General features: G+C 38.4%; 4 protein-coding genes across 5 annotated transcripts; all 4 read right to left on the bottom strand.

The window, feature by feature from the left end:
- Window positions 1-34,330: 34,330 nt before the first annotated feature.
- On the bottom strand, window positions 34,331-99,359 carry sorl1 (sortilin-related receptor, L(DLR class) A repeats containing). 2 transcript variants are annotated; one of them, XM_056263340.1, is made up of 48 exons: window positions 99,048-99,359; window positions 92,712-92,828; window positions 82,058-82,186; window positions 79,828-79,989; window positions 79,471-79,538; window positions 74,733-74,907; window positions 66,516-66,617; window positions 66,236-66,405; window positions 62,505-62,697; window positions 61,783-61,900; window positions 60,642-60,715; window positions 60,107-60,195; window positions 59,817-59,995; window positions 58,601-58,787; window positions 58,355-58,483; window positions 56,525-56,610; window positions 54,659-54,831; window positions 53,947-54,078; window positions 53,772-53,863; window positions 53,440-53,686; window positions 53,197-53,335; window positions 51,154-51,327; window positions 50,935-51,048; window positions 50,721-50,843; window positions 48,722-48,841; window positions 48,500-48,625; window positions 48,198-48,308; window positions 47,438-47,569; window positions 44,863-44,994; window positions 44,479-44,613; window positions 44,213-44,365; window positions 43,153-43,308; window positions 42,846-42,974; window positions 42,626-42,752; window positions 42,087-42,256; window positions 41,852-41,964; window positions 41,670-41,774; window positions 41,495-41,561; window positions 39,851-39,933; window positions 39,666-39,747; window positions 39,399-39,583; window positions 38,034-38,153; window positions 37,792-37,956; window positions 37,534-37,708; window positions 36,282-36,388; window positions 35,892-36,090; window positions 35,584-35,796; window positions 34,331-34,556 (listed from the first exon to the last, which is right to left on the bottom strand). In XM_056263340.1, the coding sequence occupies exons 1-48, from the start codon at window positions 99,330-99,332 to the stop codon at window positions 34,489-34,491; spliced, it is 6,630 nt and encodes a 2,209-aa protein (XP_056119315.1). In that variant the 5' UTR covers window positions 99,333-99,359; the 3' UTR covers window positions 34,331-34,488. The 2 variants fall into 2 exon arrangements, with proteins under 2 accessions (XP_056119315.1, XP_056119314.1); XM_056263339.1 differs by having other exon boundaries at window positions 39,666-39,753.
- Window positions 99,360-101,663: 2,304 nt separating this feature from the next.
- bco2b (beta-carotene oxygenase 2b) lies at window positions 101,664-105,503 on the bottom strand. The gene is made up of 12 exons (XM_056263341.1): window positions 105,322-105,503; window positions 105,046-105,244; window positions 104,753-104,964; window positions 104,553-104,668; window positions 104,358-104,460; window positions 104,139-104,267; window positions 103,281-103,441; window positions 102,988-103,155; window positions 102,766-102,903; window positions 102,459-102,641; window positions 102,253-102,363; window positions 101,664-102,149 (listed from the first exon to the last, which is right to left on the bottom strand). The coding sequence occupies exons 1-12, from the start codon at window positions 105,353-105,355 to the stop codon at window positions 102,033-102,035; spliced, it is 1,671 nt and encodes a 556-aa protein (XP_056119316.1). The 5' UTR covers window positions 105,356-105,503; the 3' UTR covers window positions 101,664-102,032.
- A 6,620-nt stretch (window positions 105,504-112,123) lies between these two features.
- sdhdb (succinate dehydrogenase complex, subunit D, integral membrane protein b) lies at window positions 112,124-116,796 on the bottom strand. Its single transcript, XM_056263505.1, has 4 exons — window positions 116,681-116,796; window positions 115,979-116,089; window positions 115,361-115,511; window positions 112,124-112,290 (listed from the first exon to the last, which is right to left on the bottom strand). The coding sequence occupies exons 1-4, from the start codon at window positions 116,727-116,729 to the stop codon at window positions 112,125-112,127; spliced, it is 477 nt and encodes a 158-aa protein (XP_056119480.1). The 5' UTR covers window positions 116,730-116,796; the 3' UTR covers window position 112,124.
- A 935-nt stretch (window positions 116,797-117,731) lies between these two features.
- Window positions 117,732-121,496, bottom strand: il4i1 (interleukin 4 induced 1; the record flags this gene model as incomplete). The annotated part of the gene is made up of 6 exons (XM_056263496.1): window positions 117,732-118,721; window positions 119,552-119,688; window positions 119,770-119,838; window positions 119,979-120,180; window positions 120,457-120,569; window positions 121,182-121,496. Coding segments are annotated over 6 exons (1,605 nt in total), but the record flags the coding sequence as incomplete, so codon positions are not given.
- Window positions 121,497-121,896: the final 400 nt, after the last annotated feature.

The raw sequence follows: 121,896 nt of genomic DNA on the forward strand, positions 1-121,896 counted from the left end.
AATGGTGCGTAGAAACCTGAGTGAACGTAAGTATAAGCGCAGCACTTCCCCATGGCATTAATGGTGGCATAAATGACAATAACTGCTTTGTAACGCAGTGATATGGCCCTATATATCTGTCGTGAGCTGGGCCTGCCTCATTAGAGAGGCCGAACACAAAGAAACCAATCAGTCAGGAGGTACACGGGTGACTGCCGTTGTTTGCATCATTAGCCGTCCCACCGATGCCATGCAATACGTTCTAGCGCCTTAGCCACCGGCCATATCATGAAAGAGCTACCGAAGAAGAGCTCAGACAAAAAAAAACTTTGCAGTCGCTGAGAGGCGAAAGATTATTAGTTTATTCACTGTGCAGGTGCTGAGATTACACTGCATAGAGGGAGGTGCGATAAAAGGAAACGCCTGAGGATGGCCACCATGCGTCCATTGATGAAGCTTAGAGTGCCCATTCTTTTCGTTTTAAAGCAGTTCTACTTCAAGCTGAGGTGTGTAATTTTTTCGATAGTTAAATACACTCTCGGCTTAATATGCATTGGCACTCACAAGGTTGATTTTCTTGAAAAGCATGAACTTTGCACTAAAACCTTTCTTTGTTCCCAACCAATGGGGCGGGACTACCAGTTTGGCCGGCCAATAACAGTTGTTTTAGGAAACCTGTTTGAAAACAATCCTTTTTAAAATTCAATGCATTTCTTTATTTTGTGAAATACAAAGAAACACTGCATTTTCTTCTTATTTACAACTTAATTTTTGACAATATCAGTTTAATTCCCCAAGTAATTATTTGTGAAATTTGTAGCCTGGGTTTCCCCGTACTGCCTTTGCGCAGCGCGATTTTATTCACGCTGCTAGGCAGTCTGGATAGCAGTTTGTTTATACCTTTGGATCAAACATGGCAGCAGACGCGAAGTTACCTTTCGATGCAGCCTTGGATATTGTTCTAAGTAGTTTAGAATGCAAATAAATCTCTGACCCATCGTCTTCTTCCTCGTCTAATTTCTTTTGCTACGTACAGGCGCATTTGATGTTCCCATGTGGTTCCCAGACCACGTCTCAATGTCAATGAGTGTGGTCTGACGTTAGCCAGGCTAGAAATGTACTGGCTGAGTGAAAATTTCTACCCCATTTTTTAGGTAAAGATATTTAGTCAAATGTCTCTATGTGTTTTGTCCATTCAATGACTTTCATTATACAAAAACAGTTCAAACATATTTCAAAAGAACAACTGAACGCAACTGTCTCTGACTTGGCGCATTTGGGCATGACCAGTCGTAACGTAAGTATCAAATTACATTCATAATCGGCCGTACAGTCGTTAAGTGTGTCCCTGGCTTTACTGAAGACAAACGATGAACACTAAGCAGCGCTTATGAACCCATAAGAGATTACTTTTTTGCCTGTTTGTTAAATGAGGACCACTGAACAGATATTGTCAGTAACTAAATAACTATTAGATTACAAATTACATATAAAAGTGGTCCAAATCGAAACAACCCAGCATTTTTTAGAATGCACCTTTAAGCGAAAAGACAATGAATAAATAATATATAAATGAATACAATTTATTTATATTAAAAAAACAGCAAGCTGGAAGAAGTTTATAATGTAATACAGAAATTAGCAAAATAAAAGGACAATTATTCTTCATTGGAGGCATGCATATACATTGATCCAGTTGAACAGAACTGCAACAGTCTTTTGCCTACAGTTTAGTGTGTAATATCACTGCATTACCCAGCTCCCCCTACATCACAGCCTGTTGCCGTGGAGATGAGAACTGTGCCACAGCTGTATGAGCGTCTGAACCAGTTACTGCAGACACAAAAACTATGCAATCACACACACGCCTCAGTGCAGCATTCTGCATTCACAGGACACTTTCTGGGGTTTTATGCAAATTTGTCAGCCTTTTATTTCTTTTACTCATGACATACAGACATTTTTAATAGAAATGTATATGAAAGAGCGCTATTTATCACAATAGAAAGCAGTGTACTGATTGCTGGTGCTCTGTGTGTAAATCAGTTATGAATCTGGAACTGAGTCAGCCATGGTAACATTCAGTAACTTTCTCCATATGCGTCTTGTTCCATATTATCAAAGCCTCCCATGCTTTCCCATCCCCCATCTCCTAATCTTCTCCACTCATCGGCCCCCCATTTTCATTATTTTTCCTTCCCAAGCTTCCTACTTTGCACACCAGAACTGTTTCCCCTGTATTTTATCAGTTCATCTTTGCTATACTCCCTGAACATTCTTATGGGCCAGTTCTATATGTTTTTCTGACATTCTTCACATTCATCTTTGAGTTGCCATGGAATAATAAATCTACTGAAAGCCCCCCTCCGGGTCAAATACCACTCTGTGCACAACATGGACGTACCTTTGCAAAAATGCCAATAATACAAATATTGGTTTCTAATGTGTGTTGCAAATTTATTAAATGAGTAAATGTGGTAGTAAAAGATAATCAATAAAAACAGCCGGTCACACTTTAGTTTAGGGTCCAATTTTCACTATTAACTAAATATTAGTTACTTACCTCAATAAACTCCTAATTACTGCTTATTAATAATTAGTAAGGTAGTTGGTAAGTTTAGGTAGTGGTAGGATTAAGGGATGTAGAATAAGGTCATGCAGAATAATGCATTAATATGTGCTTTATAAGAACTAATAAACAGCCAATATCCTATGCATGATGATAGGCAACTAAATAGTGAGAATTGAACCCTAAAAGTGTTACCAAATAACCACTATTATTTAGGTTTTTTTTTTTTTAGTTTTATGGGTTTTTGTACATTTATGTGTAATATCCACATACAATGACATTCAAAAAGTATACAGTCAAGGCCAAAAGTTTTGGCAGTGACATAAATTTCCATTTAGCAAAGTTTGCTGCTTCAGTTGTTCTGGTGTTGATGCACAATTGTTTCTAAATTATTGTGCAGAGTGATCAGATGCATTTTATATAATCGCAAAAAGCTTAATTGGTCCAAAAACAAAATAACTTTATCACAAAAACCCAAATTTCACTGTTTTTCGGCCCTGACACAAAATGACCAGCTAACATCATTTCACTAATCGTACCATCAGTACATGGGAAAGTGTGAACAATTATTATTAGTCGGGTAAAATTGCTCTATCATTTAAATTTGATTATAAGAGCAGACTGCTATAAATGGAGGGAAAAAGTGCTTCCAATCATGTGTTCTTGTGTTAGAACCTGGTTTCCTCCAAAGAAAGATGTGCAGCATTGCATCAAAATGGCCTCACATTTATGGAAATTGCTGCAAAGAATATTGCACCTGAAAGAACCATTTACCGGATCATCAAGAACTCCAAGGAGAGAGGTTCAACTGCAGTGAAGAACGCTTGATGAAGGACGTCCCAGAGTGTCCATCAAGCGGCAGGACCGTCTCCTCCTGAGAAGACAGCTATGAAATCTTGTCACCACTAATGCTGAGCTTGCTCAATATTGGTGCAAAGTTTTTTTTCTGATGAAGCCCACTACCGACTGTTTGGGACATCTGGACAATCGATTGTCTGTGAAGACAAGGTGAATGCTACCATGAGTCAGTGTCGTGTCAACATGAAGCATCCTGAGACCATCCATGTGTGGGGTTGCCACGAATAAATAATGGTATTAAACTGTCCTGCAAGAGCAACTTCTCCCAACGGCCAGGAGCAATTTGGTGAATATCAGTGCATTTTCCAGCATGATGGAGCAACAAGTGGTTCAGAGATCATTACATTCAAAATTGTGGATTCATGGACAGGCAACTCCCCAGATCTTAATCTCATAGAGATCCTGTGGTCAATCCTCAAAAGGCAAGTGGACAAGCAGAAGTCTACAGATTGTGATCAACTCCGAGCACTAACAAGGCAAGAATGGATCGCCATCAGTCAGGATTTGGCCAAGAAGCTGATATCCAGCATGCCAGAGTGAATTGCAGAGGTTATGAAGAATCTTTGCATTTGTAGCAGGGTGAAGTTAACTCGTGTTGCTGATTGGCCAGTGTCATGTAGGAACGTTGAACCTATCAGCAGTTGCTGTCAGGGTATAAAATGAGGACGTTTCTGTCACCTGGGATGCGTTGTCATCCTTACCGCCCCTTTACGGAAGTTACGATTTAGGAATGGGATAGTGTCTGGAGTACCGTCTCTCCGCTCTGTTGCTGCATGTGCATAGGCTGCCCCTGGCATTGAGGTTGGTTCATTTGTTTTAAGTCAATTGATTTTTTTTTGTTAATTGAATGTTTGTTTACTATAAGTTTTTGTGTAGCTCGTCAACAAAAACCCACTGCATGTTATGGTCCGCGACCAGGCATAGTACCGCGTTAGGAACACCATCTGGTATGTATGAGAGCCATTCGCGTGGTTTGTCTTTTTTATTGTTCCGTTAGTAATTTTTTCTGTTTCATGCTTGACAGATTGAGTGACAGGATCAAGGGTTTCACCTCTATTATGGGACGAGATGCGCGTCTGTTGATCTAACGCACTGCTGTCTTGCCTGGGCTTATTTGCGTCTTTTTGGTTGGAGCGAACTTGAACTCTCATAACAGCGAGCCGGGACGATTGCTCGCTGAGGCGTGAGCATTAATGTGGAAGCTTGTCCTCTCGCTGGTTTGCTCTGCTCTTTGAGTGTACGGCCGATCGTGGCCTGTTTGTTTCATTTTGATTTGTTTCTTGTTTTGCTCCGAATTGTAATTTATAGGGGTTTTTTGTTATTTGTCTTGTGCTCATTTCTGCGTATTTTGTAATATCATTTATTTTTCTTTTGTTTAGGCTTAAGTTTGGTTGAGTTACAAAACAAGACTGAAATTAATATATTGTTTTGTTTCTTATTTTTATTTTGTTTGTGAACTGAAAACTTCTTTTTGGCGCTGGCTTTTGCCAGTTAATCAATGTTTATTGTTTGAGACTTTTCTTTTCTTCTTCTTCATAAACAGCGTGACGAAGAAAGTTTATATAGAGGAGGGGTTTAGCCGCTGTTTAACGGGGTTCACATTGAGTGCTGTGCATTGAGTGACCTGACTTCAACAGAGTGGGTGTGTGTAGATCTTAAGTGTGTGGTGTGAATTGAGGGTCACAGAAGGCCATCTCCTTCCAATTAAACTTTTTTGTGTATTTTTTTTTTTTTTTTTTTTGAAGTTTTGTAAAGTATTGTTTGTTTTCTTCTTTCTTTTTGACCTGTGAATATTGAGCCCTTAATGGTAATCTATTTAGATGATTTTAACTTTTGTATTTGAATAAAGCTGCTTCATATTTGGTACTCCCTGGCCTATGTCTCTCTGCTTACGCAGTTCTTTTGGTTACGAACCTGTGTGCCCCCTGTCTTGGGGCTGAGTTCCCGGTGTATACCGGGTGGCGTAGTCAACAATTATATAATTGTTTCATACATTTCCCTCCAGTACCTGATGCCACTGGCCACACATTGTTTTTACAATAAAAGCTTTTAAAACTTATGTAATGCTCTTCATTGTTTTCCAGTATAATCTTGGAAAAGGATCATTTGTAAAATAATCTACAAATACTGAAGCAGCAAACTTTGCGAAACACAAAATTTATGTCACTGCCAAAACTTTTGGCCTTGACTATCCACTTAATTTTTTTCAGGTAAGAGCGAGCGAGCGCTGTAATTTTAATGTCTGGCTTTCGGTGTCATTCGCTTCCAGTTATTTTTAGCTGTACAAAATGATGTTTTATTTACAAAGTTCGGGAGGAGCACGTTCAGATAGTCAAACAAGACACGAGGGAAGCACACTCTGTTAATCAACCCAATCAACGAGTTAAGGGGTGTATACAGCAAACTTACCTCCGTTCGTTGACAGTTTAACATCATTTGGCCCCGCAGTACCTTCCTAACATGTCCGAATCGAGCCCTTCCCGTTCGATGAAGAATCTTTCGTCCTTCAGAATTAGGAATCTTTGCCGCAATCCTCTGGTAGGTTATTATCTCGTGGGCGTCAGGCCAAACAAACGGGTCCTCGCCACGGCGGCCGAAACATCCGCAATCTACTTTCGCGTATTTCTTTAAACCGGACCATTCAACAATTCCTGCCATAGAGAAATGGACAATAAGGCAATGCCGCCCTCTTAAAGGAGAACTCCGGCGCAAAATGAACCTTTGGTCTAATTACACATTGTTACCTAGTCAACCGTTATCTGAGATTTGTTTTCATGATTGTCGAATGTAAATAGTTTTATCTCTAAAAACAGTTTAGCCTATAAAGCTAGTATAACGCTAGTATATTGGGCATGGAGTAATGACAAATAAAAATCGCTTGTTAATACCACTAACAAGGCTCAAAATAGCCCCACACTAGCACGGTAGCATAATGAGGGTCCCTACCTTCAGACCGAAGCATTGAGAACTTTGTCAGTGTCCAGACAGTTTAATAAAAAGATATTTTATACATACAGTCAACTTCGCGTATACAGGCAGAAGCCATCTTTGAAAAACAGTCTCTAGCAGTCGATCTACGAACGCCGATCCAAGTGCGCTGGTGAGATGTGAACGAGCTATAAGTTGTGATAAGGTGAGCGCGAACAGCAGGCTTGGATCGGCGTTCGTAGATCGACTGGTAGAGACTGTTTTTCAAAGATGGCTTCTGCCTGTATACGCGAAGTTGACTGTATGTATAAAATATCTTCTTATTAAACTGTCTGGACACTGACAAAGTTCTCAATGCTTCGGTCTGAAGGTAGGGACCCTCATTATGCTACCGTGCTAGTGTGGGGCTATTTTGAGCCTTGTTAGTGGTATTAACAAGCGATTTTTATTTGTCATTACTCTATGCCCAATATACTAGCGTTATACTAGCTTTATAGGCTAAACTGTTTTTAGAGATAAAACTATTTACATTCGATAATCATGAAAACAAATCTCAGATAACGGTTGACTAGGTAACAATGTGTAATTAGACCAAAGGTTCATTTTGCGCCGGAGTTCTCCTTTAACGCGAAGGAACGGGCCTTCCTCCAGCGTCAGGCCGCCGCAGCAGGCCCTAAGTAAGCCGCGCTGCAGATTCAGTCCCGGTCAGTCCACACTCTCAACATCTGCCGGGTCAACTCCGTGAGTGCTCAGCTCAAAACCTTTTCGTTTTCTGTCCCTGATTGAACTTAGCATCACTTCAGTTGTTGAATCACGAGCAAGTTATGCTATCTGGATACTAATTTTTGATTGTGGGAACACGCGTTTTAAATAGTTTCTGTACAAATGATTTGCCGTTCATTAACGCGATGATCCTTGTGGGTAAACTCACACGTAAAGAGTAGGTCGCACATTACGTGCAGATTGCACACAGAATCATTAAGAACCTTTCGTTAATACTGTCCTGCAATCTATTTACAAAAATCGCTTAGAAACTTAAAGTTATGGTTTTTCTGTTTCAGAACGAACAAATCGGCAGGGAATGTGACCCATAGAAATGATGAAAATAAACTAAATAAACTGAGAAAAAAGAAATGATGAAAATAAACTGAGAAAATACCGTAAGATCATTTTCAAACGTTTAATAATCGATCTATCAGCCCTGCACAGTTTCTGCTGAGCTCGGGATTCCAATTGCACAGGTTAAAACCATGGGTTCAGCCTCGTCCATTTGAATTCTGGGCATTAACTTGGGTACAGTTGATTTCCAGGCCTCACTGCATAAGAAAAAATCGATAGGATATTTCTGATCTCGTCCACCTTCCCAGACAGTCTAAACTGTTCTAAACGCAAACTGCTATCTTTGATCGGCCACTTAAACTTCAGATGCGCATAATCCTGCAAGGATTTAATCTCACCTCCTCTTCCTCGCGTTTTTGATTAACGCGCAAGATAATGAGCATCGGCCCGCCAGGTCCCAATCTACTCCTCCCTTCGCTCAGACTCACACCAGGAACTCAATTTGTCCAGGTAAGTTTCTCCACTGCCGCAGCAGTGATGTCTCCTCTGCTCCCGCAGGAGCTCTGTTTCTCTGGCTATTATCTCCACTGCCGCAGCAGTGATGTCTCCTCTCCAGTACCTCACTATTCAGAATTAATATTCCCGTTAAAACCCCTACTTGATGCCTCTTTCTCTGTCCAGCAAGCATTGGTCTCCCAGCGGACGTAGCATGCATCTGTTTTTTCCTTCTCCGTCCAGTGAGCTTTGGTCTCCCAGCGGACGTAGCATTCATCTGTTTCCACTTTCCCATCCAGCAGGTATTGATTTCCCAGCGAACACAGCAAGAAATCTCACGGCTGGGCTTTCAAAATTTGTCACTCCGCCGTCGGCCGGTAGGGCCCACCAGCCCGACGCTGTGAGCTGCTCCCGTCGGAAGCTACATGGGCCCTCTCAGTCGGCCATCTTAGATCTCGCTGCTCCCCGCCCATCGGTCGGCAGAGCTCACCCGTCATTCCCAAATCTTGCTGCTCCTCATTCGTCAGCCAATAGGGCCCGTCCACCTAGTGCAGTGAGCTGCTTCCGCCAGAGGCAACACGGGCCTTCCTGGTCAGGCGGCATAAATGCTGTTCATCGGCCAATAGAGCTCGCCTGTCTGACGCTGTGAGCTGCTCCCATCAAGAAACGGTGCGAGCCCTCCCGACTGTTTGTTCCAAATTGCGACTGCTCCCCGTTCGTGAGCAAGCAGGCCCTCCTGGTCAAGCAACCAGGCTTATTCTCAAAACGCTAGCCCACCAAATCTCTGCGTTTTGGGGGGTCTTTAGTCTGCCTTTTGGGGGAGTACTCTGGGTTCTGGCAAAAATTCCGAGCTCGGAGCCCTCCCCCCGGACAGCACGCCAAATACGCATAATCTTTACTCAGTTTAATTGATGTAAGTGTGCACTCGTGAAACAACTCGTTGTCCTGCTTGATGTTGCAAACTGGTATTTCTAACCATATTATTTTAATGTATCGTCTTAATTATAAACACGCTGGTTTGTAGCGCAAACAGTTTTTACAGTTTACTGCACTTTGGTACATTTTTCTCGTTACTTCCCCCTATTGCGTGTTAGGGTATTTTCATGGTGTGGTTTTGGATGTAGTTTGATATTATCTGAATATTATCTTTTAATATTTAATTTTTATTTCCCATATGGCAATATTTTATACTCATGACATGTGAACAAAACCAGATGTAACTTGGCTTTAACTGAAAATACAACCTTATGTAAGCTCAGTCAAGCTTACATAAGGTTATCTATAAGAACTTGTCAACAGGAAGGTTGTTTAGACTTTTTTTTGTGCTTCGAATCGAAGCTTCAGACAAACAAGGAACCCTTAAGTTAATCATTAATCTTATAGTGAGATCTCAGCAAGCATTGTTTCTGTGTTAGTGATCGCGCACTTGTTCTGCTCAATAAACGCAAGAGGAACACCTGTACCATGAAAAAAGAAGAATTTCTCACCAGTGAGCCTCATCTAGGATGTGTGATTTTACTGTGCGCAGTGAGGCAGTAAAATCTGAAGGCAATTACCATGGAGAGCGCACACTCCTGAACTAGCCAGCCTATACAGGCACGCTGTGTCCCCTAATGAGGTGTGACCAGACTCATGAGTTACCATGGAAACTCCCACCAAGCCACTGCAACGCCATCAAATCTTCTATATGATAACTCCCCCCCCTCGCCTCTCTGTGGTAATGGCTAAATGCCTGGAGGAAAAGTTACCGGTTGACAGTTTAGCTGTGAAGTCAAATCATATAATACGATGGCTGAAATCCGACTTCAATTTCAATAATGACACATTTAAAAGAGTGGAAGTTAAATGCATTTAATATATACAAACATGAATGCAAACTAAACATCATCAGTCTAATGCAACAATAAGTGAAGAAAACTGTAACAGCTCATTTGGTTTGGCATGAGACTGAGGGTTTCAGATTCTTGGCAGTTTTGAAGATATTTACTGCTATGTGTCTCCAAATTGCCAGGATAAACTGAGATAAATAAATAGCTTAGTTTCTTGGGCAAGAATATCATGGAACAAATCTCTGATCTGCAGGGCTATATAATTTTGTAATTTGGAGTGTTTTACAACTTTCATCAATTTTTTCTATGCTGACCTCCTCTTTCACCCTTTTTAAGTGTAATTTTCTAGATTACTGTGTGAAATTAAAGTCACTAGCACTTACTCTAATTCCTACATTTCTTAAGTAAAGCTGTCAAGTCTATGCTGCCATTTAATTGCATAAAAATGATGTGTTCTAAAATGTGAGTAGCATGAAAAAAAAATCTTGTACTTGAATATACTTTTTGAATGCCATGTGGATATTACACATAAACGTACAAAAACCCATAAACCTACCACAAATAAAAAATAATAATAATAGTGGCTATTTGGTAGGTTTAGGGTTCAAAACTCACTATTAACTAGTTGCTTATCATCAACAAAAAAAAAATTGCTACCAAATGTTCCAACTTTCCTGCAAAATGGATTGCTGGAAAATTGCAGATCAATGATATAGATCTAAAACTCCAAAGGCATTTTATTTAGGATTCTATACTTTTTACTTAAATTATCTTAATATGATGGCTTTTCTCAGCAAATATTGATATAAAATATGCACAAATATTGTGATTTATTTGATTATTTACTGAAGAATAAACAAAAATCGTCACACTGCACTGCTGCTTCCAAAAATGTATTTATTAAAAAAACTTTTCAACCCAAAGGTCTACGTCTACCTGACAAAGACCTTCAGGTCGAAATGTTGCATTTTTAATAAGTTCATATTTGGAAGCAGCAGTGCAGTGTGACGATTTTTGTTTATTCTTGAGTAAAGTGCTTTTATTTGATTGCGCACCTGCCTTAAGTTTTTGGATGTGCTCATATTACTTTTAATTAGATTATTTAATCATGTAATTCTGATGATTTATTTAAAAAGTATTTTTTTAAAAATCCATGGAATACCTTTTCCACATAAAATAAAACAAAATTGGAATTATGTTCTGACATTCCGTCATTTACTGAACTGCAAACGACACTTTTGAAACTCTTGAATGGGGCACAACTCAGAAAGGGAAAATATGTGGGAGGTATTTCATTCATATTCATTCGCTGGTCATTCAGTTTACTGCATCGGCCTTTGAGAGCCAAACAAAATGTCAGAGTGGCGAGTGACAGGCTGCTACACGGGTTGCAGGTCCTGAACAGGAACAGGTTCTCGAAGCAGCGTCTCCGTGCCCAGCGCTGTCCGGTCACCGCTCAATCGTTTTTGTCCACTAGTGGCACATTCCTTCCTCTTGGCCAGTCTTGTGTTTATTTCCAAGGAGCAGTCTTTTTCCCAGGTCCCTCTTGGCCTCTGAGCGAAGGCTTTTGGCAGAGATCCACGTTGCACAAAAGGCCCGGGCATTCCAGCTGTCTGTCTCTAATCCCTAGTGTCAGCTCGTGTTAATGTTGCACCGTGAAATCTGAAGGCGCAAAGCGGCGTGGAATATTAAAAAACCATCGTCAGAATTCCTCTGGAAAGGCAACTAGTCTGTTGGTGGCATTAGCGAGGGCTGGTGCATTGCCAATCTTGAAGATGAGGGTTTTTTGAGGCTTTGGAAGTGCTTGCTGCAGTGGTTTGAGGTGACGAAGGACAGGAAATTGATGAACGCCGTCCTTGGAGACTTGCTCCGGTTCAAGAAGAAAAGGGAAAAAAGTGACTGACGCAGGTCTAAAGCAGCATTTCCGTTTTTCTCTCTCTGCCCCATCAGCCTGGAAAAACAGACAATAGACAAATGACACGGCTCTGTGGACGGCTGATTATCTCACATCCCTTCGCCTCATATCTCTCCCTCCCCACCCCATTGCTCTCTGAATCCTCCATAACACTGCGTGCTGCTCCAATCACAGTGCAATGTGCTTTATTTGTAAACAACTTATTACAAATACATTATTACAAAAGTTAATATAATAATAATAATGTAATGCAATCATTTCTTACAGTTTATTACAATTTATAGATATTTATCCCAACTGGCTGCAACCGTGACAAGAATCAAGGCATTTTGTCAATTATTGAGGTTACAACTGTGCATGGTAGCCCCGCCCACAGTGAAATCTCATTGGTCTACAATCCCTAACTGCATATTAAACATCAAAAAGCTTCTGATTGGCTGCATGTCACACGGAATTTGTGCCTTTAGAGTTGACAGACAAATTACTTGTTGCTGGACACTAAAAACTTTGTGTTAGGACAGTGTTCTACTGTCTAATATAAAAAATATGAAAAAACTCTTCAAAAAGTAACACTATTATTAGTATTATTAATAACAATCAAAAGATTGCAATAATAATATGATTTATAATTCATTTATTTGTTTTTCTATGCCGAAAAAATCCCGTCCCTCTTGTCTCACAGCAGATTGATCACTGGAGTGCAGCTAACTTGACATTTTGTGTTTGTCGGCTGTGTTTTGATAGCGGAGCTGTGTGGAGGATGATAAAAGCGGCCTCCTCCGGGTGGTCAGGTGGAGTGAAGCGCAGGGGCGTAATGAGGATGACATGCAGGAACAGGGCAGAGAGAGAGAGGTGAAAGAGATGCAGCTGAGTTGTCGCTGACTGCTTTCTGATGACTTGTCAGGTTGGGAAGGACTGGCTGTTTGTCTGTGTGGTTGGGTGGGTCTCATTATCACATCAGTGTTATCTTTCTCTGTTTTCATGCAGCAGGCAGATCACACCTCTGTGAGAGGATCAGACCTGACACACACTCACAGAGGCTGGTGTGCTGATACATGTATGTTTTCTCTTTATTCATTTCCTATGAAATGCTCTTCCTTCCTCCTCATTTATAAGAAGAGTGAGGTAAGATGTGTCACTGTAATAGCACCCCCGCATCAGTTTGTTAAAAGTTATGCAGTTCTTTTCCTGTTTTAAAGTGAATTTTCTGCATGGCGTAATTTGTTGTATCAACAATTTAAATGTTGGTCAACTGTAATGTCAATTATTTGGCTGAAGATTAGTCACAAAGTAATAAATGAAGCATCTTCCCCAAAACTGTGGGTAAAGTGTGTCAGATGCTTTGGGGTAAGATGTGCCAGTGCCTCAAATAATAATAAGCTTTGCTTCAAAATATAGTAAACACTTGTAACAGTTTACTATATTACAACAAATAACTTTTGAAAAATGTTTCAGTACATTCACATATTTTGAATAATAAACTTTGTTCTTGCTAATTCAGGAAAAATAATGGCCTGCAATAAACAAAGACTTAATAAAAGCCTTAATTTCCTTTTGCGGGATTAATAAGTAGGCTAGTATTAATTTGATAAGATAGTTAGTATCCTATCATATTAGTATTTTTTTTTAAAGAGATGCTTCTCTCTAATACCCTTTGACATGAGCTATCATTAGACAATTTCTTGGGTTTTTTAATAAATGCTTTCTTCTAATTTCAGTTCATAACAGACATCCTGAAATACATAGGTGCATTTGTTTTACCTTGAAATACCTTGCCTATACTTGCCTTACACACTGTGAAAAAAATTTCTGCCATACATTTTTTAAGTACAATCAACTTGGATATTAAGTCATTTCAACTTAAATCACGCTAAACTGACTTAAAAATTAGTTGAATCTTGTATCACTTATAAAAAAAAGTTGAAAATTGCTTGACTTATTTTGATGAGATAAAGCAACGTAAAAACATATGTTGTCATAACTTACTGATCATATTTTTTTTTTTACAGTGCAGTAAGTACTGTAAAGCATGGCACAATTTACCCCACTCTCCCCTATGATTTGACCTAGGCATGGTCAAACTGTAAGAGTGTCATCATGTATGTTTCAAACACAATCTTTTCAGTCGTTCTTGTCTCATGATGGTGAAGACAGTAAAATGAACAAAAGTCAGCTTTTCCTTTGGAAGGGGTTTCAGAAATGGTATTTGTGCCAACTTTGAGACTTGGAGGTGCATTCACAGCAGGTAAACATACGCAGACAGATGTCCGTTGGAGCGAGACTTCCCAGCAGTCTCAGACGGGCGGGGCAGGGGGGCGTCTCTGATCGGTCTGCTCCGCGCACAGCTTTATCATGTTTCCCTCCGGCTTCAGGTCTTTGTGTGGGATGTTAAGAGCCCAAGTCTAGAATGCCAAACTGTGTTCTTTACAGTCAGCTATCTGTCCCTCTCATCTCTGGCCTAGATGAGAGCACCATTACTACCTGTTCGAAAACAAGAAGAAATGGGGGGTGGTGGGGGGGGTGGGGGGGGGGGGGGGGGAGCGAGGCAGAGCGCAAGGACAAAGCTGGGAGCGGAGCAGCAGAACACAGTGTCTGTTGTATATGGGTGCAGGCTTGGCACAAACAGTGGCTTTTCTGTAAAACTATCCCACTCCTCCCAGGCCTCTGACTGGGCTCTCAATACTGCCTTTGTCCTTTCACATCACCAGTGACATTGAGAAGCCAAATCTAGCAACACCTGGCCCCTCGCAGCCTCTCTAGCGCACGCAGTCCAACACGCAGCCCGGTTTCACGTCGAAAAAGATATTTATTTTGTTAACCTTGCAATATTGTAATGGGATCGAGCTCTGAAAAGTGTTTTTTTTTTCTCCTCTGAAAATCTTGTTTTCCTTAAGCTAACTCTTCTATCTCATCTTAAAGGCAGGATATGCTGCATAATTGATTAGCGACTTTCTTTAAATCTATTTAAAGATTAGATTACAGTATTTCTAGGGAGTCCCAGTCCAAATCAAATATTCGTTGCCGTCATAAGGTTGGCCCCTGAGACACTTTCCAGGTCGGCTGAAAGTACACTTGCATATTGAATGTCGTGTGTCCTTCATGCTATGTCATGATTTTTTTCTTCAAAAATAAGTCGCAGAAGAGCAAGGACGAACTAAATTCAATTACATTTTTATCAGAGTGCCGCTTCACTACAGATATTGTAAAACGTTTGAACAGAGTGCCAAGAATGGGTACAACACCAAGGCTAAGAACTTGTATTATTTTCCAAGGTTGCTTAGAAGAAATAATAGTAATAAATATAGCTGCAAGCAGCAATACGGGGCCGAGCCCTTGAAGCAGCAGCAACAGCAACAGCAGTGCAGAGCAGGAAGAGCAAAAACAGCAGAAATTGAACATGCATGAAAAAACAGCTGGTTCAGAAGTACAGGTGAAAATGAACTCAAAATGAACAGAAGTTCAGATGGGAATGAACACAGAATGAACAAAACATACTTATTTCTAATCCAAGAGAAAGAAAGATTAGTACAATGCTTGAATAATAAAGAAATCGAAATGACTCAATATTCCACACAATTTTTCTAAAGTCGTCCCACGCGGGACTCGAACTCACTATCTCTGGATCAGATGCCTGTCATTTATTTTGTTGAGCCACTGGGAAGACATGCGGTCATCTAGATGCCAATGTTCCATAGTTTAAAGATGCTCTACGTAGCTTTTCATCTAAAATGAATCCTTTTTTTATTGCCTGTGTGTGAAGTGTGAAGGGGTTGTAATCACACATTACAATGATCCACTTGTCGGGTTTTGCTATTACCTCTGAAAGCCAATCTTCATATTTATATGTGAAGTCTCCGGGTCGGATTTACCGCGAAATCCAACGGATGTGACGTGCATGCGCGCTCCCGAGCCTCTCTCTTTATATACAGTCTATGCGACCGACGGCACTGCAGCTAACGACATGGGGTCTGATAACACCCCAAAACGACCTGCCTCCAGCACAACACAAACTCCACAAATATATAAAAAACGAAAAAAAGTTTTATCTGCTGAAGCTCATCAGCCCAAACGTGATTCTGATCGACTCAGGACGAAAACACGGATCAACATCGGCAGAGCTTTTGAATTATTAGTAAACTAAACTCTAATGAAATAGCAAGGTAAACTAAATGACACATGAAATGAATACAAAAGACTGTTCCAGGATAAGAAAAAGTAGGTGCTTTAGGATGTGTACTTGTTTTATGTACTAGATCTACTGTCTAACGTTACTCATCCCACTACTATAATATTGTTTATAATAAACATTTCCAGACACGTTCAGTACAGTAATGTTACTTCCTCTGTCTTACTGTTACACTGACATTGTTCAGTCTAGTTCACCGTTTTCGTTATCATATTACACATTCACCTATGTTGACATTGCTGATTGTGAAAGATACACGAATAGTTAGTGAAATGCCTTATGCTATCACATGTCGGCTAAATGCAGTCAATGTAACGTTATCATGGTACGAGCATGGAGCATTAGTTCAACGTCAAGCTGATAAAAGTAGCCTATTATTGTAACGTTGCAGTGGGAGTTTACATGACTTTCCAGCATGTTGTGTGATGCTTTCGCCGTTGCATTGAAAGTCTCCGTGTGGCCGGTAGTGAATGCTCGCTCTTGAGATCGCACACGAGCATGAGCGCTCTTGTTGCAATCTGAAACATCACCACTGGAGGCCGCTAAAAAATACATAGAGCACCTTTAAGTGAGAATCAACTCAAAATTAAGAATTTTTATATGTCTTATTTATTGAGTTCCTTTTCAGATAGACAGCATGTCTAGAACTGAAGTAATTTTTGCACCACTTCCGGCCACAGTACCGATTGCTGTCTGGGCATATGCCACACAGGATTCGAACCCACGACCTGAATGGTTCGGGGCTCATGGCACATGGTTTAGCAGCTTGCGCCAATCAGTTGACACTGACTTAACAGTGTGTGTCATTGTGTCATTGAATTAGCACACAAAAGCATGTTAACCAGATTAGGTTATTTTATTAGGTTATCTCAGATATCTTAATGCTAATGTAGTTTTATGTGATATATTAAAATGCTAATTAAGTTTAATGTGGTTAACCTGATAGCTGAAGAGTCACAATGCATTTGTAAAGAGTAGCATTAAATATCATGATATTATATTGTAATTAATGGCAATGTCCTTGTTTTGTTCAATTATAGCACCACCAAGTGGTGCAGTTCCACAGCTTTTTTATGTGTTCTCAGAGTGAGCCCATACATGTGTCAAATTTGGTGAAAATATCTCATTTTGTTTTAGAGTTATTGACAGTTATATGTATGAGAGCATAACAAATTACCCATGGGCGACTTTGATTGGTTTTTTTTTGCCACTTACTATCAAAATTTTGACATTTGGACACTAACATTCATCCAACGACCTATGTTTCCGAACTTCCTACGGTGGTTTCATCTCGAACGGTCTAACGGTTTCGAAGATATTGGCAAATGTTTTTTAAGCGCTAATTTACAACATTGCGCTAACCATAAGGCAAAACCTAGCATGTTTGGTATCGTTAGATTTGGCAAGGATATAGGAATGTAAGGAGATGGCTATAAGCATGTTTTAAAAAATCCCCACTAGGTGGCGCTGGTCCGAAACTTCTCAGACTCTTTCAGAGCATCGTGCTGATGACCCATACCAAGTTTTGTAACAATATGTTCATAAAATACAGCATTTTAGTACAAAATTCAAAATGGCAGACGCCCAAAATGGCCGATATGGGAAAATTGGATATCATTTGACTCGGCATTACGCCCCAAATCTAACAAGACCACTTTTATGATTTCTGGACAAACTGTTCAAAAGTTATACGCAAAAATAGCCATTTTTCGTATCTCCGGACCAGTAGGTGGCGTTGCGCCATAACGCAGCATGTTGCCTCAGGTCATGCTTGTGATGACATGTACCAAGTTTGGATTGAATGCAATAAAGCGTTGTGGAGGTACAGCCTTACATCTGTTTTTGCAAGCGCTATGTAAAATTAGGTTGCACGGTATTCGAGAACGGTTTGATAAAAATCTACCTGTTGTACAGCGACGAAAGGCTCAATGCGATACAGATACCTTTGAGAAGGGTTGTTTTTACACACAAAAAAAACCCGGAGGAAATTCAATGGAATGTGGTGCAATGCCAGATGTTTAGCATTCCTGAAACCATTGCATCAGTCTCATATAACATATTAAGGGAATGCCTGTACTCTTGATCATAATGAATGGCATACTGGAACAACTGGAAAACAGCCTGAATATTTCTTGGAATAAAACAGTTTTTCCCTGATTAACAAGGTAATTTGGTACTGTAGCTTATAATAATTTGGAACAGCTGTAGTGCGAATGCAAATAACTTTTGTATGAAAATAAATTATTCAAAAAACACTTAAACAATTACTTCAAAAGAGTTTTTCCCCCCTCATCTGGTTAGAACGGCTGCAGGAGGGAAGGGGGAGAGTTAACCGAGGGTTTTGCCGTGCAATCCGATCTGTTGAACACGGAGGGGAGGAAAGATAAAAGGAAACAGAAGCGCTGTTAGAGTCTGTCTACAGGAAGAGCCTGATTAGAGGTGAGTCTGCAGCAGTCACATTGGCTGAGGAAGCAGCCAATCACAAGGGCAGAAGCCGCTCTGCCTGTGGCCAGCCATCTCCGTGTGTCACTTCACTCAGAAACACAATGTGTCTGCTATCAACTGTATTCTTAATCACAATACGAATTTACTTCATGTAATTCATCTCATATGTGTTTTATCAACATTTCAGGTCACGTACTCTCAGTGCATGTATTATTAATGGATTTAATAGCTCACTGTTGTTTCTTGTAATATGCATGCTCATGAACATCAATAAAGCAAACACACGTCTTTGCGAGTTCTTCATTGAACTGTGAAGGAATTAATGACACAAGGGTTCCTATATATCACACAGTTTTGACAGGACTTGCAGGCATTATAATTACGTAGTTATGAGTGTTTCTTCAACTACATCTCCCAAGGGCTTTTTTTCTTGCTTAAAGATCACATTAAAATAGTTTTGGAAACTTTCTATGCCGTCATTGCTTATTTTTGTTGCCTTTTATGTATAAAATATGAAAAAACATCATAAAAGTATTAATTATTACCTTTTAATTTGATTAAAATTATAGAATTGTATAATTATATTTTAAGTATGATTATCTAAAACGAGTGAACTTATTAAACAATTTTTTTTAATTATAAAAATTGTTCACAGAAATTATTAGGAGTAATTATGAAAATAATAATAGTCAAATACAGTCAATCAGTTGTTTAAAATGTTATTACATTTAAAGTAACTAAATAAAAATGTTAAATAATCATAAAACTACTAGAACATTAGAACATTTAGAATACATAAAATGCTAATTATGACATTAATCTTGGTGGCTTTTATTCAAAATAATCTTTAAAATGTAAGTTCCACCACTGAAACGAGATGAAATGACACTGTGGTGGAAATGCTCATGACTTTCAGGAAAAGACAGAAAAATGTCCCAGGACGCTGTTAGTGGACAACTGCGAAAAGTGCTTCAAGAGAGTTTGTTTTCATAAAAGTGCCCATAGTTTGAAGAAATAATCTTACAGTTTCATGGTTTCTGAAAATAGCAAACGTCTGCTTGACCAGTTAAACAACATGTCACATAGAAAATACTTTTCTGGTCTAGGAGGATATTTTTGTCAATCCTTTCTTAGAGTTACATAATCCCTCTTTCACTTATTGTGTATAATGTTGTTCAATGGCCCACTCTGCTTTGCCAAGAGGCCATCGAAAAGTGTTCCCTTCCAGCTTTGCCATGTCAAAGTGGGAGCTTTGCTTAGGGCCACAGTACACCCATTCATGTGGCAACCGAAAGTCTAGCCAGCAGACTGTGTCGGCCTGTATCACAATGCCGGAGTGAGCACACATGTCAGCTATCAGTCTCCTCTCTCTCAGGCTCAGAGTTGGCAGTGCTGAGCGAAAGGGTCAATTTGCTGCATTAATGCCATCGGAAGCTGGCGCACACTCATATGGCACAGATTCCAGCCCCACTCGCTCCCGAACACTGTGCAGGCTCAATCCCCCCACACCCCCCAGACGTGGCCTGCTCACTGCTTCAGTAAGTCGCTGGAATTAGGGGATCAGGGGAGGCAATTTGGTGTTTTCCTAAAACTCGGAAGTTGGCAGCAAGAGCTAAAGGGAGTGCCGGAGATATTAGTGAGAAGCAGAGGCCTTAGACGCAGGTGTTGTTGGAATAGATACACGCTCCTGCTCACCTTACAGATGACAGCCAAGGACACTGGTGGAAATGGACGGTTATATAAACATTATGACTGCGATTTTATCCACCGCTCATTCGGAATCACATGACCCTCTCTCTGGACACCAGCACAAGGCTGCAGTTTGATCTGTGGGTCAATGGCATTGTGATGTTTTTGTGAATATTTTCTTATAAGGGTTTTTTAAAAAACAGCACGAACACAAAGAGTACTTTTTTCATGTTCTTTATGCCACATGAACAACATTTTTGAATGATTGTTTTCTTTTTTCAGTATCATGGATGACCCCCTGCACCAGACCTGGGCTAACCCTGTTGAAAAGACCAAGCTGGTTTAGCTGGTGAACCAGCACGACCATGTTGTTTAAAGGAGCACTTCACCCATTTCAACATTAATCTTTATTGAAAGTGGGTCATATATGTAGTCGAAATGTAAAAGAAATTTTGAATTTGGTGCCCTCTTGACCGAGAAAAGACAGAAAATAACTTTTGGGCGCATTTGTATGTAAGACAACAACTCCCACAATGCACCACATTGCACAGCTCCGCAAGCCATTCCCACTAATCCAGAACAGCAGCGCAAACATCACAAATCACTCTTCCGTCTACAAGGCTAACGTTAGCTGCCACCAGAGTTAGAAATTCATTTCACACAAAATTTATAGTTAGTTGGCTGTGGCGAGCAGGACGAGGGCGAGCCGAGGCACGTGAGATGACTGCGCGAGGCCGGTGGCGTGAGTGATAATGAACGACACCGGTGAGACGCACCGGTCTCTCTCGCGTCTCTCACCGAGGAGCGGACGCATAAAACGAGGAGCGACGACAGGGCAGATCGAGTGAGGAACAGGCCTGATTTTATGTTGTGTTTTGTTTCTGTTGTGTGTGGCCAACAGTGACGGGCTGCTGGCTTATACTTTTGTTTTGTATTTGTTTATTTTACTATTAAAATGTTTAAATGTTTGCCGGTTCCCGCCTCATTCTTCCCACAACAACGAACCCCGTTACATTGGCAAACTCATTAGCGAATTACTCCTCGTTTGTATTTCTTTCTATATGGTGAATTATTGCATGATACCTGGTTCAGTCAGAACATGCGGTGCGACACGAGGATGGTTCACATCACAACACAAACGTCCGTGTGCTCGTCTGATTCAGAGATTTCGTCCAGGAGAAATTGCTATCGTTGAAATTCTCTGCAGCAGACGGACTCTATCTGTGTCCGTAGCGCACAGCGAGAGCACAGGCACCAGCAGTCCGCCCAGCTCGACCCAGTCCGGGCTCCTCGTCCGCCTCCTGTTCCTCCATCAGCCTCAGCTGCTCTTCACTATATTGCGGCTCGTATAAATAGCCACGAACATCAGTTTCGAGCAAAAGATTTTCAAAATCCTCGTCTTCCATATCGTGTGTCGTAAATTCAGGCATTATGGTAAATCTAACTCCTTGAGCGCTTGTTAGCTTAGCTTGCTGTCTTCCAAGCAAGATGGCGGATTAATAGTTTAGTTTCTTCAGGTTTAGTCCCACCCACTGATCTGTAATAGGCCGGTGGGGTGAGTGGGTCCCACGCCCTTGAATAATAATGAGCTAAAGGCTGTAGTTTTCTTAATATGCAATGAAATTTATCTTCCGTCCTATCGTGACGCAAAATGACGATATTAACGTCACGATAGGACGGAAGTAAAACACTTAAATCCTTTTTTCTCCCATCTCAGAAAAAAAACAAGCAAAATTCCACCATCATTATAATATATGACTGGGTTTCTAACAATACAAACCTTAATGCAAATGGGTGAAGTGACCCTTTTAGCATCAATAAAATGGTTAAATGGCTTGAAAAATGGCTTGCTGGTTAAGAATACCAGCATACCTGATGATACTGCTTTCTCACAGCAGATAATATTCATAAATCACTCTTGCACTGCACACTGTCCCCACTGTCATATTCATAAAAACTATATGCTGATATTTCCAATGACTTGTCTTTTTTGACATGTCTTTACAATCTCGCTTTCATTTGTTCTCCTTCACCTGCTCCATGCAAAAGCCTTTGTGTTGCAGAGAATCGGAAAATAAGCAGAATTGCAACAGAAATGCTACGCAGACCACAGAACAATAGCAGACCACGCCATGAGGGTTACAACAAATGTGTCTTTTATGAAGTGAGGGTGTCATTTGCTACAGTAGGGTGGGGGAGACGGAGCTCAGGCAGTGAGGAAATGACAATATCGACACTGTCCCGGCAGCGGCAGCAGGGCCGAACCAGGCGCCGCCACGGCTGAGCACCAAAGGAGCGACTCATAGGAAACATCCATCATCACATTCGCTGAGAAGGGGAAATAATCATGTTTCCTATGTGTTGCTCATAACAATTTGTCGAAAGATGGAGGAAGTTAGGCTACATCCACATTCATCTGGATATATTTGTTTCAGTACACTCTCTGTCCACACCAGCATTTTCTACTTTTTCCAAAAATAGCTTGTTCACACTGAAACATCTGAAAATGCTTAAATCATCTTACTGCTCTTGTGTAAAATCTAAAAAAAGCTCACAGAGAGTGGTGCAGGTAGTCTAGTAAATAACCCGGAAGTCTATTTTGCCGCTGGTTCCTTCAAGATTTTCCTATGGGGTTTTATAATGGGGGTTTAATTTATGAGTAAAATAAAGCCTGTGGTAAACGTATCTTGACGATACTTTGACGTTTTGTTCTACAACGTACACTGCACACACTCACACCCCAAACTGTCCAATCAAGTGAACATAATGGTTCAAAATTCGCGTTTTCACTATTGGCGTGTGTAATTTACATTGTAGAACAAAACGTTAAAGTATCGTCAAGTTAAGTCTAGTCTTATTTTACACATAATCGAAAAGAAAAGAAACCCATAGAAAAATCTTGAAGGAACCAGCGGCGAAATAGACTTCAGGGTTCTGGCGTCTTACCTGCACCACTCTATTCTTCTGGCATTTTATTAGCAAAATATCCCACCACCTACTTAAAATCCCTATTCCATGTATGGTCTAAAACGCAAATGTCATCATGTTTTGACGCAGGGCTAGCCTGACTTCGTCATACTCATATTCTAGTCAGAATGTGAGTCTGATACTGCTCCATAGGGCTTTGATTATGAGGCGTGTCTTAACCGAACCGAACCTCTGCACTCAATTGGATAACCTACAACCAATCAGAGCAACGCAGTACGTGTTTTTTTTTATGAGCTACGCAAATTGTCAACAGAACTCAACTACACGCACGCTGGAAGAAGTAGTAAAATAATGAGTGTTGCTTCTTTTACTTGGTCCTCCGTGAGTGCGACCAAAGGAGAAACCACAACGACCACAGGGCTTTCATTGCGTCCCATCTTCTTAGCGACCATCGGAGCCAGCTGATAAAATAAACTTTTGCCGAATTCCGTAGGAAGGACGGCAAACACATCTTTCTGATCGACAAATGCCTTGATTGCAGTTCTCTGTTCGTCTTTTAAAATGAATGCGCTGTCGATTTCTTTTACAACAGACGCGATAGCGGAATCTCTACATCTCAGTTCTCCAGCTGCAGTCATCTCTGAGGGAAACCAGTTCAACCCAAGTGCTCTTTGATAACGTGATGATTATGTAACTGCAGATCATCTGTCCATCATCGTATAAAGACCGCCCTGGCAATTTGATTGGCCCGACTAATTCTGAACCGATCATAATTACTCCTCAATGGATCGAGTCCAGACCGAACTTCCCGACCAAAAAATGTTGTGGGCGGGGTTCCGGCTGGCATCCAGGCTAACGCAGGGCAGCAATTACAAGTAAATATTCTTGGCAGAAATGTAATATGAAGATTGTAACATTTGTCTTTTAGCAAACACTATGAAAATGAATAACAGTGAAAACAATGGAGGTACAACTATAGATATATGGGTACAATATGCGCCACCGTTTTCAAATACCTATTTTCACAGTTCACGCTACAATGCAAAAACAGCATTTTCAAATGCCTCCACTCGGGGAAGCGTCTTCAAAAATCTCAGTTTTCGCTGGACAAAAATGCAGTCTCATTGTGGACAAAAGGCCAAAACGTAGAGAAAAGGTCTGCAAAAAGGTTCCGCATGTCCTTAAACACTTTGATCCACATCACAAATATGTCTGTCTGCACATTCTGGAAGAGAAATAGAATGTGCCAAAAACAGACAGTAAGTGTTGATTTTTTGTTCAACATAATGTGCTATAAGAGGCTGAAAGTGGCTGGGGGTATTTTTGGCACCACATTACATCCTCATACTGCGTGTTAAAGAGGTGCTAACTATACCTCCATTTGCCAGAAGTCCTCTGTAAATATTTACAATTAATAATAAAAAAAAAAGAAGAAGAAGAAAAAATCTGCAGCCAGCCCAATAAACACAAGATGCCTAATACATGGGAAAAGCTTACAGAACATTAATGTGCTTTTGAAAAAGTGTAAATAGCAAAGAGACGGCTGTTTGTTTGAGATGTCATGCCAACGGTCCAGAAAAGAGGATGGAGCTGGTATCAGGAGAACAGGCTCTTGTTTGTCTTTCTCACGCTCGTCTGCGAGCTAGCAATGTCCCGAATGTCTGGACTCATTTGGCTGAACCTAAAAGGGACAAATAATGCTTGAAACGAAGCACTCGCCAGTGTTATTTCTGGAAAGTAGGAGGTAAGGCACACAGGCATAATGGCGTCCGTGGTACCTGTCTGCACTTCAGACGGGACGTCGGGATGCCACGGTCTGAACCCGCAGCTGGGCTGGAGGTGGTAAGCCAGCTCAACTGTGCCCAATGTTTGTGGAGATTTGGCTGGTGCTGATGGAGACTAGGTGACACCTCTCCCAAGCTAAACATAGCAACCTGAGCGGGGCCACGTGTAACAGGAGACAGAGCAGTCCTGTGTGCGCTTCAAAGCTTCGCCATATGTCGGAGAGGCCCGAAGAGGGAGAATTTACAATTTGTACGTCAACTAACCTGTTCATCGACAGTAGATGAATCAAAACTGATTTTGCCCCAGCGTCTGTTCCGATACAGCTGTTTTCCATGTTGCTGAGCTTTGTCCTGGGAAGCATTCACTAAATCGACAGGGAAGTTGGGAATGAAAAGAGAAGGAGAATTAAAGGGGGGGTTGCAGTAACTACATTGTTTGGGAGTGTTAAGTTCTTTTTATTTTGTGATGTAGTTGTCCGTAAGCTCACAGTTTGCACTACTAAGGAGTCCTGTTGCTAGGAGAGGAACAGCGCCGTTCACTTCCATTGGCTGCGAGGACCTGAGCGATTGTCCAATAAAAATCTCTACTAGACTTGGACAGTGTTGGCTATCCAGGCACAATTATGTGTAAAAATAAGACTTTAGGGCAGATTTGAACAGGGAAAACCATGTTTTGTTTTGGGGTTTTTTCATTCACTGGTCAATTTCGAGATTTTGGTTTATTATTTGGACTAGTGGAAAGAAAACATCCAAAATACACATTTGACTGTTTATTTGATTACATTTATTTACATATCTTTAAAAAAACTCCACCTCAGTAGCACTTACACCAAACTCTACAGTTTTATTTCTATCAATTTTCTGAACGTTTTTACTGAAGGGTTTGTTCACATATCATTTGCCTGGTTTATAATGTTTTCATATGTTTTTTAATGGTGGTTGACAGTATTTTCTGATTTATGAAGTGATAAAAAAAAAATCCAAACTTCACTCGGTAAAAGCATTTCGGCTAACTCTAATTTAATCAGATGAAGCCACATTTGCTTATTTGAACATAACGTTTCAGAAAACTGGTCAAAATATGATATGAAATGGGAAAGGAAATCTGGTGTGTCGGGTGTTTCAAAGCAAACCCTTGGAAAAGCATTTTCTCCATCTCTTATACTTTCAAAACCAATGCCAAATCCTTTCAGACTTGCACTTAATGCCCCTTATTTGGTGTTGTGACAGCAAAGCTCCCAATCACAAGAATTTATATGAAAGGGTCAAGGAAGTTATATCGCTCTTGAGCCGAGAACAACCGCCTCCAGCACTAGGCACAGAGGGAAATCATGGCCCGTGAGACGAAGGGCCAAATTCCTGTCAGAAACACTAAAAGTAATTTATATTTAGATTTGAAAATGTAAAAGAAAAAAACCTTTTTCCAGAACCACTTAAACTGACATAACACAGAAGGTCTCCTACAAATCTGCCCTATACGACTTCTTGTGCCAGACCTGCCCTTGACCTTCTTCTGCCACCTGCCTGGTGACCTTTCACCTCTTGGAGCGTGCGGTTCAAGAGGCTCCTGGTGTTTTATGGAAGGACTGGATGCTGAGCACACAAACACAGGACACATACAGGCACACGGGGACTATTAGACCTGTGGAAAGAGCTCTGTCCCGGCTCTGTTAAAAAAGACCAACCATCAGTAAATCTGAACAGGTGCTTCATTTCTGCAATATCATTTCTGCATTTCTTTTCTTCAATTTTGAACATTAAAATATAATATTTTATATAAAAGTACATTCAAATGTTTTATTAAAAATAATTGAAATAGTGTGTAAAATTTTTGAATTTTGAGTAATAATAACTGCTGTCAATAATGAGCATTTTAAAATGTGTAATAATTTTACTATTCTATCATATAATATATTTTTAACAAAATTTGATAAAACCACAAACAGCTGGTCTGGTAATAAACTTATAACTTAAGAAAAATTAAATATTATAACAAAATTTAAAAAAAAAAGACAGATAAACAACAGTAAATAATATAATAATCATTATTATTCATTTTTAAATTCTCTGTACATTAAAATATCATTAAAATGGTTTGCATACATGATGAACTTTTTACAACATTTAAGCAAAAAAAGTAAATAATAATAATAAATAACTAAATTCAATTAAACTCCATTAAAAATAAATCATACAATATTCATGATTTAGTGCAAAGGTTACATCTCTCAAATCCTAAAAATATCTTACATCAGTTTTCATAAATAGATACTTTTTTGTTGTTCATTTTTTAGTTGTGGCATTGTTTAGTCTCAGATCAAAAACATATTAAACAGTATCCCTAATAAAATGATGAAAGCTGAAGTCTTGAAACACGATATGCACTCTAAGAAAGCCGTTTTGCTTTTTCCCCTGTCGAAAAGTGACCAAACAAGCGAAGGAAAAAGCATCACAGATGAAGTGAAAGGAAAACAGCGTGTTTTGTGCTGGTGCACCCACTGCTGGTGTTTCCTTTTAAATGTAATGTCTAGTCATCTTTATGATCCTTCTGCCCTGATTGTTGTTCATAATCATATAGTTATTTTTAAAAACATTTATATAATTATTTCTGAAAACAAAAACAATGCACAGTAAAATCAACAACATTTTAAAGGGATAGTTCACCCTCATATCATTCCAAACCCGTAAGATTGCCGTTCATCTTCGTAACACAAATGAAGATATTTTTAACGAAATCTGAGAGCTTTCTGTCCCTTCATTGACAGCTACCCAACTACCAATTTCAAGGCCCAGAAAGGTAGTAAAGACATCATAAAAATAATCTGTGATTCCAGTGGTTTAACCTCAATTTTATGAAGCGACGCGAGTGCTTTGTTTGCGCAAAAAAACAATATCTTACAGGGTTGGGATGGCATGAGGGTGAGTAATTAAAGCTGCAGTCCGCAGTTTATCCTATTTGTCGCCATCTCTGTTCGAAATCTGCAATTGCAGTTATTTGCTGAATTATCAACTTTACGCGAGTTGTGCCTCGGCACGGCACAGCGCGGATGAATCCAATGTTTGAGGAGAGTGTGTGTCTGTCAGTCGCCTCGCCGGTGCGGATACTGGCATTCAGAATCACAGATTTCTCTTTTTGGAAGTATGACCATTGACCAACATAATAATTTTCACCGGAAAATGTCATCTGAACAAGTAAGTAACATCCACTTTTGTTCTGACCAACTAAGGGAAAAAAAGAATTGCAGTAAATCGCGCTGATTAAATGTAACGATCGCTTATCATATCACGTCAAACCGTGCAAATGATACTTTGTTCTCAAATTTTTATGTTCAAATGTTCAACATCAGCATTGCGTGACTACATTTAATGTCCTTCCGATATGTATCCTTGTTTTCGCATTGGTCCGGTTGCAGTCTCTTTTTTTCTGTAGCCACTCCGAAGTCCGAACGAAGTCTTTTGCGTTTTACAGCGGGTGAATCTCTAGTTGTCACTGGTGATTGTCGTTTGAACCTTTCTGGATCCGCCATCAAATTGATAAGTTTAATGATATCAAGTGCAGTGAGAAAAGGCTATAAATCTCCACCTCCAACATCCTCACACGCAATATAGCTTATACTAGCCGAGACTCCTTCTTTATATGTACAGATGTAACGTAATGACGCAAAGACACGCTCGAATCTCCCGCGGAAATCCACCAGCACCACTGGAATTAAAAACATTATTACAAGCTTACCGTTTTGAATCGAGCTAAGGCAAGCAGATAGTTTTGAACACTGGCTGGTAATGTATTTGCTAAAAAAAATTATTTTGGATAATTTTTATCCCAAAAAAGCTACGGACTGCAGCTTTAATGACAGAATTTTTGGGTGAACTGACCCTTTAAGTGTCAACATTTAAGCCGAAGCAGAAAACAAGACAGAGTCATTTCCACTTTTTCAGAGGATCTATTTTTAGACCTGGACCTTTCTGTCTGACCTTTTCTCTAAAGACACAGATCCATTACCACATTGACCTCTTGTAATTGTTTGTCCCAGTGCAGCTTTGGCATTGTAAAACTTAACAGTCCTTATCTGTACACACTAGACAGCTCACATCAATTACCTTCCCATTACAAACATCAAAGAAGCCACTACATTACGCTGACAGTGTAGCATCAATGGAAATCTGCTCAAAAATCGTCAGCTTAGAAACATTTCAAGAGTTTGAGTTTTCTAATAAAAGAGATCACAAAGAAAACATCTTGTCAGCTAATAAACCTTAAGAAATATTAAACGTCAAATCAAAATTTAAGAAATGTCTTCTGTTTACTGTTGGTAAAGGTATTATACAGATAAAAAAATTCTAAATTTAAATATTACTTTACATTTTTAAACTCTGGATCTATTTCATATCAGCTGAAACTTTAGATAAAACGATTTCAGGCATCTACACATTTGGTTGAATTATAGAAAAATATGCATATCTGTGCAAAGTGTTCATAGATGAAGATGTTATGCTTTCTCTTTTTCATTTTGTCTCTATTTAATTGTCTATGAAGAATTCTGTATTTTGTGAATAGAACAGATTGGTTCACACAACGAACCAAAGTTCATACTCCTATGGAAACAGTGTATCCAATATATGCAATATATGTCTTCTTTTGGTATCGTTGTTCTCACCAAACAGAAGGAATAACAGTACAGTAAGCAAGTACAGCACATATTAGAGTGAAGGTGAAAAAGTAAACTGAGACATGAGAGACATCTGCTGGTGGATTGGGGAAGCTGCAGTATTACGATTGAGACCTTTTTCAGTCCCAATTTGATAACATTTTGATGATAATTTGATACACTGTCATTGTCACATGCTAAACTCATTCTAGAACCCAAATTAGCTGTCTGAATGCCTGAAGGGCTATATTTAAAACCAAAAACAATTAAATACAAACATAAAAAAGAGAGATAAAAAAAAAGAAAAAAATTATTTTGCATATTTAAAAATAAATCTTGATTTTGAACCAAAAAAAATAACTAAAAAAAATTGAATCCAAAAAAGATTGAAATATTTCTATATTATCTAATTCTTGAATTAGTTTCTATACACAGTATAACAAAAAACCTACTACAATTATGTTTGGTTTGTGTATATATGCTGGGCAAGGATAAATCGCAGCCAAAATACAATTATTTTGTATGTATAAATACACTCACATGCATGTATATATTTAAGAAAAATGTGTTATTTATATATAAAATATTTATATTTATATATAATATAAATCATGAATAAATGTATACATTATATACCTGCAAACATTTCTTAAATAAATACATGCATATGTATATATATATATATATATATATACTGTATGTGTGTATATATATATATATATATATATATATATATATATATATATATACACACTTACCGGCCACTTTATTAGGTACCCCATGCTAGTAACGGGTTGGACCCCCTTTTGCCTTCAGAACTGCCTCAATTCTTCGTGGCATAGATTCAACAAGGTGCTGGAAGCATTCCTCAGGGAGTTTGGTCCATATTGACATGATGGCATCACACAGTTGCCGCAGATTTGTCGGCTGCACATCCATGATGCGAATCTCCCGTTCCACCACATCCCAAAGATGCTCTATTGGGTTGAGATCTGGTGACTGTGGAGGCCATTTTAGTACAGTGAACTCATTGTCATGTTCAAGAAACCAATTTGAAATGATTAGAGCTTTGTGACATGGTGGAAGTAGCCATCAGAGGATGGGTACATGGTGGCCATAAAGGGATGGACATGGTCAGAAACAATGCTCAGGTAGGCCGTGGCATTTAAACGATGCCCAATTGGCACTAAGGGGCCTAAAGTGTGCCAGGAAAACATCCCCCACACCATTACACCACCACCACCAGCCTGCACAGTGGTAACAAGGCATGATGGTTCCATGTTCTCATTCTGTTTACGCCAAATTCTGACTCTAACATCTGAATGTCTCAACAGAAATCGAGACTCATCAGACCAGGCAACATTTTTCCAGTCTTCAACTGTTCAATTTTGGTGAGCTCTTGCAAATTGTAGCCTCTTTTTCCTATTTGTAGTGGAGATGAGTGGTACCCGGTGGAGTCTTCTGCTGTTGTAGCCCATCCGCCTCAAGGTTGTGCGTGTTGTGGCTTCACAAATGCTTTGCTGCATACCTCGGTTGTAACGAGTGGTTATTTCAGTCACTGTTGCCCTTCTATCAGCTCGAACCAGTCTGGCCATTCTCCTCTGACCTCTGGCATCAACAAGGCATTTCCGCCCACAGAACTGCCGCTCACTGGATGTTTTTTCTTTTTCGGACCATCTCTGTAAACCCTAGAGATGGTTGTGCGTGAAAATCCCAGTAGATTAGCAGTTTCTGAAATACTCAGACCAGCCCTTCTGGCACCAACAATCATGCCACGTTCAAAGTCACTCAAATCACCTTTCTTCCCCATACTGATGCTCGGTTTGAACTGCAGGAGATTGTCTTGACCATGTCTACATGCCTAAATGCACGTAGTTGCCGCCATGTGATTGGCTGCTTAGAAATTAAGTGTTAACGAGCAGTTGGACAGGTGTACCTAATAAAGTGGCCGGTGAGTGTATATATATATATATATATATACACAGTGGCCTACACACATATTTTATGTAAACAAAAACTTGTATTGATGCTATAAATGTATAAACAAAGCTAGCAAAAATGGCACTTATGATCTACAATCAGAGTCACTATTTTGGCGTATGCATGTTTAATTAATCAGAGCTGAATTCTTCTGACAAATACAGGTTAAAGAGAGCAGCTCATTGAGCAAGCGAACGCTCTCTGAAGCGTTCAGCTGTGAAACCACCGCAGGCTCCGCGCTCACCGTGACGTCACGAACGCATCTGTGCTGGAGGAGTTTGAAGTGAGGATAAATAAAGGGTGACAAGTTCAAATAAACAGAGACAGGAACAGGCCTTGCATAAAGACATCCCTCCTCTATAAACATGTCTAATTGTGGTTCAAATAAAGCCCCCGCATCAATAAACACCGGGCAAAAGGGCCAGAGGCTGAGGTAGGGAAATGAAGCAACTGTTTTCTTTAGGTTTATTTATTTTCATAAATGACTTTTATTTCATATAATGTGTCGTCAAGAATAAATAAGTTGATTTGAGTCGATTTTTCGGGAGATTCCAAATTATTCCATAATTACAGCAAGTTTACTTATTCACACATGCACATTAAAGTCGGCATTAAAAGGCGAAAATCTTTTCTTGATTTTTTTCCATTGGGAATTGATTGGATAGTTGGATCGTGTGCAGGGGTCATGTATTTTTGTAAGCCAACCCGGAAGTTAGCATCACCATTGGCTTTTGTATTTTTGAAGAAAATAAGGTCTGTGACTAACAAAAGCTTACGATTCTTACACGTTTTGTTCATCATGATATTCTTCACAAATTAACACAACCTTCATTAATGTTCAACGTCACCATCACTAAGCTTTCCAACTATTTCAGTCATATATATATATATATATATATATATATATATATATACACTCACCGGCCACTTTATTAGGTACACCTGTCCAACTGCTCGTTAACACTTAATTTCTAAGCAGCCAATCACATGGCGGCAACTCAGTGCATTTAGGCATGTAGACATGGTCAAGACAATCTCCTGCAGTTCAAACCGAGCATCAGTATGGGGAAGAAAGGTGATTTGAGTGACTTTGAACGTGGCATGATTGTTGGTGCCAGAAGGGCTGGTCTGAGTATTTCAGAAACTGCTAATCTACTGGGATTGCTGGGCATATAACATTTCCCCTGAAAGTTCGAGTCATAATAGTTTGCAAGAGCGTGATTATACATCGAGTTACACAAAGCAAGAGAGGTCAGATTTAACATTTTCCACATTTATTTCAGCATAAGTGGTTCATAAAACATCTCATACTGTACCACTTAAAATATTCTTATCTTTAAAACCCTCAGTAGGCAGGCAAGATTAAATATTTAAACATGGCAGTGTCCAACATCACTGCTATGTAAAAATGTTTAGATCTTTTTGACCAAAAAAACAAATGGGTTTCAAACTGGGCATGACAGAAATATCGCCACAAATGGTTGCGAGTAAAGAATACAAACAAGACAAAATAAAAACGGTGGCTCAGGATTCACACAAGTGCTGCACTGGAACTTTTAAAACATTATACAGTGGTAATTCACAATATGTCGATACACACATTTCCTATCGCACTATTCCTGTCTTTATACAATTTTCATTATTCTACTTGTTTAAATTTTCTGTGAGTGTGTGCATATGTGTGATCACATTGACATACTGCTACATACTTTACTCAGTGTGTTGTAATAAGGCAATGTGGTACTGAAAGAAACACAATTTTACTAAAAACAGCCGCATCTACCAACTGAACAGTTTCGTTTAATGCCAATTAACAATGGGAGAGAGTATCATTAATAATGACCACAAGCATTTAATGTAAACTGGCCATAAACCTCATTTAAAATCCTTGAACACAAATAAGCAGGGGGTAGACGGTAACCATTTTCCTTTTTTCTGGTCACCTCAATATAAGATACAAAACAAGAAGAAAAAAAATACATTCATAAACAAATCTTTAAGCAACACCCACAATTCAGTTAAAATGAAACATGGATTTAACACATGTACCTCTTCACAACTGTTCGGGAAGGCAAGACGTCTGCGCTACCCTCTGCTTTTCTTAAGCTTGGCACAAGAGACTAAGATGAAGCCTTCTGGTTCGCTCAGACAAGAGCTGCACAGGCTTCACTGCAATATGGAACTACTGTACAGCACAATAGTCTCTGAATTAAACACACTGCGCTGCCTGTGGCAGTGTGACTGATATCGCTGGTACATCTACATTAACCCAGTTCCCTGAGAACACTAAAGGACTAAAACCATGGCAGCACACAGGATATGCAATAATATTATCTTTGCTAGATAAAATGAGTAGGATAAATCAAAGGAAAAAAGCAGACCGTGAACATGAGCAATTTTTATGGACTGAGACTTAATGTGAACTACACTAATAACCTATATTGTCTTAATTTTGGTCATTCTTTTCTGAAAATAGCTGATAAAAACGACCAAAATAGGTAACAATTTTCACATTTTCAAAAAGCAGAGAGAATTTTAAACCTATTGCTGAGCAAGGAAATTAACAATGGACACAAAGTGTAAACAAGGTACCATGGACAAATGCAGGCCTACTGACAAAGTGACACAAATCGAGCATACGGTATGCAACAAAAAAATCGGATCCTGTGCAAGAGCCTACGTACCGCCTTCCCTTTTTATCAGCATTCATTGGTCCATTTTCATCTGTATACATATGAGGTTTGCTTTCTAGTTTTTTTCTTTTGTGAATTTTTGCACTGATGTACCCATATCTAGATACTTGTTTTGGCTTAAAGCAAATGTAATGCTCGTGTGAGAGTTTGTACAATAAGGGTCTTTTCCCTGTTTAGTAAGTCTGCCGATCAGCTGACAAACTCCTTCACAGTTTGCTTCAGTTAATGCCTACAAAGTCCAATACCCACATATATTATATATAAAAAATAAGTTATTGCGCATCCGAAAAAAGTGCATCTTATATTTAAAAATATCTCTTTCGCTCCATGCTTTCTTTTCTTCCTCGGGGTCCAGAAACATAAATCCAGCGTTTTTCTAAGTGACGGGGAGTCAAGAGGAAGGGAGCTCTGCAGCTTGAAGGTGTGCCGGATGGGCACGTAAGAAAACATGATGAGGAAGTGGAGTAGGAAGTGAAGGAGGAGGAGAGAAAGAGTTGTCCAGCTATGCAATCACCATGGGAACGTCATCTGAAAAGCCACTGATCATAGGAGCGTCTTCATCATCGTCACCTTCAGAAGAGAGGGAACAAAGAAACAACATTAGCAGCTCATTTTCATAGTGTGGAAAAGTTTGTGCACTTAATAAAGTGAGCAGAAGTGAACATAATTCAAGTGACCTGAACTTAATTGAATGTGACCTGAACTAAGCTGAATTGAAATCAAGTAAATGCAACAACTAAACTGAATTGAAGTGATCAGAACTCTTATTGAATTCAGCTAAGTTTTAGCATGTAAAACTTTGTGCTTAATAAAGTGAGCTGAAGTGAAACAAACATTATTCATGTGACCTGAACTTAATTAAAAGGGACCAGAACTAAATTGATGAATTGAAATCAAGTCAATGCAACTGAACTAAATTGAATTGAACAGAACTGAATTCAGTTGAACAAAGTGCTCAAGTGAACTAAATGGAAATTAAATTACATATAAGTGAACTCAAATGAAGTAAACTGAATTGAAACGACAGAATTGAACTGAACTGAACTGAAGTGAAATTAAAACTAATTGAAGTGAAATTAAATAAATTGAACAACACACCTGAAGTAAACTGACCTGAATTGAAGTAAACAACTCAAGTAAACCAAATTGAAATAAATTCAATTCAAGTGAACTGAACTAAAATAAATGGAACTGAAGACAACTGAGCTAAACTGAATTATAGTGAACTGAACAAAAATTAAGAGAATAAAAGTCAACTGAGCTAAACACAAGAGTTCTAAACTAAACTGAAGTGAACTAAAATAAAGTCAACCGATTTAAACACAAGTGAACTTTAGTCAGTTGAGCTAAACTGAACTGAAATGGAATGAAGTGAACTTGAAGTTTACTGAGCTAAACTGAACTGAAATAAAATGGTCAACTGATCTAAACACAAGTAAACAGTGAGCTAAACTGAATTAAAATGGAGTGTAGTGAACTGAAGTGAAGCTAACTGAACTAAACGGAAGAGAAGTTAACTACAGTAAATTACACTTCTCTGAAGTACACTGAAACAAAATACAGATTTCATGAAAGGTAGGACTCAGGCTGGTCTTACCCAGCTCATCTCCTGAGGAGAAAATGGCAGAGCCCAGGCGAGAGTTGTAGTGGCTGTTAGCGAAGGCGGTGAAGTTGTGCTGTAGCCGACGGTGTCTGAGATAAAGCACCACCAGGCCTCCACACACACCCACCAACAGCAGGAACAACACTGGAACAACCACCGCCGCCATGTCTTCGGATTTACCCGACTGAGATTTGGCATCATTCGGCCCTGAACAATGACAAATGTGTGTCAGGATCAACGTCTGGCCAAACAAATAGCCACAGATATATAGGCAAAAATGTTTAGTGTGTAAAAGCTCATGCCTGCTGCTTTGCCCAGTTCGTCATATAACAGCACCGCCGCCTCTCCACACAGCTGGTTGTTGAGCAGGCAGCGCGCCCGCACTGAGAACGTGTAGTTATGGCCCACCAACAAGCTGTTGATCCTGAAGAATGTCTCCGTTGTGTTACCCAGACACATAGTGGAGTTGGTGACACTGTCATGCACATACACCTCATAGCCCTGAAGAGTCAAGCGATCATTAGTGAAGCCAACAAAAACAAGGAAATGGAAAAAGCCAAATAGGAAAGATGTTTCAAACAGTTTTCTTTGGGATAATGTGCACTAATAAATCATGCACAATAAAACCAGAAATGTTAATTGAGTAAACAGTCAATGTGGATTTTATGTGGAGTTTAAAGGTGGTTTCTAACCCTGCTTTCATTGAAGGTCCGGTCCTTCACAGCCAGGCTCTTCCAGAAGAGGAACACATGATCCTGTTCTTCTAAGATTTTGAGGGCCTCAGGTGCAGGCAGAGAAACTGTGTGGAATGGATAAATATAGGTTTAGAGCAAAACAACAACACACACACACACACAAAAAAACAGCATGAAATAACCAATTTTTTACTCATGGCATAAATACACTGCCATTTAAAAGTTTGGGGTCAGTAAGTGTTTTTTTTTTTTTTAAGAAGTATGCATTAAACTGATCAAAAGTGACAGTAAATGCATTTATAATGTTACAAAAGATTTATATTTCAAATAAAATACTGTTCTTATTAACTTTCTAATCATAAAAGAATAAATATATTAAGCAGCACAACTGTTTTCAACATTGATAATAAGAAATGTTTCTTGAGCAGCCAATCAGCATATTAGAATGATTTCTGAAGGATCATGTGACACTGAAGACTGGAGTAATAATGCTGAAAATGCAGCTTTGTCATCACAGAAATAAATTAAAATTTAAAATAGATTAAAACAGAAAACAGTTATTTTAAATTCTAATAATATTTCACAATATTACTGTTTTTACTGTATTTTGATCAAAGAAATGCACCCATGGTGAGCAGAAAAGGCATCTGTCAAAAACAATAAAAATTTGACCGACCTTTTACCAACCTGACAGGTTGTGTAGTGATGGGAATGGAGGATTTGGTTAAAAAAAAAAGAGTGAATGAAAATGTGTGCTCTTAATATTTTTATAATGAAGAAATTGTGTTATAAACGCAGGCTCTGCTACATCGTGGGCTGAAGGGGTAGCAGGCACTTCACTGTGTGCCACATTATATGATTGCCTCTCATACCGTAAATTACATAATAAAGTGTAAGTACTATACAACTAATATTAACATATTAAACACATTTAGTGTTTCACTTTTTCCAATGATGTCTGCAGCTGTACGTGCTGTAATATGAGCGCTCCGCCTGACCTAGGAAACGGTTTCAGTGAGAATATTTCAGCAGTTATGTGTGTCCTGTATTTCTGTCGACTGAACCAGCAATGCCGATCATTGAATTGAATTAATAATTTTTTGAGTCTTTCTGTGAATTTGCCAAATGCGTTTGCATTTGTTTTTGCTAAAAATCTCCCCCTCTGTGTGTACCGACAGATGAAATCCTTCAGGCACCCATGACCTTTTTTATGGTACAATGTTTCAGGCAAGAAAAGAGATGACTCTACCCGTGTTGAGTGTGTAGCTGGCCTCTTTGCTCATGTTGAGCAGCCTGATGGTGATGCTGTAGCGTCCTCCAGGCTCCAGGCCCTTCAGCGTGTACTCCACCGTGTTGTTCTGAGTGTTCACCTTATAGTCCCGCTCCGTTTTACGAACCGTATCTCTCACGTGCACTGCATACGTCTGATATATACACAAAGATGCTTGAAACACCCCCATCTGACATAACTAAATTATAAAAACATTTAAATTGACTGTTTTCATACCAAAGGACTGCTGGGAGAATCGAATGGCGGCTGCCACTTCAGAGTGGCCTGCGTCTTATCCACTCGCACTTTGTGCAGGTTTCGAGGTGGAAGTCGCTCGTTGGGGATCATCTTCACAACAGCAAAGTCTGATGGAGGACCCATGTATGGAGAGATCACCCTCACCTGAAGAACACACACAGTCACTTCATCTGGACATCATGGCGCCAAGACGGATCTTCAAAGTGAGGGTGGATACTAACCAGGAAGAGGTATTGCTCGTCGCTGTCAACGATCACAGTCAGACTGGTGGAGGTGGTATTCACCCTGTGAGGTCTGCGGTACAGATCCAGGAAGGAGGTGGCGTAGAACACTCCATACACCTGCGAAAACAGAAGATGGTGTCTCACTAGCCTCTTTTCAGCTTAACGGCGTGGTCACATTAGTGAAATTTCAGCAAAAAGGGTCCATTATCTATTGACAATATAGTGTAGCAATGTATGAAGCAAAAGCTCAAACCAAGCAGCTTTCTATTAGTCAACGTTGCGAATTTGCGTGACTAAACCCGATGCAAAAATTGCTTGAGGAAATCTTTCTTCCTCAAGAGATAATTTCAATCTTAGTACATACTAGTTAGACACTTAATATATAGTGTGACCAATGAGTGCTTTACTTGATCTCATATCTTACAGTATTTATAGTTTTCTTTTCTTTTCATACTTTTAAATACACAAAGTAGAGCTGCACGATTAATCGTTAAAAGACCCACAATCTTCTTCCTAAATGACCATGATTCGACTATGTCCATTAAACCTTGGAGAAGTACGATCACACAGCGAACATTCAAATCTGCGTTGGCGCTGCCTGCAGTTGTCATGTACAGGTATGAAACAGCTTCACAAACAGACTTTTCAACCACATAACACAGTAACATTATTTCTGTTACAATAATTCAATTTATCACAGCAGTACTGGGATAAAAGTTTATAGTTCGGATAATAAAAACACTGATGTCTCAATATAGAGTAAATCACCTTTTGAACGTAATGACACTTAAAGATTGTATTAACTACATCGTTAAACCACTAGGTGGCAACAAGTGAATGTTTAAAATGTATTTGTCATTGGATCGTACATTATTCAAGAAATTCGTTTAAAATTGCTGATTCATCCAGTAATGAAACAAGTGAAGTCTTTTTGATTGAATCATTCATTCAAACAGATAAAACATTTTTTAATTCAAATTGATTCAATATTTTTATATAGACTGCAGCAATTAATATTTTGTCAGAACCTCTAGTAATTTACGTTATTTTGTTTGTCTATTCAGAATCGTGGGAAAATCGTGATCTCTATTTTAAACAAAAGATCCATTCTCAATTTATCCAGAACCATGCAGCTTTAACACAAAGCTTGTATGAATTTAGAGCTAATCTGTATAAAAGTCTTATTTTTTAATTAAAAGTGAGAAACTCAATAGTCTGAGTTCATATGACCACCTTAAACGTGAGCAAACTTTTTCACTCCCGAACGCACAAATTCCTACTGAAATTCCTGGATTTCGGCCTTAATGCTTCACCTATAAATGTGACCGCACACTTTTATGAGCGTTTATGAGTTAGTCTCACCTCAGCTTGAGGGCCGGTCCAGTTGCAGTCTACAGCGGTCTGGTTGAGCGCTCTGGCCTTTAGTGACGGCTCGGCAGGTCTTATGCCTTTGGTCTGCTGGCGGGACAGAGCAGTAGGACTGTCTCCATCATCCGTGTGAGCCCACACCGCCACCTCATACACTATCCCTGCTGTCAGGTTAGTGGCTATACAGAAAAGAGCACACACACATTGTATCTTCTTCCAGAAACACTGACAGGATTGTTTGATGACTGTGAAGTGTTTTACCATTCAATGTTCCTAAGACAGTGTAATTCCAGCTCTCCTTCACATGTTCATCAAATACCCACGAAATAACGACAATGTAGTGCTTCACCTAACAGAGAGAGAAAGAGAGAGATCAATATTATATTTACATTCGAAGGAGGTCATAACATAAACCCCGCACAGAGAAAAAAAACAATCCGACCAACCTGGACCTTATAATCATTGGTGATTGACAAAGTCATTGAGTTTTCTGTGATGCTGGAGATCGCGACATTAGGAGGAGAGAGAGCTGAAAGACACATTATTAAAGAGTCATGAAACACTACAGTATTTTTTTGTCAAAACATTAAGATGTTTAAGCAATATATAAAACATTTGAGGGTAATATTTCCAGTAAAATATCTGTATCGAAATACATAGTCACCAGTCTTCTCTGACAAGATCATTGAGATATAGTGATATAATGTGAAAAGATTTTGTAGGATAAGTCTTTGATCATACCACCAATCCTTATTAACAGATATGCTACCATTTAAAGGTCTGGTTCCTTCTATTCAGCAAGGATGCAACCAAATTGATCAGTAACCACTGAAAGTGACAGTTAAGACATTTATAATGATACAAAGATTTCTATTTAAAATAAATGATGTTCTTTCTATTCATTCTATTCAATCATTCTAAAAATGTATCATTTCCACAAAAGCGTTAATAAGCACAACTTTTTCAACATTGATAATAATAATAATTGTTTCTTGAGCAGTAAATCAGCATATTAGAATGATTTCTAAAGGATCATGTGACACTGAAGACTGCAGTAATGATGCTAAAAAGTCAGTGTTAATCTGAAAATATCATGTTAAAATCCTTTATTTTTAATTAAATGTTAGTATCTGTTATTTTGAATGCCTCAATCATTTATGAGACTGTATGGTCTTATCCTTTGAGAAAGCCCTGTCTCATTATTATTCATGATATCACATGACATTTCCAGTGATATTAAATTACAGATACATATTGACCTGTTTATATTTATGCTGAAATGGGAGTTTACATGACACTCAATCTGTTTCAACCATCCTATCCACCTTTTTCCTGAACGCGGAAGTCTCGCCCGACTCGCAGCGGATTTATCCTTTGCGTTTCCAGTCTCCAGTGTTACTAGTTATATTAGCGTATTTTCCGAACTTTAAAAAGCACATGACTTCATAGTGCCATCACTTTACAGTGCCGCAATGACCGTCTTTTGTCAGTGCCTCACCCGTCAAAGTTTAATGAGTGCGTAGATGACATGAAAACAGATAGGCGCTCATATCCTACATACAGCTCCCGATCGGTGAAGTCCGGGTTGGTTTTGTTCTTCAAAATGATGAGCACGCACATAACTTTTATGGGGAGTATTTTAACTTAAGTGCTGCAAGCCATGGTCGTTTTCTCTTGTCAGTCTTTGGCATAAAATGCAAGGCATATGGCGCCGTATATGGACATTCTTTTCATATTTGCTGGAGTTCAAAACACATACTTTCCAAGAACTACTTCAGTCTAGTGCTGTTGTTGTGGCAGTCAACAACAGCACAGCTTGCAACCCTGCGCTCATTTGAATTTTTAGTAATGTTCAAAAAGTTTCAGTTGAATTAATTCAGCTTTTTTTATTAATCTTTTTACCCCGTTTTAACAACGGGTTAACTTCCAATGGAGACTGGAACAGGACAGCATACAAACAGTTAGAACAACAAGTTAGAATCCATCATGTGCTCATCGTTTGCTCAGGAAAAAGGTGGATAAGATAAAACATGTCCAGCAGGGGGAGTCAGCACTCTTCTGTGAAGATTGCTTTTATATAGTTTCCTTACCTTTTTGAGGAACAATGGATTTCATTTCTGTCCAGTTTCCCACGCCTCTGCTTGTGACAGCAGCCACCTGAGAAACAACAGATGAACACAGGTTTGATGAAGTGATCTAAATGATCTTGTATCATCAACAGAAGTTCACATAAAAATACTTTATGCAAGTCCTCGAGTGTCTCACCCTAAATCTGTAGAGCGAGCTGGGCTGCAGGTTCTTCACTTCTGCACTGGTGCTGGTGCTACGCTGGGAAAACCACTCAGCGCTGTCCTTTTCACTGTACTCCACCTGCACAACACACACAGCCAGTTAGATGCAAGTAGGTGTTGATAAATGCTATAAAGAACTGAAGGCATCTTCCTCACAATATACTCCCTGACGAGTCCATGTGTTTTATCAGGAGGGTTCCAGGAACACAGTACTGTCCCGTCCTCAGCATTGTCACAGCTCAGCTGCAGACCCTGAGGAGGGTCCGGCACTGCCATACAAACACAGACGTCAGACACAATGGGGCAACAGAAGACCAAACATATCCCTTCCATGTACATCTGAATTGTACCATGAGAGATTTTAGTGACTGTGCTGCTAATGTAGACTTACATCCTTCTGGTGTGCGTAGTGTGAGAATTTCATTGGTCCTGTGCTGTTTGCTGAGACACTGAGTCTGAACCTTCACCTGGTAGGTGGTGTCCGGCATCAACACGGTCAAAACGGCACTGCCCTTATTGCTGTTCGTGTCCATAGACGTCCACTGCTGGACACCCACCTGCCTAGAAAATAAAATAAACACAACCTTTATTATTGACCCATGTGGACCCTGGGTCTGTTCTAGCGCGGCGCGCATACACGTCCGTGTTTCGCATATTTGATATCTACGTTTGTTGATTGATTTTAATAACTTTAATGTACTTGAGGTGTGCACATAGCACTAAGAGAATACAAGTATTGGATCAGGACTCGGTGTCGGCAGATATTCAATATTAAATGACTCTGATCGGGGGCACAAAAACACTTAATTGGGACATCACAAAACAAAACAAATAAAGGTTAAGTGGTCTGTAATTTTTGGTTCACAGTTGAAATGGTCCACCACCTGGAGAAGCTTAATAACCACAGGTGTAGATGAGAGCTAAATTTACCTGAAGTAGATGACAAAAGAGCAGGATGTTGTAGGCATATTTTTGGGTCTTGACCAAGTGAGCATCACAGCACCGGAGAAGTTGGCGCTCCACTGTAGATTTTGAATCTTGTACACCAACATATCCACTGAGAAGGGAAAATCAGCATGAACAGTCAGACTGTCTTACTGTGGTACAATGCAGTCAGCAGATACAACATGAACGTCTCTCAGTGTCTCACCAGTGCAGTTATCCTCGTCACTTTTGTCAGAACAGTCTATGAAGCCATCACACCTCTCACTGTTCAGCACGCAGGCCTCGCCATCCGCACAGAGAGTACCGTTCACACAGAGCAACGGACCATGAGTGGCTGAAATATAACGGAGAGTTAAGAAAGAAAAGGTTCCAGGGAGAAGAAATTTTTGGTGGAGGCTAAGCAGTGTAACAGTGTTTGTGTTATTTCAGATTTAAAGACTTTATTTCTATTCCAAAATGAGGAAAACGGTAGTAAAGAGTGAGTAGGTGTGTCCAAATGTTACAACACTTACGGCAGTTGGTCTCATCAGATCCATCCTGGCAGTGAGGGTGTCCGTCACAGCGCTTCCAATCAGCGATACAGCTCGCAGGCTTCAGGCACAGGAACTGATCTTTAGTGCAGCGGCCCGATGGAGGAAGAGTTGCCACTGGAGTCACAGAGCCTTTGACTAAGCAAAAGACCGATATAATAAGCCATAAAAAGAGGCAAGGGTTAAACTTATTTTACATTTAAATGTCACTCCATGTGAACTTTTTTTCCCCATTCAATAAATCTCATTCACTGCACTGAATAAGTATTATTATACTAGCTTTCTAATACTTATTCACTTGAGATCTGGTATTAAGAATTATTTTATTTAAAATGTTGAGAACTTCACATACAATTGAGTGAATGGCTCGCAATCCACGATCTCCTCAAAACAGTTTGTTTGAAAGCAGCAGAAAGCCGTCTTCATGCGATGCACATACAGTAAACCCCATTGTGATTCACTCTGCTGCACATAATAGCACCAAATTAATTAAAAAAACATCCTGATTTCTATCATGTGCCGTGCATGTTTGTGATGACGTAAGGTGAATGCAAATGCACCAGGGTTCGATAGAATCAAGTTGAGTGTGAAACCAGAACAACGCTGCGGGGGAGCCGGGAACAATCAAGCTCCAACTCAGACCGCAGCAAACATTGTGAAAGCCCTCTAAGATATTCACTTATTTATTCATTTTTTTATAGGGACATTATTATTGAGTGAAAACACTTAATATAGTATTAGGGAAAATGAAATGTGGCGCTCTGGGACTGTCCTATCACCCACTGAACCAGTTTGAGCTGAAGAGCGTGAATTTGCATGTATGAACATGAGTGCCAAATGTCACATTATTTTAAAAAAGTGTTTAATTAAATTAAGCTTCATTTATTTATGCAAGCTAAAACATGTTATTGATGCAAGCTGAAACATTATTGGTAAAAAGATATTACGGATATATAAAACCAATATAATAAATGAACATGTCTTTCTGAAATAAAAAGTTTGACACCCCTGGTATTGTCTAGGAAAAGAGCTGAGAAGGCACCTGTAGGACAGCCCACTTCATCGCTGCCATCAGGACAATCAGCGTAGCCGTCACACACCCAGGTGTTCACAATACACGCGCCAGAACCACAGCGGAAACGATTAGGGGCACAGGTAGCTGGACCTGGCGCAGGTGTGTGAGGAGATCCGCCACCTGAACACAGACACAACATAATTCGTCGTAATTAATCCACTGAGCACGTGTCTTTTGTTGGCACTTTACAAACAAGTTTAATAGAACACACTATACAGGTCTGAATTATGTACCTGAACATTGAGATTCATCAGACCAGTCACCGCAGTCATTTTCCCCATCACACTTCCACCAGGCAGGCACACAGCGGCCGTTCTTACACTCGTACTGAAAGTAACGCGAGCAGCCTGGCTCCTCGGTTGGGGAAGCTGAAACCGAAAGCACAAAAACTCGTTCGAAATTAAGTACAGAAACTAGGTGAACAGTACTGTTTGAAACTAGTCCAAGGTGTGACTGGATTGGACCTACTGATTTATTTTACTCTCTGACTGGAAGTCTGTAGCCTTCCATAGCCAAAATTCTGTCTAACATCATAAAGTCAATGTGCAGCGTGACTTATAAATTCAACCTAGAATTTGACTTTTGGCCTCTTGATCAGTGTGGGAGTTATTGCTCACCACAGTTGGCCTCGTCCGAGTAGTCGCCACAGTCGTCCATGCCGTCACACTTCCACTCGAGGGTCACACACATTCCATTGGAACACTGGAAGTTGTAGCTGTCACATGTTTTCTCAAACTCAGGGTTAGTTGCTGTGGAAGAGAAGAGAACAAATCAACTCGTTACAAAACACTGCATTGGCGTTCTATCCAAAGTCCACATTTAGGACTGTCAATTGATTCAAAAAATGGAATCATATTAATTACATGATGTGCTGATTAATTAAATCAAATGCAAAGTAAGTACATATTCTTGCTGAGATATTATGAATAATTTATGATAATAAGTTAAGACAATAAATTGTGGCAGATGAGAAAAAAAGCAATAGACATTGCAAAAAGTGGCATAAGTAGTAGGTTGATTGCTTTATTTTTATACACATATAATTTAATAATTTTTATGATTAATTTATTAATAATACTATGATATACACTCAACCGTTCAAAAGTTTGGAGTCGGTAAGATTTTTTTAAAGAAATTTCATATGATGCAATAAATTGTTAAAAATATATACTGTTAAAAGATTTATATTTCAAATAAATGCTGTTCTTTTTAACTTTCTGTTCATCAAAGAATCCTCTAACCATCGAAGCATCCCTGTTTCCACAAAAATATTAAGCAGAACAACTTTTTTAAACATTGATAATAATAAGATATGTTTTATGAGGACCAAATCAACATATTAGTATGACTTCTGAAGGATCATGGGACACTGAAGAGTAATGGCTTTGCCATCACTGGAATAAATTACATTTTAAAATATATTAAAATAGGAAACAGGAATTTTAAATTGCAATAATAGGTATTTACACTTGGAGCATGATTAAATACCAGGGTATATGCAGGAATCTTGAAGTTAATTTTAATACCTTTTCAAGACTTTTTCAAGACCTTCTCAATATTTTTTAATACCTCACCGCCACTTCAAGCTGTAACCATTTACATCAGTGATAGTTTTAACTTTACAGTTTTAGTTTGTGATAAAGACTATAGACCACTCTGATAAAAAAAAAAAAAATCAAATAGGCTGGGATAGTAAATCAAAGCAAAGTTTATTAAAAAACAAAACAAAACTTTGCTCCACCCTCGACAACAATCATGCTGACATGTGCCTCAGTTCTTCGTTTAAAAAAATAAATAAAAAATGACTAAATTCACACACTTTTACGATGTTTTTGGGACTCAAACTGTTGGACAGGTAATTCAGAAAAAATTAGGGATGCACCAAAATGAAAATTCTTGGCCGAAACCGAAAACCGAAAAAGAGGAACCCAAGGGCGAAAAAACGAAAACCGAAACACCGAAAGAAATTATGCCAATTATAAGTACCATTGCATTTATGGTTATGACTGTGTACAAACTTTACTAAAATCAAGGCATTGCGATTGCATAAATTAACATTTTCAAAGAATAAATCAATTACAAATTATGCAAATATTTATTTAGCACAATGCACAGTATAAAATAAAATTAAAACTAAAATGTTTAACTTGACCCCACTCATGTGTACATTAAATAATAATCTGCTGGCCTGCAGAAAGGTTTTAAAATGAAATGTTCTCTCATAAAAACAAAGCCGAGCACGAACTTCTCATCACACCAGCACCAGTTTGCACGTCTAAATTAGTTGATTACATTTTAAAAATGAGCATACACTTGCATAAAAAGCCATTTTAATGAACAAAGGTCCATTAATACAAATGTACACGAAACTTAATGAAATATGTTTAGTGAAATTAGAAAATATTTAAGAGAGCGTTAATTTAGTACATATTCCTATACATATTTTGTTGTAATGTCACAAGTAATAATCTCAGGGTTTACTGGGTTTTACATGATTATTTTTGTATTGGTGGTGGTACTAAAAAATAAGCATTGTCACGTGTTTATCTTTCTTCTTCTCACCGATTCCTGATGGTTAGAGGACAGTTACTTGAGTCGTCCCCTGTCGTTTCAAAGAATGGTACAACGGCGAGCGCGTCAAGTATAAACGCCTCGACCGTTTGGAGAGGTGCGCGCGCTGTCTGTGGAGACGCGCGAACAAGGCTTCCGTCTCCTCGCGGGTTCAGATATTCACTGAAATACGTCCACACCGCAGACGTGTTGCTTCAGACAAGCACGTGCAGGTCGCGGTTTCTGTTTGCGTCATCACAACATTTCGGCCGTATTGTTTCGGTGATAAAAGTCTTTCGGCCGAAAACCGAAAATGCACTTTTGGGCTATTTTCGGCGGCCGAATATTCGGTGCATCCCTAGAAAAAATACTTTCAAAATGTAAGACTTTATAAAGCCGTGATAAGACTTTTTAATACTTTTTAAGGGTCTTAATTTTCCCAAAATTGATTTATCACCTTTTAATACTTTTCAAGACCCCGCGGATACCCTGAATACGTACATTATGAAATGTTCATTTTTTTTTTTCTAACTTAACATGTTAAATGTAGAGTCTCAGTTAGAACACAAAGGACTTTTAGCTTATTCCTCTAGTGAACAGTTTATAATAATCACATTTCAGTTAGCAAATTGTTGGACTCACGGCAGCCAGCGTATGTTGCGTCCTCATCAGAGCCATCAGCACAGTGTCGTGTACCGTCACACACCAGAGACTGGAACAGACACTGCGCTCGGTTTCTGCACACAAACTCCATATAGTGCGCACAGAGGGGACCTGCAGGAACAGACCCTTATTACCTTTATCTAGTTTCAATGACAACACAACATAAAAAACAATTGCAATTGACCCTTCGCAGGGAGCTTGATTGACAGGTGATCTGACCAATCATACTTCGCCATCTGCCATTTTGTCCGACAAAGCAGTCAGGAGAGTTAGTAGATTAACATGGGAGGAATTGAACTTGAAAAACGGAATGTACTGATGCCTTTCTGCGGTTAAAACAACATTCCTTCTTATGTTCATTCATGTTTATTTGATGGTATAAATGAACTAGAAGGAAGATATGATCGGATCACGAGCAGCTTTAACTGATGCTCTACAGCGATCTGTCACGACACATTAAAGAGCCACAAAACGGTATTTATTGTTTAAATTTCTTTTTAAAAAAATGACCAAATTTGAAAGGTGAGACTTTGTTTAATATGTTTAATATCAAAAGTAACCGAAAAGTAACCTGGTCTGTCCTGTCTGTCAGCGTGTTGTCAGTCCGCAATGTATTTTTCACTGCGTGAGAACATGGTGTGTGTGTGAGAGAGCAGTGTAGCTTGTCGGACATAGCGACAGTAACTAAGGGGGGCGGGTCTTTGCGAACGGTCAATTAAATAAATAAGGAAGCACATACCGCAGTTTTGCTCATCAGCACCCCCTGGACAGTCCTCCACACCATTGCAGTGAGCACTAGCGGGCAGACAGGTGCCGTTAGCGCACAAGAACCCGCTGCACTTTTCACGCCCTGCCGGACAAAACCAATAGATGTTAAATTACACAGAATCATACATGAGACTGTACGGACACTTATGTTATTTTTGGAGCTTGACAGAACATTTGCTGTTCAAAGATGCACTGTCTTCCAAAAAATTAAAATAAAATCATATAGTTTACAATGAAACAAGGGAGGTGAGTATGGCAGTGTTTGTGACTGACCACACTGGGTAGGGTCCTCGTCTGAGCCGTCCTGGCAGTCATCATCTCCGTCACACACCCAGCGCTGAGGAATGCAGTGACCCGTGTGGCACTGGAAACTACTGCTCTCACATGTGTGGTGACCCACTTTATGAGACAGAAAGAGGAAGAACCTTAAGGATGGAGACGTGACATATTTCACTGCATATTGTATGCACCTGTGTGTGAATGAGTCTCTCTCACCAGTACAGTTGGCCTCATCTGACCAGTCCCTGCAGTCGTTGTCCCCATCACAGCGCCATGCGTCCCGAATACACACGCCTCTTGCGCAGGTGAACTCTCCCGGTCCACACTGGTGAGACTCTAAAAAAGAAAGCAGATAAAATATGAGCGCTCCATCCAAGTTATTTTAACTGACCAAGATAAAACATACATATACAATATAGCTAAGAAAAAGTCTCTCAATGATGTTTAGCATGGCAATGATTTTCAAGATATTATTAATATTGATGTATTTGCTCTGGAAATGTGTTTTGAGATTTTTTTTTTCAATCTAAGGAAGTCATATCACGGAAGCCCTGAACTACAGAAGCCCTGAACCGCAACGTAAAAAAATGTAATTAAATAAAAATCTGTCAAATAAAAATAAATAAAATACAGCATTTCGAGATAAAGTCGAAATGGTCGATTTTTTTTTTAAACGTTGCGGTTCAGGGCTTCCGTACAAACAAACACCCAGCATTACCAAATAGATTTAAAATGTTTAATGCAAAACGTAAATCTTGTTAGAAAAATTAAGGTGTGTTTCTCCACACTGTTTTCAATAAATTAACAGAAGAATGATAATTTTAATCATTTGTATTTATATTAAGGGTGTACTGACTCACACTAGGCACGGTTGCCATGAACCGGGCCCGAGTACGATTGTCCCCCCTCCCCACTCCCCCTCTGGCCTGCACTCACATAGGGTTTCAGCATTCGTGCCGGAGCACGCTTACGTCATTATGGTGCGTGCGACGGTTTCGGGATAAACAAGAAGAGCGGCGCTCTCTGAACACAATGGAGTCCATCGCTCTGTTTTCTTTGTGGATAATTTTGTGTCGTTTGGTCCACGGTGGTCCACAGCCCTCTCACAGCCTGTTGTTAAACAGATGCGTCGCCTTAGTGGCGCGAAAATTTTCACGTAATCGTGCTGCTCGTATGAGGAGGTTTGCAAGGTACCAGCTGAAGTGCAGCAAGGACTTTGCAGCTTTGATTACGGACTGTGTTGGTTTTGGAGCGTCGCAAAACCATGACATCACGCGTCCTGTTCCGTGCTCCAGCACGGTTAGCGCTCACACTGCATGCGAACCGCGCCCGAGTCCAACTGAACCGTGCTCTGGCCCACCTCTTCCAAGCGGGCCAGGGCCGGCTAATCGAGCCGCGCCCGGGCACAGTTCGGAGCACTCACACTAGTCAAACGAACCGCGCTTTGGTGGTCAAACGCACTCGGGCACGGTTCAAACTGGCTAGTGTGAGTACACCCTAATATAACAATTTAAACTCATGAACAGCAATATTAATAAAAATAAAAATGTTCCCATGAACATACACCACATAGACTTCCCTGAACTTCAAGTGTTCACAAATTCATCTTTTAATCAGATTTATTATTTCAATGAAACAGTTGACAAATAAATTACACTAAAACAATTTTTGCTACTTAAGTTAAATTCAGAGCACTGTTATTTTAGTATTATTTATATACTATTATAGTATGTATACATTTTTTGAATTAGCTTTTGTTTTTATATTTTCAGTTTTCATTTTAATTACGGTTTATGTATTAGTCGTTTTGTTTTTAGAGAAATATTTCTATTTAGCTTAAATTTTCAGTTTCAACTATAAAATTTATTTCAATTACGGTAGTTTCCATTTCTATTCTTTTATCAATAAAAATCGATTACGTATATAATATTTTATTTCAGCTTTATACATTTTTTTTAAAGTTTTAGTTAACAAAAACTGATTCAGAGACACTATAATTTTTTTTTATATCATAACGTTTTCATATTTGCAAGATGGGGCGTGATCTCTAAACTGGTCTGTAATGCGCTGTTAAGGAAACTTAATGATCAATTACAAAGTGCAATAAAATATCACGATACCACTTAATTTTATACCAACAGCAAAATTCTCAAAAATTCAGCAAAGATATATCTTGAATATTTGATACATCACCAAGCTCTAAACACACGCATACCACAATGCTCCTCGTCGCTGTTATCGCCACAGTCATCCTCATGGTCGCACTTGAAGGCCAGTGGGATGCAGGAACCTGAGGCCACACAGCGGAACTGAACCGCAGGGTCACAGGAAGTGGAGGCTACAGAGAGAGAAACACATGAAACTCAACATTCGTACATTAGTGTTGTCTTATATGAGACAGAGGTGGTGGGGCTGATGATGTCACTCACGGCACTCCTGCTCATCACTCATGTCGCCGCAGTCGTTGTCACTGTCACACTTCCAGATGCTGCTGATGCACTTCCCATTAGCGCAGCGGTGCTGGTTCGGCAAGCAGGTGTGCTCTGATGGGCAGCAGACAGAAAAACATCAATAAAGTCAAACTTACTTCATAAAAATGATTTATGATTTAGAGCTATTGATATCTGACACTTTTGTTTCTGTCAGACCTGTCTTAACGCATGTATTATTGTGGAGCTGGTATCCACTGGGACACTGACACTGACGCTCTCCTGAGGGCAGGATGGTGCTGGAAACTCCGTCGGGACAAACACAGTGATGCTTGTTTCCAGGCTGGGGAAGACACAGAAGACTGCATGGCTGATCCACACAAGCATTCTGACCTACAGGGGAGAAACATTTTTTTTAAACAATTTTTATATTTTATGTCAAAACAGAATTCTGTGGCTTTTAGTGTCGGCTAGGTTTAAGGCCATCAAAGATATAGTTTACTCCTAAAAATACTCCAGAAAAACAGGCCTGATATAGGACGCCACGGTTAATAATAATAATTCATTACATTTATATAGCGCTTTTCTGGGTACTCAATGTGCAGCATCCACCTGGATGGTTGCGTTGTTTCTGCTGCATATTAGTTCATTTAGTTTTAGTTATTTTTGTACTTAAACTAAATGAAAATGATAAATGTTGTCTTAATAAAATATGTTTTAAATGTAAGTTTTTTATATATATTTGATTGAAATCTAGATTTATTTAATTTTAAGTGATGAAAATTTTTATATGGTTTTGGTTTTAGTTAACGATAATAACCCTGTGTTCTTGTCCACTAAAATGCAACAACTACAATAAAAATCCCCCCGCCAAATTATAAATATCACTAAGGAATTTAGTGGAATTTATACATAAAAAAAAGAAAGAAAAGTTTTTATTTTGCATTCATCAACAATACAAGCTGACAAGTGTGGTTTTGTGGGGCTGTTATATAAATGAAAGGCTAGTGGCTATTACCCTTTCATGCTGTCTTTAATGGTGTATTTTCCATGTTTCAGGAGGACTGTGTCTTGGGGATATTCAAATTAAATGACCCATCATCAGGGCCTGAAATTAACACCCGACCACCTGCCAAATGCGGGTGAATTTTGCTGTTGGCGGGTAACACTGTCAATCTACCTGCCACATTGGCGGGTAGCCAATGAGAATTGAGTGATTCATTAGGTTTTTTTTTTACGTTTTCGTTTTCATTTTCATTGCGTTGGACCTTAGCTATAATGTGGCGGCACATTACTGGGGTAAAAAGGCCAGCTGAAACAAGCAACCAACAAAAAGATGAGGATGAGTCAAAGAAAAGTAAAAGAAGACATTTTAATACAAAGTGGTCAATTGGCGACAACGGCAAGGTTCGTGAGCGGCTGATTTATGACAGCGACTGTTGTTTCGTAACGTTCATGCGATCAGAAAGAAGATGAGGCCCTTTTCTGACTACGTTTGGATGTGCCAGTATTGAACTGTTGGTGAGATGGGATGAGATAATGTAACGCTGACGTAGGCTCCAGAACAATGACAGTTGCACAGATGTGTGCGTGTGCAACTGTAGTACATGTTGGGAGTTGGGAACCGGTGAGAAAATGTCCGGTACCCGGTAACTTTACCAGTAATAATATTAATTTAGTTCTGCTTAACGGTTCCTGAACGCTGTAACTAAAAGCTGTCAGGACCTAGCTGTCTACGTGACTAAATCAGCCATCAACACAGCCGCGGGTGATTTGTTTAACGTTACATACGAGCTGCGGTAGGTCTATAGATCTGTTGTGCGTGTGTGTGTCAAAATCAATGAATAAAAAGATTTTTTTTAAATGTATATTCTAAGAGTTATTATTACTTATATTGATTTCGTTAATAACTTGACAGCACTTAAATGTGTACAAGTTAAAGAACAATATTGTGAAATTCCCGTTTTTCACCTATGAAAATGAGGCAAAAAAAAAAAAAAAGGCTGGTAAAAAGTCTCTGTGGCAGGTGAATTTTGATATCCACCTGCCACAGTGGCTGGTGGCCAAAAAAGTTAACTTCAGGCCCTGCCCATCATACCACTGATCAGCTCTACCAAACTTGGATGTCTTTTTCCAGTAATAAACAAACACTGTTAAGTTGTTTTGATTGATACTGTGAAGCAGCTTTGATACAATCTGTATTGTGAAAAGCGCTATATAAATATATTTGACTTGACTTGACTTGTCTCCTTAAGAACTGACCTTTGTTCTTTCCCTTGTAGAAGATCTTGAGATCCATCACTCCTGTCAGTCTGCCCACTATCATCTCACTGTCTGGTGAGCCTGATTTAGGTGCTTTGAAGATTCCCATTCTAGACCAGTCATCCCAGTACAGGTCATTCTACAACAACAAAGACCAGTTCAACAATGAGTTTATGATTATCAAAGAAGGTTTGATAGAATACCAGTTCCAACATTCCCAGAAAGTGGTAAGACTGGGCCTACCTTAAAAACAGCAATGGCATAAGGATGAGGCAGGCCCTCCATTACCACAGTGCGGTGGCCTCCATTAAAGTCTGCTCTTTCAATGCGGTCTCCATATGCCTCCGTCCAGTACAGCCATGATTCATCTGCCGTTATGCCATTGGGCCAGCGAACTCCCTCGGACACGATGCAGGAGATGTTGGATCCGTCCATCCAGCTGCGGTAGACGCCCGCCGCGCGATCACCCCAGTCTGTCCAAAACATCAGGCTAAGAGAGACAGCACATGCAGCTTAGTACTCAGGGAGCAAAAGGACTGCTAAGGAAAACAAAGAGGATTATGGGAACACTGTACCTCTCTCCTGGCATGAGAGTCAAGGCTCGAGGCTGTTCCACCACTGAAGAGTTGACCAGAGTGCGTCTCAGGTCTCCATCAGAGTTGGACACCTGCACGAGAGACAGTGTGAGGACGACTACATGAACAAATGTCTGTAACTGATGTTGCTGTAGTTGTTTTGACATTTGATTACCTCGATTTTTTGAGCACCGGCATCCACCCAATACAGCAACCGGCTGATGGGGTCAAATGACAGCGCCTCCACGTTTTGTAGGTCCTTTTTGACAATCACTTCTTGTCCAGAGCTTCCATTCAAACACAATCTCTACACAAAAACATACAAAATGCTTATAAATTGCTTTTAAAATGTCTCTAATATATATATATATATATATATATAAAAATGTAAATGTAAAAAACAATAATAATAAAAAAAATCATAAAATTGGGAAAAATATTTTTAAAAGCTGAAAATTATTTGTTATGGACAACGACCGAAATGTTAATATTTTGTAGTATACTTTAAACTACTTTGTCTTAATACATTAAAAATAAGACAGTAAGACTAAAAATAAATAATTTTTAAATGCTTTAAATATTTATGCTTTAGGCATCACAACGTTATAATGCACAGCATGAAAAATGTATAATCGTTTTGAGATCTGCTATTTTACAGTTTAAAGATTACATTAAAGTGTCAATAAATTATAAGTGTTATTAAAGATTAACTTTAAGCAAAGGTCATCTAAATATAACAAACAGGGGAAATAGATGTGAACAACTAAACACCAATTAAATATACAATATCAGCTAACACAATAAATAACAAATTCTCAAATATCAGTCAATAATAACCAATATATGGCACCGATATATAGTGCATCCCTAAAAAGATGTTTATTCACCTGAATGGTGTCCAGCGAAATATCAGCCCAGTATAGGCAGTTCTTCTCATAATCAAAGTCCAGCGCCACCGCCTCATGGAGACCCGAGAGGGGGAGCGGCTGGTCTGTACCTGTGGCCAGATCAAAGCGGTGGATGGAGTTCCTCACCGCATACAGGATAAACTCATTACTCTCTAAAAGAAGAAGAAGAAGAAGAAGAAGAAGGCAAGAGGGTTCAGTTAAGAGATTTCGTTGAGCATTTCATCTCAAAACCACTGGCACTAAAATGGAGTTGTTCCTTGCTAACAGCCTCCACTCATCTGGGAAGACTTTCCATTTTCTATTTCATTGATAATCTTAAAAGAAAGCTGATGGCACATCCTTCACATCACTTCCTTCTCCCACTGCTTCAGATCTGAGCTTTCTGAAAGGGCCCCTTATTTACTCCCAGCATCCTCTAGTCTGAGAGGCAAGCCAATCAACACGGCCACTGAAGCGTGGTCAAGTGGCTGAGCACCACAATGCCAGAGAAAACAGGCAGTCTAGACGGTGACGGCTCTTGAACAGCTCGGTGGGAAGATGGGCTTTTGATTACACTACAAACAATCCTAATTAGATTTTTAAATCCCATCTTTAGGACTGACTGTCCACATTACTGTATTCAATGTGTTAAAGGGATAGTTCACCCAAAAATGTTGTTATCATTTACTAACCCTCATGTTGTTCCAAACCTGTATGAGTTTCTTTCTTCTGCTGAACACAAAAGAAGGTATTTTAAAGAACGTTGGTAACCAGACAGTTAACGGCACCCATTGTCTTCCATAGTTTTTATTTTTCCTACTATGAAAGTTAATGCCGTCAAATGTCTGGTTTCCATCGTTCTTTAAAATATCTTCCATTTTAAAAATATCAAAAATTTCCATTTTTGGGTGAACTATCGCTTTAAATCTATGAGGTGACAGAGTAATGACTTAGGCATCATCTGGAACAACAACAGAGTAGCTTTCAATGCATCTGTCCATCATGACACCTCACTGCGTCATGTTGAAGAATTACCTTATTTTACACATTTATGCATTTATTATGGACAAGCATTCAGGTACAGTTGTAGACATTACTGTGGTTTGTATATGATATGTCACATTGTGTGCTTACAGTGAAATGCATTTCCAATGTATTTTTTATGTGTTTTTTGCTACCAAACAACTAAACGGAATTATTACGAAAAATTAGATTAAGAGAAAAAGTGAAGAGGTCTAACATTATTCTATATCTTGCATCTGCATACGGTTACTATGTCATAAGTGAAAACAAACGACTACATAACACAGCATTTTGAAAAAGTCCACCAGTGAAAAACAATGTTTTAACTTCAAGATAGAAAAATCTAAAGATAAAGATATAAATCTCATTTAAAATTCGGTCAGTTTTGATGTTTTAGTTAATGCTGTGGTTGATATAGGTTAACAAGAACTAAAAATGAAAACTACTTCTAAAACTTATAGTTAAGTCTTGTCTTACCATGTATTTATGGAAACGGTGATAAAAAAAAAGTTCAAAACAACAGCATTTCTTTGAAATAGAAATTTTCTTTAACGTTCTAAATGTATTTACTGTCGCTTTTGATCAATTTAATGCAGCTTTGCCAAATACAAACTTTTAAAAGATCTTACAGACCATAAAATTTGAAACAGTATTCACTTATTTATTAATTTACAATTTCATTTCTCTGACTTGAGGTTTTTCTGTGAAGTTCTTTTTTATAAGGCCATGTTATGAACTGTGACTCTAGAACTTCCTGTTGCGTCCCATAGGACTGTGTGGTGTTCCATAAAAAGAGCTCAGATAAGATGATTGTGTAAGCTGAGGAGGAGGTTCTGACTGTACCTCCCACAGGACAGGGCAGCATTTCTCCATCCAGCCGAGCTTCAACATCTCCCCCGCTGCAGCTGTCTCCAGACACCTTCCTGTACCTAAAGCGTCAGATCACAACTTGACATCAGCGGAAATCATCTTCGAAATTTCTAATTTCTCTTCTTGAAGAATTTAGTTCAAAAAGTTGACACTAGGTGATGCTGTAATTACACATCAATGAATTTCCTTTCTTCCATATAAATTCAGGTAACATTTTGAGAAGTACCAATGTTCCAAGCTTATTTGAAAATGCTAATTCTTGTTTTTCTATGATTTGAACTGTAGGAAATTAAATAAATAACCTTTAAGAAGAATCATTAAATATCTTTTTCAGCAAAGACCTATGTTTTCATAAACATGCTCTTAAAGGGCAAGCGTTTTTTAGAGTGGTCTCAAATGTGTTCAATCTCAGTAGTAATTTTTCGATATCCCTTTAAATAGATCTAGATTAAGAAATACAAAAGATAAATAGCATAGACTGTCCCTAAATGTTAAATAACAAAAATGGTTGAAAACAGATAAAGTCCTAATATATTTGAGCATCCCTAAATAATCGTAATTAGCATTACTTCCCCATTTTCCCAGGAATCATTTTTAATAGTAATTAACCTCCTCGAGCTCACATCTCAACTGACTGAGCAAGAGATCTAAACTCATCCAGCTAAATTCGGTTCATGTCCATGTTCTAAATAAATCCTCTCCTCTCGACTGCAGATAATGAGAGGAGAGATGCATGGTGACACAGCAGTGGCAGATCTAATAATGCTCCCGGGCTGCTGCTGCTGATGGTGGCGGTGGCGGTGGCGGTGGCTAACAATCCGTATCCAGAAGGACACAGAGCCTATAATGAGGATTCACCCCTTTGGACTCTCTTTTGTTTCGCTGTTTTACAGCACTGAATCACAACAGATGTGATTTGGCTTTATAGAGAGGAAAAAGCTCTTTAAAGTGACCTCTACAATCTAATAATAATAATAATAGTAAGCTCGACAATATATATATATTTTGTAAGTATCCACCTAATTTAATAGAACAAAACCACTGTTGATAATCAGCCAACTCATTTTAGAAGTTACATAACATACATAATTAAATTTTCAGAAAATAAACAATCTGGTAGAAGTCTTATTTTGACGAGATAATATTTATCTGTGACAACGAATATTAGTGACAAGGGGGAAAAAAAACTCATTAAATTCGCTCTGGTTCAGTATTGTAAGATAATACAACATGAAAAGAGGTGAATATTTTTTAATTGGTAATACATTAACGTTCAAAAGTTTGGGGTCAGTAAGATTTTTTAATGTTTTAGAAAGAAGTCCCTTATGCTTACCAAGGCTACAATTTACAAAATAATTCATTGAAAAAGTAATATTGAGAAATTGTATTACAATTGAAAAGAACTGTTTTCTGTTTTAATGTATTTTAAAATGTTATTTATTCTTGTAATGGCAAAGCTGAATTTTCAGCATCATTACTCCAGTCTTCAGTGTCACATGATCCTTCAGAAATCATTCTAATATGATGATATGTTGAAAACAGTTGTGCTGCTTAATATTTTTGTGAAAACTAATACATTTATAAGAATTCTTTGAGGAATAAAAAGTTCAAAAGAACAGCATTTATTTGAAATAAGAGATATTTTGTAACATTATAAATGTCTAAACTAACTTTTGGTTAATTTAATGCATCCTTGCAGAATAAAATCATAAATAAATTAAAATCCTACTGATACCAAACTTTTGAACGGTAGAGTATATAATCATAATGGTTGTTAGCAAGAATGAATAACCACATTCTCACCCTTTGCTGCGGCGGTAAGTTGTGCCCACCGGACAGGGAACTGGTGGGGCATACAGGTTTCCAGAAAACTCAGGATCAGGTACGCACACCTCGAGAGACAGATCCTCGCTCAGCTTAAACCCGTAGTCACTGGGAACAGAGAGAGATGAGCCAATAAAATAGAGAAAATTGATTGCGTATTCAGGTGAAAAGTGAAAACAATGGCAACATGAGATAAACGTAGACCGAGGGGGTCTCAGCTCATACCACTCATAGTCCTGACGAGTGCAGGAGCAGTTGGACAGAGTGACGGGTCTGTCGAAGTCCTCGCCGTTGAAGCAGGTGGCGTGAGGAGAGCGGCGCTTGTACACCATCTCTCTGCCGAGCAGACAGCCATTTCCTCTCTCGTCAGAGGGAGACCACTGCTTATAGTCGCCCTCTGAGCACGGCACACCTAAGCACACATAACCTCACATGTAGAACCACAAAAAGGACAGTTTGCCAAAACAAACTTTGAATATTGGCTTGACAAACCATTGACTGAAAATATAAAAAGACTTAAATTTAAAGGTTATTTACTCTTGATACACTTGAGGATCTATTCAGTGTTAAGTGTTGGATAACACTGTATAACATTTCAAGTGTGGTTGATTGGCTGTTAGGCAGTTGCTAGGGCATTCTGGGTGGTTGCAGGGGAGTTGCCCACTGTTTTTGTTAAACAATTGTTTTGTGGTTGCTATACTGAAGCAATGGTGTTCAGAGTGGCTCCTTAAAGGGATAGTTCACCCAAAAATTATTTACTTAAAGCAGCACTAAGTAGGAATTCCGTTTTTGTCAAACAGCGACCCCTAGAGTCGCTGTGGAGTACTTGTACTGTCGTGAATAGCACTCACGCAGAGATGGCTCGCACTCACGGCCGGATCCCATCCCCCTGTACACCTGTACCTGTTCAGTAGGATGGACGCTGTAACGAGTGGAAATAAGGTATGGCCCCTTTAAGAGCTGCGTGCGCCCAACACCACATGTATACGGCGCCGGGTTATTTCTGTTTGATGCTCATTTTATCAGAATTTTATCAGATCTGTTTTTTGCCGTAAAGCAATTCGTCGGCCCAAAGTTGCAAGGGTGGTTTTGCGCCTCACAGGCACCAGGGGGGTGCGAGACGACCACCATTCAACATGAAATCAGTAATATAAACATTACAATGACTCCAAAGCTGTTCGGTTAAGGTAAAAAAGTTACTTAGTTCACCTTTAATTTACTCACCCTCAAGTTGTTCCAAACCTGTATGAATTTCGGCATTAGAACAACACCAGGGTGAATAAATGATGACTTAATTTTTTTAAGAGTTTAAACACTTTTTTTTACTGTTTTTATAGAGTATTCAGGTTGGCTGATAGGGATTTTGCTAGATGTTGTGGGTAGTAAAAAGTGGTTGCTAGGGTGCTTTGGGTGATGTACCATAAGTGCATTGTTATCTTACCAAGCACATCACTAGCGTTGACCTGCACAATGAGCCAGCTGTGTTTCTGGTCTGCATAAGAGCCGAAGACCGTGAAAATGGTGCTCTTTTCACCCGGTTCAGTCAGCAGTTGGTACACATATACCTCCTGCTCGGAGAACTGGAACTCCTTCCAGGTTTCCCCCTCATTAGTACTGAATCTGAGCCAGCAAAAGACAAGACACAGCTATCAGTAACATCCTAAAGCCGGATAATACTCAGACAGATTTTACTGTGAAACAGCGACATTAGATCCTTAAATGCTAACTGACTTGAGTGTTCTGGTGGAGCCGCCCTGCGCGATAGCCATCAGGATCCCTCCATGATCTCCCCAGGTGTAGAAATGAGGACCAGTCAGGGCCTAAAGAACACACATATCTGTTACATGGAACAACACACACTGCTATGCTTTTCAAAAAGTCTGGGAATATAATAAGTGCTTTTGTACTGGGCAGCAGCGTTGAACACCATTTTTTTTAAGGGGGAACCAATGGCATTCTGGCTCAAATGGTGCCCTAGGTAAGATAATACATGACCGAAAAAATCCTTAATATAAGATAGGATAGTCTAGAGAAAGGTTAAGACTTAACATTTAAAAGCAACAAAAGTTAAACCAAAGTGTTGCAATATTAAAAGTAATTAAAAATAAAATAAAAACAGGAAAAACCTCAAACAGGAGAAATGAAAGTAAAGTATATAAAATAAATAATTTATTAATTAAATCAATTGGATAATACTCAGACAGATTTTGGAAGTTTCTGACTATCACAGAGAAAGGCCCTAGTGTGTGATAAAACTAGTTCTCACCTCCCTCCATCTGACCCCTGCGCTGCTGGATACATACACATTGGGTTTATTGGCCAGATTCTTTCCCACAGATCCTGTGCAGAAAAAAAAAGTAGAGAGGGAGAAAGATGACAGTCAATATTTACAGAGCAGCTGGCGTCATATCTCACAGGCCCCAATTACAAATGATATCAGGTGACCAGCTGACAAAAGGACAGCGTTAAATACAAATCTAAATTAGGTATTTATGTGCTGTGATGTAAACCGAATGAGAAATGGTCACAAGCGCATCTGACCACAACATAATTGGGGTGTAGATGCTAATGCGTCCCTAAAAACAGTGAAAGACAGCCTACTCAAGATTCAGAACAAAATAGCAGGACATTAGCACAAACAAAAAGCAACAAACCCAGCAAAAAAACATGAAACAAAGTGTTTCTGTCAGATGCTTCAGTCTTGCCGCTGTGACAAGACGCCCAGACACACATACTGTCTGTCACCTCTCTTTTCGCAGCCCTGAAATCAGAACCCTCGTTGTTCTTTTCTCGAAGACATTGTCATTAATTAATTTGGGGTGTAATATACTTCATTTACATTAATCTACTTAAGAGATATGCAGCACTTAACAATCTTTTTTTTTGCAATGAGAACAATGTTGAGGTGGCGAGGCCGCTCTCGGCTGGCTAAGTCGACGAGTGCGAGCGAGGGTGTGTCTGTATGTGATAATTAGCCAGTGGGTGAAGTACAAATAATTATCACATCTGCGCTGGAGCGATAGCAGCCGAAACGGGCAGACATTTTCACAAGCCTCCTGTGCCTCTCATCTTCATGCATGCACATTATCTAATAATCATTTAATTAAAGGTCTGGCAGTGGCTGGCAGAAGGAGAGAGACGGATACAAGAGGGAGGAAGTGCCTTCCAAACTGTGCAAAGAGGGCAAAAATCAATGTTTTCTGCCAGGCATGAACTCAAGAAGTCGGGTTCGTGCACTTGCTCCCTATCATTACAGTGTGTACTGCATTCTCTGAAGGGACCTATATGCATTCGGTTAATAAGAGGAGAGCAACAAGAACAGAGACACTATAGTGCTAGTATTTCCTCTTTCTTGCACAAACGAGAGGTGTTTAACCACAAAGCAGAGAGGAGGTCATGTGGCTCACCTGTTGCCATGATGAGGCCAGGTGCAGACTCTTTAGACAGAATAGGGATCCTGCGCAGCTGAATATTTAGCAGCTGACTCCACCGCTGGGCCAAGTGCAGGGAACAGCCATTGTCCAACTGAGAGATGGAGAGGGGGGGAGAGAGAAATAGTGAGTATGGTAATGCTAAAGGTAAAAAGAGCACAAACAGCTCACCGCAAAAAATCTACTTCCTGCTGCAATTGAAAAACGTGCTATTCTAACTTACTTTTTGCAAACACAAAACCACAGTCATAAACACATGCTTGGCATCACGTATACAAGAAGCATGCAAAAATGTTTTATTTTTATTCAATTGTTTTTTTTTTTTTGGACAAAAGAACATATAATATATATATATATATATATGACAAATTAATATATACAAAATAACCCCAAAAAATAAATGACTATATCAACCCGATATTTAATATCTCTGCATTCCTAGTAATCACATATGCCAGCAATGATCATTCATGAATACATGAATACTTGTAACAGTGGCATTTTGTGTAGTGAATGTTCTGAATGGTTAGAGGGAGATCGCAACTTGTGCTGAAGAGCAAATAGTGAGTTTCAGGGGCAAATCTGTATAGAAAGAGCGTCCACATAGGATGTGCTCTGATGTGCAGCCGAATGAGAGTTAAATTAAATGGACACAGAGGTCACAAGGAACCCACTTTTATGACCAACATCCCTAATACCTGGCAGTCTATGGTTCCTCCCAGGCTGTCGGCCTCAGGTGGCTGCAGAAGTTCCCAGGTTCCTCCTTTATCAAACGTGATGACTGATCGCATGTTGTCCTCGGAGACTGATCCATTGATCAGAGTGGCCACAAACACACCCCTAAGCCCCTCGACCCGGTGGAGATCTGCAAACGGCTCGTTGGCGAAGTACCTTTCAAATACACAAACACAAAAATTGTATGTGTCATGCCATTCATATCTGCCAAGAGAGGCGCTCTTTGAAAATGCCAATGGCACGCGAGCCAAGCGCATCTCATCTGCATTCCGCACTGCAGTAATTGCGTCTCTGCTCTCAGGCGGCCGTGCTGAGCTCAGTGGTTTGGCTGTGGGTGAGATCCCGCTCTGCCGCAGAGTAAAACAATAGCATGTCCTTGGGAAGCCGTGTAGGAATGATGGATTGCTTTTCTACTGACAGTGTGAGTGGAGGGACCGGTGGGCGAAGACATAGTTCTTGCATTATAGAGACGAGATCTCACTAAACTGCTTATGGGTTAAGACGTGCGGAGCCAAAAACGGATTTACAGCACCGACGAGGGGCCGTCACTAAACCGAGAAGAGTTCAAGTAAAGGTGACGAGACCCAGAGCTGCGTAAGATTGGGGCTTAATGTGAATTATTGAAGTGGGATGTGTTCCTGGCTCAACATGATTGTTGGCTCTTAGGCCCTGTTTACACCTGGTATTAAAATGTGTTTTGGTCGATCGGATCACAAGTAGACGAGGCAGACACATAACCGTTTAAACCTGGTGTTTTAATCCGTCTCTTTTGTCCACTATTGACCACTTCTGTCCTGATTACTTCTAGGGGAGGGTCTATGGGTGGGTAAATGTATGTGGGTTTTTTTCAGATCTTTTGATCTAATGGACAAATTAAGCTTGCACAATTAACATGTGAACGCGCCCGGAGAAGACAGAAAAACACATGGAGAGCAGCAGCTTTCGTTTCAGCTCTGAATGCCGCAAGACTAAATCGAACGCGATGAATACGTGTTAGAAATCAGGAATAGTTAGAGAACATTGTGCTTGGTACATTTTTCGTCTCCAAACCAAACTTGGGTTTCCAGCTGACAAAGTTTAAATCCTGTCTGGCTAGCGCGCTTCCCATAATGTTTACGCATTAAGTCAGTAGGCGGAGAGTAGGCGTTCTTTTGTGGCTGTTCGAACGCATTCGGCCACGAGCGTTTACACTACGAAAGCAATCAAACCAAATGCGTTTTTCGACTACAGGTCCTTACGACCACTGAGTCCGAAATTTTCGCATGCGTTTTTTCCTATTCATCACGCACAGAAAACTTGCACACTGAGTTTGATGCGTAATAATTAATCCGTTGCGAGAAAAAAAAAAAAGGCAAAACAATACAAAATGGAGTCTTCAAGCAGTGAGGATGATTTTGTTGTCCTCTCTCTTCTTAAAAGAGAAAAAGAAAGAGGAAATATTGGGTCCATTCAATCCTGAGATTGCGTAGAGAAGGAGAGTTCCACCTCCTTATCAAGGACAAGGAGCTGCGCGATTATCCCGAGCGATTCAAAGTTTACTTCAGGATGTCAGTGGCTCAGTTTGATGCTTTGCTAGCGATACTGGAGCCACATATTAAAAAGAAGATCACCGATTTCCGTGAAACAATTGATCTCGAACAGTTCTGGATTTTGGCGTTCGATTGTACGGTGGCTCTGAATTGTCAAAACACCTCTCAAAATGCTTGCTACGGATGCGACAAACGCAGAAAATTTAACTTGATCCGAATTTTTTATGACAGACGAAAGTTTCAGAGGCAGCGTGTAAACGTGATTGACACAACGTGAGGTCATATTTATTTAACATGCTCAAATTTTGGACTCCGTGTGCAAGGACCTTACCTTACCTTGGGACTTTAAGTTTTAGACCCTGTTTACACCTGTATTTAGCATTGTCCACTTGTGATCCGATCGACCAAAACGCATCTTAATGCCAGGTCATTAATACAGGACCTCAGACAACATTGTAAACGCAATTTTGGGATTGGGACTTTAAAAAAATTTGTATCAACCTATGATTTACTTTGGATTGTATGGTTAGAGTGAAGTCAGTTGGTCCTTTTCTTTTCTTTTCTTATTTTTTTTTTTTTTGCAGTGACACTAAAAGTAGAACTTTAGCTGAAAGTCTTCAATATTAGCTATTTTGTTAAAAGTTTTTATTGTAATTATTTATTTATTTATTTAGCATTTTCATTTAAAATTTACTCTACCGTTCAAAACTGTGGGTCAGTATGAAGGAATTATTACTTTTAATTAGCAAGGTACATTAAATTGCAAGATACATTAAATAGATTAAATTGACTAAAAGTGACAGTAATTTTTTTTTTTATGTAAATACATTTAAAATAAATGCTATTCTTTTGATCTTACTAATTAATATTAAGCCGCAGAATTTTTTTTTACCCCTGCAGCAAATCAGCATGTTTGAATTATTTCGGAAGGATCGTGTGACACTGAAGATTAAAGTAATGATACTGAAAATTCAGCTTTGCCATCACAGGAATAAACTACATTTTAAAATATATTACAATAGAAAAGTTATTTTAAATTCTAATTATTTTTCACAATACTGTTTTTACTGTAATTTTGATCAAATAAATGCAGCCTTGTTGAGCATAAGAGACTTCGAACACATTTTTAAAAATGAGATCAAAACCATTGACCTCTAAGACAATACAAAGCATTTAGCATTTAGGAGTAGGGTTAGAGATAGGGATATGACTATTTAACAGAAATGTTGTTCCAGGACCAACAAACAAATGTCCTTCGTGGTGGAAATTTTAAACTATATATTAAACTAACCATGTTAGACTAACATCTAACCTTATTTAACATCTAACGAAACCAAGGGAAAACACACACGGGAGTGTGTGTGTGTGTGTGTGCGCGCGTGCGTGCGTGCGTGCGTGCGTGCGTGCGTGCGTGCGTGTGTGTGTGTGTGTGTGTGTGTGTATAAATAACAAATATGGGAAATAAAACTACCGGTAGTCTAAACTCGAAACCAAAAACAGAGTTTGGTTACTTAGTAACAAGAGGGCTTGTCTATGAAGAACCAATCAAATTAAGTAATGTTTCATTTCATGGTATGGCATTTTTGCCATACCTCCTTATTCTATAAAACTGTTGTATTTGTGTTTTACTGGTGGGATTCTTAATGGGATTTGTCTGAGATCCTCCGGCAATGCTTAATGCTTCTTCTTGGGGGAAGTTCTCTGAGGAAATGTTGAGAACTCCCGGCTGTGATTAAAGCATTTAGAGGACATTTGCTGAAGTCTGTTTGTCGATTATTCCTGCGCAGGAAGTAAGCTAGTTAGTGGAACAAGTTATTTAGCGAAACACTAGAGACCTTACTACCAAGTGATAGTGTGGAGCATGTTAGGAATACTAGAGACCTTATTGCCAAGTGATAGTGTTCAATAAGGGGCGAGACGTCGTTCGACTCTTTGTGAGACTCTTAGGCGGGGTTAGATTGTGTCAACTCACACATTCAGAGGTAACTCAACTGAGTATAATATTTTCAGGAGTTAAGGACACCAGGTTCAACCCAAGTCCGGTGCGTAGGGGAAAAATCTACCACACCTTCTTGGTTAAATCACGTTAATGGTCACCGTGTCTGTGGACAAGCAGTGTTTAGCAGCTCCAACAAATGCACACACACTGTGATGTTCAACTGTACCTGATAAGCGTGTTGCTCCCAGAGCCATCAGGGCTAAAGTACAACACATTCTCTAGGGACAGAGAGAAGGACAGCCCCTGTGTGTCGGAGATGTACAGGTGCGTAACACTATTATTGTGGTTCACACACACGAACACCTGGTCCTCAGAAGCATCTGCTATGTAGTACTCCTGGCAGAGAGTGGAGAGCAGGGAATCGCATAAGACAGGTAAACAACATGAAGCTTTAAAAGTCATGGCCACATATCTACCCGAGACTAAACGAAGCTGACGGCACTCACCGTGATAGGGTGGCGGGTGTTAAACTGAGCTGCTCTCATTGGCTGCCGGTTGTAAGAAACCCACAGCTGGACAGACTGAGACTCACGGCTCCCAAACATCGTCTGTGGAAACACATTAACAATGAGATTAACCATCCCAAATAAAGATCACATAGTACCATTTGTCAAATCAGAGATTGAGCAATAATATATTTTATGGCCTATACTGAAACAGTTTATTTTAACATGTATATGTAATATTTATATCTAATGACACAATAACTATATGGTCAATAAACTACAACATAAGCATCTTCAATATTTTATTATTAATAATGTATTCATTTAATAACATGAACATACATTTTACTAAATATTTTATTCTTTTTTATAATATTCTCTATATTTATTCTAAATGTAATAATTGCTATTTATAGCATTATATGTATGTAGAGATGTTTTGGTGATAATTGATGATAATTTTTCATTCATTTGTAAATGTATAATTTTAATATTTAACACTTAAAATGTAATATATAAAACTTAATATTAAATACAACTATTAAACATTAGAATGATTAAATAAAAAAATAAAAACTGAGTATACATCCAAACAATAAATGAAATAATCTACTATTCAAGTGAATATCGTTAATCGATCGAGTAGAAAAGTGTGAATATCTGCATGTTAAAAATTTGGTTTGGGTTAAACAGATTATCATTATATATCTAGTTCAAATGCAGCAACAAGGTGGTTTGTTTTCCAATTCTACACAAAACGGGGACATGTTGCAATAGAATTTATTAAAATTAAACAGCAGAGTCATAAATATTTCATAAGGTAATCTAAACCCATCAGCTACCATAAACCATGGCATATATTCACTATAAACGAGGTCTGAATGGCAGACAATATTAGCATGGAAGGATATGTCCCATCAGCACTGTATTCACTAGGGTCCTGTACCTGATATAACTTAATAAGGACTACTGGGGATTTGTCAGTCACTCATTTGTACTTCTAAAACTGCTGGTTTTCCAAAGGTAAAAGAGATGGAAAGCTGGTGCTAGCAGTACTAGTCTAGTCAGTGTCCCAGCAACCAAGATATGTCTCTGTCTAGCATTGTCTTAAATGAGAAATGCGTCATGAAGGGAGGAGTACTATCACTCGGTCGTCCCATCTTGAAGTCTTTACTTTTGCTTTCTCCCCTCAGGAAATCAAAGCTTCAATCAATTTTGAAGTTCAGGCTGCTCAATCAGTCTTTCCCTTGTACCGTCACTGTAATCAAGCCATGGGTGAGTAAGAGTTACTTACATCAGGTTCACAAAGCCCCACAAACACAGAAAAATAAGCTGTAAATTACAGTCTCTATAATAAACAGATTCCATACAATCAAACAAAGGCTGTGATACACAAAAGATATGTCTTAGTCAAAACCCCTCATTCAATATTCACTACATAGTGAAAGAGTGAATTCAAATGACAAAAAACGACTTGAAATCTGATCAGGCCATTCAGACTGAAACACAATTTCAAAAACTGCTTCTTTAAAATGATCAGATTTCAAAGCAATTGTTTTCTTGCTGTGTAAACAAGAAGTAAACAAAGACGCCATTAGAAGTGATAAAGGCAGTAATCAAAATGAAAGCAAATTATATTGATTATATTGCAGGGCCAAAATTGATTGCAAGATGGAAGCAGTAACAGGTAAAAACAGGGCCAGGGATTTAATGGGTCAGTGGTAAGAACAACAGGAAGACAGCCTGTCAGATAAAAGTGTATTTATAAGCACCATCATCCTGAATAACAAGTTTAACCACTTCCTTGTTTAAAGGCACAAAGGCTCAGTGTTTTTCTTCTCAGCTCTCCGCACTGCCTCGTTTTTAGTCACACCATTCATGGTATTGATTTATCTCGCTGTTAACGGCTGTCTCCAGGAACAGACTGCAGTGTTGTGGAAGGAGCCAAAACACAATCTGGCATTAGAGAGCAAAGACGAGGGAGATCTCTCGAAAACAGACGTGTTGCCGGGAGAGCTTAAGAGAGCAAAGTGTGTGATAACAACAATCAAATCACAAAGCTGCAACAACCAGATCCAGATGCCAATACTCGGACACAGTACCATAATAATACCATGTTATAGTGTAACCAATACATTACATAGATACTGGTTTAAAAAAATTATTGATTAGCTTATAAATTATTGAATATTTTATATAAAAAGATTTAAACATAAACATGAAATAATAAAAATGATATGTAGTATACTTTGGCTACATATGAAAATACATCTTTTATTATACACACACACTATACAATTTATTAGATATTAAAAAATTCTAGCCAACTAAATATTTCAGATTTTAGAGTAAAAATATAAAATTATATTTGCCATTAAAGTTTTAACTTCCATTTCCATTTGTCTTCAACTGTCTTTATTTTTTCTAAGTCTGGAAATCACACATTTAAAACTATCTGAATCGTATTATTATATTTATATATAATATTATGGTATTTTTAGGAAAACTGTAAATAAGACATGGAAATGTTAACGGTAATTATAATTTTGTCTAGTTTTGCTCACCTCTATAAAAATATAATTCATTTTTAAAAACACCACATCATACTGCCACAATTTAAGGGGCAAATATTTCGATAGTAGTTGCTACACAGGTGGATGCACAGTGTTTTTGTGTGATTGAGCTGTTAACCAATCCTGTCAGGTGGTCAGAGGTCGGAAATTTTCCCCCAAGGTTCCATTTGCATCTGACACTTAGATCCAACCTCCAATTTTAGCTCTTACAGAATCATTAGGCATTTATCCACAAACAGCTCCTCAGAGAAAACTGTCATCTCTCAATCTGCTGCCATGCCATCCAAGTGTCCCTGACTACAAACTTGACAGCAAAATTCGCCTATAAAAGCCTTCTATTCTTACATAGCAACATGAATGGAATAGTTTCTGGCACAGCCGGCCCAATGAATATTTGGCTTTGGAGTCACTTTGCCTTCTTTGAGGAGAAAGTATTTATCTCTGGAACAACAGCCGTACTGTGCTGGCAGTCCCTCTCATCGCTTAGTCTGGAAGAGAGATCAGACTTTCAAGCATGAGTGAGAATGTGTAGATGCAGCAATGTTGAAGAACACAGTGTGGGAAGTTCTGCATTCTATAGTGTCACAGCAAAAAGTAAACAATATTTTGTCCAAGTTGTGAGTTTGCAGTCTGCAATTAAAAGATAATCGAAACAATAAAACTTGCCATTACGTTGTATTTGCTGGCAGCATGCAAAAACAGATAGCCAGCGCAAAGAATAAATTACTATTTTGAGTCGGTTCTTTTAATTAATCAGTCAAACAAACTTTGGGTTTGGCTGTTTAGCATAGCTAAATTTAACCCTTCCTGTATTACAGCATTAGTCCTCTTGAAGCAGTCTAATTGAACCCATCAAACGGCTATCAAACTGACATCTGATTCACTTACTGACAGGATGTTCATGGAAACGTGTGGTTATAGATCTACATTCATAAGAGATTTGCTAGCAATGGTATTTTAATTAAACGCATTAAATTGAGACCACTTTAATGCCTACTGACGCGCCAAGATCGTATTTAAAATCTCTTCCCATCCTTCTCCCATGAGCATCTTTCTTTATCTAAGTTCAGATTACACCCTGAAACCAGGTTATCACTAAAGCAGCTTGCAGGGCTACAGGGAGGTGAGGATGTGAGAAGAGAAAAGACTTAATTATTATTAAAGATCTCTATGACATTATGGATAAATCCCTCAGATGAGAGGACCTTGGTTTCCACAGCTTTAATTAGTCTTAGAAGCTTCTTACTGCCAAAGGCTCTTGTGATATTCATTATGGTAATCCTATTAGCCGGACTGCAGATAGAGGGACTCAACACAATGAGAGCAAAAGAGTGAGTCAGAGAGAGACAGTGACGGAAAGAGAAAAGGGTAAAAGACTGAAAAAAGGGAGAAAAAGACTGACATCAATGTCGTCCGACCGGCAAGACTTTGGATATGGTCCAAAACCTAGTGAACCTCACTGCCTACTATCTACATAAACAGCATCCTATCTAACATGGCATCTCAAATTACTAATTTAGAACGTTACATAAGCAGCAACTCACAATTGATTCAAATAGAGTTTAGTGTTAGCATGTCGCTAAGCTAACAAAATGATAATCTAATATGAAAAATATACAACACACAAACATTGGGTAAAATGATCAGTTTTTAACTATATCAATCTTTATCACCACTTGATTGATGATTGAATCAATCCTCTTCCTCTTTTTCTGCCAGAGATTTTTTCATCTTAAAGGGATAGTTCACCCAAAAATGAAAATTCTGTCATTAATTACTCACCCTCATGTCTTTCCAGACCCGTAAACTTTCATTCATCATCGGAACACAAATGAAGATTTTTTTGATGAAATCTGAGAGCTTTCCGTCCCTCCATTGACAGCTACGCAACTGAAACTTTTACGCTTCAAGTCCATAAAGAGATCGTAAAACTAATCCATATGAATTGAGCGGTTTAGTCCAAATTTTCTGAAGAGACTTGATCGCTTTATACAGTATGATGAACAGACTGAATTTAGTCTTTTATTCACATATAAACATTCATCAACTCACACATCAGTTGTGGTAAATGGAAGCTCAAGCATGTTCACTTGATGTGAGAGAACCAATGAGGTTCATTCTCTTGAGTTATGCAGCATGTTGAGCTTGTACAAGAACCAATGAGTTTCAGAAATTTTGGACTAAACCTCTCAATTCATATGGATTAGTTTTACATTAACTTTTCGAAGCGTCAAAGTTTGTTGCATAGCTGTCTATGGGGGGACAGAAAACTCTCATATTTCATCAAAAAGATCTTCATTTGTGTTCTCAAAATGAACAAAAGTCTTACGGTTTTGGAACAACATGAGGGTGATTAATTAATGACAGAATTTTCATTTTTGGGTGAACTATCCCTTTAAGCCAATTAGAACCAACAAACCGGGTTAGACTAATTTAAGCTGTTTTTTTTCCAGCAGGGGCAGCTTGTGATGTCTTAAAATGCTGTCTCTGTAGGCAGCTCTTCTAAGTATTTGTTCTGTAAGTGAGTGAGTGAGCGAGAGACTGAAAGAGAGAGGGGGTTGCTCTAGGGGTACGTCTGGCCAGCAGGGTCAGGGCCAGGCCACACACAGGCATCAACAAGCCAAGGATCTCAACAAGCCTGTCACTTTCTCTCTCCTCAAGAGTAGAGATATTTACAACTTGCCCAGCCAGACAAATTCCAAAGAGCTGTTGCTCTGGCCTATTTACTATTTGTCTGTCTTGTCATAAACCTCCTTAGGATAATTTTGTTTAATGCGCTATGTGGACAACCAACGAGCACTGCAAAGAGTTGAACGGTCTGACCATGAAAACCACTAAATATCCTGTTGTAAATCCATCCACTCAGCAAGTGAAATATCCAAATCCGTTAAATTAACTGGAAATGTGGCTCACCAAAACACAGGGAGCAAACTTCCCACAGCCCTTTGTGGAAAATTCAGGGGAAAAAAAGCGAGCTAAATAAAAGCGAGTATATATTGCTCCTTTCGTATTTCCGTCTCGCGTCAGATGGCCTTTGGACAGTTTAGCCTAAAATTTAAATTCTGTCATCATTTACTCAAACCAAACTTTTATAACCAAACTAGACAAAAACAGTTTATATCTTCTTCTGTGTTCCAAAGCAGAAAGAAAGTCATATAGGTTTAGAACGACATGAGGGTAGGTAAATGATGACAGAATTTGCATTGATGCATTTGACATCCCTTTACTGCAACAAAACAAGAACAATGGAAGCATTTATAAAAACTCTTTCGGTGCCGTGCCGTTAGTATGGCGCAGTGTTGAAGACGGGACCATATGGCGGCACTGGGCAGCAGAACGCATATAAGTGGTGCATGAGTGGTTAGAGGCACCCGAGGGAAACCTAGCCACAACTTCATTAACGGAACATAGATCAGAACTGTCAGGCAGGCACGCCGTCCAGGGCCGCGGTTGTGCCATCCGCGCAGCAATGCTCATAAACAGCCCTTAAAACTCCCACGGAGTCTCTGGCTTTCTGAGGCCGCAGATAAATTACACATTTCTTTCCAATTTAATGGGTGACTTGGGTCTGCTTCTGCTTTACGCAACCTGGCAGTGCCATGTGTGACCTGACAGATGCCTCATCCAGTTCTGGGCAGTCAGACATTTGCTGTGGGATGAGGTTAGTGAGATGCCAGCTGATGTGGGGTGGAAATGATTAACCACTGAATATACTCAAGGGTGAGCGCTACGCTGAAATATAACACTAGCTGCGGTCAGCATAGACGTGAGGTCTAGACAGTCATTGTTTCAGAAACCAAGAACTATGCAAAACTTCTTGGATGTGATGCTAATGAGACAGTTTGACAGATACAGCTTTTACACTATTTAGTGTTTCTATGACTGATGACCTGTGTTGCAGGGCTGGACTTACAATACAAAAAACATCACAATACATTGTAGGATCACAATTGTTTCTGCTCATGACAAATTCTGAAATAATGCTAGTGTTTAACTTCATTAAATTACAAAAATAAATAGATAGTCCAGATAGAGTAAATCTGCAGGATTCACGTTTTTAGAGTTTCTGCTTGTTTAGATGACATTCTTAATTTATAGATATGCATGGAATTATATAAACGCACAAATAAAAATAATACAAGGTGCATGGTTTTAAAGTTCCAATGAATATAGTGTTGCAGGGATGATGTATTTTTGTAGGAAAACCTAGATGTTAGCATCACCCTAGGTTCCTTCGACAAAAAGCAAATAGGATTTATTCCGAGGACCTCTGGACTATTGCAGAAAATAATCTCTTTTACCAACCAAAGTTTATGATTCTTACATGGTTTGCTCATAAAGATAATCTTCACAATTAAAGAAAGTTTGTATGAATTTTGAAGTCTAACAATAGGAAGAAGTGAAAAGATAAAGATATAAACAATCTACATCATGGCTGCATGACTTCAACGTCACCACCTTTACTTTTCACACTACTCTTTTAAACTTTATAATCTTTAAATTAGAACGTCTGAGTTAGAATAGTGCACAGGAGTGCAGGAGTTACAAGAGTGCAGTTATAAACACAAAGTGGACTAGCGAGTAGAAGAGTGATGACGTTTTAATGTCCCTGACAACCTCAATAGTCCCATTTAGCCACTTGTTAGCAACTGCCTTTTCAAGACACAGTATGAAACATGAAAATATCTTGAGCTTATGTTAACCACCATTTGAGCGATTTAAAAACAAACCCATTCAAAAAACCCATGGAAAGCTAAAGGCTTTAGGACTCATTCCTCTAGCACTATATACACACTAAGAAAAACAGAACTGCAAAATATGATTGCAGTTTGATGTTACCATGCTGCTAATAGAAGCATAAAATATATAGCACATGCAACTTAATCCGTTTTTAATTACACTGAACTATTTTTATCTATTAGTTGCAGTATTGAATTAAATACACGTTTATATATATAATCAACATTTCTCTTGTCCGCCTTGTATTTATTCTTTCATCGAGCTCGTTGTAGCGCATTCTGGGTTCGCTCTCTCTGTGATGGATACAAACAATTCTGCCTTAGAATCTGGCCAAAATTTGGCCTCTTAGGAGGAACCATAACGAAACCGCCTACCTTCTGGAACAGTCTACGTACTACTGCTGTTCACAGACACACAATCACCAGATGTACATGTACTGTACAACTTACAGTACATGTATTACAGGTTGTGCCTCCAGGGGGCATATATTATGTTTGAGGGCACAATGACCCAGTGGGATTCAAACCAGTAACCTTTTGGTTACCAGCCCAGATTAATAACAAGAGTGTCACCTGTCTGAATTACCCTTATGTCATATAGGGCAGAAGTTCAGTGTTGGCTAAACACACCAGGAATCCTCCTTATCCGATTCCATGGCTTTAAATAAGCCTGTTATCTCTGCCTGTTCATCTTGAGCGGGATCGTTCCTCCAGCTCTTCAGAGGAGTGTTTACTCACACTCACAGGAGAGGCATTCAGCTGGAGTTGGCACGGATCTGACTCTCGACACTCTCCACATTTCCAGTTTTTGAACTCTAGCTCAGCGCTGCTTATTCTACCCTTCTTCTGCTATATAAAAGCCTGAAGCTACAAATTATCCTCCGAACGTTGGAATGTACCCTTACCCTGGTTGTGGTGGCAAACATGTACTTGTCCCGTAACTGGAAGCTGTCCACCTTCTCTAGGATAACTTGACGGTTTTGCTCGAAGAAGTCTGTGCTGCTGAGGATGATGGAGTCTCCCTGGGGCTCGTGGCGCTGGACAAACAACGTGGTGGGGTTGTCGTGTGGCTCTACACCCCTAGGGGATTAGAAAGACACACATACTTGGACATTCATATTTTGGACATTTATTATTAACACAATGTTTTTGTTTTTTTAAGCATACATTTATGTTCCATTTTATGTTTACATGGTTTCAGAGAGCAACCAATTCCATATGAATGTGTCTTAATATAAAATTATTAGTTATTTTAAATTGTAATAATATTTCACAAAATTACTGTTTTTACTGTATTAAACAAATGCAGTCTTGGTGAACATTAAAGACTTCTTTCAAAAGCATTTAAATAATCGCAAACATTTGAACATTGCTTCAAAAATAATATACAATATTACAATAATAAAGTAACATGTTTTGTATTGTATTTCCTAATGACATGCAATGTGCTACAATGCAAAATCTGTACAGGGCATATGCAGCTACATTTATCATACGTGATCAATAGGTACTTCCACTTGCCAAGCCAATTCAAGCAACTTCACACCTAACAACTTACACTGAACCAGTTTTCCTCATCTGTTTTCTGCACAATGTTACTCATAAATTATTCAGGGTGAGTGTGGGAGATCAAGACTACAGACGAAGGAATGGGCAGCAGTTTCAGATAAATGGATGAGAGAATCTCTCTCCACTCTTGACCAACAGCCTGACTTCCCTTCCTCTTTGAAAACACAGAGGGGTGCTGATTGTTGAGACTGGCTCTTAAATCACCAAGCTAGAGGATAAAGGGATTATCTCGCAGGGGAACAAACACACAAACCTCGCCGCTTGCTTTCTATTTCACAACTGGGAGTTTAGCACGTCGAGCAGCAGAGTGAGAGACGGATAAAAACAAGGGCTTACAGCTCTTTTAACCAGCCCTGCAGCTCCGCCTTTGGTTTGTCTAGATTAAAACTGAAAGCCAATTGAGAGCTCAGAGAATACAGTCAACAAACAACACAATTCACACCCAGAAAAACACAAACATGCACTGAACTGAAGGTCTGTTTGCTGACCTTTAAAACAGTAGTCAAGCTGTTTGGCAGGACTTCCTTATTCCTTCTGACTGCTACATTAAAAATGTATACGTTTAATAATGATGCAGCAATATTACAATTCTGGTTGACACCATTAAACCAACAATTATTAGGCTAATAACTGACACAAAACGCAAGTCTTCAAAAGATTGGAGTTGGCCAGATGTTTTTGAAAGAAGTCTCTTATGCTCAAGGGTGCATTTGTTTGATCAAAAATACAGTAAAACTGTAATATTGTGAAAAATTATTATCATTTAAAATGACTGGTTTCTATTTTAATCTAATAAAAATGTAATTTAGTTCTGTGATGGTAAAGCTGAATTTTCAGCATCATTACTCCAGTCTTCAGTGTCACAAGATCCTTCAGAAATCATTCTGATATGCTGATTTACTGCTCAAGAAACATTTCATTAAGAACAGTTGAAAAACAAGAAAAATTTAAAATAACAGAATTCATTTAAAATAATGTGTCATTGATTGCTGAAAAAAGTATTAATTTCTTTCCTTTAAAAAAAAACACCTCACTGAACCCAAACTTTTGATTTGTACTGTAATTTAGTACTGTTTGTTTTTAAAAAAATTAAAATTAGACTGTTTAAATGCTACAATTGAATTTAGGCATCACAACATTATGATGTGCCGTATAAATATAAAACTGGATATTAATTTTGAGATTTGCTAAAGATTACATTTAACAGTGTACATTTTTAGTGCTTTTAAAGATTGATATAACCAAGTAAACTAAATGTTAAAAAAAGTAAATGAGCAAGAACAATTAAATAAAAAAAAAAATACGATATGGAACTGATATATCATGCATCCCTAAAAGACATCCAACATCTGACACAGGTTTGATTCTGGCTCACAACACTCCCTGATCACCCTCTCTAAAGACCCTCTCTTGAGGAAAAGAAAACATCCGTCAAACCGGAAAAAGGGAAGCTGTTTGAAATGTGACAATCCTAAGCCGGGCACAGTCTGAGAGAGCTCTCAGAGCACAGAACAGAAGGGTTATCGCTGCAGTGATGGTGTAGTCGGTCTCTGAGCTCTTGAGTCATTTGTGTAGGGCCATCGCAGAGGATCGCTGATGTTATCTCCACAGGCACTGACTGCCACTCCAGCAGATGAAATGGGTCACGGCTGGTAGACACAATCAATTATTAATACGGCCGCAGTCTGAGCCTCATCAGAGAAACATCCACAACCGACTATTTTGCAATCAAGCAGTCTGTCTGGACGGCAGCCCACATGCTTGAAAACACTGACCACTTCCTTACATATCTTCGACTATTCTGTTGCAATAATGTGAAAAACTAATTTGTTCTGGCATCGAGACATTTACAGACATATTTTGAGCTAAAGTAACAAAGAAAAAAACGATAATCACGTCTGTGATGAATTGGAGTCATAACATTCTAATTAGCTCCGGTTTTCCGGTCGGATCATATCCTATGGCATAATGTTTACGGAACAGGATAGCAATAAGCGCCACTCTGTTATTTCTATTTGCTGCTCGCTTTCGATGCCAGTGCCTGATTGTGCAAACACTGAGTGCTGGCTGCAATCCAAAGCAAGAGTTTCACATTCCTACATAAACCTGTAAATTGAGTGAGGCAGCACAGAGCATTCAACCCTCTTCAAATTACAAACATTGTTGCAAAATTCCTGTACGGAAGAAAGTGGAAAGCAAGAACTGGATTTGCCATTTCGATTGCTTAGGATATCAACGAGCTGCAAACTCACACCCTGTTCTTTTAGACAGCAATCAAAACCACAGTAATGAACCATGTGTGAAATAGGCTATCCACAAGCTGCTCATTAGCAAAAGTAACTAAATTACTACAGCTCAAAAGCCATTACTCCAGGTTTCAGTGTCATTCAGAAATCAGTGTATACTTAAGCTACTACTTGAAAAAGGATAATAATAATAATAATAAGTGGTCACACTTTAGATTAGGGTCTGATTCTCGCTATTAACCAACTATTAATTACGACTTTTCGTTATTAATAGTAAGTAGTTGTTACATTTAGGTATTGGTAGGAATTGGTTAGGATTAGGGATGTAGAACAAGGTCATGCAGAATAAGGCATTAATATGTGCTTTATAAGTACTAATAAACAGCCAATATCCTAGTAATATGCATGATAACAAGCAACTAGTTCAAAGTGAGAATTGGACCTATAGAATTTTCCTAATAAGTAGATAACTGCATTTAAGCTATTCACAGCATTTAATTTATACTAAATATCAAATATATATATATACACTACCGTTCAAAAGTTTGGGGTCAGTGAGAATTATATTTTTATTTTTTGGAGGAAAGAAATCAATACTTTTATTTATCAAGGACAGTAAAGACATTTATAATGTTACAAAAGATTCTATTTCAAACAAATGCTGTTCTTTTGAACTTCCTATTCATCAAAGAATCCAAAAAAAAAAAAAAAAAAAAACTGTACAACTGACAGACCAACAACTGTTTCAACATTGATAATAATAATAAATGTTTCTTGAGCATCAAATCCTCATATTATACTGATTTGTGAAGGATCATTTGACACTGAAGACACTGACACTGGTGATGCTGAAAATTCAGCTTTGATCACAGGAATAAATTACACTTTACTATATATTCACACAGAAAGCAGCTGATTTACACTGGAATAATATTTAATACTATAACTGATTTTTGTTGTATTTTTAATCAAATAAGCGCAGCCATGGTTAGCAGAAGAGAATTCTTTTAAAAGTATTTAAAATCGTACCGACCCCAAACTTTTGAACGGTAGTGTATATTCAGTAGTAGTCAACATTTGAAGTGGATCAAAAAAGTTAATCAAAGTTGTCCTAGGACAAGAACAGGTATTGTTCAAAATTCATGTAACTTTGATGAACTTTTGACTTCAAATGTTGACTACTGATATATATAAAAATTATTGTAATATTTTATCATATAAATTTGTATATCACTACAATATATTGATATACAAATATATATATATATATATATATATATATTTGTATATCAATATATTGTAGTGATATACAAATTTATATGATAAAATATTACAATAATTTTACAAAATTATATTTCAAAATGTCGTTTCATATGTATACATATCTATATAATATGAAACGGCATTTGAAAAAAATATCATTTTGTAAAATTATTGTAATATTTTATCATATAAATTTGTATATCACTACAATCATGGTGGAATAAAAGAGTGTATATTGTTTTTAAACTGGTTCGTTAAAAATGAATGAATTGTCGAACTAACCATTTTGTTAAAATGAATCGAAATTCAAAGGCAAGCATGATTAACCATGATTATTTCCTTAATTTCATGTGACAAAAAACAGCAATGTAGCATTTTGTTACCGGTGCTTGCAGGAAAAAGAAGCTTTCTTCTAGAAAAGCTACTATGTTTTTTAAAAAGCACTGAAATATGTAGTTAAATTAGTAGCATGACTACTTTTGCCCAATGATGGCACACACATCACACCCAAAAACAGATTTTGTGATGGACACATTCAGAACACCCTCAAAGTGTTTGATCTTACCAGAAGTAGAACTTCACATGCTCCTGAATCAACACCCACGTCTCACCAAAGTCATCTGATTTCCACAGCTGCCAAATGGAAATTAAAAAAAGAAAATAGGAAGAAAGAGAAGTCCTTAAGAGTCAGCAGTTTCTGTTACAACATTTAATATCTTTAAACATTCGTCATGAACCAGCTTCTCATATGAAAATTACGGCTGATTTCCTCAAATCAAAATTTGCTGCTTAGTGCAAAATTCAAAAGGGCAATCTCCACAAATAGCTAAAGGCTTAAGTGGCAGTGCCATTCATCTTATTAAAACTGGACACAATATATACAAAATAGCCCAGTACTGAAGGAAAGCATTGGTGATCATACCTGTTTATTGGGGTGAGAACTGTCATAAGCAAGGACCAGGTTAGGCCTCTTACTGTGCAGCAGTAAGTCTGTGGGCTTGAAGAGGATGGAGAAACCCTGAACACTTTTACAAAAGTCAAAGGTGTTCCACAGGTAACCGTTCGTGGTGTCAGTAAATAGGTACTGCAGGGGAAAAATCAGAAAAGACATTTAAAAAAAAAAAAAAAAAGTAAATTCAGCAAAAACAATTATAGGCATAGTTCATCCAAAATAAAAAATACTGTCATCATATACTCAACCTAGGCCCGGTTTCAAAGACAGGGCTTAGATTTAGCCGGATCAGGCCTTAGTTCAACTCAGGACATTTAGTAGCTTTTAAAAACATGCCTTAGAAAAAAACATTACTGGTGTGCATCTTGAGACAAAATAATGGTATTGGCATATTTTAAGATGTGTCAGTGCAAGTTGCTTTCAGTTAAAACAGCCTTGTCTGTGAAACCAGGGGATTATGTTACAAATACCATTTTATTGTCTTAAAAAGAGATGCAAGGCATCTATTTTCAATACAATGAAAGTAGATTGTGGTTTATAATGCTCCAAAAAGCACAATAAAAGTAGTCCATATGACTCAATGTAAAAAATGTGCAATGTAAAATGACCAGAATATGGGCCTGCATGTCTTAAAGGCCTAGAGTACACAACTCATATAGACTGTTTTTATGATGCTTTTTTGGTCCTTTAATGACTTGGCATTATAAAAATCACCATCCACATTCATTATGTGTAAAAGAGCAGCCTCTACATTCTGCTAAATGTCTTCTTTTGCTTTCCACATCATACAGGTTGGGAACATTAGGGTGATGTTTACCTCTGTAGTGGTTGACAACACAACAGAAGATCTATAATTTATAGATATTTATTTCAGGCAACTGGCACCACGAGAACATCAAAGCATTTTAAATATAGTAAAAAACATTTTTAACATTATGAATTATACAGATTATGCACTTCTGCCATTCTAATCTGCCTCCCTTCTCTTTGATATTTCATTTAAGAGCCTTCCCTATAAACTTTGTCCTCTCCATGGCCTGGTTATGGAAGCAGGGCACTTTCTCTCTCCAGATTCAGAGGCAATGAGGACTGGGACTGAAACAGTAACACTCGACTTAAAAAGAAACCTAATGCTGTACAGAAATATGAAAGAAAAAGTGGAAAAAGAAGAAAGAGAAAGTAGAGCATATGGATCTCCAGCATCAACCGTGACCATCATCAGACTATAAGTGACACAATGCCATTGTTCTGAGTGGTTTCTTACCACAAGGCCAAGTCAACACAGCTTAGAGAAGTAATAACACACCTCTTCTCAACAAGCCAATCGATTTCATTAGTTAGTAGTTGAGATAAATAATAATTATATCCATTATAATAATAGTTAAAAAGTAAAAACAGAAATAATGTTACTGTTAATTATTAATATTATTATATAATAATAGTTACTAAAATAAAGTGAATACTATATTAATTGAGATCAATGTTAATGTTATAATAAAAAGTCAATAGTGAATCATTAGAAAATCCAATCACACTTGCAAGTCAAAGCCACTATAAAGCACCTAGCCAATATTTCTATTAATTATCCCATCTGTAACAACCGAGAATCAGAGTTCTTTTCTACATGTGGCCCAACGGTGCAAGTTACTCTGATCACTCAAAATGTAATTAAACAGCCCAGTGCTGCTACCAAGAAGTTGTAAGCTTTGCAAATTACACTAGTAACGCTTTAGCTTCAATCCAATCCAATCCAGCAGGAGCAGCAAGCGGCAGCTGCAGTGCCAGCCACATCATTGACTCCAGTCTCCAGATGAATGGTCACCGTCTGCTGCCGTCAGCCCCTGCAAAGACGCAATGCAGAGTCCCACAGCGGTTCTACCACATCTGCAGCTCCCCACTCCAACTCCCATGAGCCTTTTCACCCCCACAAAGTCTCAATGGAGCAGTCAGTTACGGTAGGTGGCAAGGGCAAAGACTAAGGATGCAGCCTGTATTTTTACCCAGCCCTTGGAGTTGCTCTCTTGGATAACACCATCTGTGGGTGTATACGTGATTGGAGTGGTGGAAGGTCACAGCTGCAGATGGCCAGGAAGCGGTTTGTGTCACAGCGGTCTTGTATGACCTCGGCTTAAACTCACAAAGACAAGACAACTCAAGTATGTCACACTGATAGTGCAGCTAATGTCTCTCACACACTTACTCGTTTGTTGTCAGCAGGGCTGTGGTAAAACTGTGAGATGACCTGTTTCTTGCCCTCCTGATCCCCAGACAGTTGAAATTTCTCTGATACGTCCGTGAAGGTGGTTCCATAGTCATAGGACACGTACACCTGTTAAATAAACACAATATCAAATTTCAACCTCATACACTGCAGAAATTATAGCTCTGGTCCAAAACCTAGTAAGCTGCCTTGTTGTTTACTGTCTGTTTACATACGCTGCTGCCTTCTACGTCAACATGGCAATTGAAATGAAACCTTTTCATATGAAACTAATTTGGTACTTACTTAGGGAGCAACTTCTTATGTCACAAAAATATCGCTTTATAAGTTAGCTCCAAATGAGAGACTGTTTACAACCGAATCCAATAGTTTGATGTTAGCATGTTGCTAAGCTAATAGCTTGATTTTCAAATAAATAACTCAAAAATAATTCTCGTTGTGTGAAATGTGAGACTCTGCTTACAATTGATTGCAATTCAGTTTGATAGTCAAACTCTATTGGCTTTGTTGGCTTTGTCAAACTGTTGGCTTTGTTGCTGAGCCTACAGTTTGATAATCACATTTTTTCTTGGGCAAAATAACCCATTTTAATTTGATTCAACTGTTTATCAATATTTGTCATTATTGGTTGTTGTTTTTTCATAATCAACATTTCTTTAGTCGCTTTTTTCGCATGTTAGTTAAATTTTTATTGTTATAATTATATTGTGAGATGGTTTAGGTGGCATTATTGTTCTTTTACGCATTTACAATTGGCAGGGGAATGTACGTTTTGTGAGTCCATGACAAATTTCCCTTTGCATTGCAGTACTTCTGGGATTGTATTCTCCAAAAAGGATACATGTGAATCTGCTAAAATTTGTCTCAAAGAATGTAGCAGTTAATCTTATAAAAATAAACCATCTCAGTTCATACAAGAAACTCGTTTGCATTTCTTTTTGCTTTAATTTGCTTTGTCTTGTTTTTCACAAAGAACACCTGTAAAGCACTTCAGAGGCGAGCAGATAACAACTCCAGCACCCCATAAAGTATAACCGCACCACTTTTGTTCTCGCATTTCCATTAGATAACATTTGACATAAAAGCTTTGCAATTATTGAAAACTTCGCAATTATTGCCATGCAGATTGTCACAAAACAGTCTTTCAAGGCTGTGAGTTACATCAGCAGGATTTAAGATGATATAATAAAAGTGCAGGGAACTGAAGAACAGAGGGAGGCCTTTCATCTGTATGACTCAGAGAGCACTAAAAAGTAAAGCTAGCCGGTCGAGATATTCTTGGTACCTTACAGCATATAGTATATATATAATGCCTTGAGAAAGTATTTCATTTTCATCAGACCAGAGAATATTGTTTCTCACAGTCTGAGAAAGTCCTTAAGATGCTTTTTTGCAAATTCCAAGTCGGTGTTCATGTGTCTTCACTGAGTAGAGGCTTGAGTCTGGGCGCTCAAAGCCCAGATCGGTGGAGTGTTGCAGTGATGTTTGTCCTTCTGTAATGTTATTGTTAACGGCCGGAATTTGGCCAATATATTAAAGCCGATAAATAATGTATTATTTCCTTCAGCTGAGACACTTCAGATGCGCACTGTTCACCATGATGGTTTTGAATTGCTTGAAATATGATTGGAATCCTTTCAAAAAAGTAAAATACAGTTATGTGCAGCGCAAGTCTGTCATAGAGCTGGTGGTAAGTCCCGCCCCTTCCGCTTACCCCGCTGGACCTCTAGGTTGAAAAATCGTCAATGCAAGTGAATGAGAGAAAATAATTATTTTCTAATCCCGTTTGAATTTTGCAATGAATGTGAACATATGTTGTCTGTGAATTTTTGATATAATATTTCGTGTAAAGAATGCTACAATTTAGCGGGTAGAATTTTCATATGCTTAGACTTTGTGTGAGAGCACTTTGTGGACTACAACTCTTCGCTGCTTTCGACGCGTTTGATATACGTCACCACCACTAGCACACGGATCACGCTAAACATGCCTTTGTTTGAATGGTGACATTTGGGTACAAAACACACAGGCATCTGGATCTAATTCCTTAGATTATCGCACCGTGATTTGTGGAGGGAAAATGTGTTATGCGGTGACGTCACATATGCGACGTGTAGTCTTTCTCGTTATGTCTATTCCACAACTGCTAGCCAAAGAATCATACAATATACTGTCAAACTCGTTACATGAGAAATTATATAAAAAATTTACAGACAACATATGTTCACATTCATGGCACAATTCAAACGGGATCAGAAAATAATTATTTTGTCTCATTCACTAACATTGACGCTTTTTCAACCTAGAGGTCCACTTGGAGTTTTACGGATGGGCGGGACTTACCAGCTCTATATCTGCTACATAAAATTATAACGAGAACATTATAATTGTGTGCTTTTAAAGGTGCACTGTGTAATTTTTACACCAACCGGAATTGCAACCACCAGAAGTTACGGTGGTGTCAGGATTCAGAGAAGGGAGGACCCAGGCACAGAATGAACGGGGAGTGATATTTATTGACAAAGACAAGACACAGGCAGGAACAGTCCAAACAATAGCGCAGGGCACACAACTGGAGAACAGGTAGGCCGAGGGCACAACTGGAGAACAGGCTGGTAAGGGGTGAGACAACTCCAGGCTCTTTGGCAACAGTGGAAAATTGACAGCAGCTCAAGGAACCAGAGGCTTGGCATGGGTGAGATGAAACAGCACTGGGCACTAGAGTGGCTTGCCAGGACAGGAGTCTCAATAACCAAGGAAGACCAGGATGCAGGGCAGGGCAGGGCAGGAACAAACACAAGATGAACACACAACAAGAGATAACAGAAACAAAAAACTGAAAGCTATGACTAGAAAAACAAAATAGATAAAATAGAATAATAACTGGAGGTAGCAAAGGAGAAAATAAGGTAAATAAAATAATTAATCTTTTAAAATAAGTAACTGGTACTTACAAACAAAAATAAATGAAACAAGACTAGAGAAAAAGAAATAAAAGATTACCTAACAAAAAATAAAGAGAAGTAAAAACAAGACTCGAGAGAACTAGAAGTAAATAAAGACTAGAACTAGACTAAAACACAGGGACAAAGAAACTAGAATTGAACAAAACAGAAATAATCAAACAAGGAAAACTAAATCTAGCACTGACTGACAATTTCTGTGATAACCGCATACACACAATGAACGCACACGTTGAACACAGACAACGCACAAAACGAACCAGCAAAGACATGAGGGAAAGAGGCACAATATAAAGGGACCAGAGCACATGAGGATCAGGTGAGGACAATTAGTGAAACAAGGACAAGACATGGGCCGTTTCTCAATATGCGTTCTTGTCTGTACTTGTGTTCTTGTGGACTTGTGAAACGTCATCAGTCGCTGCCCGAGTACTGTTCCAATTCAAAGTTCACATCTAGCCAAGTCCAGTTCAAATCCCCAGATCTGTTCTTGATCCGCCCCTTTTACCGAGGATGCATCGAGAGGTGACTTGTGCGGACTTGAGACAGCCAGGTATCCCAGAATGCATCTCACACCAACCAGCAAGCGTCAATAGCAGAGGAGAAAACCCGCGTAATATCAAAATACTACTGTTATTGTGTCATGAAAGTTTTTCAGGCGAGAATGTAGTTGTTTAAAGCTCACATCTGTGGTTTATTTATCAAGATAGCGCCTATTTGAAAAATGTATCTGACGTTTTCGGAGTTGTGAGATCCAGGTGATCACCGGGCGTTCAGCGCTTAACCCCGACTGGAACAGCTTTTCCTCGGCTTGTGCTTCTGACGTTTGCCGCTGGCTCTGATGTCTCTAGTCTAGTGGATAAACATGACGTATAATTTGTTTTGTGTATAAGTCGATCTTTGGTCTCATTAATCTATAGTTTGTTCCATGGCAAATCGTTTTGGCTGAGGGCAAAGTGAAGTTTCATAGCTTTATATATTTAGGCTATTTAACTTGAACTTTGTAGCCTATTAGAGAGCTTACTTATGTTTGACTGAATTGTTTGCTTTATTTCTCATTGTAGCTTCTTATACCTTTTAGGCTACTTATACTTTTATACTGGATATTATTGATCATTAAAACTGACATTTAACAAAAAGAGACAGTGTTGTGTAATTTTATTTTATATACTTTAATATATATATATATATATATATATATATATATATTTATTTTAACATTCTCTTCACTATATAAAATAAAATGGCACAACCCTGTCTCTGTTTGTTAAATGTCAATAAAAATCAATAATGTTTCATATTTTTAAAATGATATCAAAAAGAAGCAGGGTTGTGGTTTATATTTCATGTTGTTATAAATATATGCAGTGAAGATAATCAATGTACGCGTTGCCTGAACCACATGTGTGTGGCCATTAGGCTAATAGGCTATGTTTAAGATTTTTTTTAATGAAAAGAGGCAGAGTGGTGTTTTATAACATATTTCGTTTTATTGTTGACGAAAAGAGGCAGAGTTGAAGCATATTTCATTTTATTGTTGCCTAAAATATACATAAAGAGATAACCGGAGTAGCCAGAGCGTGCTGAGTGACGCGATCAAGAATGCCGCTGTTCCATTTGCACAATAACCGGACTTGCGTCCTCTCGTACTCTGGAGTTTGTTCTACTGAGTCGAACTTGCCTAGTCCGAACTACCAAGGACGCAAGTCGGAAGTTTGCATACTTGGTATTGAGAAACGGCCATGGACTAAACAAGGGGGCGTGGTAACAGGAAACAAGGAGGCAGGAGAAGTGGAGCACATGGCAAACAAAGACAGAGCCATGTGCTCAAACACAAGACAAACATAGCAACATGAAACAAAGACAAAACAGACAAGGCTGCCAGGGCAGAACCCTGACAGTTGGCCGACAGGAAAAGATGTCGTCGTCTGAGACAGCAGAGAATAGCCAGTTAAGCAATGAGGTTTCTTTACAAAGATAAATTAAGAAATTAGGTTTACTTGATTATTCAGTAAAACGATGTTATTGCGAATATTATTGTTACTTGTTCTTCATTGTGTTAGTAGAGTCGCGTGACAAATTTGTAAGGGAGGCAGCACCTGTGTTAAAAAACTGGTAGAAAGTGGTCAGCAAACAAATCTGTGGTAGAGGCAAAGGCTGCCCTTCAAATTGGTGAAATCGTGGGACAGGTACAGCATGGAAGAGGGGGGTTTGGGCTCAGTTTAGCTCCTCCTAAAATGGCACAAGGCAGGCCCAGCTCAAAGGAGGAAGCTGGTAGTCAACGAGGTGCGACAGCAGGAGGAGAGGATGAGGTGTATAAAGGCCATTTCCCAGGTCAAGCAGGGAGAGTGGATGAGATGGGAGAGTGTGGAACAACGCAAGATGCCGAGCAAGACCTTTGGTCAATGGAAGAGAGTAGGATCAGTTTCCTTACTAGGTCAACATATGATGTTCTCCCATCACCGCAGAACCTAAACCTCTGGGTAGGAGAGGATCCCTCTTGTCCTTTGTGTTCATCACCTGCCACATTAAGGCACATTTTGAAAGGATGTAAGGTGGCTCTTAGCTGGCAAGACCTTTGGTCAATGGAAAAGAGTAGGATCAGTTTCCTTATCAGGTCAACATATGATGTTCTCCCATCACTGCAGAACCTAAACCTCTGGGTAGGAGAGGATCCCTCTTGTCCTTTGTGTTCATCACCTGCCACATTAAGGCACATTTTGACAGGATGTAAGGTGGCTCTTAGCCAAGTGCGGTTTACTTGGCGCCATGACCAAGTACTGCGATGTTTGGCTTTAGCATTGGAAGGCAAGCGTAACATGACCAATAAGTTGCCACCTGTTCTAGCAAAACATTACACACAGAAGACAATATTCCTCCGCCCAGGCGAGCAACCACCAAGAAAAGGTGTTAACACCAATTCTCGCCCAGGACAACTGGAAGCTGCTAGGGACTGGAAAATGCTGGCTGATCTTGATCAACTGGTTATTTTTCCACCGGAGATTGCCACCACAAACCCCCGACCATATATTGTTTTGTGGTCTGGATCAGCACGCATTGTTCAACTGATAGAGTTAACAGTGCCATGGGAGGATGCTGTAGATGAGGCATATGAGAGGAAGAAACTGCGGTATGCTCATCTGGCCACTGAAGCAGAACAGCGAGGATGGAGAGTTCAGGTTTATCCAGTGGGTTGTCGAGGATTTGTGGCACACTCTACAACCCGGTTCCTCAGAGACGTCGGATTCAGTGGCCAAGAGTTGCGTCGCACAGTAAAGAACTTATCTGAAGCAGCAGAGAGAAGCAGCAACTGGCTGTGGTTGAGACGGAAATATTCTGGCTGGCTGTGTACAGGCCGCCACGCTACGGTTTCGTAGAATTCTTGAAAAACTCAAAGAGTCTGTTGGTTTATTTGTATAGTTTGCATAGTAATGACAGTTATTACGTTCCTGTGTATAGTGCGTGAATGAGGGTTGGTGATTGGGCGGATATGGTAGTATGCCATACAGAACCGTTGCCACTGAACCTACTTTAACGAAGACAGTGGGGCTCGACAGCCTTAGTCAAACGGGTTGGCGCGTATGGTTGGGTTGCGGAGAGATTGTGAGATTGTGGTTAGGACACATGTGAACTACGAGGAAGGAGCAACCTCAGTAGCAGGAGGGACGTAAAGGTCATGAAGCTGGGCTGAGTTGAGTGGGGGACGGAGGGGGGTGACTCTGGGACCCCAGAGTCACTGTCGAGCCCTCTTGAGGTGTCGTGGGCTAGTCGACGAAACACTGAGGACGGAAGGTGCCCACTTGAAGACCCTAGAGATGTCCCCTACTCGGCTCAATCCAGACGGTTGTCGTGCTGGTCCACTGGGGAGACCACACTGTAGTTGCAGCCGTTGTGTGTGCTGACGCGCCAAGTACACTGCAGCCGTTAACGCCGGACAGAAGGAGATTCACATCACCATATGGAAGGAAGCGTAAATGGATGGAGAAGCATAGGTTACTGTAAAGCTACGTCTTAATATGTGCTTATCTTGGCGAAAGCAGAGTACAAATCAGCATGAAGTTTTAACATCTACTCTCGTGTAATGGAAATCGTGTTTTATTCGCTGACTTTAGCTTGCTTCTTTGCACGAAGAACAACATATGTAGTCCGTTTAGGGCTACTGTAGAAGCATGTCGGCGCAAAATGGCTATTTCAATGTAAGGGGACCCGCGGTGTATGTAGATAGAAATGCCTCATTCTAAGGTAATAAAAACATAACGGTTCATTTTGTAAGGTCTTTATACACCACTGAAAACATAGTTATTAGGGGTGGAACGGTACATGTATTCGTATCGAACCGAAACGGTACGGGCGTCACGGTTCGGTGCACGAATTTACACGGAGAATACACGGTATAAAAATAAATAAAACTCGCGTGCAAATTAATTAATGTAATGCGGAACTACTGTTAGATACGCGGGTTCTTTAGGGACACAAAATCTGTACCATCGGCTTAGCTCTGAACGCGCGTTCACTTCAAACGTTGGCTTTATACGCGCGTCCTATTCGCTTTGGACTAGCGTCGAACTAGATGCGAATTTGACGCTCGATTCGCGTTTGGTGTGACCGTGACCGCATAATGAACAGGCAGCGATGTCAAGATTGCAATGCTGGAGTGTGTGTGTGAGAGAGAGAGAGAGAGAGAGAGAGAGAGAGAGAGAGAGAGAGAGAGAGAGAGAGAGAGAGAGAGAGAGAGAGAGAGAGAGAGAGAGAGAGAGAGAGAGAGAGAGAGAGAGAGAGAGAGAGAGAGAGAGAGAGAGGGGCGCGCGGGCGCGATCGAACTGTGTGTGTGTGTGAGAGAGAGAGAGAGAGAGAGAGAGAGAGAGAGAGAGAGAGAGAGAGAGAGAGAGAGAGAGAGAGAGAGAGAGAGAGAGGCACGCGATCGAACAGTGGAAACATAAAAAACATACTCCGTCATTTTGTTCATACAGATCATTAAACCTGCAAAGTGTTTACTTATATTTGTGTACACTCGCAATAAAACACAACATTGTGCTTTTGTCACACTGTAAACTCTTGTCAAACTGTAACCTACAACTGTCACCCAACCAAAATCACACACACACACACACTGTTTTAAAAGCAAAACATATTTATCCAACTCCATTTCAAAACAGTCTGTGTGTTCCATCTTTTGGACATTCGTCATATTGCATTGGTTTCCATTTCTTGTCCTCGGAGCACTAATCTTACACATTCTACATTGATTAAAAAAAGAAAATCGAATGTGTTTTTTTAATGGTAGTATTATTTTATACAGAAATCAATTATTTATAATTCAGAAGAGAATAATGTTACATTGTCAATTAATAATGTTAATTAAAATTAAGGAAAAACAAATATTTTGATCTGAGATATAGCAAAATAATTTTAAATTAATTCAGGTACAATTACCAAACATTTCGCAAGGTCTTTTTGTCTTTATTAATTTAATTAATAAACTAATTATATAAAACTATTGTCAGTGCACTTCAAATAAACTGGTTCTATGCCTTTATTAAAAAAACTTATTTAAAAAATACAATGCCTTCTGCATTTTTGTTTTGCTTTTCCCTCCATTGTACCGAAATCGTACCGAACCGTGACGTCTGAACCGAGGTATGAACCGAACCGTGACTTCTGTGTACCGTTCCACCCCTAATAGTTATGTATATGATATTACATTTCTGTCAACATATCCTCCTAAATATTACACAATGCACCTTTAATGGTGAGACTTTTGTTTTTGTAATCAGTCTCTCAAAAGATATATAAAAATTTGAATTTAGATTTATCGGCCAATATATCGGTTATCGCATTCAAAATAAAGAATTATCGTATCAGCCAAAATTTTCATATTAGTGCATCCCTAATGGTCACCACTCTAACCAAGGCCCTTCTCCATCAATTGCTCAGTTTGGCAAGGAGGCCAGCTCTAGGAAGAGTCCTGGTTGTTCCAAACTTCTTCCATTAAGGATTATGAACGCTACGTGCTTCTGTGAACCTTCAACGCAGCAGATTTTCTTTTTCCATAGTCTTCCCCAAATCTGTGTCTTGATACAATCCTGTCTCTGAGCTCTAGGGGCAGTTCCTTTGACCTCATGGCTTGGTTTTTGCTCTGATATGCATTTTCAGCTGTTAGACCTTTTATTGAGAGGTGCGTGTCTTTCCAAATCATACCCATTGAATTGAATTTCCCACAGGTTAACTCCACTCAAAGTGTAGTAACATCTACAAGCAAAATTGAAATGCTCCTGAGCGAAATGTGTCCCAGAAAAAGGTATGAATACTTACGCAATGTAATTATTTCAGCTTTTTATTTAATACATTATCAAAGTAGCAAAGTTATCACAAATCTGTTTTTTGCTTTGCATTATGGTGTATGGAGTGTATATTAAAGCTCCAGTCCGTAACTTTTTTAAGTTAAAAATAATCCAAAATAATTATATTAAAAAAAACTTATTCTGCCAGTGGTCAAAACTATCTGCTTGCCATAGCTAGATTCAAAACGGTTAGCTTGTAATAATGACTTTAATTCCAGTGGTACTGGTGGGTTTCCGCGGGAAATTCGAGCATGTCTTTGCGTCATTACGTCACACCCGTACACATGAAGAAGGAGTTTCGGCTAGCCGGCTATACTGCGCGTGACGAGATGTTTAGATGTATCGGCTTTTCTCGCAGCACTTTACATAATTAAACTTATGGCATCCAGAAAGATCCAAACAACAATCATCAGTGTCAACTGGAGATTCAGCAGTTATAAAACCCAAAAGACTTCGTACTTCGGATTTAAGGTGGCTAGAGAAAGAAACCGTCTCATGCGAACACAAGGATTTAAACATCGGGCTTTTGAAAAGTGCGTGAACTCCGTGTTTTGAAGGGGTTCAAAACGGAAGAAGAGACGGCTTTTTCTGCTGAACAAACAGGTAAAACATTTCAATAGTTCAATCGTGTAACAGTACGTTTTCTTAATTCACACAGTTATGGAGTTTCTTTGTTGTGCCTTTCTCGTTTTGCTATTATGGAGAATATGAATTCTGAACTACACAGGTAACCATTAAACACATTAAATTTAACATTAGTCACGCAATGCTGATGTGATGTTGTTAACATGAACAATTTGAGAACAAAGTAGGCTATAATTTGCACGGTTGCTGTAAATCGCGTTGATTAAATCTAACGAAGCTTATCATGTCGAATGCTTTTTTCCCCCTTAGTTGGTCAGAACAAAAATGGATGTTACTTGTTCAGAAGACATTTTCTTATGAAAATTCTTATGTTGGTCAAACTTTCAAAAAGTGAATCTGTGATTCTGAATGACAGTATCCACACAGCGCGGTGACTGACAGCACCACTCGCCTCAAAGCACTGTGTTCATCCGCGCTGTTTCATGCCGATTTACAACCCACGTAAAGATGATAATTCCGCGAATCACTGCAGTTACAGATTTCGAACAGAGAGATGGCGACAAAGAGGAAAAGATACGGACTGCAGCTTTAATGTGAAAAAAGGTAAAGTAACATAAGGCAGCAACATCATAAAACAAAATAAGAGGTTTGAATACTTCGCAAACCACTATATGACGGAAGTAAAAAAAAGTTATTTGATAAGAAACTTTTTGAAATGATCTAGGATAAAAATGGTATACTCACAGAGCTGGTCTTGGGATCGGTAGCACCAATGCTGTCTCTGGCTAACGCTACTATGACGTTGCTCTTCTCCCCAGCCCAGTGGACGACCATCTGATTATGAGAATCGTTCAGGTTGGCCTGTGAATGCAAAAAATAATAATGAACAACTAATCGAAATGTAGCTGACTAGCTTTAAGTGGAATTTATTATGCTGTGGTCAGACAAGTATCCAGGTTTCCACAGTACAAATCAAGCTGTCAAGGCATAACACATCACAACTCACTCAAAGCTGATTTTCAAAGACGTGTACCAGTTTCTGCTTCTCTCACTGGGTAATTTTCCACCAGAGTCATACTGCATTTGTAATATCAGCTAAAATGAATCTGTATTTGACAACCTTGAGTTTGTTGTGTATATTGTTATAAAACACTGCAGGTGTCTCTGGCACTTAAGGCTGACAGCCTTTGAGAAAACAAACAGAGCTGAAGCGAGCTGATCTAGACCACAGCGGCAGGAAAACTGAAGCTATGGGCTGCGGTGTCCCAATCTGATCTGCTGAACAAAGAAATATGTCTCATCTTTTCATGTCCACCCCCCTCTTCTCTTTCCACTAAGAACAGAACTCATCTTTAATTCAAACTTCTGCATGAGGACTATGGCATTCTCAAATGGGTTCTACTCCAATATCTCCTGTCAGACATAAAAGAGAAGCTTCAAAAGGTTGTTTATGTAAAGGAACAAAAAGCCCTAACACCACTTCTTTTCCTGTCTGAGGAACAAGTTGTGGATCATTGGCAAACAACAAGTGTACTTAACATTATAGAAAGGTCACATATAGACTTACAACCAAAAGCAGCAGACATTCAACATAAGAAAAATACTTCCATATGCTTTAGCATTTAAAAAAAAAAAATACACATCATAGGCAAAAGAGGCATACTGATATTCATTTGGGAATGGTTGTTTTTTGTAACGTACAAACAGCGATTCCTCAAACGACCTCACCTTGAATGTACAGTCATATTTTTATTCACCATGACAAGGCAGTAAATCTCCCTGTCTTTTAGGCCTGCTTGGCAAGCAGCATGTTAGTACAACAGAGAGATTTTGGAGACTGACAGAGCTGTTAAGAAATCTTACAGCAGTGGTTTTACATATAGCCTCAAAGCACTAGGTTTATTTTACATCTATTCATGAAATATGACAGCTGTATAATCCATATTTTTCCTAAAAGGTATTAAATTGAATTTAACTCGCATAATAAAGTATGTTACATTCAAAATGTGATGCGCAAAAACATCTTTCAACAATGTGCCAGTTTATAAACTTGTCCAACATATTTATTTTAAACTATTCAAAGTAGAGGTATATTTAACCAGTCAAACAACCAGTTAGTTGTTTGATATAGTTGCCTGTTTCATTTCTGCTTAAACAAACAGAACAATGTTTAGATTACACAGTTTGGGAGTTTATGGAGTACTAGAAGCTGCACTTAAAAATAAAAAAGGAATAGATGATCAATTTATTATTCAAAAATAAAAATGTAAATACATCACTTTGCACATTGAAAAATAAAAACACTTTTAAACATTTACATTTAAACATGTAAAATGAATTTAATATAACAATAAAATAATACATTGATAACTCATTTTAATGCAACCTTTAAAGTGCTTTTTTATCATTGGCTTTTCTTAAAGGGGTCATGAACTGGCTTTTTAATTTTTTTTATATTGTTGTCTGAGGTCAACTTATGACGTTCGCTTGGTTTTTACATTCAAAATCATCAAAATGAATAAGTAATAGGCTATTTTCTACCTTAGTTTTGAGCCTAGCTCAAAAACGCTCGGTTTTTATGGCCGTCTTGCATTGAAGACTTGGAAGTAAACGCCCACTGCTGTGAGTGGATAACAGTTTTGCATATTATAATGAGTTTCGTGTAATGCGCAAATCGGTGGGCGGGGCTAAACCGGCCGTGTTGAAGTAGGCGTTGATCTTCTTCTGCGGGGGTGGTGTTTTATCCTCTTTGTCGTCATAGTTCCCCACTTTGAAAAACGAGTCGTTTGCTGAGCCTGGTGTCAATAAAAGCTTTTTTTGGACTAACAAGGACGTTTTCAGTTCTGAAACTTACAGGATATTCTTATAATATGATGACCTCTTAGATGTCAAAAGCTCAAGGAAAATTTGATTTCTCAGTTCATCACCCCTTTAAACCTGCCAACTGTTTTACTTTTTTTAAATTATCTGTGTGCAAATGTTTTTTAATCATTAATTTGTTAATCAAGATTGAAAAAAATGCCATTAGACATTTCGTTGAACACCCATGGGAAAAACCAATGAACTTTTGACCAAATTAGCGTGGAGAAAATGTCAATTTGTACTTCGAATGGTTTATGGTTGACTGTTGGTTTTATACCAGCTGATTAATCTCTAAAAAAAGTTTCGTTTTCATTTCATCAGTACGTGTAGAAGAGCTTTTCCCACCACCTTGCCAACAAACACTATAAAAGAGCAAATGGTTGCAACCTGATCCATTTCAGCCTGGCAAACTCTTGGGTCTGCTTATTCAAAGAGAGTTAAATGCCTGTCTGCAACTTCTGGTTATCTTGCAAATGGACTTTCTGCTAATCTAACAGGGACCTACACCGTCTATACGGACACCGTGATATCCTGAAAGCATCAACAGTAAGACAAGTGCAAATAACTTCATTTTCCTTCTCGCTAGATGAAAAAGCAATGAGAGACAGAAAAAAAAAAAAATCATTTAATTCTTTTCAGTTTCTTATGTATTATTCAGCAGGGAAACAGACGGAAAGGAAGCAGAACGAGAGAGTGGAAGCACTAGAGCACCTTCGCCCATCGCTGCAAGCAACGCACCGCTTGAAACCATGACATCATCTCTGCAGCACTAACGTTTGGGCCAACAGTTCAACAATTTGCCTACCGGTTTCCTTCTGGCAACCAACCATACGAGTCTCACTATGAATATGGGTGAACCACACATTTAATAACACTGTGGCCGTAACCAAAGGAAAACCGAGGAGTCATTATCCTGTTAAAAGCTTAAGGTTAAAGGACTGTTTCATTATTGCAGTATGATTAAGTTATGGGAGTAATGGGACCATTACAGCGATGTGTTATGCTAATGAATCAACATCCTAAATCCATTTGCACATAGTAAATAAACTGAAAAGAAGACTTTTCATTCTCCTTTGATATTCACATAAAACATGAATAAGTCATCTTAAACCAATAACTGCTGACAAGAAATTATATTAGGTTCATCTATAGTATTCTTGTTGATGTTCCATCACATGTACGCACATACAACAAGCGCATTTATTCCAGCACAAAAGCATTGCATTACATGTTCCGTCATAAAGTTTGTTTTCTTGTTTTGTATCTTTAGGTTTGGTCTTAAAAATGACAGTGTGAACTGTCAACGCTAAGCGAACCAGAACTAAATGTATCATTTTCTTTTTTGGTCAGGCCCAAAAGAACCAAAAAAACCAAGTGTGAACGCACTCTTAAAGGAAGATTTAAGATTATATGACTCATCTGTGTCAATTTGGTTTCACCTTGAGTTTAATGCAAGAAGACAACTTCAGGAAAACCAAAAGTAAACCAGCAGGCTGTTCAGACAAGTTCCAGTAATACTCCACTAATTATAAACATCTACACCGCCCTCCATCTTACTTCCCTAGGGTTTTAAACTTTCTTATCACAGAAAACAAAACTAAAACACTCTGCCAGTAAGGCTGCTTAAATGTCGTACGTGTTTGAACAGGAATACTAATGTAATCCAAGTTGAATTAGGGTAATTTGCTTCATTTTTTTTTACATAAGGCAAATACAAAAAAATGTATAATATTGTTTTACCATAACTGGCATACTGTCAAAAAAAATATTACCAAATAAGATTAAATACTGACTTTACATGACTCATGAAGTAAGTCCAGGCTTATCCTGCAAAAGGTGAGGGAATGTCAAGTCTCATTTAGATTCTGGGTAGTACTCTATGGTAATGATTCTGCATTATACTTTACACATACTAGAACAAAATTGCATTTGCTTGCCAGCAGTTTACTTAACGTGGCTTAATATACGAGGGAACAGAATGGATCAAGATCCAAGGCCCATGAAAAGAATTAAATTTCCTGGAAATCTTGTTTTGAATGTTCTAAAACATTCTTCTAAAAACAATTATTGCTTAATCAGGGCTGCTAGGTCAAAATTGTGAAATATTTCCCAATAAATTATGAAAGAAGAAAGTCTCCAAAAGCAATAAACGTATAACCAAATGTGTCAAATAATGAATTAATAAAATAGATGGGATTGTTTGGATTAAAGGCTATTTTTTACACAATAAAAACACCCATTGCTACAAAGTTCACCATGGCATTTGCCTTCAAGTGCTGCTCTTGGAGTCTGGCACTGAACAGCATATTTATGATAATGATTCGGTCACAATTCTCTAAACTTGGTGAGTAATTGTCTGTCACAACAGGTCTGCAAAGACAACAACAAAAAGACCCTTTAAGACAGAGTATATCCTTGTCTTGGCAGAGCTGGGGACTTTTTCTAGGTTAGTTGAATAGACCAAAAAAGAGTGGATTGATGTCTGTTACTTCTTACCTAACACTGCTTTTCCCTATGTGCCAAACACAACACATAAACCAAAAGGTCTGAAAGAGAGAAGGAAGGAAGGGGGGCCACAGATGGGATATCTTAATTGGAACATCTGAGGGGGTAATTCACCTCATATCAACTGCTAGGGTCTACATCCAGGACACTAATAACACTTCATAGAGGATTTCCTGTACACGCTACAGGGTGAAAAGTCACTAATCTTAGTGGCCGCCCACTGCTTCGACTGCATAAGCATTAGAGAAGAATTATAAAACGGTATAATACCCTCCTTATAGTTTGACTTTTTTGAGAATTTTTTTTGTACATCATACCTGTACTTTAGATTGTATCGCCATTCGCCACAAGTGAGTCACAACAGCTCATAGCTTGGATAATAACATCACATGCTGTGGTAGATAAGTGTGTTCTGAGGTCATGATCTGAAGTCAGCGAGCTCTTGCGAAAACCCAATACCTGTATTTACAACCACAATCCTGTTCTGTAGACAACGACTGTTTTTCAGACAAAATTTAGTGGTTTGACCCATTCAAGGTCTCAAAGGCACAATTGAAAAGCAAAACTAGGAACAGCTGAATGGCTGACTTAACAAACATCTCGAAGCAAAACGCTTGAGGGGGTGAAATGTTTGGTTGGGAAATTTCCCAGCAAGTCTGTGTAACCAGTTATGCCTCTCTGGTTGCTTGCGTAATAAAGCTGCATCCTGACGGTAAACAAACAAACACTGTGCCATACATTTAATAGGAACACAGATGTGTGGAGTCTGGTTCTAATTCCCAAGACACTGACATTAAGCATAAACCCTTCAGTGTAAAACCAAACAACATTAGTTAGTTGTCAAAAACACTTACCTTTTTGTTTGTGGTTTCAAAATCATTTTACCATCTAAATGTTGCCCAAAAAACCTACAATAGGGTGTTTAGTGACAATGTGTTCATGTATTTTCAATTTATTTATTTTTTCTAGTCAATGACTGTGAAAATGTTCAAAGGCTTTTTAGGCAAGATTTTAGTGTTTATAAAGAAATTTACTTTAAAAAATAAACCTACCCTGTGAAATATTCACTGGAGGGAAAAAAAATGAAATAACTAGCCTCAGTCTCCCTTATATAACATATTTAATAATCATATAAAAAAATCTCAATAATTATTAGATGCCAACTGAATGTTTTCTTATTGTTTTTCTAGAAGGAACAACCGCAATTAGCATCCCCAAAAAAGGGAAGATGGTACTGTGTTTTATGACAAACGTAAACAAAACTTAAAATCATTGACGTGTGATTCAAAATACTGCATAAAAATTCACGTCTCGTTGAACCCACTGTTCAGCAAAATATAACATCTCTTCTTATAAGCATATTTATTAATATTTGTCATAATGAAAAATTATTTGTAGAATAAAAATGTAAAAGATTTCGTTTTTATATAGTACATTCTAAAAAAAAAAGATATCAGGTAAAGCACGTTAACGTTACTCAGGCTCATCGGAGAAGTAATATTTTATATTTCAATCATGAAGGGGCAAGCGAGAACCCTTCATCTGACAAACAGGTCAATTACACTTCTAGGTGACTGCGTGCAAACCAAAGGTGAATGGTGCACAACAATTGGGAATAGTGAATTCAATATTTTATGAGGTTATGCAAAAGCTATGTTTTTGCCATAATTGCCTATATGCAATCACACCTAAATGAATGCAAACCTCGCTTACCGTTCCATAAACCGTTGGCACGGGTGATCCAGCAGCATTCCGCCGAACGCGAAGCTGGTGCGCGGCTGAAGCCTCCGTGACTTCTCGCTCCAGACGCACGACGCGACTTTCTGCATGTTCCAGGTGTGCACTCACTCGGGAGAAACCCCTGTCCTGTGGCAGCATGGATCTCTGGTCATGGTGAAGACGAAGCGTGGAGGAGATCGCGCCAGGAACGAGTAATAATAACAGATACATGGCACAGCGACTGAGCGGCAGCATCTTGCGTGTCTGCCCTGACGCCATGTTTGTGTATGACTGTGTTGTGTGTGACAGGGCGCCTCTAGCGGTCAACCACATTCACACTCATTACCATGGATACAGATCATGGCACATGATGTTTTGTTTTTGCTGGTTTACATAAACTGTAGATTGGCAAGACTAAAAAAGGGGATTGATTCGGGCGGGGACGGTTTCACAAAAAGAACATTTTACATTAACGTCATCCCTAAAATCGGGGTAAAATGTGTTTGGGTAAATTAATTCATTAACTATTTTTATTATTAATGATAAAGGGTTCTTTTAACTAAAAAAACTTAGGGGAAACCATATTTTATTGTGTTTTGATATTCATGAAAATGTCACAATTCCAATGCCAATACGTTGTAGTAGTATAGCACATTCTGTACCTTAAATATTAAATATAATATATAATAATATATAAACCATTCTTTAAATTAAAAAAGATGATGTTCTTTCTCCTACTATATTCATAACGATCACGAGAGCCTCCTCATCACCTATTGCGCATGATCTTTTTATCACCTCGAGAGATCCGTTTTGAGTTCGTTTGTGTAAGGTTGGCCTATATATTTGTCCAAAACCCCCATCTGCTGGTCAGAATCTGTAAAGACATGATATATTTATATAGCCTATATCTGATTTTGCGACTAACAATTGCATAGGTTGTGCACTTATTACGGGAAAGGTTACATAACATCCAGTTTTGTCCAGTAATATGTCCAGTTATGTCCAGCTTACACGCGACGCGAGACCGTCTATGCGCGACACGCACACAGACTGTGATGACGATGTGTTTTACCGGTCATCAGCATCATGAACCCTGCAACGTTTTTATATTTTCATTTTTATATGTATGTATATTTATAGCACTATACTTTGTAATATATTACCTTTGTATTAAATTACAACAACAACAAAATAGTTAACGCTGCTGTGAGGGTGTTTCTATTTTTTCCTCTTTTTGAAAGTTGTGAAAACAAAACACTACTGACTGTGGAGTTTTTCTTTTGTTAATTGAGCAAATGGGAACACACACAAAAATATATTTAATGTATTCTCTCATTATACAAGTTTTATGACGACATCTGCTTTGAGAAACCCGAAAATGTGAAAAAGGTCAGTTGCCCCGCCCGTTCAAAAGCAGTGGCGGTTGGAATGTGATGTGAGCTGAACTGCGGCGACCGAGTTTATCGAAGGTAACGTTAATTTATTTTTTTATTTTAGCTCTCCAACAACTGGTACTCCATTATTAACTACTCCATGTGTGTAACGTTATGTAACAAACTTGTGGCGACTAAAGGCTCAAGTTACAGAAGAAATGTACACAGACGTTTGTCGTAATATTGATGATGGTTAAGAAGGCTGTGGTGTATTGAGATTATGAGAATATCGTATTGTATATGAGAATATTATCATGACAGTATAGTATACAGTATATTCATAGTATATTACACCCACTTTCTTCTTTGGCCACAGGAAACTAATGACACAACGCGGTCTCGAGAGCACCAAAGTGGAATCTATGGCGGTCAGAGGAACAGAAATGTGTCAAGCAAAAATACGCGAGGTGAGGATTTCGAGGTGATCAGGAAATTAACTGATATGACAGAATCTACTGTCACCCATAACAGCAAGATGTTGACCTCTATTAAGTTTTCTTGCCGAGTAATTTTCCTGATTTCTAGCTTTTTACTAATGCTCACAAATATACATGAAGGTTGAAAATGTACCATTTGCTGAGACATCTCCAGCAAAAAAGATGAAGATACAGCATTTCAGATCAGCAGCTGTAGACATGGCCTATGGTTTTGAAACAGCCGTGGCAGGCAAGTCCTGGTTTTTCTCTCTCATGCTGTCAAATTAAAGAACTCTCTGTAATATTTTACATATGTGAGGTTATGTAACTTAATATATAATGACAGCTTTTTTAGTTACCTCATGTTTTAAACACAACTATTATCTTTCACAAGGATTCTTGTAGACATATTAAACTTGTGAGGCACCTTACTTCTTTTTCTGTATGTCTTTTCATTTTAGAGGCTAACAGAGAGGTCAATGGCATTTTTTCTAAGTACTCTGAGGTTTTGAGGTAACTGGATGGATTTATTCTTCCACCCCTCACCAGCAGTGGATCTATAAAGTTTATACTCAAACATTAATTTTACATGGTATCTTCTAAGGGAAAGAGCAGCTGTGGATGCCTCTCCGCTTGGAGAACTGGAAGATATACTTACTGAAGCCAGGAGTTTGGAATCTCATCTCAAAGAGAAGAAGGAACACCTGAGACGATCTTTGGCTTTGATCTCTGACAAACTACAAGGATAGGTTTAGATCTTTAATGTCAAGTGATTTATATAATGCATTTAATTTGCTCTACAAGCATTAATCCATAATACATTGATTATACATGTTCATATTATACTTTAATGATTAATAATTATACATTATAAAATTTGAAAAATACTTTAGGTGTTATGCTGAAATAAAGCTAATATGTGGTGACAATTCTAAAAACCATTTGCAGATTTGTTTTAATAAATTCTTATAGCAGACCCTATTATTCTGTGACTGACAATTTATAAAATACAAGTTTGAGTGTTTAATTCAAGAGAGAAAACAATACAAGTAAAAAAAAATGAGAGTAGGTTAATAAGAGACGGCATGATCATCTTCCAAAACATTTGGGCTTTTAAAAAGTATCTTTTAGTGTCCATTTTGGAAAGTCCCATGGAATCCATATGGAATGTTGATAGGTACTTCAGCGCGGCCCAATTCTTCGAATGTTTTTCCATCCAGCACTAGAAGGAAGGTACTCTTGTCCTGGAGGGACAATTACTCATTAGTCCAGAAATACATTTTCTCTCATTTTTTGAAAAGGTAACAAGCCATTTTTGATACCACTGACGAACATGGCGTGTTATACCTGATTAGGGGTGATGACCACAGACAGAATGACTCCATCATCCTCTTCTACAGCACCAGGTGAAGGGACAAAGATTGGTTCTGAGGGATACATGTCTGCGTGTTTCCACACCTGTCATAGAATAAGTTGAAATATGAATTCAAAAGACTACACATTAAAAGTCACTGACAATTTCTGTGTACATAAACCTACTAATCCTAACTAACCGTTATTTTTTTGCCTTGAAGATCCATTTTAATAAGGGAGTCTCCAACCAGGTGTCTGAAGCCACATCCGTAGAAATAACGGTAGGGGTGGGAATTGCACATTGAATAGTTGATGTGTGGGAATTCCAGACCTCCATATTCATGGAGATCATCACCATGGAGATCTTCATGTGTGCAAAACACCTGCATAAATACACATGGAAAATCGTTTACAATACATGATATAGAAAAAAACTTTCATGTTTCTTTGGATAGCATGCAGATAAATTAGAAAAAGAAAGAAAATAAGTTAACCACATAAACCAACCTTGTTCTTGTCTGTCTTGATGGCCGTCGCAGTGCTATTTGAGCGTGTGTTGAGATTTTGCCCACATGGTTTGTCCCTGTCCATGTTCAATGGCAGGACAAAGCGGCGAGGGAACACTCTACCCATTGTGTTGTATATCTAGCAAAAAAACAAGTAGTTATGTTGAAGAACAAGGGCGCATTTACACATAGATAGAATTTACTTGTAGAGGTAAAGTTTTACCTCATCTAGAGCATTCCCAGACTTTTTTAGATTCTGAATCATGTAGTTGTTAATTGCTTGGCCATCATCAGAACAGCACATGTCCATGATCAGGAAACCATTTTCTTCATAACAGTTTATCTGATGGAATGTTGAGAGTGGCTTTGCGTAATATTTGACGAGGCTCGGCTAAAACAAAATAAAGTGCAGAGTCATTCAGGCTTCGCAGGGAGCCAAAGCAGGAGCATTTTAAAATGAGTAATATTTAAAATAAAAAAATGTGAACATGCTTTTAATTTATTAGAAGCATTTACCTTTCCTGTGTGCTTATTGATCACATGGAAAACTGTGTTTCGTTTGGGGTCCCAGTATACACCTTCACTAATCCCCTTTCCACGCAGTTTGCTTGTCACAATCTTCAAGAGATCCATTTTGATTGGCTGCTCGATGAATACTACAAAGTTCTCTGACATGGCTGCAATAAAATAATTTTAAATTTCAACCAAAATTGATGCAAAAAGTCACTTGTTTTTAAAATAGTATACTCACAATTATAATATATACACACAACAATTTAAAGATCTGAGGTCAGTAAGATTTGGTTTAGAAAGAAAATGTAGAAAATGTATATATTAATAATATTTATTCAGTACAGATGCATTAAATTAAGTCACAGTAAATACATTTATAATGTTACAAAAGATTTCTATTAAAAAAAAAGAATAGTCATTAAAGACTTCTGAAAAAAATATGCATCACTGTTCCACAAAAATATGAAGCAGCACAATATTAATAATGAAATGTTTCTTGAGCACTAAAGCATATTAAAATGTTTATGTGACTGAAAACTGGCATAATAGCTGTGTAAAATTACATTTTAAAATGTATTAAAAAATAAAACATCTTAAATTGTATTTCACACTATTGCTGTTTTACTGCATTTTACATTGAACATCAGATACTTTTTTTTTCTTTCTTTTTTTTTATATCTTACCAACACCACATTTTGTAAGATACAGTGTATATATATATATACATATACACACAAACACACTATAAGTATCTATTTATTTATTTATTAGCAAATATGTTTGTAAAATTTACATTTGTAAAATACACATTTTACATTTCTCTACATAGCCAATAAGAGATTGTAGGCAATGCTCTCTTACCAAAGCTGTGATAGTATGATGGTTTGGACTTGTCCTCTGAGGGGATTGAGCACACAACTGTGGCTCCTTCCAAGGTATCCTTTTGGTTCACCTTCTTTGACGGCACCATTATTATATTATAGAAGGCACCTAAGAGTAAAATTGAAGAGGAATACTAATCTTTAGACATTTCTGAAAATCAATCAGTGTTTTTTTTTTTAAGTTACATTTCTGACTAACCTTTTGGAGTGTAAGAATTGCCCATGTTGTATGTAGTTCCGTCAGGATCCACATGGGGGTGAGCTGTGGCGCCATTAACCGCAATGAATTTACTCCAGTCCACCTGAGCACAATGATTTCCACATTTCAGCTTGTTTGTTCTCCATACAAACATACTTTATACATGTAAAAAAAAAAATCATAATTAGTATGTACTTTTTCTTTTGTTTCAAGTGTCTCTGGGTCTATTTTGTGCATGAAGTTGGTCTCTGTGCTGACATAGTAGTCTCCTTTATACTGAACAAAGCTTACATTTGCATTGTCAGTTGGCTCTGTGGGAAGAGAGAAGTGACAAGTTCACATAGGCTAAACATAATTCAGACCACTTCAATCAGAACCAAAGACATCACACTCACTCGGCAGCTCAAAGCGTGATAGGAAGCGCTGGAAGAAGTTCTTGCATGGATCTGGCATTGCAACCGTGCCGAATTCAGACATTATAATGCGGTTATGCTCAAGGTTCGTAGTGTAGCAATCACTGTTGAGGAAGCGGCTCATGTATGTCACATTTCCATTCTCGATGTGGAATTGGTGCAGAAGCGCCATCCCATCAAACCAATGGTTGAAACTGAGGATCAAATACAGCTCATTTACTTTCCTGTGATGATTGTGATCTGTTTAGTTCTCAAGGACCCCAAATGATACTCACCTGCTTCTTCCGATCTCAAACTTTCCAGGTCCATTCCTGAGGAAATTGCCTTTGATCCAGGAGGGAATGTTACCTGTAACTGTGGTTGTGATGGGCTCTGGGGTTTCATCTACAGAACAAACCAGATTCTCAATGCACGGCAGACCATGAACTTCGGTGAAGTGTTGATCTTTATTCTTTGACCTGGTCTTCTTCAAGCCTGTTGGGAAAAGAAGAATTTCAGATATAAAGTTTTGTGCACCTCGTACTTCAGATTAGAACGGAATCTTAACCTACCAGTGCTACTGTTAAGACGGTTCATAGAAGACATGCTGGTCTGCTCGTTGAGTTGAAGATGTTTTAAGAGCTGTCTTTGAGAGAATCCCTTGTCTTCCTCTGCTGCCTGGACTTATAAAGAGATCCTTTAGGGTCACATGGTACTTATGCAATACCAAATCACAGACCATGCCAATTGAAGGTGTGTTTAGCCTAAATCAGCTTACTGTTACATACCTGCCAACTTTTGAGTTTTGCTCGGCGTGAGATTTGTTGGGGGGGGGGGGAGACGAGTGAGATTTGTTGACGGGGGGGGGGGGGTCTCGCTCGCGCAAGGTCTCTCGCTCGCTCTACGCGGTTTGGAGCACAATATCTGTCTCGCATGCACGCTCGCTCTAGATAACGGGAGATTTTTAACGAATTTGCGGTATAACTAGTCGATCACGAGTGGCTCAACAGGTAGATATATAGATAAACTCATCTTCCAGGCATTTGACCGACAGGGTTGACACTTCAGCGTGAGAAATCGGGAGTGTGGCGTGTGAGCGTGTGAAACCAATCAAATGCGGGTGTCTCACGGCCAATGCGTGAGAGTTGGCAGCTATGCTGTTACATTGATATGCATGCCGCATGGACGCGGGAAGAAGGGGTGCTGCTGGCAAACTGTGATGACAATAACACGATGAAAATGATAGCTTATAAATATATATCTGGTTGTTGTTTCTGTTCCACAATATTTTGTATGTCATGTTTGGGGTGTGGGATGAAGAGAGGGATATTTTTTAGAAATTATTTAAATAAAAATAATTAAATTTATCTTCAGTGTGTAGTATTAGCCAATCAGGTGTCTTGACGCGAATCACGCGATTACGATTCAGCCTACGCAGCACAAAAAAACATAGACTGTAAAAAGTAGCAAAAAAACACACACAAAAAAAACTGCTAGTGATATAACGTTAGTCTACCGGTATATCAATATCAGCGCTATAGCAATATAATTAGTTAGCTCATGGCAGTTTATCAGCCGAACTCCAGAGCACAAATCTAACTTACCTTTGGTGTACCAAAATCATCGTAAGGTAGAGGCACGGTGTCTTTTTCCTGCCGCCGTGCAGGCCCAGATGGTAGCCTATATGATTGTGATTAGCATGCCTATTATAAAGAAACGAACCTTTTACTATCATGTCCATTGATTTTGATTAATATGCGCGAGGGAGAGAGAGGAAGCAAGACAGCGCTTGTGTTGTGTGAAGACGTGAGAGTGTGCGCGCGCGCGGCCGGGACGCTCTCTCTCTCTGCTCGTTTGCGTCCTGTCAGTCAAACGCATCATTTATTCTACTCTACAACATTCACCGATCAAAAAAGCCTTTTTGCGGGACAAAAATTTGCTTTGGCGATCCGACGGGTTTTAGAAGATTATTAAATACAACCCGAAACTAAAAAAAAAAAAACAGACCCGGCCTCTATTTGAGACCGGCCTTTATTTACCCAAACCTGTCGCCACACCAGGCGTGTAAAAGAGACAGGCGTCTATTTGGGACTCAGCTATTATTTGAAGTTTTACGGTATAAAGATCGTTGCCGTGCTTGCATCACTCCCTAACTCCTCCTATAGTCCCTATGGCCACTTGGCCTGCGTGAATGCAAATGGAAAAAAAGGTTTTGAGGGAGAGTAATAATAATTCGTTACATTTATATAGCGCTTTTCTAGGTACTAGTAATTAATAGATATGTTTAGAAGTGGACTTCCCCCCCCCCCCCCCCCCAATATAGCGGGTGTATGATGTATATTACGATGTTATGATGAATAGCCTATATGCCTTTCTTCTCTGACGTTCTGAGTTGTTCAAAACGTTTCTGATGATAATCATTGTGATCAAAGATCACAATTATTGACTAGCCTACAGTGGGACTTTTATACACAATGTAGGCTATATATATTTTGAAAATAGATTTCAATAAAGATACAAATAAAGACAATTAAAGAGAAAAGTTTTTCAATGGGTCTAACACTAGTAGGCATATTCATATACAGAAACTGAATAAAGTAATCAAATGGAAAATAACACTGGGTAGTATTTTAGTCCTGAATAAATTAAATACATAGGCTATTAATCCTGATTCCTTTCACTTAAAGCTATCTTTTGTTGTTTTGACAACAAAATTAATGAAAGACATTTGGCTGCCGTCACTTCCATGGTGCACGGATCCTGTCTTTATTATACTGGCATGTGTTTTATGCTTAAAGACAAAACCGACTGTTTAGAGTATAGCCTACTCACTCACAAAGACCGAAATTGACAATTTTGCGTGTTAAAGCAATATAATCCGCGAAAAATAGTTACTGGCCAAGTGGCCAGCTGTTTTTGAGGCGGATTTTCTATGAATGTGCGCATAGAAAATAATCTCTCAGAGAGCGCGCGAGCACTGATTAGTTTAAAATCGCTTGAATGTTTAAACTGGTAAGACTTTAAAAAGACTTCAGTCACGATGCACTGCTGGCCCGATTGTGCAAGTGAATATTCCGTCATGTCCCGACCTTACAGTCTATGGTCCCGACTCCAAAATGCGAGTGTGTAACTCATTATCGCCGCAGCGCTTGATGCTTGCCTTGCACGACACATTATGAGAGAAGAGATAGAAGACGCGCGCCACCGCTGAACACTCACGCTGTTTGTGAAATTGCGTCTGGAAGATAGTTGTTAAAAGAATGATTTGATTTTATTATCTGTGTGGATTACGATTGCGGGAATTTCCCGCATTATAAATGGGAGACCTGTGCGAATGATTAGAATTATGCGCAATACCCGCAATCCCGCACCGAAATTCGAGCCCTGATTATTCTACAGAGCTACACAAATCTGTAGCGTGCATTTTATTAGCAATGTTAATCTTATGAACATCCTATGAAATCAATTTAATCGGTCTGGGAAATTCCCAAGTCAGCAGCAAATGATGTAACTATCTCCTCACTATAACCTCAAACTAAAGAGGGAGGGGGGAGGTAAGGCGAGGGGGGAGTAATGACTCTGAAATATTTCTGTTATGTAAGAAAATTAATTGACCTTACCATAAAATCTAATACTGTGAACCACAGACGTCCATTGAAATTAGAGAAATGATGAGGACAAAGAACATTTTAGCTCATTTTGGCATAGCATATGTTAGCTTTGGCTTAAGTAAAAATAAAAATAAAATAAAAAGGCCAACAGACTCAACTTATAAAGTGATAAGAAACTTTAAGGCAACATTGAGCATTAATGCAAAGGAAAACCATCAAAAAGAAATCTATTAAAAGCAAAGACCCTAAGGTAAATTGCCATGAAATGGTTTAGGTCAGGTCAACTCTCCATCTTTCATGAATAGATTGTTAGATTGAATAGGCAGTGTTGTAAAAAAGTTTTCAACATTAGTTCATGCATTTTAGATTAACCAAAGATACAGTCCATTAAAATAGATTAGGGCATGGGGTGAAAATACATAACTCAAATAAAAAAGGTTAGAAAAGGTTGGGAATAGCACAAATCTGGATTAAATTTCATCCCCCCAAAAAAAGAAAGAAAAAAGAATTGAAAATGAATTGAAAGTTTCTTGACAATTAAGCACATTTCCTCCAGTTAATGTAGGAATTGGTGAAAAATGTGATTAGTAATGAATACAAAAAAACATAGGCAAGAAATCTTAATGGTCCGAGACTCTTTCTTTATGCAGAATATAACCTCTTATTTTTCTCTTTTGAGTTTGTGAAACCCTTTATTCGAACACACTGAGTTGAATACAAATGATAAAGTACAACATAATTCTTGGGAATTGTTTTAAAATAGCATAATCTCTCCATAATATAAATGTGACGTTTTAACTAAAATTAAAAGATGGTTGTTCTATTATGGCAAAAATATATATAAACTAATATATCACATTTATATTTATTCAGCTTTTTGTTAGGTTTTTGAACTTTGAACTTGCTATCTGGAAATCTGCTTCAAAAACACTGCATAATGGAAGAAAATCCAGAGTTTTCTCTTCTTCTTTTTTTTTAAACAGAGGTAAGCAGCTTGCCTAATGTTCTCACCATTAGTGTTTTATTGCTTTATCATCTACTGAGCTGGTCCAGACAGAGTTTGTTCCAGATATTGGTAATCAGTCCAGCATCTGCCTTGTAAACTATGGTGAGATTACCTTTGTCGGGATAAATTCACCTCAAATCACTGACACTACTTATATGTAATATTAAAATAACTTTTTATCATGGATCTAACCTCTTTAACATCAAGTCCTCTTGCTATTGCAGGAAAAAAAAATGTTCTTGGAGCTGAGATGAATAAATGGACTATAACAGTACAACAAATATAACAAAAAATGTATTGACCTTCACTACAAAAGCATGTCTTTAATTCTGTGTCTGGGAATTTCCAGGAAAGTTAACAAACATAAAATATGAATAATTTTCCCCATGAGGCATTTGCTGCTATGACTGAATACATGAGCTTTTTAAGATCATAACAGTGCAGGGAGCTGGCATAAAATATATCTCCCCCCAAAGGCTATTAAAGACTGTTTGGCGTGCCAGTGTTGACTGTCTCTTTTACATGCAAAGCATGCGGCTTAAATTACCTCATAGAGACAACAAGTGACACTTACTATATATATATAGAATTAACATTCAGATTTTAGTTTTTCATCTTCAGAAAGATCTTTTTCCTCCCCATATTGCACGAGAACTGTGACTTGCTTAATAATGTGGAACTACCTCTTTAAGTAGGTTTTCCTGGTAACCCTGTCTGAGATTGATACCACTTATCTAAAGATGAGAAATCAAACAAACACTTTCTTTGAAAAATGTTTAGTGTACTAAAATCTAACTGATATGTCACTTGCATAATTTGGAACCGTGTGTGTACAGTACATATAATAGTCATGGATCATTTTACTTTGTTTCGTATCAGTATCTGAAATGTCAAAACAATAATCAACCAGCACTGACGACGTGCAGTTATACAGATACAGTTTTTCCATCATTGTGATCATTGTAATGACACCTTTCACAATGCTTATAACGGACCATATCAAGAACTTCACAGTTTACACTAGACATTTGATTTCATTAGTTTTAAAAAAATACATAGGACTATTCAAAGCAATATGTCTTCATGGATTTAGCATGATTACATGCTTAACCTGCTAACCAGATTACATTTTCAAATATAGTATTGTTTAAGTGATCTTTGACTCCATCTAGTGTTAATAAATAGCATATTAAAACAAGTGCTGTTTAACCAGAATACTGTGATCCTGATTTGGTTTTATAGCCTTAACACTATAGACCCTTTCAGCTATTTTTGAAGAATGTTTTAGTTTTTAGAACATAATTGAGTTTTTCTTTAAAGTAGCAAATATAAAGACCCTTGAAATGACACTTACAAGGCTTAAGCTAGTCCCAAACTAAAATGCATGTTTGAGCTGTCTTAACTGAAAGCAACTTACACTGACATATCTTAAAATATGCCAGTGCCATTGTTTTGTCTCAAGATGCACACCAATAATGCTTTTTTTATAAGGCAAATTTATAAAAATCTACTTAAATGCCTTATTAATTGTAAATCCCTGTCTGTGAAACCAGGCCATACACTCTGTACCTGCAAAACTGGAGAATCATTTATTCTTTTAATTTTGCCTGTTTTAATTTTGCCATAGTACTTTGGAAAATCCTGTTGGCTCCATAAGAAACCAAATAATCCCAAAACTGCCTTTATTATTTAATATAGTGCAGCCAAAAGCTTCAATCTGCATAAATATCATACAGATTACACAAATCTCCATAGCACTTTAACCAGACACACTCAAGAAAGCCAGACTCAATCACGTCTGAGCGGTTTAAGAGGTCTACAAGAACATGATTACAGGATCAAAATCAGTCCGAAAAAAATCCCAAACTCACTTCAGTTTGATTAACCACACAAGTTCAGTTTACTGTAACCAGTATCACAAGCCTGTTTTAAAGACATCTAAGCCATTTAAAATTAAAAACGTAATTCAAATAAATGTTTTAAAGGCAGAGCATTCAATTACAAATTGCTTTTCATAAATTATTCCTCAGGACAGAAGAAATACAGCCATGCAACATGTAAAGTTGAAATACAGTTAATATGATAACTCCCCAGATGTTGTGGTCATTAATGGAGGACTCGAATATGATGGTAAATAAATACCATGCTTAAATGTCGGTGTCTCTAAAACAGAAATATTGGTGTATAGCATCAGTTTAATATCTGTGCACCACAGTACAACATAATGTGCTCATGATCCAAGTTAAAAATCACTTCCTGTTTACACAAGGAGACATTAAAGATAAAGTCAGGTTAATTCTGCATGTCATGCTGACATAAACAGCATAAGTCAAGATGTTACATTTTGACACATCAGATACTGGCTGACAAAAAGGCATTTTTGGATAAATAAGTCCAAAACATGTAAATACATTAAAACGTGTTTGAACTTTAATATAACCGTAGTGATTTTTCAAGTTCAAATACAGCAACCGTCTTATAGCCACAACAATTAGTTCATTTTGCTGCATCAGAAACACTGATTTGCCAGAAGAGAGAGTGGATGACATGCAGAGTATTTCATCTTAAGCAAAAGCTGAGCATGTTCTGAATAAACTGACAGCATTTACAAATAAAAAAACACCTGCAAATCGACACCATGTGTTGTCAAAAATTATATATTCATAGAATTTACATATGTCACAACTGTATACAATAAACTGGAACTCTGATGACGGAAGCGGATCCCACACCACCCATATCCCTCATCTCAGTCCAGTCATTTACTCCACAAGAGGGCCACAGCTTTACAAATCCCCACGTCATGGTAGTTGAAGTAGCACAGGCCGGCGAAGGTGACGGTCGACAGAACAAAGAGGCCTGCGTTAGCCATCTTGACTTTAAAGTCTCCATGAACGTAGTCTGTCAAAACCTGGCCAAGACCCCTGGAGAAAACACAGTTATGCAACGCTGTCCTTTTCAATCAATGGCACTTATTATGTGTACTAGTGTTAATGATTAATCAGCAATCTTTTTTTCCTCAATGTAATTAATTGAGCTTTTAGATTTATGACTGTTGTTTCAGCTCAAATGCAAATGCAAAAGAAATCATCTAAGACATGTAAACTTGGTTCATAAGAAGCCAAACCTATCAGAGGGATGTTCCATAAAAGACGCTAAGAAAAGCGGGGATTAAACTCCAACACCTGACTTGAATGGACCTAACAAATAAGTTGGGGCTAAAGCGGTTTCATAAAAGGTCATTGAAGTTCACGCAATCCTACTAATTTGATCTAGGTTTATCTAGATAATCGAGTGTGCACGCGTTTCTGAAGCAGCCCTAGAGGTCGATCATCGATCCACCATCAAACAGCGTATATTTTGTGCTGTTTAATGCATTCGAGACATGTTTTGTTTTTCCTTTTACATTTCACAGGAATATTCTCCATCTGTAAATGTTAGAAAGTCGTGCAAATATGTCCATTTTGCTGCTAAACTTCACATTGAACGAGCGCTGCTGCGCGCATGTGTGACAAATAGGAGCGCAATAAATCTGACTAAAATATACATTTTGTAATGGGGTAAATCAAATGTAGGCTAATATACTGTAGGCTAATTACTAAGCTCAGATTCATACCAGTTCAAATGTATACTGTGTTTTTGTAATTATTCCTGTATACAATTTATTTTTGGACGGATAGTGGTTAATAAAGTAATAAAATAATGGTATGAGAGAGTGTCAGAGGTAATATCATTGTGTTCCTGTCGGTCAGTGTCTGTGTAACAGCTGAGGCTTAGCCTGACAGTTAGCCCGCCCTGGACCAGAATAGTTTCCCAGCATAAGTTGCCAGAGTAACTGAGTTTGAACTATTTTAAGTTTGCTTTATGAAACAGAATCAACCAACAATAAGTCTGACTAACCAAAATAAGCCTGGCTTGTATTCTAATCTTGTTTTATGGAACAGCCCTCTCAGGTGTTGAATCATTTCTATAAATAATGATTATGTCACTGTAAACACTGCAAGAGGATGTTAAAGGCACAGTATGTATTAAAGGCTTTCCTGTAGCTCAAACAGTAGAGCGTCGGCGCTTGTAACGCCAAGGTCATGGGTTCGATTTGGAAAGCAAGAACTGATGAGAATGTAAATGTGTACCTTGAAATGCAATGTAAGTCGCTTTGGATTAAAGTGTCTGCCAAATGCATAAATGTGTGAATGTAAGTTTCGCCACTAGAGGTTCCTTATTCAAAACAATAACGAAGGAGTACTTGATGACGCCATGTTTTACTTGGTCAAAACTAGGGATGTCAACAATTAATCGACGATCGATTAATTGTCAATAATAAATTTAATCGATAAAACTTATCGACGATCGATTAATTGTCAATAATAAATTTAATCGATAAAACTTATCGATCGTCGATTAAGCAGGTTCATGCGCACTGCTCAACCGCGAAACATGTAAAGCGAGCACGCCAGAGTTATGTTTGGGACCATTTTACACCTTCATCATGACTATAAGTTTGCGTGTGCATTTGCAGCCTTTTGTTTTGTGCATATGCAAGTTGTAATATTGTGTAGGCCTATCTATATCTGATTTATCTTATATAGGATGCATTTGGTTAACAATTAACGCTGTAGTAAAGCGTACGGTGATCAGCTTCAGCGCGCGCAGCTCAAACGGCACTGCACGACTAATAATGATGACTATGATTGGGACTGTCATATTACATAACATTATAAAGAGAACAATATTGTAATATAACATTGTGAAATATTTGGGCTTAGTTGCCGTGTTTCATCGCATTGCTCCAGTAAGAGCGCGTCCACAGCATGAGTCATTCTGAATGGCACGTAACTTGGTTCAAGTTCACTTGTGCATTCGTGTCATTTTGTGTAGATATAATGGACTGTCATATATTACATAACATGAGAACACTATTTTATAATAGTTTAATAATATTTAAACTATCGCGTTTTCAGCACGTTGTTCCAGGAAGAGCGTACACATTCTGACAAGCACGCATCTGAGGCGGTGTTGGTGACACGTTGTTTTAGTCATTATATTTTCTAAGTTATTTCATTAAATGACCAATCACATCGAAACATTTTACAATCCTACTTTAGGTTTAAGTTTATTTAGATTAAAAACTCTTCTCATTCATTTGGTGAGGAACATGTCATTTTGGTCAGCATTTGCAGACCCTGTCATGCTGTTGGCCATATGCCACTGCAGCAGACGCATATTGCAGTATTAAGGCTAACGTTTAATCGATTGTTAATTTAAATGACGATCGATCATGGGAATTTGTGAAAATTTGTCCAATCCACAAAATGCAACATGCATATGGTATTTGTAGATATAGCTATTATTCTGCTGTATTAATGTTCAATTGATCTTTTTTTATTTTAACTAAAAATTATTGAAATATGACATCCTTAGATGTGGGCTAAAACATGACAATACTATGATTCTTATTTATGTTACAGGTGGGTGACATACGAGTAGCCTGTTGCATAAAAACTGACAAAATTCTGTAAGACTACTCAAACATGCTTAAAAGCCAAGCTGTTACAGCTAGCTAGTACTTTACCACATTTACAACTGAATGTAATACATTTTAAAAAGCATGTGTATGTATATGTACATCGGTGACCCCAATGTAACTAACAGCTTAGCTAAAATTAGAAGTGTGGCCTTGAGTGCTCATGTCCACAGGCGGTTAAATCCTTGCATGAAGGGTATTACAGCCACCCATGACTTGGCTTTGCAGACCAAAGTAGACGCCTTCATTTTGTGTCAGAAACAATTTTATGGAATAATGCAACAGTGACCTGTCAAGGTTAATGTGAAACCTAATATGGAATTACACCAGGCACTCCGGAATATTTACAACTTACTGTGACAACATCTACAGATAATTGATCCGTCCCCCCCCCCAACAGTTTCCATTTTCAGAAAAAAAGAAGAAAAAAAAAGAGAAAAGCAATAACAACAAAACATAAATTCAGTTACCAGTGACCATGTAGAGTAAGGGCAGCTGCTAGAGAGTAGTCAACAGCAGGGCCGGGAAAATAATACGCAGCGGGTGCCATGCCCAGAAGAGCTATGCTCAGGATCCGCTCTCCGGTCCAGTGCAAGGAAGCAGCTTTGGACCCAGAGCCCGCTAAAAAATAAACAATTAAACAGTAACATGTCAACACCTGCTTCTTCAAGAGAGAGCATCTTCATCAACACATATTCATTCTCTATACAGTCTAATTCTCAAGCCATCACATTTATTGCATGCATTTAATCATCATGTACCCCAACAGATAAAAAAAAAAAAGTTTATTATGTTTAGTCTATAGCTCTGAATTACCAATGTTTTTATTCTCAACCATTCTGTCTTTACCAGTGATTATATTATTTGGCAATTCGTCAGAAAAAACCTGACACAAATGACAGAAATTTCCAATTTTTGGAAGGGAAAGAGATTAAAACACTTGTATTCAGATGCAATAAAAAGGCTCTAGTCCAGTCTGACAGTACCATCAACAATATAGTATGCTAATAAAATGAAAGGAAAAGACAAATAACATCTGCCTTGATTTACATTGCTACAAAAGCAAACATAGGATATAAATCACTAACCATAGTTGGAAGGGGTAGCATGTATCTTTGCGGATATCAAGTATGGACAATCATGATCCTTCTTCTGTATGGCCAAAGGTCTGATGAGGGAAGAAGAGCGAAATAACAGAGCTGTGGAAAGCATAAAAAAGAGGAAATACAAGAAAACATACATAATTAAAAGGAAAAATGTATTCATAATCAAACATTTTAAGCAATGCATGTACGAATTTGATGTTAATCTGTAAAGAAGGAGGACGTTGTTGATGTTATACAATGCTTCAACTTGACAATTCCTTTAAAAACATCCCACATAAATGGATTATGAGATTCTCAATTATGAGAATATGACTTTTATGTACAGCCTTAACAGCATGTGTAACGTTAACTAATAAAAATAGATACAGGGACATGACAAATACTCTAACGTGCAGACATTATTATACGCTAATAAAATCCATGTCATCCACTAGTCTCTGTTTTACTGTGTTCGTTATTACGAACTACTTTACAATAATTGAGACAAAGAGAAGAGACACCAAGCTGAAAAATCTCTGACATAAGTTAGCATGCTAACGTTAGCCATAAACTACGAGTACGCGTGCTGCGATAAATATGAAACGTCAATGAAGCAATGACTTATTTTATAGTAGACATTAAAGCTAACCTATTGTGATACGGCCTGAGGCGACGACAACAAAAACCTGAAAAACACAAACTTACGGCTGACACCTCTGTGGCAAACAGAACTTAACCTGACAAGAGCCGCCATGATTCTCACAACCAATCCAAGGTCACTGGAATCACCCGGATATACTAAATGTGACCGTTGTGATGAAATGAACCTTTTCACGCATGAGTTAAATAGACTGAATGCATGTAAAACAAAACAATACAATTTAATAAAAAACAAAACAATCCTAGATATATCATTTAAGTATATATAAATTTGTAAATGTTTTTAATGTGTTTAAATTGCCAAATTTTGTAACTGTTGGCAGATCTTCTCTTTGTCAAGTAACTTGGGTGGATTTGATATAATTTTAAGACATATTACAAAACTACCACATGTTAGCATTCGTTAGGGTGTCTGTTTAGCCTCTTATCTGTTGCAAAAAATAATAATTTAGGTAAATGAATAAATTAACTCACTGTATTCCAAAAGAGTAAAACAGATGAACAGAGATGGATTATTACTCATCACTATGCCTCCTTCTTTTCAGATATCCGAAAAATGCCAGCAAATTAAGTCGTCTAGGCAAAATGTGCATATGAATAAAAGACAACTCTTTTTTTTTTAGTAAATAGAGTATTTTATTAATCTATATAACACATTTTAACAAATACAGGGACATGACAAATACTCTAAAATTAAGGGACATGACAAATACTTGAAAATTAACATTTATTAATGCATTCACTCAACTTTTAAAATTATTTATGTTTATATATATATATATTAATAATGTTAATAATAAAATAATCGTACAAATAGATTGGCAGAAAAATCAATAAGGAGATAACATTTCAGCAAAAAAAAAACATTTAAAAATATTATGAATAAATGTAATGTCTTGCTTTTGTGTAGTTTAGGTGCATTGTTACATTATATGTTGACAGTTTGCAATATAATTCAGAATAATGGTTAATCTTACATTGTATTGAGTGTTATGATTTCCGCATACGTGTTTAAATAATCACTGTATTTACATAAAATTCCATTAAAAATCAAATCCCGCAACTCAATTTACTCATTTACTCCAAAAAGGGTCATTGGGATTTTTTATATAATTTACTTTTTGCAAATGGTTTCATGGTAGGCTAGTGGAAGGAACAAATCTGACGATGAAAAGTTGACAGGGTGATGATATCTAGAGTTTAAAGTCATTTTTGAAGGAAATATAGAGAACAAAAGGGGTCAAATTGAAATTAGGCAATTTAAGGGTTTAAAAATGTCTTCAATCTATTATTAGACATACCATCATTTTTTGTTTCCTACTTTACATCGTTATTTATTTTATCTGACGCTCGCAGAGCAGATTTCATGGCAGTCTCGATCCAGCCATGAGGTCTGGCCGTGTGCTCTCCTGCAAAGTGAATCCTCCCCTCATTCTGGACTATAGACACATTATAGTCTCTCATTTGAAAAGGAGTGAAGATAGCAAAGGCACCGTGGCTGTAAGGATCTAGTCCCCACTTTTTCACAAAACCGCCGGTGCAGAGCTGGCGGATGTGTTCTCCATGGATCTTCACCAGGTCATTTAAGACCAGAGCCTTCAACTCCTCATCTTCTAAAGTCTGTAGGAGTGCAGCATCATCCGAGGAGGTGTAAGAAGCTAACACAGCCCCGCCTGATATCCCGGGGAACTCATGACTGGGGTAGTGGATGAACCGGGATGGCAGATCTGTGATGCTTTTCCCTCCCTTGATGCCATCATCAATCTCCCAGAACTTTTTGCTGAAACCTAGCACTACTTTTGTGGAGCTGGAATAGTGCACCGACCGTAGCGCTTCCATCTTTTCGGCAGACAGAGGCGGGTTAAAGTCAATGAGGAGTGTTGCTTTGGCTGTGGCTGTCACCAAGACATAATCGGCAGTAATGTTGGTCATGCTGCCGCGATTACGCCAGTCTTGGTATGAAACTGTCACGTTGTCCTGCGTTCGGCTGATGGCCTGGACTTTTGAGTGCAGAAGGACTGTGGCATTTAGCACTGAGTAGAATGTGTCTGAGAATGTTTCAAAGCCACCTGTAAATTCGAAATACCTGAAAAAGAGCATTTTATATGTTTCACATCTTTTTTTAACTGATATACACTACAGTTCAAAAGTTTGGGGTCAGTAAGATTTGTTTTGGAAAGAAATGAATATGTTTATTCAGCAAGGACGCATTAAATTGATCAAAAGTGAAGACATTTATAATGTTACAAAAGATTTCTATTTCACATGAATGCTGTTCTTTTGAGGGGGTTTATTTATCAAAGAATCCTGAAAAATCATGGTTTCCACAAAAATATTAAGCACCATAGCTGTTTTCAACATTGATAATAATAATTGTAAAAAAAATTGCACCAAATCAGCATATTAGAATGATTTCTGAAGGATCATGTGACACTGAAGAAGACTGAAGTAATGATGCTGAAAACCATCACATGAATAAATGAAATTTTAAAATATATTACAATAGAAAATAGTTAATATTTCACAATATTAGAGTTTTTACTGTATTCGTAGGTAACACTTTATTTTGATGGTTCCTTTTAGACATTCTGCTATGAGTAAAGTTGCACTACTAACTCTTGTTAAAGTATTAGTAGGCCGTCTGTTTAATATCTGCTAACTCTTTATTAGCACCTGTGATTATTGCACAGGTGTGCCTTAGGCTGACCCGAATGCTCACCCAACAGACATTCTACTGACTATGAGTAACTTTGCAAGTACATGTCAACTTATTCTACTGACCCTAACTCTACTCGTAACAGTCTACTATTACTCTAATAAGAGTTACTGTCGTTGCAGCGTTACTTAGTCAAGAGAATGTCTAAAGGGGACCGTCAAAATAAAGTGTAACCTAATTTTTATCAAATAAATGCTTACGTTTCATCGTCTTTTACATCAGACTGGATGTAGAGCATTTCAGTGAGGGCTGTGTAGAAAAAACTGTTCTCATTCAGGACATCACCAATCATCCGCAAAGCTCCTCTACTCAAATTTCCCACGTTCACTAAGTACTCCTGTTGCCGATCAGATTTAGAGACATTCAGCCATTATTACTCGTATCTGGACTTTAATGAATTTCAAAAATTCCTTGTTACCTTGACTGAGTATGAATCATACGTGTTCAACATTTTTTCACACCCCATTTTTTGCAGATCATCTCTTAACTGATAAAGAAGGAAAAATAAAATAGACGAGTAAAGCATAATGGGGGAAAAAATGTCAGTGGTTGTAACAGCATACCATTATTCTGACTCTGGACAAATATATGTGTTTTTGAACAAAAAGAAAGTTTTTCTTTTCTCACCTTGCCCAGTGCTATGTTGAACAGTTGACTGGCATTTTTCCCCTTTTCCCAGTCATATACGGGGTAGTTCAGTACGTCTGGGTTCTGTCTCACGGTGTAGGTTTTATAACGAAATCCGTTTATATAATAGTAAGTGTTTTCGTCTTCCTGCTGAAAATTTCCAAACTTCAGGCCCAGCTTGGTTGCGAAATTCAAGAGAATCCTTAAAAGTAAAGTGATATCAATCAAACAGGTTGATCAAGTTGTGGCCTGCAGCTCCACCTTCTGACCAGCAGGGGTCATTGTCACTTAGCGTCAGTTTTTGATGACCTCAGTTTCAATCTCTGCACTTTTATCTTTACTCTCATGTGGCTGTGATACAGTTTCACACTAATGACTGTACTTTCCACCCTAACCTCACATGAGGTGAATAAGAAAAATGATGATTTGACTTTAAAAATTAGAGAATTAATTAGAGATTGAAAATAACTTAACTTACTTGTGGAAAATTGGGATCCTCATGGCACCAAGTTCTGCAAACCAGCCCTCTCTTTTGTCCCTATGTGTTAGAATTCTTCCACCTATACGGCCACTTGCCTCAATAATTGTCACCTATAAGAGCAGAGAAAAAAGATCATGCATAAGCAAGAGATAAATAGAAAATACCCGAATAGAGTTAGAAGGCTATTTGGCATATTCTTATAATGACTTATATTAAATAGAAATGGGATTCAACAACAAAAATGTTCTTGAATAAAAATAAATAATTTAGTGCTTTAGAGAAATCACGTGCATAGCAACATTTTCTCTGCTTTACCAACAACACACTGTATGTAATTTTGATTACTTCCCGTTTTTTTTTTTTTTTTTTCATATAAGTCACAAAAATTACTTCCTCCCTCAGCATTGTGTGAGCTTGGAAATGCCATGCCATGAGATTGGAATCGTCATCTTTGAACTAGCAGAAAGTTACTATGTTTGCTCACATCATAAATCATGTGAAAGTGGTTAGGACAAGGATCGAGACCATGGATGCGTCTACTTGCACATAAAGGGTTAAGGCCGGCAATTTAAAGATAACAGTTTTATTCCTGTCATTTAGTAAGAAATGGGAAATATATAGCCTATTGTATTGATCTGCTTTAACATATCCAATTATTTCTAATTATCTATCAACTGACAGAAAGACAATATTTGCTTCCTTTTTGTAGCCCACAGTGTTACCTTGTGACCTGCATCCTCCAGAAACTTAGCCGCAGTGAGTCCAGCAGCGCCTGCTCCAACAATTATTACATGTTGAGGGGTCTTTGTCGGAGGAAGACCTTGTTCCGTTATCTTCAGAAGGTAATCATAATCAGGGTCTTGTAAGCATTGGAAAAGAGGATCATCCGTAGTTCCAACAGCATGGTAGGCAGAACCCAAGATCAGTGCCACCACCACATATACTGCAGAAAACAGTTTGAGGGAAGTTTGAAGTTTCTCAAAAGTTTTTAGAAAATTAAATCTATTAGGGTTGGTGCTTGTTCTTCTTGCTGCTATAAGGTTTCAACATAGAACATACTAATTTGTCCAAAATAAGTTTTGGATAAGTAGTCAGAAAACTGAACAGCAGCAGAAGATGCTTCAAAAGTGCTGTCTAATTCTAAACTAATGTTAAAAAATATCCAGTATAGCTGCCTTTGAGTTCTGTTTTCAATTTCCAGAAAAAGGTTCCTATTTTTCCATTTACTCAATACAGGAATATTTACCCACACGTGACAGTGGTTTCGGTTTATTTTCTTATGAATGAGAAAGACATGCTTTCATGACAATGAAAATTAAACAAATTAACCATTGTTTTGCTACACTAACCATATTTTAACAGTGGTATTTGTAGTAAAACTGTGGTTATACAAATGGAAATCAATCTGCCAAAAAAAAACATGATTACTTTTAGGCT

Source organism: Rhinichthys klamathensis, unplaced genomic scaffold (genome assembly GCF_029890125.1).
Source record: "Rhinichthys klamathensis goyatoka isolate OS25496 unplaced genomic scaffold, OSU_Roscu_1.1 h1tg000206l_1, whole genome shotgun sequence".
Classification (NCBI taxonomy): domain Eukaryota; kingdom Metazoa; phylum Chordata; class Actinopteri; order Cypriniformes; family Leuciscidae; genus Rhinichthys; species Rhinichthys klamathensis.

What these genes read in the sequence shown, in the direction of transcription:
- sorl1 (XM_056263339.1), bottom strand. Translation starts at nt 99,332, where the DNA reads ATGGCGTCAGGGCAGACACGCAAGATGCTGCCGCTCAGTCGCTGTGCC. An exon ending in GTTCTCACCCCAATAAACAG is followed by an intron (nt 79,539 to 79,827) that starts GTATGATCACCA and finishes TCCATTTGGCAG; the next exon opens with CTGTGGAAATCAGATGACTT. An exon ending in CAGGGGTCAGATGGAGGGAG is followed by an intron (nt 60,196 to 60,641) that starts GTGAGAACTAGT and finishes TGTGTTCTTTAG; the next exon opens with GCCCTGACTGGTCCTCATTT.
- sdhdb (XM_056263505.1), bottom strand. Translation starts at nt 116,729, where the DNA reads ATGGCGGCTCTTGTCAGGTTAAGTTCTGTTTGCCACAGAGGTGTCAGC. An exon ending in TTGCCACAGAGGTGTCAGCC is followed by an intron (nt 116,090 to 116,680) that starts GTAAGTTTGTGT and finishes TGCTTTCCACAG; the next exon opens with CTCTGTTATTTCGCTCTTCT. An exon ending in TGCTACCCCTTCCAACTATG is followed by an intron (nt 115,512 to 115,978) that starts GTTAGTGATTTA and finishes TTTATTTTTTAG; the next exon opens with CGGGCTCTGGGTCCAAAGCT.
- bco2b (XM_056263341.1), bottom strand. Translation starts at nt 105,355, where the DNA reads ATGTCTTCTATGAACCGTCTTAACAGTAGCACTG. An exon ending in CCGTCTTAACAGTAGCACTG is followed by an intron (nt 105,245 to 105,321) that starts GTAGGTTAAGAT and finishes TTTTCCCAACAG; the next exon opens with GCTTGAAGAAGACCAGGTCA. An exon ending in TGGTCATCACCCCTAATCAG is followed by an intron (nt 102,150 to 102,252) that starts GTATAACACGCC and finishes TTGTCCCTCCAG; the next exon opens with GACAAGAGTACCTTCCTTCT.